Raw genomic sequence first — 131,410 nt, forward strand, 5'->3', positions numbered from 1 at the left:
AATGGACCAAACCATTAGCGGGGAGAAAAGGTTATGTGAATAAGAGAAAAACTATCCTCTCTATCTCTCGCTCTCTCTCTCTCTCACAATGCTGATGTCCATCTGGGAGAAACATTGGTATCAATTATTCAGAGGTGAGCGGACACAGGCTGCAACTTAAGAACAGATCATAAAAAGCGTGCACAACTAAAGTGAATCATCTAACCCAGCACAGAGATGCAGTTCCTTTTGTGGTCACAGACACAAAAAGATGGAAATAAAACACCCATAATGATGTGCTGCTCTGTGGAAAAAGCCAGAAGACGCAGCTCTCTGCAGTGTAAACCTGTTTTCCACTGGTTGAACACACGAATAAGTGACTAACTTAGGTGACTTAACTACATTTTGGTTCAGTGCTACAGTTTCCGTCGCCGTAAAAACAATAAAAAAGGAAACTGCATTATAAATGTCGCACCAGTTCTGGAAACCTGAGAACCAGTTGTTCCGGTTAAGTGCAACTGGAGAGTTCTAACAGCCTCCTCTCATCTCCACCGTCCGCACATCTCCGACCAGAGTACGGCTTCAATCCGAGACACGTCTAAGCTTTTCCACCCTTGAGAGTCTTGGTTTTTTTCACTCACCACAGTGGAACTGCAGGCTCGTTTTGGCCGGTTGCTACTTTTCCATTACAAGTATTTCCTGCATACAGTCAATGTCCCAAAGCAGGGGACCAGCAGAGGGGTCAGAGCCGGCTCTCGTCTCATCTACGGACAGGATGCATGTCACCTACTCTCTGTGCAGCTCGGTAGGTCCGGTTCAGGGCCGAATCCGTCCTGTTGGAGCCGTTTCACCCGTGTGCCAGGAGGTGATGTCCAACCGGTTCATTCATATGAGGCTCTCCGGCGCTCCGTCCCATGGATAACCACCGTGGGACAAACAGGCACCAGTGACGGGCTCCAGAGCCAGACACATTAAATAAGTGATGCCCTCGTCGTCCTACGGTCGTGACACAGAACCAGCGACAGATCAGATGAACCCTCGTGTCTATGGTGTCACTGCTGAAGGATTCCGGTCACAGGCAGATGTACATTCCCTCTTCTCATATTTAAACAGGTTATAGCATTAACCCTTTCATTCAAGAGAAGAGTGGGTGGATTAATAACGTGTTTGCTGGTTGGTTTGTTTGTTTGTGAACAAGAATAAACAAAAACTACAGAAGCGGATTACCACGAAACTTGCTGGTAGAATGTGGAATGGGGCGGGGAAGAAGCTATTCAATTTTGGTGCCGATCCAGATTTTCTTTCACTTTGTTAAACATTGTGAGACGGCACATTTTGTAAGATTTGTGTTGATTTCTCAAATCAGGCATAATTAGGGGAATTAATATTTATATTTATGACTGTGAGCAATTTGGTGCAGATCCAAATAAAACCCCAGATCTGAGTGAATTTAAAAGTGGTTTCATGAGGGGACTGTTGGGCCTTGGTGGAGTTATGAGCTCTCTGAGTTCCATACTAGTTCCGTCTGTGTTTCCTGTGGCTTTGCTTTGGGGTCATTCGATGTGTTTTCTTTGACCCTGTCCCGTCAGGACGGTGGAAAAGGAGGGGGTGGGATGTAGAAGAAGAAACATCAGGGGATGGGAGGATCAGGGAGTAAACCAGGATCATCTTTATGGTCTCAACTGATATTAGCATCGCAGGAAGAAACCAGCACAGAAATACATGAAACGACTCTGATTAAAGGACCATTATCAAAATTGTTCTGGCAGAACAAGGTCTTTGATATGTGATAATAGAATCAGAATCAGGAAATAAATCACAAAGTCAATGATCATTTGTTCACAGCAAAACAAAATCCTGGCTAATTTATATTTGATCAGATCTTCTAAAATAATATCTTTATTGGTACCTGCCTCAAAATGTTAAATGTCTTTTTTTAATATTTTATATTCAGTTAATGGTTTATATGTTGTTGTTGCTGACCAACACATTTGTTTTGTAGTAAGTTAGACAGTTTATATAAAAGCCAACATTGTCTGAGTCATAAAAGAGATGAGTACATGCGAATGTCTGTTGAGGGCGGCATGTTTATAATCAGCTCAGAGGCTTAAGATAAAATGAACAAGTCTATGGACTATGGATAATATTTATATGGGCTAATATAAAAAAGAAAGATCTTTTGTGCATAATGTTATCTTTGTGAAAGTTTCTGTGTTCATTCACAAAGAGATTTAAGTACTTCATGTCAAAAGGACTTCCAGTATTTGCTGTAGTCCTCAAAGGAGATGATTAGATGATACTACAGCTTAAAGATGATGAGATAAGAATGGAGCAATTCTTCTTAAGTCTTGAATAGCAAAGGCTTGTCCTTGATAAAGCAGATTGCCCCGGAAAGACCTTGAAAATGTCTTTTCTTGTCGCCTGTCTGGGGCTGTTGAGCTGTGGACTCGTGATAATATATTTCCATGGTTCCAGAGAGGAAACCACCAGACTCGAGCATATAGACAGGAATGTTATTTGATCAGTCAGACGTCAGAAATATCTGCACAGACTGCTGCGGTCGGTCGGGAAAAGACAACCACCACTTACACTGCGAGCTGCTTTCTGCCAGATGCTCTCCTACCTTATAGTTCGGCTGGTAATGCAGTACTTCCACATCGCATTCCACGCGGCAGTGACATCACTGGAGGCATCTGACATGCCCGAAAAAAGTGCACATGGCACCGAAAGGGAAGTTTCAAAAAAAAAAAAAAAAAAAAGTTTTAAAAACACAAAACTGCAGCGACTCTCCCCCCCCTTTAAACGAACCAGAGAGAAATACAGTCTGTGCTTCACTCCCTGCTCAACCACAAATTACACCCCACATCCTTCACTTTCCATAGACAAAGCCACAGAGAAGTTCATTCTCTCGCTGCTAAAGTTACTCTGTCTGTGCCCGAGTTTATGTTGGGCTCAGAGTTGCTGCTCCAGCAAGCCGCCTGATGACCAAGTAAGGTAAAGGCCCAGTATGTATAGCAGAAGAAAAATCATCCCTCTTCGTAACAAAAGATCTCCACCCACAGTTCTCTCTCTCTTTTTCTGTCTCTCTCTCTCTCTTCTCTCCACAGACACCCCTTCCTTTTTGTTCCTTTTTGTGCCGTCCAATGCGATCTTTCACTCATCTGCTGCTCCCATGATGCACGCTCCCCAGTGCTCATGGGCAGGGCCTAAGTTGTGTGTTTGATGTGTGTGCTTATTCATGTCAAAGTGACTTGAAAAAAAAGAGAAAGACAGTGATAGAGATAGATAGGAAGAGCCTGAGAGAGAGCGTGTGTGTGTGTATGGTAATACTCGGGCCCGCGTCCAACAATCACACTGCTCTCAATGGGAAGGCCACGCAGGAGGGGGGGGTGAACCCCGGTTCAGCAGCTGGGAGAGGCCGTTTTGAGTTACTTCACCGACCTCGTTTTTCAACAAGGCACTTCTCAGTCCTGGGATACAAGAAGAGTATGTTACACTGAGAACCAGAGCAATGTAATGAGTTACACCCAGTGACCAGGATGTTCCAGTGACTCCACGAGACAAGATGAGCTGGTCACAGTAACGCGGAAAAAAACAAAAAAACCTCTGAACTCAAAAATTCGAGAAAAGACGAGCGGCTGGAAAAAGATTTAGTTTATTATTTAAAGCTAAGCGGACAATGTGCCTTTTGAAGTCTTATTAGATTGGAATACTCAAATAAAAATACTCTGATTAAAGAGGATGACGCCATATTCATTGGGCACTGAGGTAGCCCCCGTAGCTTTGGGGATTCCCTGAAGCCTGCGATCAAAGGGGAGTTGCCAGCTTAATAGTTGATGCATTATTAATGGACCGCGGACATACTGTATGCTGCACATTCAGAATGCAAATGCTTATCACGACAAACCGTGTTTAAATATGTGCACACGCACTCGCATATAGAACTGTGACAGAAGGCGGGCGCCTCTGGTTCACACAGGAAAACATCTGCGAATACGACCGGTGAAGACTGGTGGAGGAAAAAACTGAAGCTCTTGTATGTGAAACATAAAAAAAAAATGCTATCTATAAAATGTTGAATAAGAGGAACATAAATCAGAAGCACTAGAGTCATAAGAAGCTGAAATACACGTGAGATTATAGAGCATCAGGCCAAAGGTAAATTACGCGTAAACTGAAGATCATCCAAATAATTTATTGAATCCAATCAATCTCTGCACATTTAATTACATCTTCAACAGATTATGGTTGTGTATGTGTGTGTGTGTGTGTGTGTGTGTGTCAGATATCTGTGTGGTGATAGGCAGTTAAAAAACACGAGTTGGTTTTATGGACTCACCACAGCAGCAGAGGGATGGGGGGTGTAATTTACACACAGTGTGACAGAGGAAGACGGAACCTTCTTAACATACATGGGAGCTGTCACTGCTGACATCTCTGTTATGTTGAATTCAAAGCAAAGGAAACAAAAGCTCTTCCAGCTGTGATATATATAATAAATGTTCTATATAACGTGTTTAGCATCCTCTGATTCCCACTTTGAAGTGTCACAGACATTAAAATCTGATAACGTGACAGACGAGTGAGAATGAGACTAATTCCCCAATCACATTAAAGATTCATAAACTCCATTTTCTAAATTTGCTGTGAGAGCGGCGCCGCTGCTAGATTCAGTAAACAGGCATAGATTATACAGTAGGTGAAAGGTGAAAGGTCCCAGTGGGACGGAGATGAATAAATCGGAGTCGGCTCATCTCGTTTGTTTCAGCCGTGCCGAACGCAAAACAGACAACCGACACAAACGAGATCATTCCAAGTGGCAAGTTGCTTAACCGAGTGTTTCTGCCAAATAACTGCAGCCGAAGCCCAACTCGCTCTAAGTAAATCGATAATGGTTCAACCAGCTCACACACACCCCTGAGTAATGTCTCCTTCAGTCAGCCGGTGTGTCAGCGTGCAGAGCCGAGCGCCACAATTTATCAATCAGCCGGAGTAATTCCAGCGTCTGTTTTAAAACAGGCTGATTGCTTAATGCTATAGGAGCACTTCAACACACAGGGAGCAGCATCAACAAGCAGCCGGCAGTGTGAGAAGTAGGAGAAAAGATCCGAGGCACACGGGGCTGCAAATCAGAGCCGGATTTCAAACGTACCTCTTGTAAAAGTTGTTGTGCGGGTGCAAACACAGCACGTGCCAGTAGTCGAGGCAGAAGGCTTTGAACTTCCACATCCTGAGCTCAAACAATCAACAGGGCAGAACAGCAGTGGGATCAGGCACCATGGCACCAGGAGTACGGCAGCCTGCTCATGTCTTCAGCCAGTCGGATTCCCTCTGCACGGGTGTTCGGATCCGTCCTCCTCCTCCGGAGCCCCAGCCTCAGCCTGAGTGGTTTCAACCCGCCCAGAACAACCACATCACTCCTGGAGCTGCCTCAGTCATCACCAGCCCAGAGAGCCAGGCCTCTGACTGGGACCCTCTGGAGGACCGATCTGGACCCAGTACTGATGCTTCGAGATCCACCTTCCAAAATAAGCTCTACATCGGCAGCTCTGGCTCCGTTTCAGCTCCTATCCAGGTCAGTCAGTCTGTGCTCTGTGCCGGTCGCTCCACACAGTGCGTCAGCCCGGGATCCTCTGAGACATCACAGCTACATCCAAGGCTGTGCGCCGCTCCAGCAGGCACAGGTACTGGAATGTGAAGCAGCAGAGACTCCAGGAGAAATCCTCCACAGCTCTGTCATCTCTGAAGAGGAACCAGGAATGACCTCCTCTTCTATCTCCTCCTCTTTTCCGAGAACAAACTTTCCAATAAGTGGAGACACTGGGTCTTTTCTCTCGCTCTATCCTGGTGCAGCTTCAGCTTCCTTCTCTCCGTCCTCCACCTTCTCTCCTCCTATCCCTGTTCCCTTCTCCCGATGCTCTCCCTCTCCTCTCGCTCTCTCTGATTCCCTCTTACAGCTGCTGCCATCCACACAGGACCTCCCAGAAATGTGCCGACTCCCGTTGCCGGGCAACACTCCCATACTACTGAAGCTTCAGATGGTAGACAAGCAGAGCGCCCTGTGATTGGTCGGGCTGTTCAGAGGGGAGGGGCTGCTGCAATGTTGTATGACCACATGAGTTTATACACCCGCTCTGTTCAAATAAATATGAGCTTGAAGGATTCTCGTGTTTTTGTCAGTGTCCAGTAAAGGAAAAGAAATTCTGCTTTGTTTGACTCATCAAGGTCATGGAGGCATTTCCGAAAATACAAGTGCACTTAAATTACTTCCTTAGTCATGATCATGAGATGCTTAAGCTGAGATGTGAATGATTCATGCAGACATAATAATGTGTTTGAAATCGGATTTGTGTGTGTGTGTCAAATCTGGATAAAAGAAGTGTTTGTGTTCAACATAAACACGTCTGAATGACCTGCAGTGCTGGGTAAAGCTTTAAGACTCGTACACAAGCTGTTCCTGTCTGTTCTTGCAGAAGAGGGGTGGGGTGGGGGGGGGGTGTGTTTGCATTGGAGCACTAGCACAGTGCTGCTCTGTGTCTGCCTGAGATGCAGTGCCACACCGCAGTGCCACCCAGTCCCATCAGCCATGGGAAAGGGGTGTGGAGGGGCCTCTCATCAATATTCAGCCACTGTCAGTGTCCAAACAAACAAAAAAAACACTGAAAATGCAGCATATTTACACAAACAAGTAGACAAACATGCAAACACAATGAAACCAATAAAAAAACAGGCAATAATGTGTGTGCATATTTACACTCAGATCTGTCTCATCTGACGAGGCGTCTCCACACGACTCTTTTCAGACCCGTCCTGGCAGAATATGGGATTTCCTCTGCTTTCCCATGAGCCAAAGATCTAGAGGAGGCCGGAGCAACACAAAGGCCATACTGAGCGCCTGCATGTGTGAAGTAATCTACACACCATTCATCCCTCAGCCTTTAGTCACAACTCAGGCCTCCCGATTTACACACATCTCACAGAAAATGACCACACACTGGCAAGAGTCTTGTTTATGTGTTATCCATCCCAATGAGCCTGGATGAGAGACTGCATTCCGAGAATTAACATTTTATATTCTCCCTCTTTATCTTTCTAACAGTTCCAGAAATCTCTAACTCTCTGCACGTGGCTGTTGATCATTATTGGCTTCACACTCTGCATGTGAGTTGTTTAGAGCCAAAGTAAGTGCAGTGTCAAATTTGGTGCCACCTGGACACGCGGTATGTTCAGTATTAATAAACTTTGAATAAAACAGGAGACCAGCAGCGACTGGGACTGATCAGCATGAGCGATGGTGTCGGTCACGACAACAGCAACATCAGCTGAGTGGAGCTGCAGCACTTTGAATACAATGCTCTGTGTGCAGCAGCAGCTTCAGGGTTCAGACGCCAGCAGTCTGTCTCTACTAGCTGCAGCTCGAGTGCTGCAGCTCCCTTTTACAATTTCAGGAACAAAACTGCAACCAGCATCACCACAGACCAAGTTAACCGCCCCCAGGTTTAGAACAGGCACCGCTCACACAGACCTTTATTTGCTGACACATCAAGTTCAGAATAATCAGATTATATTAATAGACGGAAAACCCTTTTTCACTGTTTCCGAATGCACGTTCTTTCTGCTGTTCCTCGGAACCCTTTCTACTTCCCTCTTTCTGACTCTCCTGCAGCCGCCTGCAGTGGTGAGTGTGTGTGATTGTGTATCTGTGTGCAGAACTGGAGTCTGTCAAAGGGAAGGAGGAGCAATTACTGCAGCACTAACTGGTATTGAACTCAGTTGTCTCCGATTGAGCGCACATGACCGGCCATTATTTGTTTTTATAGGATAAAGAGATGAGAAAGTGTTTGTGCAGACTCGACAGGATATGATTTAATGAGCAGATAGATGGATTGTTTTTACATAGCATGCACTGGCACGTCCACACGTGTGGTGAACTGGTGTGTGAACAGAGAACTGCCTGCATGCTTAATGAACATTCTTTCCACTCGCATGCCTCCACCTACAGATGTAACTTTCTCTACGCCTGAGAGAGAGAACCTGCGACCCAGCCGCCAGCATTTATCAGTGCTTGACAGGTGTTGTGTTTACAGAGACAGATTACTCAACAGCTCTTTTATCATAAAGACATTTTTCACTTTACTATAAAAAATATGTAGGAGCAGGGATGAAATGAAACATGGATGTCGGGACTCGGGGGGAGGGGACATGACGAAGATGCTTGATGGATTCAAATCATTGATTGATTGGTTATATAGTGAGCTCACCCAGTCACCAGTCATTATTTTTGATGCCCATTCACATCTTTGTGTTGTCAGGATAATTTAGAGCCTGACCGACTTATCGATTGGCCGATAGAAATCCCCTGAAATGAGCCTTTCAAGGCTAAACTGTAAAATATCATTAGGGTTTAATAACATCCTAGGAATCATTGCCAATCTTTTATGTGAAATATATATTGGTTGATATCAGAATCAGAATTCTTTTTAATTGCCAAGTATATTTGCACATACAGGAAATTGCCTTGGTGTGGTTGGTGCACATAAATAACAATCAGACATTAAAGAACAATATAATAACATCCTAGGAATTATTGCCAATCTCTTATTTGAAATATATATTGGTTGATATATAAATAATGGAATATGTTCTACTCCCTAATATTGGTACTTTCTGTGTCTGCCCTCAAAATTCAAAATAGGTCAGACTTTAGTATAATTCCTTAAAACCAGTGCATACGTGCAGAGACTAGTCAAGGTCAGTTTTCAAATGCAAGCAAGAACTACAGTAAAGTAAAATATGACACAGTTCTCTTCTCCTTGACAGAAATCCCCATTGCACTGCAGGCGGATCAATATGAACCCCACGATCTCTGTAATCAAAAGGCTATAAAACGCAGACAATCATATCTGCTCAGCCATCAATCTGAATAAATAACCTCATGTGTAACCTGGTGAAAAGCTCCTATTGTCTCCACATCACACTGAGGCTTCACGGATACGGGAACACATCGAGCAGGAGCCCTCTTCTCCTTTCCACTGACCCAGTCAATCACTGATGTGCTGCCCCGAGGATTCTACCATGACCTGCTCCGAGCGGGAGTCAATAAACACTGCAGAGAATCTCGTGGTCAATGATACGACAGTCGCAAACGGAGCTGAAATTCAAAAGGGGGGATGGACGGGGAGTCGGGTCGTAAAATGCACCAGAGAAAATGACGCATGGATGAGAACAGGAAGAAGAGAGAGGATGTGAAATATTTTAAGAACATCCAAGAAGATGACGCTTATAGTTGGATCTTAAATTAAAATCTTAATAACCTTAACCCTGACATTGTGTCCTTCCTGTTGGGTCATCAGGTGCCTGAAAATCGATCCATTCAGAAGAGGGTGAAAGACGATATGAGGAGATAGAGACTCGTGGAGGATAATATAATAACCTTCATATATCACAGAGAAAAGGCCATGATGCACCCTGTGCTAAACCTCCATGATAAATACAACATGAGAACTGGGACACTAAAAAGCTCACGAGCTCAGGATGTGACAGACAGCCTTTCCTGGAAGCATGTGTTAGAAAAGTTCACCCCCTGGTGGCGGACTGGAGAAGCTCCCGTGCTGCCAGCCAGCTGATGTGATCGGGGGGAACGAGCAGTCTGACAGGAGGATTCACTCAGAAGCACAGACACACAATGCATAATGGAAATCTCTTCATTTCTCATTTACACCGCATCGGAGAAGCATTCAATAAGCGGCAGGCCTCAGATCTCTGGGGGCAAACTTGGATACATCTACACAAAAACATGTTTGACAGTGAACCGCAGTTTATGACAGCGTAATGGAAAATGTAGAAGAATGTGAACAGCAGGACGACTTTTTCTATACAGTCAAACGTCGACTCTTTGCATATGTGCCTGTCTGATGTGACAAACAGTCATGCTTCCTTTTTCTCTTTGGGATGAAAAACCTGCAGGGAGATAGCAGCTCTGGCAAAGAGGGAGGATGATCTCACTTCAGCATTTTACTTCACAATACTACAGGGCACATATATCACTTTACAGAGGACGTCTGGGGATATTATCTTACATGAAAGTTAGCACGGTTTGAATGAGCACAAGCTCCTGTATCACAGAGACTGTAAACTACAGCTGTTCAGCCTCAAGCCTGGAGGCAGTCGTGCAGAGGATAGGTAGAGAGGGGGGAGAAAAGATGAAACGAGACGAGAAGGAGAAGGAGGCTGAGGAGAGAGGAAATCAAGAGGAGCGAAGTAAAGAGACAGCGAGGATGAGGAGGGTAGGGAGCCATAACAACAGCACACTCCGTCCTCCAGCTTTGGCTTTGTGCTGAACGGAGAAAAAGCACAAACAGAGACGAACAGTGAGGCGGAGGACAAGGGAACAAAAGAGAGAAGAAGAAGAAGAAAGAAATCCTCTGTGGCTGGTTGGAGGTGGAACCCATAGCCCTCGGTCTCTGTCGGGCCGTTCATAACCTTGAGGGCAGAAGTGATGAAGAGCGCCAGCCACCAGCGCTGCAGCGCACACGTCAAACCGAGCAGGAAGCATTTGTCAGACCTACGAGTCTCCTGTGGATCTTCTTACATCAATAATCAGTCTTGTTGCCTGATGTGAGCAGACTTACTGTATAACTGAGCCACTGAGACTATGAATCACTCTGTAAAACCCCTGATGTCACACAAGTACAGCACAGACAGAAAGTCCAGTCCTGGAAGTAAGAACATGTATCTATGGAATATAAGGAATGTATTGTTAAAGCGTGACTCATTGAATGTCCCTTATAACACGCTCAAGGATATTTGTTATACAACACTGTTGCTGATAAACACACATCCTCATATCTTCTTTTATTTCTGCCACAGGAACAAAATGTTCTGGAGACGCATCCCTGTCTGATGCGCCCGGCTCCCCTCCGTGCTCTCGCTTCTGATGCCGCTATTGGCAAAGGCAGGGACTTATTATGGGCTGTTTCCAGAGCACGGAACGCATTCGGCGCTATAGCGACTCCCCTGGAGAAACTTTCACTGGCCGAGATGTGCCCCCGGGAGCCCAGGCAGCTCCCAGCGGATGGTAATCCTCACCCAGGGCTGACACAGCTCCAGCTGCAGACTCAGCCGTCTCGGTGCCAGGGCGCAGATGAGCAGCTGCTGCCGGTTGGAGAGTGCAAATGAAAACCTTCAATGCTCGACCGCGCTCGGCCTCACACTCGTTTGGGCTATTTTGGCAAAAGGCACAAAAAAAAAACGCTACTGTAGCACTGGTGTGGAAAACAATGGTACAGTTGAGTAGCCTCTGCTTCGCTGTTGGAGCTCTTGTTACACCTGCACATCTCGGTGAGGTGGTCCGCGACCCCTGCGTCATCCATTCTCATCTATTCACCGTCCGTTACTCTGGATTGATTGGTGTGTGTCCAATTTGTCGGTCTGTGAACGTCAGAGATGGAGCGGGAGAAGGAAACCTCAGGGTGTGAATGAGCAGGATCCGTCATTAAGAAAAGATCAAGCAGTCAATAGCAGCACTAAACAGCTCCTGTGATAAGAACTGGAGAATAACTGAGCTGTAATGACTGTAATTATGTCCATTTTACAAGATGGCAGGAGTCATTTGCTGCAGTCGACAGCTTCTCGAGCTTAGACAAGTGAAAAATCAGAGCGTTATTATGATGACAGGCCTGTACATACATACGCCATGTATCCCTGCTAGTGAGTGATTCACTTCCTGCTCTGTAGCGCTGCAGCATTATGCCCCCCCGTCTGCTGATGCTACAGGAACTGACAGCATGTTCTCATGTGCTGGCACTGCCATGTATTGTAAGCACTCGTTTGTTGTGTAACAGCAGCGTGCATCCGACAGTTGCTATGTGAAGTGGAGGCTTGTTTGGGGGTTGTTGCTCAGGGTCGGCTGTCTTTATCCAAACTGCTGTGAAATGCTCGGGCCCAAAGTGGAGGAATGTCCCGTCAGTGCTTTAGAGCTCCGGTGACGCACTCTCTCTTTTCTTCATCAGCACCAGCGTCACTGGAACGGTAGCGTCGCATCGAAAAACCTCTGGGCCAATCAGGGGCAACGGGCATTCCTGCTGTAGCACCTTCACTGTATGAACGCCCTCTGAGACATGATCCCAATGACGGGTAAAAGCTCATTCATGCACCTTGTCCGTGCAGTGCTCAGCTTGGTTCGAACTGAAAAGTGATTACGAGTCCCGCAGAATAATCCATGCACAACTATCAAAACCTCCTGCATGGTAATGTCATGGATAACAGGATTACCAAGCATCTGGTTTAAAAAAATAAGGTCTGTAAATCTCAACTTGAATATACATGTCTCACGGTCAGGGATAACACATTTCTGCGTATTATTATACAGCAGTTTTTCCTTGTTTGTGTGAGCCAAGCCAGGTTTAGTGCTGCTGAAGCAGGTGCACACTGATCCACAACACAAGGAGAAACACACAGACACAGCCTCTCACACAAGTGGATTATGGATTTGAGTTTCTACCAGTTTTATTCCTGTTCTTAATTTTGCACCAAATGTCATTATTTCATTCAATGCAGCGTTAACATACAGTACATCTAAAGCAATTACCCTTACTCTCTGTAAAATGGCTTGACACATGACTGCACCTTCACAGGTCGTGTTTGATTACTTATGGTGAATGCCTTAGTTGTTCCTGGTTTAACTTGCATGGACTTGTAAGACAAGAAATGACATAAAAGTTCTACGTGCAACAAAATCGACCTCACGTATACGGTTGTATTTAACGCATTTGGAACCTCTGCGTCTTTTCAGGCCAGAGCAGTGAAGTGTGGTATCTTAAAAGGCCAAGACAGCCTCCTCCAGATGGACTGGGGAACTGCGAGCGATGATGAAATGACATTTAAAACCAAACACACTAATCCTGCTCCAGATCCTAATCACAGAAGTAGTGACCAGACACTGGAGGCCTCAGCCAGCATGCTGGTATCAACCTGCAGCACGTCTCCTCTGTCCTCTGACAACCACAGCTTCTGTTTTCACAAAGTCATTGATTTCCACCACACTTTCCCCCCCGATGGGCTCCTCAGCCCGATCACGTGGCTTCTCTGTGGTTAAAGTGTTCCTTTGGGCCAAAGCTGTGAGAGAAACAGGGTGGAAATAAATCAGCCACTATCTCAGAACCACAGACAGATGGAAATGTTCTATTGCCTGTTATGCAACAACAAAAAACGAATCCTTCATGTAATAAAACCATAATTACTGGTGGAGTAAAGGAACTTGAGAATCTGTGGGATGTGTTCATGCATTCATGTGTGTCGCACACACAGAAAACGAGGCAGAGATTTAAGCCAGTGAACGGCAGAGGCAGATCGACTGTGAAGGACTCAGTGGAGACCCGTGAAGGTCTCATATTCATTAAGATGACTGATCCCCATGTATGCTATTAGATCATGACATGACAGGGTAATTCAGCTCAATGCTGTGTGAAATACATGTGTGAAATATGCACACGTACACGGTTTCCCTTGCAGGGTTGTAAAAGCATCAGAGGGTCCGGTGAGAGGCTCGGTGAAAACACCACAACAAGAAAAACACACGTCAACGTGCCTCTGCTGGGAAAGGAGGCAGCAGAATGCTTATTCAGCCAAACGCTGACAGTGTTGTGTTCTCTGCAAGGTTAGCTCGTGTGCAGAGAATCCTTGTGCAGCGCTGAACCAAAAAACACAAACCCTGACATGACTCCAGAAAAGGAACACTATATCATTGTGTCCCCTTTTTAACGAAAGTGCAACCGACTCAGGATTTACTGAAGGAGAGATCCAAGCTTTCCACACACACACACACACACAGAGAGAGAGAGAGTAGGTCTCAGCGCCATCCCCAAAATAACAGCTCAGAGCCAGCCGCATTTAACACACACACACACACACACAGTACCAATAACACACAAGAACACACTCACGCACACAAATATATACATATACGGCAGAAGCTGCAAGGAACTCATGTGCCCTGTAGGAGCTTCACAGCATCATCTGCTAATGAGTCATTTGTCCCTGAGGCTCCTGAACCAGCGCTCACAAGACTCTGTTGTGATTCCAGTCCTGATGTAAGGCTTGCAGATAAAAAAAGCAGCACTCAGCTTTCATCCCTTCACGTAAAAGACACACATGGCAATAATTGATCCCGTTGAAATCTGCGTCTCATTCACACAAACAAGCCCGTGGTCCCGGCTCGCCGCCCCTCCCCAGGAGAGAGGCATTGTTTACTAAGGGCACAGGAGGAGAGGTCTGGATGCCTGAGGTGACTCAGCACCGACACTGGAAAGGCAGACACCGTTTTTTGTTTTTTTTCCCACAACCCATCTCACTTGACTCCATGAATGGGAGCTGACGCCAACGCCTGGGGAGCCCGCACACACCCGCCCACCCCCCCAAACAGCGTTCTCTCCCCTAAAAGATGCTACTCACATGTCGTAGAGCCGGTAGCCCATGGCCGAGCCCGGTCTGCTGCCGTGGGGCCCGGGGTCCCGCGCTCGCCGGGGGTCCGTGCTGCTCACCACGGCGCGCCACACGCTTGGCTTGTCCATCCTGTTTGCTGGTCAGCGGCGGGACTCGAAAACGGTGGGACGGCGTGTGCGCACACGGGCTCGCTCGCTCGCTCGCTCACGTTCACTCTCACTCTCCCTCTCCCTCTCCTCTCCCAGTCACACAAACACTGGCTGCCAGGGAGCAGTGCGCGTGATGTAACGAGGAGCGTCCAAGATGCTGACGGCCGGTGGGGGAGGGCGGGTGAGGGAGGAGGAGGAGGAGGAGAACGAGGAGGAGGAGGTGGTTGTGTGCAGGGAGTGTCAGAGGAGGAGATGTGTGATAAACACTGGTGCATGAGAAGCTTTTGTACTGAAGCATGGAGGTGTGAGGTTTCTCCACCGGCGCCAGTGACAGGGTGAGGCTGCCTCTGCAAAATTAATGAATGAGGACACAACGTGCAGGAGAGCGGCCGGGAAAGATTCCTGCTTCTCCTAAAACACAGAGCAGCATCTGAGCATCTCTCTCTCCACCCTCTCATCTGCTCTGGGTAGTACAGTCCTCAGCAGGGCCACGCCATTGGCTCCTTGGTCTCCATAGAAACAAGAGGATGTGTCAGAGGTAGGGCTCATTATCATGCTCTCCTCTCTCCCTCCTTCCCCATTTCTCTTCTTCTCACATACTCACCCCCCCTCCCCCCCAAAAAAAAACACACCCTCTCCATCTTTCCCTCTTCTGGAATCAATGCACTTTTCTCTGAAGTGTCTTTCAAAACACACACACACACACACAGACACACACACACACGTTGGCTTTTCCAGCCAAATGAAGATCAAACAGCTGAAGATGCTGCGTGGACCTGGTTCATTATTGCTGGGGGGGGGGGATATGTTGCATAAATATAATAAAGAATAAAAAAAATCATAAATGCTTCTGCTCTTAGTATCGTCAGACACACAAAGTTAGTGAAATAGAAAGGGGGCTTGCACACACATTTCATCATAATGTGAAATGTTACAGAGAGATAAAGCAACGTTACTGAAGATTTCACCGCACTTCAAGGAGAAAATGGAAATTTCGGATGCAAATGCAAAATAAACCGAAACTGTAGATAGTGGACAGTGTTTTGCAGCTCCTCCAATATACAATGTGTGTGTGTACTGTATACAAACACACAAACACAAAGAGTAATAAACTACTGTTGACACCACCACCGGCATTCAAAGCAGGACGGGAAGCAAGGAGGAGACAAGCTCTCATCAAGACTTAATAAAGACACACACACACACACACACACACACACACACACACACACACACACACACACACACACACACACACACACACACACACACACACACACACACACACACACACAGTCTCGAGGGGAGGATTTGTTTCATCTCAAGCAGACTTGATGGCTTGCAACCCTTCGATAAATCGAGTGTTGAAGCCAAGGTGACTAGTGCTCTCATACCTTTGTCGTTTTGTTAATGAACTTGTGTCGTGGCTAATTGCATACGTGCATCATCTCACCGCAATTACACCAGCTATGTAGCCTCTAATTATGAAGCACGAGTGATGATCTCTCCAGTTCCGACACGGAGCTGTCTGCATAAAAACCATGTGGTACTCTGTCAGCTTCCATCACTACATACACACAAAACAACATTTCTCAACAACAACCTGCTGTGTTTGTAATCCTCAGATGATTTTTGGACATTTGAGAGACAAAACCTTTGGAACTCCATGTGCTGTCTCCGCTGCAGCCCCCTCAAGCCATGATATCCTTACACTCTGGTTTTTTTAGGTGTAAATGCCAGTTTTTCATATTTAATGCGTTATGACCTTTTAGTTTTTTTTGTATATTCAACTCTGGGTGTTCACAATGTACTGTTCTGCAGCATCTGTATCACTTTGGCCCAAGAAAATTGTCCCTATGGGAACAATAAAGTATTTTTGATTTGATTGATCCACTGTACAAATCTCAAAATATGCAGATTCCCAATATTCAAGATACGCCCTCATTTTAATAACCCCAAAAATAAACGCTTTTGACGAGGATCTTAAGTTTCTATTCAACACATTTTTTTGTGGTTGGACACAAAGATCGCAACCACTAACTAGCAGGAGTTCAGACAATCAGACAAGTGAACATCTCACTTGTTCACAGGGGCTATGAAGCACAAAGTCAGTTCATTTGTGGGCTTCCTTCTGTCCATACACTCTGAGTGTTTACTGGCAAACCCCAAGCAGAGTGTTAGCAATCATGGCACGCACACACACACACACACACACACACACACAGACCCACACACACACACACACACACAGAGGAGCAGCGAGTCGATGCAAGATGCTCTTTCCAATTGACAAATAACCTTAGACCCATGGTGTCAGCAATACGATTTTCCATAGGCTTTGACTCCTCTCCACACGTACAGAACAAACACAAACACACAACAGCAACAACAAGGGCTAAGGTTATTATTTAAGATGCAGTTGTATTTTGTGGCCCAGTGTGGCCCTGCACACATCAGGACATGTTGCCGTGCAGCCTTTTAGATGTACAGAATATTGCATGAGTTGGCCTCATCCTGCCACCACCTTCCTGCTCTCCTCTGTCACCATATGGTCCCTTTTCATTCCTGGTGTGTGATGTGGGCAGTCGGACAAAAGCAACCGGATTTGGTTCAGGACTGCAGGCAGGCGGCTCCAGCCTGGCAGCGCATTGAGAAGCACACAAAGCACAGACACACATATACATACAGTGATGTATGAGCACACACACACTGGGGAAGGTGTTCGATGTCACAGGCAATTCATACATATCAGATCCAGCCCTAATTTCCTCAGATCTGTCTTCTCGGAGAATGAGCTGACCACAGAACTTAAACTGCAGATCTCCGTTTTTTTTAGAATGTTTGTGTATGTAAACCAGTTTTCTCCCCAGCAGAGAAGAACCAGGATGTCAGAGGTTTGGTGCTGGAACTGGTTAATAATGACTTTAGATTTTACATTAGAGCTGAAGCAACTCACCGATTAATTGGAGCTCAGGTTTCAGCTTCTGAAAATATTTTCTGTTTTCTTAATATTCAATGACTGTAAATAATCTTTTGGGTAATTGTGACAACTTTTTTGTACTTTCTTTCATGTCCAGACGAGGCAATTTATAAACAGAAATAATTAATAAGTAGCTTTAATTCTTTTATTATAAAAAAGGTGTTCACCATCATTCAGAGGCCTTAGAAACGTGCCTGCTTTATCTATATAAAATCATAAAATGGGCAACTAAATTTACCTGAAAAATAAAGTGTGTAAATATTTCTGAAGCAAAAGACAAGAGAATGTTTGGCTCTCTTATACTTCCAAAAAAATTGGAGAAATAGATTATTCATTATCAAAACATTTGCCAAGTCATTTTCTCCTGATCCACCGAGCAATGAATCAGCTAATTGTTGGAGCTCTGCTGCAAAATATCAATTCATCTCCTCCCTCAGTGACTCTGCCCTTGATCGTCGAGGAGCAAACCCGATCTGCAGCTCGACGTCTCCCTGGATCCGACAGATGGTCCCATATCACACCCACAGCTTTCTTCATTGGCTGCCTGTCACTCACAGAACTCAGCTAAAAACTCTCACTCTTACATATCCATCACTTCCCCATCAGGTCCCTTCACATCTATGGAATGGAAATAAAAAAACAACTGACTGGATTACTTCAACTTGAATGGACAATCACAGACGGCAGAATTTCCTGTTTCACATCAACACTGCTGCCAGCTGAATAACCTGTCAGTCTCAGATGGGTTGCCTGACTCACAGACACAGATCACAGATATACGACTGCTCGAGGTCCCGACAACACATCGAGTTCCGTCCACTCTCCAAACCGGCCCTTTGTTCCCATGAACGTGCAGCTTCTGTTTCCCCTCTTCCTCCTTGGATCTTATCCAGCTTGAACCTGATAAGAAGCTGCGTGTGTTTGTCTGCATATGTTCACAGCGGAGTGTTTGAATGTGTCTGTACAATATGTAGGAACAACAGCGGTGGAGGAAACGTCTGCAGCACAAACAGTGGGAAGCAATATTTCTTCTTCAGCTAAGCTGCTCTGCAGGGGGTCCAGTCTCCTCTCATGAGACTTCAGCCCATTTCAAACACATCAGAGGGAAAGACACACACACACAAACACACGCATACACACACACACACACACACACACACACACACACACACACACACACACACACACACACACACACACACACACACACACACACACACACACACACACACACACACACACACACACACACACACACACACACACACACACACACACACACACACACACACACACACACACACATTTACTGCAGCACTAGAATCTGCCCACCACAAGATGGCAGTAGAGGACCTCCTCTAAATGAGCAAACTGCTCCCTGATGTGATCAATACCATTAGTGATAATGGAAAGGCATTTCCCTCAGGAGGTTCATGTTTGGCCACATTTGACAGACCGCGTGAGGAGAAGCCTTCAGACAGAAGGAAACAGGTTTGTCTCAGGAACGAACCTGAACATGTACGTGTTTATGTTCTTCATCACGACGAACCACAGATGAAAAAACAACCCCCCACCCCCCCCATGACCTACAATTATTTCAGCTTCAGTTTTCAGATTTGAAAAAAAACAGCTATTTCTGATTTTTGTTCCACAATAACATTTTCCTAAGAGCTCCAATTAGTGTCAGCAGCTGGAAAAACTGAGCGGCCCTGTGTCGGTGACCTCCACACTCTCACTCTGGCGATGAGGAGGTGCAGGAGGGAGGGGTGTGGGGTGGGGGGGTTAGTTTCCCTGCTGTTTTTCCATGTAACAACGCAGCACAGCCTCTGTGTGTGTGTGTGTCTCTGGCAGAGGACGCCGCCGCGCTGTGCAGGCGGCTCCTTCTGTCACCGGTTTGGCTGCGAGCCGGAGGACATCAGAGGCAGGAGACAGACGAGCCTCTTCATCGCCGGCCAAACAAAGAGCCGTCTCTCTGCCTCTCACTGGGAAGCACAGACAGAGACGCTCCGTGACCCCTCGGGCCGCCGCTGATGCTCGTCGCTGCTGCTATCACGCAAGTTCAGACTCCTCGATAAGCTGACGTCAGTAAAACTGAAACTGGGTCCTGATAGCACCCCTAAAACACACACACACACACACGCACGTCTCTCTATAGTTGTGAGGAACTCAAACCTAATTCTAACCCTAACCCTACAACCAAGTCTTGACCCTCAAACAGCCCATTGGAATTGTGAGGACCGGCCAAAATTTCCTCGAAATGATGAAATTAGTGAAGACACTCATTGACATAATACATTCCCTAACCCTTACCATAAATGCCTAACCAAAACCTAATTCTAATCCTAAAACAAGCCATTGAAAAAGTGAGAAGTCCAAATTCCCTCACTTTCAAAAACTGACTTTTAATAGTTGTTATACATAGACGGTATCCTCCTGTCAGGTTTGTGCAGAATCCAGGACTAGTATAAGAACAAGGATCTCAGTGTGTCTGATCTCAGGAAGAATAATCCTAAATAATCAATCAGTCCTGTCAATTAACATTCCTTAAGTGTGTGTGTGTGTGTGTGTGTCTGTACTTGTGTCTTTGATTAAAATGGTCCTCACAAAGACACAAGTACAGATATTAGATTTAAGAGTTTCGTGTTGTAACTCGTCAATGTGGAGTTCTGTTTACTCTATAGAGGGTTCAGTAGTGTAGAAGTACTGATTCAGGCAGTATTTTGTGCTCTAAACATAGACTGGGTGTAAAGATGGACGACATGACAACTCCCAGAAAGTGAAGCCAAAGTGTCCTAATCGCCCCCTGGTGGCTGACTGAAGTATAGGCAATAAACCCCCACCACTTCCATGTTAGCAAACAGGACATGGAAGAGGTCAAAACTCATGTCAAATAAAGTTTTCTCTTTTTTTCATGTTAGGTATCCGACTGATGTTTTTTCAAGTGTCAAAGATTCTCATAAAGTTGGGTTCAAATAGTTATAAAAAAGGGATTGAGGAATCATGATTGACGGGACCTTGATGCTGCGGCTCCATCCCCCCAAAATGTCCAAATACCGTCATATATATAGAAACAGTCTGAGGAATCTGGACACACGTTGTCAAGTCTATGGCTTTGGTAAATTATCGCTATATCCTTCATACAGTATAGAGAGGTAGAAAAAAATAAATACTGTATGTATATAGTGATTTCGGCTGTCTCATGTATGTGCTCGTTGTGGCCCATGAATAAAGATCTAATCCCTCATCTGTACGTTCTGCTGCTCAGGCTCAGTAGATCAATAGATTACATCCTCCGTCCACCAGTGGATCATACAGTCAGCAGCAGCGTGTTGTTATTAAATCACATGAACAGGCAAATCCCTCTCGCAGAGTACTGGAGCTGGAAAAGCAGCTGAGAACAAGCGAACATGCTCCTGCAATTTTTATTTCCTGGGGAAACGCTGCTTCCCCCCTCCCCCTCATCCCCCGAGCCCCCCCCCCCCCCCCCCACACTCTGCCCGATGCGAGCGGCGATACAGACACATGGAATTGCAAATGCCTCCCTTCAGACTGGGAGACAGATCCTTTGCCTGGTATTACTGTGGCGTGGAGCTGATGGACGGATAAGCTATATGTGTGAAAGAGTTGCAGAGTGTCGCTAATCCCTCACTACATCTAATAACCAGTGGATGTGGCCACTGGTAATAGAGGGAGAGTGGAGCAGTATCGGAGGAAAAGGAAACTAAAAGGACATGTTTTCACTGAGCTGGAGGTCCTATATCACCTGAAGGCTCAAACATAAACTGTTATCCATGATACTGTGTTGAAAGGTAACACCTGTGCACACCTGAGTGTCTTTTCATTACCGCCGGGGGGGTTCGGCACAGGCTAGACACGCTAGTTTAACCTTGAAAACACAAACTCTTCTTCCCTCTGGAGCACAAACCCAAGTTTTCTTTTAATGAAGCTGCTTCCTCATGCGAGCAGATTCCAGACTGACACAAGTAATCTATTTTAAATCAGCTGTAAAAAAGAAAAGAAAAAAAAGAAATCAATTTGTGCATTGGATACAAACACAACCACATCACGGATATAGTCGAGGCCAGTTACACTTGTATCTGTGATTTGGGTTTAAGGTGGCAGATGCTGGTTGACGTGTGTTTGAGTGCGTTAAAGGATTTTAAAAGAAATCGTGGTTAATACGACTCAATAAACTGAAGAGAGAATTATCTGAAGGAAACAATTAGCTGAGGAACGTCTTCACTATCAGACTGAACGTGGTCACATGATCTGAATAAATCATCTGATCAGGGTTTTTTTACACATTCACTTTTTTTCCACTATCTTCTTTTCACAGCTATTGTTTACTCTGGTTTATTAGTGTCCTTTGGTTATTATATATTGGTAATTATTTATATTGTTAATTAGTTGACATTTTCAAATAATCAACTGGGCTTTTAACTGCAAAATGTCAATTTAAATACACATCAACAGCCTGAAGCTTAATATTCAATGTTTTTAATCAAGAGAAAAGCAGCAAATGTTCAAATTTGACCAGATGGAACCAGAATTTATCTCAAATTAATTTCCTGTCGTTTCAGCTCAATTTGTGTGTTTTATACATGAAGTGTTTTTGGATAAAACTTTTTCAGTCATTACGATTAAACAAGATTAAACGCAGTCAATAGAAACTGAATGCAGGCCGGTCTTTACTGTATTGTTTCATAAGCCTTTAAAACTGTTAATGTGTTCTGTGGCAAAACAAAACACAAACACAGACACCGACACAATCAATACAAAGTGCCTCATATTCTCCTCCATTACTTAAGAGTCACAGCAACTTGTGATAAACTTCCTGGCCTGTAAACGGCCTCCAGAATCAGATCTGCCGGTTTCCAGTGATGCAGCTTCCCGCAGCGAGGAGCCTGTAATTAACTCTCAGAGAATGTGATGACGAAACAGAAGCTGTGAGCTTCAAAGTGGAGCCAGAGCTTTCCCAGGAGTTCAAACACGTTATGGAAGTGGGCCCTCTGTTTCACAGGCCCAGTAAATCACTGTGCACTTCACATTTCCCATCTGTTGGAATCAAACCTCCGCAATACCAACAGCAGTAAATAAAAAGCGCCAATAAAGAAAGAATTCATACAACCGGCTGAGTTTTATAGGAGGCGGAAGGCACTTTCATTGTGGCTTTTTTTTTTTTTCAACAAACAAACTCTTCCACACAACATTCTCCTCTTCATCAACTGTTTTCTGGCACATCAATAAAGTTTGACGGTTTCAAAAAGGATTTTTTCAAATGACCTCAGACACTGTGGAGTAGAGACCGGCCAGTCAAAATCTGCAGATATGTGCATTTCCAAAACACATCCGTTTCTAAGTTGTTTGTCGGTATGAAAACTTTTTTCATTTTCAATTCTTAAAACATTTTTTGCGTCTTCAGGGTTTTCTTTTTTCTGGTTGAATTAAAACTGCAAAATATGGAATTTTTTGTAAATTCAATGGATACAAATCAAATCTGGATCTATTGAATTTAAAAAGGTGGTTAAAATGTAATCAAACTGTAACAAGCCTTACATTTTTTTTTTCATAGGGGTTTGTAAACAAGATCTCAGCAATCATTGACAATTGTTAGATTATCTGCTGATATATTTATCATAATTCAGTATCGGCATCAGCCCACAAAGTATCTGTCAGGTGTGACTCTCAAGGCCGTGCAGAGAGGGAATGCTGCAGAGGAAAACACATAACCACCACATATGGTTACACTTCTCCGTTTCTGCTGCATGTGTCACTTGGCCACCGTCTCCACAGCTGCAGCTCGATCGCACCCCATTGAGCTGCTCTCCCCCCCCACCTCCATCACATAACACGCAGGGTGTTTGTAGCAGGCAGGCCGGGGATCTGTGATCCTGAGGACCCCGGCCATTCCCATGAATCAATAGGCTCTGCGGTGGTATTATTAGAGGGCCTGGAGATGATCACAGGTTCTGCTCTGAAAAAAAAGTCATTCGCAATAATGAAGATCATAAAGCATGTGAATTATTTATGTGTGGAATGGAGCTGCTGCTTTAGATCCGTTCTAATGGTCACATGCCACATCGGAACGCTTTACGACCTCTGGATAATACCTCGGGGGGGCTTATGAGAGGGCTGGGCGTACGTGCACTCTCAGGAGGGTTGACACTTCTCCGTTACCGCCATCTTTACCTTTCCTTCCCTACAGCCCTCGCCTGCATCGGGTAATCAAGTCAGATGTGCAGAAAGAGATAAACAAATAAAAGGTGAATGAATGTCTTGTTTATTTTACCAGGAAAAGTCTCGTTCAGGTTAATATTTCTTTCGGAGGTGTCCCGACATGCAGCGGCTCGATTAACAGAGAATACAGAGCGGCAGATGATTTCATGGTGGGGATGAAAGAAGAGGATTTCTGGTGGATGAATAAAAAGACTGAAAAGAGAGGGGAAAAGAGCGAGAGAGCATGCTGGGCATTTAAAAACACGCATTCAGCCTTGAACTGGGCTTAATGAGAGCAGAGAGGACTTAACTGTGGACACGACTCAACCAGAAGGCAGCTGCAGGCGGTGAATACAGTACTGCACAGGGAAAAACGCCATTCATTTAAAAAACATGCTCTTTGTTCATGTAGTTGCTATTACTGAGGAGCTGCCACTGGTTGTCTGACTCCATAGAATATTAGGTCATTTAAAAGACTTAAAAGAAACAGCCTTTCTTTTCAAGTTGCACTTTCTGATTCCTTTGCTCCTCGGTGAACCTCACAGAGCAATTTCACAAAAATAAGCTGCGATGGTGCATCCCTGCTGGTCCCCTAGTCTGACTCTGCTCCACGCAAAGCAAACAGCCCCCCCGCTCTCACCTCTCGCTGCTGCCGCAATGGTCACGTGAAGGCAGCGAGAGCGGGGGGGGGGGGACAGCTGACACTAAAGAGCCAGAGGACACTGCTCCAGTAATAACACCCGCAAAACCAGGGCTATATTTCACGGAGGGTTTCCTTTCATATTGGGTAGAAGAGACAAAGAACTTTCACTAACTTTTTTAATGTGGATGTGCAGTAGAGGAGGGAATTAGGACCTAGAAGAGCAGAGTTGGGCAGCTTTAAAGCTCCGTATATATATCACAGCTAAACCCAACCGGGACCTCTGCAACCTGGATTTGTGAAATTCTTCCTGGCCCATTTTCTCCATTTTATTATTTATCCATAATGCATCAAATGCACTTAATAGAAAGTATAACTCCTCCAAGTCCCAACGGCCCCTTTAAATCCAAACAAGCCTTGTAGCTAAGGCCAAATGATGTTACTCAGCAACACATTGGTGGTCGTTACAGATTTCTAACTCTCTAGTTACCAAACAGCGTCTGAAAAACACCCTATGAGCCCACATTTACCTCCCACTTCAGAAATATGTACTTTCCATCAAGATTCTCACATAAATCTCTGAGAAATCAACAAAAACAAATGTTAAAGAAAGTGAAAAACTACAACCCTGAGTTCCTTCTTGATCTGTGCTGCAATCTTCCAAGTTTCATGAGGATCTGTCCAGTAGATTTTGCTAAATAACAAACAAACCCAGATGAAAACAGGTGCTAATAAACTGACTCTTCAGATTTCAGTCTCTCCAATCTGCTGGTTTTGTGTTTTATTTCAATGCATGTTAAATATTGTTGTATTCTGGACAACAATGAGTGTTTTTGAACTACTCTTATGTCATTTTACACACAAAACAATGACAGATTATGCAAGAAAAAGTTCTGCAGACCTGGCAGACCTAAAGACATAAAGTAAAGGAGGACGCTGCAGATGTGCATAAACACACTCAGCTGCATCCATACATATAAAACTCATATGGTGTATAATGGTACTTACTGAGTAGTAAAAGATTCTGGCAGGAGTTTCTTCTGGATTTACGACGCTACCTCAGATGACCACTAGCTTTAATCTTCTCAATGTCTTCGTGGTTTAGTTACATGAGAATGTAGAGATTTGAGGTTGGGGGCAAAACTGATCAAGGAAAATGAAGAGGAAGTGCAGCCTTTGTTTTCACCTTCTCGTCAAAGTAACTGCCTGTTTATCCAAACAACAGCACGTGTGATTCTCCAGTTCAGGGTTCTGTGTGCCAGCTTCACTGAACTTGGAATAAACAGGTGAACGGCTCTTTGTGCAGCTTCAGGGTTCTCGCCACAGCTGAATTACTGCAGGTCACTTTAACAGTTTCAGAAAGAAAACTGCAACCAGCATCACCACAGGCAAAGCTATAGGCTTACCCCTGAAAAACATGATATATTGTACCTTGCACAGTTTGCTATCAACATTTGAACCTTCTAACGTTTTTCACCGGACTTGAACTGCTTGACTTTCAATAAAAACTGGGTAAATTGGGGTTTTATCAGAAAGTTTGACCAGAGTGATAAATCATAAGAAACAGTTTATTTCTGATTCTGTTCACTCTACTTTAGTGAGTGGCTGAGGTAGAATTAAGTGAAAGGCAGACTTCTATTTAGACCGTGTGGCAGATAAAAAAGCCATTTAAAATGATTTTACTTTAACCGGCAGTTTTGGTTCCTAATGGAAACTATAACAGCTTTCGATTTATAATTCACCTGTCAAAGTAATTCACCCCCTTTTATTTTATCAATTCATTTCTCACCGTTTGTCTCTTTTATGCTCCACATTAGATTTTTGCTGATTTTCTCCTGCCACCTCTTCTCTGGCTGTGTTAGAGAGCAGTGCAGGCGGGTGAAAAATGAAAAGACTTTCAACACTTTGAGTGACACGCTCGTCGATATGATGCAGGATCTGAGACAGAATTTACTGGAAGCGTTTCACTGTCCAAGGTGCTGAAGCTGGTATTTAGAATTAAACGCAATTAACTGGAATATTTTGTCAACTGGCAGAAAAGTCCTCAGAAGCTTTTCTGATAATTGGTTAAAAATCTGAACCGGTGTTCTACAAAATGCATCATTAGTTATTTATTGATTAAAATATGCACATTCAGCAATGGGGGGGAAGCTAATTGTTTACATCGACTGAAATCTAAGCTGCTACACCTCCAGTGAAGTAGCGTATCTGATGCTACTTCTGCATAAGACTGTTATAAGTATAGGAAACAGCAGGTTCAGAGTAGAACAAGAGAAGAGCAGGGGAGGAAAGAGAGGTTCTGATAAATGTACAACTGAAGCAAATGTTCAGGCCAATCCCTGAGGTCTGTGTCTGCTATTACAGTCTAGCGTCTGCTCTGCTTGCTTGAAATGTGATTGTCGTCCCCTGTTACCCAGTTTACTCCTGATTCCTGCTTTAGCACCGTTTCTAAAGCCTGCAGGTATTACTGGAACTTTGAGACAATGACAGCCTCCAACCTGCATCTGAAAATAGCACAGGCTTAAAATAACTGGGTTGCAACAACTATATGCAAGTCATGTTTGTACTCTCGCCAGCAGACATTTCTCCTGAATGATGCGGTAATGGTTTTATTTCAAATTTCCCAACACGCTCTAAAACGAGCACCGACTGCAGGGCACGGTGAAGCACCACACAAATGGCATCATAATTAATATTTCACTTCCTCGCTTGCTGTTGGTGCCACTCACACACAAATACAGCCGTTGAGATCAATCACCCACAGACAGTCTAACACAGCCACACTGCTTCAGTCGAGACTAATGACAAAGCATTTTCTGTGTTAAATGTTATTTTATAGTGACTCAGGGGTCGGCAGTACACACAACTGCTACATCCTGGGTTCAAATCTGGCCCGCGACCTTTGCTCATCGGGTCAAGTGAACTTCCTGTCCTCAGAGGAAACAAGTCAAACATGAAGGAAAAGCTTTAAACTACATGACAACAGTTTTGCTTTGAGTTATAGAACGCTGCAGAGCATAACCTAAAAAAATTCAATCAGTCCTTTCACTTCACATTCCCAGTGTGTGTGTGTGTGTGTGTGTGTGTGTGTGTGTGTGTGTGTGTGTGTGTGTGTGTGTGTGTGTGTGTGTGTGTGTGTGTGTGTGTGTGTGTGTGTGTGTGTGTGTGTGTGTACACAGTCCCATTATGGGGGCATGTCTTCGTTCGAGGACAAAAAAGAAAGTCCCCATAATGTAAATCATAACATTTTAAGCTGAAGTAATGTGATAAAGTTAGATTAAGATTAAGATTCAGTTAAAGTTAGGTTGAGATTAATGTTAGGTTAAGGGTTAGGGTAAGATAAGTACTAGTTATGGTTAAGGAAGTCTCCAGGAAATCAATGTAAATCAATCTAATGTCCTCTCAGGGCATTGAAATACAACTGTGTGTGTATATGTGTGTGTGTGTGTGTGCGTGTGCATGTGTGTGCGTCCATGCGTTCAGGGTTTTCAGAAACCCACTCACGTACATTTTCATCCCCTTAAAATGACCAGAGAGGTAGAACAAGGACACAGTTGCAGAATAATCTCTGGATATCAAGAGAAATGAACCCTTCTAATTGAATGATTTCACCTCTGGAGCGTAAAGCGAGCGTCTGAAACAAATCTGCAGAGTCACAATGATCAGATATCTGATGAGGGCATGTTCCCTGGCGCTGTCATCATTAGGTAATTAGCCGATAGCAACAGTGAGCCTGTGTGAGCTGGGTAAGACTCAACAGAGACAAACAACGCTGCTGAGCTGGAGAGGAAAACAATCAACCTCCGATCACGCCCATCATCTTGTTTACAGTCATGATCCATTTAACACGTTAGCTCACAACTGTGCTCGAAAATTACACACGGGGCGACAATCACACACAGACGAATAAAGACAGTAAGAATGAGTGAGGTATTAATCAGCGAGAAATAAACAACAAAGCCGATCTCTTAAACCAACCCACAGATGTTCCCACGCATCCCAAACTTCTGAGTGCTGCTCTCTAAAAATAGAACGCCGCCACCACGCACTGGGATTTATTTTTGGGCTGCACATGAGCTAGAAGTGGGCCGTGGATTAGGCTCGCGTGGCTTTTTAGATGATGAAGCACACAGCGCTGGGAGGCGTCTTTTTGAAAAGTCTCTCCAGCCTTTTGAAGCCCCCTAAGTCTGTCCCAGCGTTTGTTGAGGGGGCCGTCCCGAGCTCAGCGACAGCCAACGGGTGAGCGGCAGCGACGGCGCTCACATTCGCAGGGATCATATTTCATTAAGGATAAGCTTAATGATCTGCTCTTGCTGTGCATTTGGCCGCTGGGGTGCGATGTGCACGTGGGGAAAACAACAAGGCGGCACCGAAACTGCTGTGTCACAAAAACCTGGTGAGAGCAGCAGCAGAGACTCAGACCAGTGGGACGCAGCAAAAGTTTGCAAGTGGTTACGAGTGTTACGTCTGCCACACAGAGGCTAATTAGCAGAGAGCTGATCTGAGCTGTGAGGAGATCAAGACAACACTCGCTGCCATAGCGCTGGAGATGCATCATGGGAAAACAGCAAAACCTTAAGGATGTAATCATAAAAATAACATGTTACTGTACCCAAAGGAAGCAGATTTCCACTTGTGGCAGGGCACGGCTCTCCTGCAGCCCGTGGACGCCGACCTCCCGGGATTCTCTGTTACCTGGACAGGTAGGGAGGCGTGTCTCCTGTAGGAGGACAAGAGGACACACAACTCAGACTGGTGATAGAAGGTCAGACACTAAAGGAACCTGTGTGACTGATCTGGACGCAGGCACATCTATTTTTCCCTGAGAGGGGTTTGTGACTAAGGGTTTTTACCACTTTCACAATTTTATATCAACACTGTTTATTATGTACTCAGAGTTGTAACTTTGCTTAGGCGTCTTTACAAGAAGAAATATTTACATTGAATTTAATGGCACACCTAGACACACACTGTCATGTGTAGTGGACATTCCTGGCCTTGATGTGTGAAAACATGACCTCTACCCGGTCTCTGTACCATGAAACCTCCATTTCAGTCAGGAAACAGAACACCACGGCTGCTGTTCATCCAAACAAGCTGCTTCTAACCTGACAAAATAGACCTGACCAGGCCAAAGGGCGTCAACATGCAAAGACTCCCAGAACCTGTGCTCAACTAAAGCACAGCCCCCTCTTCCCCTCAGGGGTTTTACATCCATGGTTAAGCTTGTACATGAATAAAATATACTAATTGACCTATAGAGACCATCTTGCAGTGGGATCAAAATGCCGATATTACAACCCACAGGTGTTACCACATCATTTCAGAAGTACCTAGTAATCATAAGTCGATCATCACATAAGTAGTCAAGACTCAGCTCCGGACCACAACCGTAGCTTCATTAAGATTTCACATGTAAAGTTTTGTGACGGACAGAAAGACAGAAACACGAAAGTCCTCTGGTTCAGCTCTGTGATGGTTCCCAGTGCAGTGTGTGTCTGATACGCCCAGAGTGAAACTAAACAAACAACCCTGTCTGGTAAAGATTTGAATGTCATTGGTTTCGATACTATTCAGTGGAACCTGACGTCCGAACAGCTCCTCTAATCACTGTTTAGAGATTTCCCATCTCCTTCCATTGAAGAGCATTTCTCCTCTGTTGTTTGTTAAGGTTTTCACTGAGCCGTGCCACCTTTGGGTTGCTCGTCCCCCCCGACTAAACACTGACAACCTACAGATCTCTGAGGGCGAGAGGTCTTCATCACAAACCTGCAGCTGCACAGAGGCTCGAGACAGAGCAGCATCACGCTTATATGATCCTTCAGGAAAAGTCTTTATAGTGCTAATATTCCATAAGACTTCATTTCCACTTTTGAATTACAGCAACGTATTTACAACAAAACATTTCATCCTTCATCAACTGCTGCTCAGTGTTCGTATAAAACTAAAATCAAGCCCGATGGCTGATGTGTGTAATATCAGTGTCTCATTGTGTCATGGCTGCTGCTATTTGATGTTGTTTCAACATAATGAATTATTAATTAAAAATAAGAAAAATCCAATGACACACACACAGTTCATTAATAAAAAGGCAGTGAGAGAGACGTTCTACAACGATTTCATCCGTCGTCTTTGCTTCCTTCTCAAAACTCACTTCCCACAAACGCTGCGTTTTGCTTACTTCCTGTGGAGCAGAGGTGTTTTCTGAACAAAGCTGGTTTAAGACCCACATCCAGCTCGCTCATGAGAGGGACTCTAAAAGAAGCCGAGCTGAGATTTGGTCCGACCCTATCGAAGTCAAGCATCGCTCTCCATAGCAACAGGAGACGGAGAAGGACACAGGAAAGGATAACAGGTTTGTGCCTGTTCCCGTGGAAAGCTCGGGCTGAGGCTGAAACACAGCACCTGTCACCTCTCGTTCCTGCAGACAAATATCACTTCACCTTCCCCAGCGGATGCTATCGCTGCACCGGAGGATCGGCCGGCTCTTTTTTAGGGTTTAGATTGATGTTTGAGTTAAGCACAGTCCACACAATGAGTCTTTTCAAAGAGTTGTCCGGCCTGCAGGTAGAAAACTGCAGCTCCGAAGTGATTCCAGCAAACACCCCATCTGTTAGAAAACAACGTTTTAAGTGCAGTCTCTTTGTTTCCGTTCAAAAGCGAGTAGTTGCTTTATAATGCTTTATAAATTATCCCAAATTCATTCTGCAGTAAATACAATGACTAGTTGGCCTGAAATTGATTTTTTGAATTGATTTGAAACACTTTGCTTATTAGCGTTCTTTAAAGACTCACTCTTCAAGAGGTTTTTAACCTCCACAACAGCAAAGCTTTGTTCTCCTCGCCGTCATCTCCACAATAATGGGGCGGCTTTATAATCCCTGCCTCTCTCTGTTTGCCCAGCTCTCTGTGGATTAGTGAGAGGAAATAAAAAGCTGCAGACCCTGTGTGCAGAACCTCTGCAGAATCCAGTCAGTCGCTGCAGCTCTTTGACGAGCTACTCCGGCCTTTGTACGTGTCGGACCAAACGTGTCCAATAAACGAATATGCACGACTCAGACAAACCACCTCAGAGCACCGGAATTTTCAATTAGCCTTTCCAACCTCAGACACTCCAACTTAAAACAACTGCCATCCATCACAAAACAACACAAGCCAACAGGTATGAACACAAAGAGCTCAGACCGCTCCACGCCACGTGATGCTCTGGTTTTTATGCTCCACGAACATCTCATCATCAGACGCTCAGCGAGGACCAATCCAATCACAGCAGGTCACCGAGACCCCCGATCGCACCAAGGTTATAATCACACCTGAATGAAGCCATCCATTTTGATTAGAGAAAAGCAAACCAATTAAAAACCGCCAGGTTGTTAGGCCTCTGTCATTGGCATGTGTATATGAGAATAATCCCCCCCCCCCCCCCCATCACCAGCAGACAGGGCACATCTCTCTCTCCACACACACACACACTCAGAATTTTATCAAACCACTGCAAAGCAATCCTTCGGGAGCAGGGTTTATTTATTTATAGCGCCTGTGCCAAGTTCAGTTGCTTTTTCCATTATTAATGATAATGAAACCTACCAAGCCATGTAACACACAACATTTTTAAACAGCCAGGCTGGGTTGTGTCATGGTGTGACACATTAACAGGGGTGAGAGATGTTAGGGACTGTAAGTCTGCCGCGTGGCGCCGTCAGCAGAATGCTGTGCTGGCAGCTGCAGAGGTTTTTCTACAGCTTTCAGCTCCGGTACCAACGGGAACTCAGCGCCAAGATTAACCACGAGACTGATTTACAAGGAATTCAGAGATAAAATCTACAGTTAAAAGTCAGAGCATCTTCCAACTGGCTGCTCCTTCATTTTAAAGACATGCTACAACAAATAGTACTCACTATATGCTGATATTTAAAATCATAAATATTTTTAATTTGACAGCTGAATTCATCAGGTTTGAATTCCCCTCTCTGGAATTTCAGTGCCCAGGATTTCCTCTCACTAATCTGGCATCAGAACGGCCTCTGGGGTTAAATCATTTAAGACAGTGTTGATAAACCCTCTGACGTTATCGGCCCGGGTGTAGGTACAGAGGAAATTTAGAGAATTGATGTCCCATTTACTCCAGGGACATAAAAGTTATCTTGCACAGTTTGTGATTAAAACATTTGTCTGATGCCTAATCCAGAGGAGAGATCTCTCTGAGCGGGTGTGTGAGGGCAGCAGGGCAATGGGAGGAAAACGGGAGGGAAAACAGGTTTGTGCAGATTCCTTGTTGGGACTTTGCATGGACTGTCATTCGTTTTGTGTACATCCTAACAAAACCCTTATCCCTAATCTTAACCTGGACCAACATGCCTAACCATAACCTGACCATAACTCACATCTAATCTCTAACCTTACACAACAGACTCATTTTTATAGGAGTGTTTTCCTCTTTTGTCTTTTTTATTCACTTTATAATCTTTTATTTGATCTTGTTTTATATTTTCTCCTCTGTAACATTTTCCATGCTCTATTATTGTGCGATCCTCAAATAGCTTTTATCATTTTATCGTATTTGCCGTTAATCTTTCATTTCTAACTTGTAAAGCACCTCGTTACTGTGTTTTGAAAGGTGCTACATAAATATTTGTTATCATTATTATTACTATTATATTTATTATTATTGATGGTCCTGACAAGATATGTGTTTATGCTGGAAAAGGTACTAAAGAGGTAGCAAAAACAAGTATACACACACAAAAGAAACCATACCATTTAGGTATAATTGCATTATTTCCGTTGAATTGCCTGAACTCATCCAATTAGAGCAACTCCTATTTTAATTGACTCGTTTTTTCTTGCATATGAACATTTCTATGACCTATGAAATCTGACCCGAACGTATATAGGACAAAATGGTATGGTCATTTTTTGTGTCATGTTGTTAATGAATGCAGCTTTGTTTTGGAGCCACTTTGCTGATCTGCAATGAGCAGAAGAATAGCTCTCACTGCTGTTGCTGTACCTGCTCTTGTTGTGGTGGGAGCATCCGTTAGAGAGCTGACCAGTGAGAGCTCCTGGTCCATCTCCCACTGACAGCCAGGTTCAGACAAAACAAAGCGGAGCGTATGAATAATAATTCTGCAAACTGAAAAGTTAATGAGGCAAGTTTTTTAATTAAAATGATAACTCCCACACAAGCCTGCTTTATTTTCACCTTTAATTAAATTAGGTGTAAAATCCATCATTGTAAATGTAATTTTAACCGATTTCTGATACTTCTACATCTAATGTGAAGTATTTTGGACTGGGTTTATTTGTTTTTTCATCTATTGACCACTCTATGTATTCCCCATTGCGCTGAGTAACTGTGGCTCAAGAGGTAGAGCGGATCGTCCACAAATATGAAAAGTTATTGGTTTGATCCCCGATTTCTCCAGTCCACATTTTAAAGATAAAGAATAACACAATGATGATTGATAGAATCATATAGAATCATATAGAAGCGCTACATGAGTGTGTGTGTGTGTGTGTGTGTGTGTGTGTGTGTGTGTGTGTGTGTGTGTGTGTGTGTGTGTGTGTGTGTGTGTGTGTGTGTGTGTGTGTGTGTGTGTGTGTGTGTGTGTGTGTGTGTGTGTGTGTATGGATAAATGTGACCTGTAATTAAAGCTCTCTGATTGGTCATTTAGATTGCAATTAAATAGGTAACATTGTATATAATTACTATATAAATCCATTCACAGATCAAGTCCATTTCTATGACTGACTGAGTCACAGAGTTACACTACTGGTTGGCTTGGATCTTTCTGATTGGCTCTTGCTCCCTCAAACAGTAACTGTCGCAGGAACGTGAAGATCGAAAGCTGTGTTGTGCCGAGTTGACGCCACCTGCACACAAGGGCCGTATGATTTCACAACTCAGCTTTGACCAAGATGCTTTCTTTTTATCATCAGCTTTGAAATTTGGTCTGGATTCATTTGTTGATCTGTGAAGTCATTTATTATTAAACTTATTATAATCGCTAACTCCCTTTTTGGGGTCCAGATCCTTTAAAAAAAACTCTACATCAAAGTTTCATGTGCAGCCTTTCTAACTTGAGGTTTGTCAGACATTGTGCAGCTGAGAATTATCACCAGCTGCACCTGGCGCTAGATGATCTGCTCTCGTCTGATGTCCTGAAGCTTTTCACCGGTTTGCAGGATCAGTGCCATCATGTCTGTCAGCAGTTCCCTTCAAAAGTGTCCCAGCTTTTGCATCCAACACATGAAGGAAGCTGCCAACAGGTCACGTGATTCAAAGGATGCTGGTTGAGATGTGAACGTGGAGACTGAACCTCAGCCTCAAACAGTAGCACGGTAACAGTCTTGGCAACCCGCTTCAATCTAGGGAGTGCAGCCAAATTCAGAACCAAGGGCGGCATGCAGGGGGCGGCTGCTGGTTGGAAGGTTTCCGACTATATCAAAACAAGGATCTGGTGAGATGAGTTTGTTGTTGGATTTCAACATCTGCAACAGCAAAAGATAGGGCTGAGAGAGGTGGAAACAATATCCTGAGCATAAGAAGATTAGCAACTCTAGCTTTAATGACGAAATCATTAATGACTTTGGCGAAAAATGTCACAGAAATCATTTCAACCATTAGCCGAATACAGTCAGTCAAACTTCCTCTGTGGAGAAGGTCTGGAAAACACTCCAATAAATACTTTTGCGAGAGTTTAATCATCAACACTGGGAGCTGCACAGTCTGATTGGATGCAGGGAAACTGATTGTGCAAGTCTAATGTGGAATATTCAAAAATGGTATTTCAGAAAATCCCTGTATTGTCCAAAAAGCAATTTCACCCGAGGCAAAGTTTTGTAACTAGAATCGCACTCTGACTTTTAAAGCTTCAAATAACACTCGCTGCAGGATTCGGATGTTTTGAGTGAGATTAATATTTGCCAGCCATATGACTTAAAATACTATAACAGATATTTTTATTCAACTGATCATATAAAGTACACATTCAATTTTGATATAATCTATTTTATGTGCCCGATCTCCTTTTTTGTGGCACACTACTGTTAGTGGGGAGGTTGCTGAGTGGAAGACAAACTCCTAATACACACGCACAAACACACACACAAGGACTGACACACTTCACCAGGATGTGGGGTCATTAACCAAACTCTGTACTTTTAAGGATACCAACCTAATTTCTGTAGAGAGTGTATACATGACTGAGAGTGAAAGAGAGGATACACCTTAGATAAAGAGAGAGAGACCATGTGACTCACCCCTGTAACTTGATCAAGCTAATTTCTGATCCGGGCACAGTCAGGACAACGGAGAGTTGAACGCGATCTCAAGCGTGGTTACACGTTACGGAAATTGCAATATTTGTAAAGCAAGAAGCAAAGCTGGCCAAGGCAACAAACATAGAATATATCTCAGAGCTGATGCAGGTACCGTGCCTGAGAAGCTAAGTCCCCTGCTGCAGATAACGTTAGCAGCTCGCCTGCAGTCATAACCGAAGAAGTTGAACAAGCCAGGGACGAAGAAACTTTACGTGAGGCATTGACAACTTCCTCGACACCTTGAGGTGATTAGTTAGCTTGTTGGATAAGTTGTTGTCGGAGAAAACGGGTTGTGACCCTCTGGATTTGCTTCAAATTTCTATTGGGACATGTAGAGCAGAAGAGAAAGCACAGACGTTGGAGCCTAAGCAACGAACAGACATGGCCTGGAAAACTTTCTCTGAAACTTTGTCTAGACACTTCCACACAGTGCTACAGAGGCGGAGGAAGACGGCGTCTGGATCCCACGCTGAGGCGTCCCTAAAGAGAGGAGTCGCAGATAAGGAGTGTGTTTACCACGGAGACGCGACTGGGTATTCTCTCTATGCCAGCAATATTTCTTTGCTCAGCAATGACGGAGTCGCTTTACAGTTTTAAACCAGCCCGCATTTTTACTCTGTCAGTAGATAACACTCCTGCAAATATCCCACCTCTAAAGTTCAACAAGCTAACAACAGTGTTGTGACCTCGAACTCCACATGACATTGAATCTACTTGTTTCCTCCACAATAACCACAAACACCACAAACAGGCTCCACATCGGGCCTCAATGTTTCAGATGGAGAGAAAAGGTTGCTCTGAATATTACCATGATCCTTTCTTATGCAGCTTTACGCGCTCAAATCACAAGACTTACATAACGTTATGTCTTCACCAAAGCATTTTCTCAAGCAATATGAGTTTCCCTGCCTGCACAAATGATAGCGGATTTAGGAGTGTTTCCAGAGAGAACATTCACACGTGCATGTGTAGAAGATAAAGATAATTATCAGAGCAGCACGTACCTGACCATTCTGGAGTCGCATTCGGACCTGGAGGGACAGAAAAAAAAGTGGATCAGTGACTTTGTTGAGCAGACAGGACACTGCAGTGTGGCAATAAAAGCAGTTTAAGACACAGAGTGACATAAAACACCTGAGTGACCGACCTCCCTTCATCCAACACTACATCACAGCAGCCAAATTTAGCTGTTTGGCACTAAAAGGTGCGACCCTACGATGTGGATCAAACAACTCTCCTAAAAAAAGGGCTGCAATTTAATTTCCCTGCAACAGCTTGAATGTGACATTCAGAAAACCATCCATTGATATTCCACTGAGGGAGTCGAGGATGTCTCCTCTGCCGCTGCAGGGCTGATCAGGACGATACTGCATCTTGTTTCCTTAAAGGTGCAAAATCAGTTCCCTAAACAGATATACATGAATTACTCTCTGAGAAATAAAGGAAAATGTTGAATCTATATCGCAGGGTTAAATAAAACAACAAACAGGGGTGAAAACACAACCTCGTTGGCAAAGATATAAAGATAAGTTACTGTGAGCAATACATAACTACTATACTAACCCCTAACCCGTGGCACAGAAGGAAAACAATAAGTGTAAATAATAAAGTTAATGATGACTGCATTACAGTTAACTGCCTCAATTTCAGAGACCTGGAGCTGCAAGATGAGAGTTGCTACCACAAGCACACTTGATTCTGGAAGTCGACAAGTTCCATTGACTTTCCTCTTGGACCATTTAGATGAGCTGAGACACACAAGGAACTCTCCAGGATCAATCCTCGGTACAACAGATAATGAAAATTCACTGCAAATAGGAGGAGGATGCTCCAGATGTTGTATTTTAAGGAGGTTGCCTATTGTCTGTCTGTCTGTCTGCAGTTTTGTGAGCAGGACTCGTCAAAAACTACCGAACCAATTTCCATGAAAATGTGTGAAAATGAATCCAGTATTCCCCCCCCCCCCTTCTCTCTCAATTCAGTAATAAAATGGCCAATCAGCCGTGGCGGAGGTTTGTACTCTCCAAGCACCCGTCTGGTTTCTTAGCAGCAATGATGGAGCATTTTGAATTTGTCACCACTCAGGTTCACATCTCTGCCTGGATTCTTCTCCATAGCAACGGGTAGCTAGGGCTCATGGGTATATACTGTGTATGTGTGTATATGGGCCATGCCATGACAATATAACAGGCAAACAGAATTACTGAGAAACAAGAGATAAGAACAACAGACATGAAACTGTAGAATCGCTACGTGGGACACTCCTGTGTGTTTATGTTGAGTATCTTAATGTCTGATCTGCTGGCACCTCCCATTATTAGCAGACCTGTGTTTTATATAATATGTGAAAATGTTTGCTGTGGTAAAAAGGCCTGTTACTTTGCACCAGTGCTACAAAGTCTTGATTTAACAGTGCAATGTGTTTTAATCGTGAATATTCCGGGGACATATTTTGCTTTTTAAACAGGAGACCTTATGTAACACAAGGAAGCAACATCAAGTGCGATGCCTCCTTGTCTCTTTGTATGTATTCATGTGTTTGCTGTTAAATGCTGTGCTCTCTGTCGCTCTCATGGAGTTCCACCGGCCCTCTCAGAGGCGATCTGCAGTAAATGGCCTTTTTCCCGACGGCAGGGGAGGAACTCTTTGCGCCGCAGAAATAAAAGGCAGCCGGCTCTGTGAACCACAGCACTGAGGAGCAGCGAAGTGACGGCATAGCTGCATCGGGACAAATTTATGATCGCCCCTTGTCGCCTCTTTTCACTTTTTACATGAAGGTAACAATGAGGTATTCATGGGGGGAAGACAACACATTGACTGACTATACCATGAGGTGCTGTAGCTGCAAAGGTTCCTTTCAGAGTGGGTGTAGTAGTGCTCAGTGTTTCTTTTTTTGTCGAGTTGGCTCGAGGAAATAATGATCCTCTCTGCTGTGTAATGTTTTCGCCGATTCTCTGAGGGCTGCAGGGTGATTTGTCCCTCCTCTCTGTTCACGGTTAGTTATTTGACTTGTTTATTATTATATATTATCTACGATTTACTTGTGTTCAACTCTGTCTTCCTTGCACACTTCCTTTTTCCACACCAGCCTGAGACCACTGCTGGTTTTCATGATTGGCAAACCCCATTCTGACTGTGGAATTTGGCGGAGGTGAAAACCAGAGCTGGGTCAATATAATGCAGTGGTAGGATGAGATTCACTGACACACATGCCGCAGCACAGATCCAATTACTGGGGTTATTGATTGCTGTGTATACAATGCATCACTGAAAAAAAAAAAAAAAGATCAGAGGCAAATTTTTACAAATCTCTTCATCACTGAAATGTTCGTGGTTTGATCGGCTTCCGATCCAAAGAGACCGAATCTCCTCAGAACCGAACGTGGTTCTAGGGCGTGGAGGACGCGGTGGTCAGAACCCTGGACAGCTCCTCTGTTCTGCAGAGAGGAAACTGCATCTATAACTTATTCACCATGTGGGTCGGGCCTGGATTATTATAACGCATTCTTCCATGTGTCACACCTGCACAGACGACAGTAAGACGGTCTGCTACATCAGTGAGAGACGTCATTAGTCACAAACGTCCCCACTTTACCCCCCCGCCATTTCTGAGCCACTCGCCTGTTAAGTTAAAGCTGCAGGCGATAGATCCACACTTTATTTTTACACGTGTTCTTTTCTTCTTTTTATTATTACATTTGTAACCGCAGCAGTTCTGCGATTTGCATGAGACTCAAACAGAGTCCACAGACCCCCAAGGAGACTTATTGGGTTTCAAGTAAACCGTTACACATTCAGTATAACTTTAGAGAGAGTGAAGCAGCTCTGTCAGAAAGTATGACTGTATGACATTATACGTGAGGAACATTATTGAAGTATTAATCAACACTGCTTGCAGTCTAGACAAAGCCTGTTTGTCTGCAGAGGAAATTACATTTTATTGCCTCATCCAAGCAGAATCTATCATCGTTAAGTTGATGGATACGAGTGGTCGGGGGTGAGAATGCAAGACGAACAGCTCATTTCTAGCACTGTGCAGAAACTCGGGCTACTGAGGCTCATTCAGGTGCATTTCCAAAGCCTTGTGAATAATGCATGAAGCGCCAAATCCCATTGGAGATATCATTCCACAGGAAGGCTTCCACAAGTGTTTGTGCCACGGTGGCCGACAGAGAAGACAGAGAAGCCAAATCCCTGAAGAAAAAATAAAAAAATAATCAAACCAGCTGCTTCCTCAAATCAGATCTTATACGTCTGTCTTTACTGTCAAATCAATGGCTTCCATCTGCTCTTTAACTAATTGTATGTGCATACATGTGTGTGTGTGTGCGTGCGTGCGTGCATGCATGCGTGCGTGCGTGCGTGTTTGCTTGTGTGTTTGTGTGCGCGTGTGTGTGTCTGTGTGTCATCCTGTCCACTTGTGTCCTTTTTCCCCCTGTTGCAACAAGGACAGTCTGTTTCCTGTTGTGAGAGAGGAAGCAGATAGAGGGCACACCCAGCGCAAAAAAAAAAAAGCAAAAATGCTGACTCAGCGATATCAATCCGCCTTTCTGCAGGAGTAAGTGCAACTGGACACGACTGCAGAACGGCACGACTCCGCACATTTAATCATAGCTCGCCGTCTTGCTTCAAATGAACCGGAACGTCATAAACTGCGGCCCACAAAGCCGCAGTGATTGACACATCAACATCCTCAAGACCCTTCATCCCTGTTCTGTTGTGCGTGTGTGTGTGTGTCTGTGTGTGTGTGTATTTTTTAGTCTTTACAATTTATGTAATACCAAAAACACTTCCATGTATCATGTATTTCAGTCTCTCTCCCTCCCTCTGGACAGACCCGGTCCAATGTAATTATAAACCCATTATTTGTTTTTCCCTGTTAAATATTGAAGCAACAAGAGAAATGGCTCCGAGCGCTTCACCACATTATCAACCAGTAATATCAGGGCTTCATTGCTCTTTTGGCAATCAGAAAAAAAGGTACTCTGGATATAAAGGAAACACAAGTGTGGCACTTTCCTTTCAGGGGTAATAAAAGTTTGGCCGAGGTGGATCAGAAGATTTTTCAAACCTTTGTGTGTGTACTGGAGATTTAATTGCACATAAAACAAGGCTAAAGTGCAAGTTGGGTTTTCCTTTCTCGAAATATCTTTTTACATCGTTCAAGTTCAAAACTAGAATCCAGATTTTTATTTGGATCTGCACCAAATTGCACACACACATAAATATAAGCCTCAAAAACATCAAGTGCACAAACATTCCTGGATACATCTTCCAAGCAAAAACTGAATGAGTTGTTTCCTGACCCATACCAAATCCATCCAGCAAAATTACTGGTAATCTCTGCCCCATCTCACCTTGTCAAAGTTTCCTCAATAATAATGTAGACTGAGGCGGCTTGCCATAGGTTTTATAGGCTGTTTTATATTCCTATTTGTCCTGCTACAGCTTCATAATAACCCTCCAAAAACCCTGACACTTCTCATATTAACATAAGAGATGTTTTCATCCATAGAGCTGTGGAGCACTATCATCCATAAAGTTGTTACTGTCCACGCAGACAGTCAGATCTAGTCTTTCCCTCTTCTGCCAGCGAACCTGTCACTCTGAATCTGTTGTTCAACCAGCTATTACCATCAATTGAATGAACCACCGTTTTGTGGTTTTCTGTCCAGTATCACTCAGCGTCTGAATGTGGACCCACAACCCTAACTTCCTCTTTGACTATTAAATGCCCCTGTGACCTTTACAGACGGCCCACAGGAACCGCTGTGACCGGAGTTATTTCCCCAAACGGTTATTGGGTTTACTGAATATACTGTATCGTGTGGTAGCAACCGTGACAGCCATGAAACGCTTGGAGCTTTGGCAAACAAAATCCCTTCCAGCAGTGATGAGAAAAAATAAATCACATCTGAAAGTAACGCGGAATTTACATAACTTTGAAGAAAAAGAGAAACACACACAGCGTTTCTTGCAATTTTTGTGGCTGTTTTGCGTCCACGCGCAGCAATGTCACCAAATGATGGATGACTTGAACCGTCCGTCTGCTGGAACAGCTCACTCACGCTGACAGCTTCCTCTGAGGAACACTGAGAAGCTCGACTTCTCGCACAGCATTTCATTTTTATTTTCATTGTTTTGTAACCGAGACGTTTCTGCAGTCAAAATAAAGCTGCTTCTCAACCCGACGTGGATTTTTTCTTCATCTTGCTTCTCCCTGGTCATGCATGTGTGCCCACTCTTATGTCTCTTCCCCCTCGATTCAAGGTTTTCCTTCTCAGTTCAGTGAGTAAATGAAGAACATTCATCATCTGTGAGACTCCTCCTCGGTGCGCCACAGACTCCGGGGTGTCCATATCACTGAGACCTAGCTTATCTGTATTAATCAGCAACTAATTACAGGCAGAAATGTGTCTGGCTAAGCAGATCTAATGAGTCGGTGCAGTCCTCTGTAGTGGTTTGCTTCTTGCGGCGCTTTCAAATTATGTATCTCCAGGAGTTACTGGTGCATGACCCCCACTGGCTGTCTGCCCCTGCATTAAGGGGGGGTGGCACACCTTCACAAATCCACACACACATCTACACACACTCAAACTGCTGCATCCATTTCATCTCTCATAACCTACAAATCTAACTTTGTGCACCAGCTGGGGAAGTGCAGCTTTCGGAATTGATACACAGACTCTGTTCAGCATCAGTATTGTTATTAAGTTTGGAGCTTTGCCTTTATTGACGAGCATTTGGAGGCTGTTCCATCCATCGTCAGGTTTCGCATCCCAGGGAGGAAACCTGACATCTAAAGCTGGAGTTTGGACTGAAATCTGCAAATATAACTTCAAAGCCCCACTGGTCATAAAACCCACTAACGCCAACATCCAGCAGTGGGAATAATTACCATCGGCATTCACCCCAAATGACTCTGCAGTAGACACAGCTTTTTATGGTCTGCGGCTCCGATCGACAGCGATGGAAACAAAAACAAAGGTGGACGTGCTAACTTTGCAATGTGAGCGAGCTCCTGCCTTTTGGAAGATGAACATGACTCCTTCACTGGAAATGGTGAAGGAGTCAATCGTCTCCCTTTTGCAGGTTTAACTGTATTTAAAAACCCTGCGTATACCTGCTTATATCATTTCTGGCCAGATTCCTAAAGGGAAGACATTAACCACCCTCTGCTCCGTCTCAGTGTTTCCTGCACAAAATCAGAAATGTTAAAGTCTCACCGAATAACATCAGAGTTTTAGGTCTCAGATCCTTAAAGCTCTTGTTGATGCTGAAAAGGCCGACGGCCCTTTTCTCCAACCTCGACTGCAGCCAGCACCCGACCTACACACAGAGCTGGATACAAGGAAATCCCACTTTGCATTCCTGAAAATATTGCTCGGACTTAGTTCCACTCTAAGACTCCCCTGTGAAGTCGAGGTTACACAGGAGAACACGAACAGCCGAGCAAACGCACATTATAAGCTCAACGACTGGGAGAAGCAATGAAGCTGAACCAGCAGGTAATTAACAACCCAATGAAGTTGGATATGTCCGCTTTGTTAAAACCACACACACAACAACACACGAGTATCAGCACCAGCTTTGTGGGTGAAAAGCAATTTCAGCCCCAGCGCTGGTGGTCGATGGGCCAGACGACTGAACAGCATATCTGTGTTTGATATCCAACAATGATAACTAAGAGGATGTGTGAGCTGCATCAGAGTTAAACTGTTGACTCAGCCTCCACCTCATCAGTGATACACACAACACACACACACAAACACACCCCCCCACTCCACTTGGCAGAAAACTGGTGGCAGCCTTTCAACAGACTCTCCACAGGTACTGTGCTACAAATTGCCTTCGATTCAGCTGCTGCATCAGCTGCTTTTGACAGCTGCGAGGCGGATAATTGGTTCAACTGTGAAGAAATAAAGAACAAACAGAGGCACTTCGGCCTTGTGGACCCACCGAATGCGCTGTTGTAGGGTTGATCGTAATTTGTAAAGCTACAAGAAGGTGGCAAAAAATAAATTATATTTGGCCAACGTGGGCGGGAAAAAGGGTGTTCGGTAAAAAAGAAAAGTCAACTTCACAGAATACTTTGAAGAGCTATTGCACATTGGATATTTCTCACAAATCAACAGAAATGGTTTTACTTTTTTCGAGGACAAACTTTGTAAACAGACAAGTTTTTGGTACGGATCCCAGGGTCTTTGTGTGGAGTTTGCTCTTCGTGCTCTGGCTTCCTCCCACAGTCCAAAGACATGCAGATTGGACTTAGGTTGAGTGTAGACTCGTAAACCGTTTCCAGACATGTCCTGCTCAGGACCTTCGGAGAAGTGAGTCTGGACTTTCTCCACAGTTTGCCTTTCACACATGCACAACGCTCTCCTGCTGTGATCTCACATCGGCTCCTCCTGACTTTCTTCAGATTTTATACTCTGGCCCAAGCAGAGAAAGAGATGCCGGAAGCTCTCACATATACGTACATACATATACATATACACCAACTCCGGAGTTCAGTGCATGTCTGCTACAGCTTTGGTAGGTTGGGCCTGGGGTCAGCTGGCGACCTGTCCAGGGTGAACCACGTCTCTCACCCAATGACAGCTCCCCCACCACGTTAAAGCTGCTTTCAGACATGCACTGGATTCTACTACTGGGTAAACTCCGTGGCCAATTCTCTGGACTTTACCCCAAGGTCATGTCTGAAAACAGCTTAAGTGTATAAGCGGTACAGAAACTGCAGGGAAGTACTTCTGTATCCTCTGGAAATTATAATGTTTCATAGAAAAACTATAACGTAACAAACTACTTTAGCATAGAGTCCAAGCAAAGCGGCATGGGTTTCTTTAGGTTTGATCTGTCCTCATCAGAAAATGTTATTTTACATTTCAATTCCACAGTATGTACATCCATGTCTCCTTCTCTCTGCCTAACCCAATGTCACTCACACCTTTGTGCACAAGCTTTTGAATGAGCCCATTCATAAAACTCAGTCTCCACAGGTTACCTCTAAATCTCATTTCCATGCAAATCAGACTCAGCTACACCGGCTGTCAGCTGAGTCTGTGACGGCTTCGGAATGATTGCAGATCAGGGCTTTACTTAGAGCTTCCCATGTCTATCATCACACGTCAGTTACACACATATGCAGCTGTTTATCCACCAAGTCCCTGTTTGCAGATCACACCGGCAGAATGGCAACGAGGCTCCGCTCTCACTCGAGCTGAGGATCAGGAGTGGCAATCTGAAGATGAGGGTTTTTGTAAACACTCGTCCGAAATGAAGCCACATTATCCTGCAAATGACTGAAAACCCCGTAATCAAATGTGACAGGAATTGATAGAAAATACTGTTTCTTGCTTTCTTCCTCGCAAAAGATTACGTCAGAGATGGGTGATACCAAGGGATACCATCTGACCCCCCCGCCCCCCGTGGCCTTGGCGTGGCCTTTACCAGTAACACCATGAGATAGAGGTAACAGCGCTCATTAGAGCCATCATTATCCCTTCTCGTTGGACAACCAGCGACATCAAAGCAAAGAAAAACAACCTTAACTCATTCTTAATGGACCTGATTGAGGAAGGCAGAGGTCAGCAGCTCCTGGCTCCCTTCCAGCCACACTGAGATGCACGGAGGGACCGGCCATTAGAAATGAAATCAGCCTGCATGGGTTTGAGTGCAAGTTGCACACCGTCTCTGGCCATTGCTTGAGATTTATAGGTGGCTCTGAATGCAGAACATCCCTGTGTAGACATTTATTTATCAGGCGTATTTCATTAGAGGGGGATTTGCTGGAGAGCGGGGAGTTCATGTGCTCGTAAATTTGGTTTGGCACACTGATTGTTCAGCAGATCGCTGGTAAATGAGTGGACGCCGGCAGCCGGGAGAAGAAGCTTTCTCCGTCATGCTATTTCTCCTTGCAGAGGGGTCCCTAAACACATGCTAAAGCCACTACATTGGCTTGGAGTGAACTATTTATTTACTTGCCAATCTCCACTGTATAGCCAACAGGCTCAGTCCAGGGGATAAAGGCAGTTGAGGTTTTCCTCTGCAGCAAATCACACTGGACAAGCCAAGACACAGTCTCTATAAACAATACAGAGGGCAACATAAAACCACCGGAGAGATAATTCACCAGGAGCCAACATCGACAACCTAAAAGAACCTTTGTCAAGTACCTCAATATGTATTGATCCGATCCTCGGATTATTAAACCCTCTGGCTTCTTTCCAGTCTCATCGGAGATAAATTGTAAAACCAACGTGGTCGATGTGGTGAAAAGATGAATGAAAACGTATGCACGTGATTAGACTTCAAATGTGAAAAAAAATCTATATCCCTCCAACACAAATTATTCAGATTTTTCAAAAGTAAAAATAAAGCCCAAAACATCATCTGAATACAGAGTAAAATACATAATCAACAATGTTAAAACATTTTTTTCTTCTAATATTCATCCTCCATCCAAAACTGCAGCTTTGACCCCTCAAACATATTCAACTGTACATACAAACCTCCCACTGATCATTTTGAAGTCAACATGTAAAGTTTCTTTCACCACTCGTTCTGGTTCAAACTCGAGAATCAGCAACTCAAAAGCTTTCATTACGGCTCCATTACAGCATCAACAGGGAGAACGCTGGAGTTAGCAGTGATTTGTCATTCATCAATATTTGATCATGCAACATTACTCAGACTTCTTTACATACTGGGATTCAAACTGAATTTAAATGACGTTCTGCAAAAACAGTAGAATTACCACCTAGTGGTCGTGTGTGCCTCAGGCAAACTGCAGGTCACATACTAATTTATTATATGTAGTGAAGACTTTGACTTTGTGTCTCGTTTAGACATTATTCAAACCATTATAAACCAGTTATCAGTTTTAATTTAGTCAGGATAGATGAGGTCAAAAACCTGCTTTGTGAGGTCGCAGTGACTTTGAACGTTGACAAGCATGCATTCATCCATCCATTATCTATATCGCTTATCATTTGAGGATCGCAGGGCGGCTGCAGTCGATCCCAGCTGACATTGAGCGAGAGGCGGATCAGGCAGCGTGTCGCAGGACGTATGACCACAGAATTCTTATCAGTTCATCCACGAGTCCAAGTGAAGGTTTAAAGACATGCCAAATTTGAAGAAATTCCTCAATTGGATTTTTAAATAAATCATGTTTTTTTCTTAATCTATGAATGGTGTAGCTCTTTAGCTCCTTCCATTGGTACTGAAATAACTTGAATACAAACCAAACATACACCCTCAGGTCATCAAGTAAAGGTCTCCTCACACTATCTAAAATAAAGTCTTATTTGGTTTTATATTACTTAATTAACTTTATTGTTATTTCTATATATGCATGTAGATTTATTTTTAAATATCCTCTTATTCTATATAATTTCATCTCATATGTTTAGTCATGTCCTGTGTTTGATGTGTCTCTTTGCTTCTAATCTGGAAGCACATTGAGTCGATGCTTGTCGAGGAAATGTGCTGTGTAAATAAACTTGACCTGACTCAAGGCATTCATGGCAGAATGGAGGAAAAACTTAAAAACATTATGCCTTGAGCTTGCATTTTGAATTTGAAAGGGTGTTAAACACACCTCAAAATGACACATCAGCTGTTTGTCACCTGCAGCTGAAGCATCTAGCAGCAACAAGACCAGAAACGAAAGCACTCGCAGACTCGATTCCTCATTAAAACCCCCGAGGAAAGTTTCAGTTTCAGATCCCAGTCTAGAATGCATCATGTGAGAAACTCATTCATCACGACTACATGTTCCCTTATTCAAAGATTCTTTGATTGTGATGTTTTTGTTTCACTCTGCAACAGGTTATACAGTCACTGAGCAGACAAACAAAAGTCGTTTCTTGACTCAAACCTGCTGAAAAGTCCTGTTTCACCACCGTGGGCTGCAGGAAGTCTAACTTGTATTACCTGTCATTTAATTCCAAAGTGAGCACAAGGGATAAACGCAACTGTAGAGCGCTGTAAAAAACAAAGACCATTAGGAGAGAGAAGCGCATATGGTCAGCATAAATACTGCCGGACTAAAGGGCTGACAAGGCAGGCAACGCAGGAGTGGACGAAACCTGAGACCTGTGTATGTGTGAGTGTGTGAGAGAGAGAGAGAGTGCATGTGTGTGTGCTACATCAACCATCGTTTTAACACAGACTTTAAGTTAAACTTAAGAAGCTGTAAAAACAGACCTGGACGTTTTAGCTTGAGATTTACAGAAACAGAGCCAGAGAGGCTGTGACTCCCACTGAGCTGGTACTGCTCAACCAGCTCCTGGGGGCCACAATCCTCTGGGGGACTACGTTTATGGATCCACATCAGGGTCAGAGCTAACCGATATGTTTTCCAGTGAGATCCAGGAACCTGTTCTGCACAATTCACGGAGAAATCTGTTGACTCGGCACTAAAGGGTTCCACCATCAGTGGCTCATCACATTTTCCGATCGCTGCACTTTGTCTATAAAAGGGGCTGAGCGGGAAAAAAAGCAACAACATACCAGCTACTGTACATTCGGGGAAAAGCTTTCTATTTGCAGCCAAACCCAAGATAGCAGCAAATAATCTAATGCATCATTCAGTAGATTTCTTTATCTGCGAACGTGGGTATTGAAACTGTTTTTTCTTTCCCCTCCTTCCATTTTAATGTCACTTCAGTACTAATACCTTGTCAAACAAGTACCAACTATGACCTGACAGCTCAGCTCACAACCCTCCACACAACGTGCACTGTTTTCAAAACGCCTTACACCGGTGAATCACGCCGTCCCTGCATGTGAGCACTTGCTAACAGCGGAAAAACCAGAACGGCAAAGAAAACGGAAGTAGAACAATAAAAGCCTCAAACCGACGCAGATATCTGAGCTAAGTAGGACTATAGATTCAGTACATGCACTGATGAGGGTGCAGTAAGTAAACTGTGCCACAGCAGCAAAAGCCAAAGACATTTAATAGCATTCATGAGGTCACAATACAATAAATATGCCACAAAAAAAACCTGAATATTAAAAAAAAAGCATCCACACATAAGCAATAGCAATAACTGTGCATGAGCTCCACTACAAGAGTCTGAATCCAAATGCACATGAGCTAAAAAACTAAAATCCACACTAGATTTACAGAAAGACTGAGAGGAGACATCCGCTACCATCACCACAATTTGTTTTTAGAAGACACCAGCAGACAAAGCAGCTCTTCTTATTTTGCATGGATTTCGCCATTTAGATTTGATTTGTCGTGCAAATATACAAACCACTGTTCTACTGCACATTTATGGGATGTATGGCGTATAATACAAACGGCTATGAGTCTATAAATGCACCCACTAGCTGAGGCCTCACTGGAATTGAAGCACACTGGGATGCCGTGTTTGTTATAGATCCTGAAGAGCGTCTGTTGAAACAATATTTGCATAAGTCAGGTTTCCCTGGAGAGAAGGCAGCAGCTCCCACCAGGTGAAGCGGCACAGGTGAACATGTGATCGGGTCGTTTCAAAACAAAGCTCCCGACAGGAGAGGAGTTCTCTGCTCAGCAGTACCAGGAGGATCTTGTGCTGAAGCTGCATGAGCACGGCCTCAGATTGTGCCTCTCGTGCATTAATACACATGTGGGACACAAAGGCAACAGCAAGAGATGAATAACTTCACCAGCAGAACTGAAAATAACAAAGTGGCCTTTACAACTCAGCAGACCTGTGGGCTACAGTAATATTAGGTCATTTAAAATGCATTGTTCTGAGAGTTTTCTCTAGATCCTCAAAGGCTCTTCTCAATTATTTTATCCAGCTGCTGAATGATCTATCTTTGTTTTGATTTACAGAAGTGTGACTTCAGATTTTGTGGAGTTAGAGGAGTCTTTGAGGAACCAGAGTTTAGTTTCAGAACAACTGAAAGTGTTTTTAAACAACATTCAGAGTTTCTCAGCATCACTTGTAAATCCTGCTATAGTTAGCCTGCTAGCAAGCTACCATTTGCTAATCAGCGACAAACACAACGTGCCACTGAGTGTAAAAGAAATGTCATAAGTTTCTAAAGTATTAAGTCCTTCACCAAAGTATCCATCCATCCATTATCGACGCGGCTTTATCCTCACGGGTCACAGGAGCAAATCCCAGCTGACATCGGGTGGACGTTGCAAATATCTCCTCAGGAATTTAAATCTGGATCAAGATGGATCAACCGGCCAAGAAGCAGACACGATATGAGCATGGCTAAAAATAACAAATGTCCGACACAAGCCAGCAGAACACAGGGTGAAGCCGGCAAATGATATGTAACCCTCCGGCAGCTGCTCAGACTTTCCTTTGGAAGTCCAGAGAGAAAGAAGACAACACCAGGCCTGCAGATTCATGGAATCCCTCAGAACTCCTGAAGTAAAGCTTCTAAAGAAATGACGTCTGCGTTGCCACTGTTCTCCTGACCTTCGTAAATGGCAAAGAACAGATGGCTGGGCTGGTTAATATCAAAGTGCACGTTACTCAAAATCCCTTCTTTACTATGCTAAAGTGACCTTTTCCAAATGGTAGAATCCGACTCAAGCATTCTTTAAATCTCTAACCGCACTTAAATGACATTTTAAATCCGGGATATCAACCCTAAACCTCACTTTACATTATTAACAGCTGTCATTTTGTTCACTGGGGTAATCTCAGGCTCCACAGTGACCAGTGTCAGTTCCACCACAGCCGGCCTGAAAGAGCGTGTGACTGCATGAAAAGGGGAGACGGCCACCGACTGATTTTCTAGGGAATCAGACAGAATACTCCAAAGAGCCTGGGTGGGCTTTACAAAAGGGAGTGCACTAGAGGTCTTGGTTATAGAACATGTTTTTTTATCTGCCAGCCAAGACACACAGTCCATGAGTCATCAGGATTGATCTGCTGACACTGATCTTCCTGATACTAACACGCCCCCCGGAGACAAAGGTCAAGCGCGATCACACCAACCTGTAGCCGGTCAGGGATCGAGATCAATGTCTGCAAACTGAGGGATTCTGGAGGAAACAGCAGACAGAGAGCACATCAACATGTTCCTGGTGGGGGGGGTAATCCAGACTCTGTGTCTGACTGTCAAGGTTTTAACCAGCACTATACTGATATACTACATCCTCTCTACTACCTGGTCTGCTGGACAGCCCTAAAACATCATAATGCATCTATTCCAAGAAGGCTCCCTTTCCCCCCCCGAAGGCTGTAGTTAGCATCTCATACATCATGGATTAATGTGCCTGTCCGTGCACATGAAACCCTGAAGACCTCTGAGGGCTGAGGAGCAGGAGGAGGCCATGGCATGTGTGTGATTCTGCTCAAGGAACTCAGCCTGGCGAATAACGTGAAGATGACAAAGCAGAAATCATCAGGGGCAATTTAAAAGTCTCCATTTCCCGAAGATGTAGTCCCATCAGAGTCTTGGACAGTTATGATCCCGTGTAAGTTACAGCGTCTCGTCCAATATTTCAAATGAATCTGTTGGAAACTGCTGCTGGTTCAATCACCATGTTGTTGCTGGCTGCTATGTGGTCAAATTCCCAGTTGCATGTTTCCAGATGTGGTCAACAATAGCCAATTTTCTGCAATCGACCCATTTTCCATGAGCAAATTGTTGTAGACAGAAGCCAAAGTGTGGTCTAGTTGCAGCTGCAGATCACAGTGTGGCAGTGTTGCACTGACTGGATGGACTCTGATTTAGCGATGGCACTGGGATCAGGGACAAATCTCAACTTTTCTAGGGCCAATGGAGGACATACAGTGGACCAGAGATTGTGTAGCTGTGTTTGTGTGTCTTACTTCTCCTGTGTGCCGTGCTCCTTGATGGCTGCCAGTGCCTGCAGGCTGCTGCCGGAGCCCTGCAGCAGCCTGCAGGTGGCCAGGTGCCGCTGGTACGTCTCCTTCAGACACACGTTCTCCGTGCACAGGTCGGACACTTGCTGCTCCAGCTCCTCGATGCGTCCCCGCTGCCGCTCCAGGAGCTCCTGCTGCGTCTGGATGATCCGGTTCAGCTCCTGCAGGTACTCCGCCGCCCGGCTCGGGTTCTCCATGGCCGGGCTCTCCATGGAAGCTTCCTCCCTCCCCGGCTGCTCCTCGCTGGGTGTTATTCCTTCTCTCTCTCCCCCCTGTGTGCAATGCTGTGGTTCCCCAGTTTGAATCGCGGAAAGCCCAGCGGGGGGGTGGGTGGGGTGGACAGGGGGTGTGATCCACGCGTAAAGACGAAAAGCTTTACGCGCAGCGACCCGGTTGCGCCATTGTGGCTGAAAAACAAAAACGTAAACAAGACACGAAACTCTCAGAAGCTCCCGGAGCCACGGATCAGGCTGCGAGTGTCACAGGGAGAGAAGAGGAGGAGAAGCACCGGAGAACCGGGAGGGGGGGCTGTCCCGCGCGACCCTTCCTCTCTCTCTCTCTCTCTCTCTCTCTCTCTCTCTCTCTCTCTCTCTCTCTCTCTCTGTCTCTCTCTCTCTCTGTCTCTCTCTCTCTGTCTCTCTCTCGCTCTCTCTCTCTGTCTCTGTCTGTCTCTCTCTCTCCATGCTGGTTCCCGTGACTTTTTGGTAAACAGACGCGCGCACTGTCAGGGGAGAGATGGGAGGAGAGGGAGAGAAGGGGGGGGGGACTGATGAAGTTTTATGACTCCGCAGGTCGCAGTGAAGCTGGAATGGCTCTGCAGTTTCTGGTGGTGGTGGTGGGGGGGTTATCTCTGTCAAATGAACAGAGTTAACATGAAGTAGTCACTGTCATGAAACGCTTGGGTCACACACTCTCTTTAAGCAATGCTCAGTAATTTCAACCCAAAAAAAAAAAAAAAAAATAGAAATAGTAAAAAATAGAATAAAAAAGAATAAAATAGAATAGCAATGAAATAGAATATCAAAAATTTAAAATAGAAAATGAAATATATACATCTAAATATATATCTTTACAGGAATCGATTTCATTTGTGTCTGTTTGTGTTTCCCGTGCATGTGTCGTGCACGCGCCCTCTTCTCCCTCTGCATCTTTTTTTTTTTTTTTAAACTTTATTGCCTCTGTGTCTGAGGCTGTTGCCCAGTCAGCCACAGACTGGTTTACTGGGACTGGTTTACTGGGATGTCTGGCTGTGTGAAGCCATTTTACCATTTGAGCAGCAGCCTGAGGTTACACTTGAATAATCAAAAACAACTTAAAGGGAGAGTTCACCGATAATATTCCCTTGTTATCTACTTGCCACTATGTCGATGAAGGGGTGGGTGAAGTTTCAGGGGTAAACAGCCAAATCCAATCCAATTAAAGTAAATGGTGACCACCTCTTCAGACGTAGAAAAACAATAGAAATAGTGTCATTAAGCCCTGACATTCCAATTCGAATCGAAACAGCTTCACTTACACCACTTTTTTCTCTGTGGTGAAAAGAGGCCGCTGCTTTAGTTCCAGAGGTGGTCGTCTCTTTTCCACCTGCTGTGACTAATAATACCATAATCGTTGTATGCATGTCCCACCCACTAACATGGAGGAGGCGGGTTTATGACCTATACCGCAGCCAGTCACCAGGTGGCGATCAAGATGCTTTTGGCTTCACATTTGGGGAGCAGCCCTGTGGTAAATCTTTATATACAGTCTATGGGTTGTGAATAAGCACAGCTAAATGCTATCATGGGCATACTGAGAAGGTCAACATGAAAATAATGTTTACCCCATTTTTTCCCATCACAGTTTAGCATGTTAGCTTCTATTGGCTAATTAGCAACAAACACAAAGTACAATTGAGGGTGAAAGAAATGTCATCGGTTTTTTGAGTATTCAGTTCTAAACCAAAGTATCGGTATCAAGTTCAAATATCTTTGTTTTAGTCTGAATCAGAAAAGCAAACCAGCAAACAGACGATCAATAGATGACAACAGATCCATCCATCATCCATTATCTGGAAGTCTTATCTTTTGAGGGTCACAGGGGGCGCTAGAGCCACCCTGGACTGGTCGCCAGCGTACCACAGGGCCTAATAACAATAGATGCAAATCAATAGTAATCAGTGATAATAACTGAAAGCTGGATCAGCGACAGACTCTGAGTAATGACAGCTTGTATCCTGTGATCGGCCCAAAGCTTCGTACAATCACACTTTAGAGCAGTTGTCAGAAAAACACCCCCGACAGCTCGACCCCTCCCACATCTCACGAGGCTCCTTTTTCTTTTGATCCATTTTTCCAAAAGTTCAGATGAGTTTCTGTTTTCCTGGATGCAGTTCAGGCTGAACGCTTTATCCATGACAATGAGGGCTCTACCTTCATGATGTGCCACTTGAAGGCTGCACTCGGATGAGCTGAGATTACTGGGAGGCCGTGGGGAGCAGTGTAAGGACAGAGAGTGCAGATGGAGAACATTAGGTTCCTCTCTGTGGCTCCCTAATCCACATGGCAGTGGACCAAGGAGGGATGCAAGAGACTCACAATGCCACCCGGAGGGATGTGCAGTCCACAGGCAAGAGGCACAGGCTGGTGTCCCCAAATTCTAAAACACACAATCCATCTTATCTCTCTGCTTTGGGCCCTTCAACGTCAAAACCGTCACATTCCCAGAGCAGTGCTTGAAGGAACGGAGACCAGAAAGACAGGAAAAGCAGGAAACAGGGAAAAGAAAACCACAAAAATATCACAAAGCACACTCAGATTCCTCTTAACCCTGATATTTTCATATTTTCTCGTGCACAATTACACCAGCAAACCACGCAGCTCCATCATCAGTCAGATACCTTAAATCCGAGTGTTGGAAAGGCCGGGACCGGTGACTTGTGGAAGAGGAATGTCTGCCACCGCTGGAAAACAGATGACTTGTCGTTACTCTCCTGGGCTCTGTCCCTTTCTCTCTCTGGGTGACCAGTCACGCGGGTGCCAGCCGGGGAGATTTATTTTGTGAAATCGCTCATATATTTGCGCTGAGGCCAAACCACTCGGAAGCGCCTGCAAAACATTTGCCAGCTGTGATGGAAGAACGGCTCAAATCATCTGAACCGGCTGAGTGGAAAACTTTTGGAGGATGCCAAATAATCTCTGCTGAGCCAACAAGCACCTTGTGTAAGACGTGCCTGTGTGTGTGATGGATCTGAACTGAAGCACAGAAGGGGAACTCTGTCGGCAATAAAGTCATTTCCTAAATTTTCTGATATTTATGGTCTATGATACATAATTAAAGTCATAAATACAGAAGCCAAAGAGGGAAGGGAGTTTCCTCAGTGTAGCAACAAATCCAAACAGCAACAATACACAGGGAGCGGGATCAGGTTTGTGTTGACTTGTCGTGTTTTTATAGTGAGACTGGAACTTGTTTCCACTCATGGTCACAAGCTTAAGCACTCAACGTTACAAATCCAATAGAAATCCACTGTATGTGAGTTCATTCACTTCTCCCAAGGAGGGAATGTTTTCATTAGTGTTTGTTTCTTTGTAGGATTATGTAAAAACTACTGGGTGGATTAGCAGGAAACTTGGTGGGAGGATCTACCGCCAAGGTTTGTTTGTTTGTTTGATTGATTGATTGTTGGCAGGATTACGCTTAAACTACTCAAACAATATCCATGAGTTATCGTGGAGCTGTTGGACATGACCCAACGAAGAACCGGTCAAATGTTGGTGCACATTTGGATCAGTGTAGGGATCCAGGATTGTTTTTTGTTTTGAAACTTTCTTAAACATTGTGAGATCCTACCGAAGCGTATTGCATTCACTTAAAAAAAAAAAAGCCTTGGGTAAAAAAAAAAAAAAAAAAGTTCGAAAAACAGGATTATTCTTGTTTTTCGAACTTTTTTTCCCCCTGTTTTTCGAACTTTTTTATTTTCTGTTTTTACGAGATAAAAATCCTGTTTTTCAAACTTTTTTATTTTCTGTTTTTAGGAAAAAGGAAAAATAAAAGTTCGAAAAACAGGATTTTTCCTGTTTTTCAAACTTCCCCCCCCCCCCCTGTTTTTCCAAGATAAAAATCCTGTTTTTCGAACTTTTTTTTTTTTTTTACCCAGAGCTTTTTTTATTTTTTCAAGTGAATGCAATACGCTTCCGTAGAGATCTTCGTTTTCTCAGAGAATAATTCACAGATTTTGATGAAAAAATCTGTCACATTCAGATTTTCCCTAAGCTGAGGGACCTGATTACCAGACAGAGCTTCTTCACCCACCGTCCTGGAGAACCAGTGAAGTCTCTCCCTCAGCGCCCACCTCATTGATCCCCCTCCACTGACAGCACGGTAAGCCATCTTGAACAGTGGCGGCTTTCCCTTCAACCCAGGCCTCGGCACGGCGGCTCTCAGCCCGACAGGCTGACAGGTGGGGGGGCTTATGCAACATGTGTTTCTTAATGGAGAGAATAAATTGAGTGTCATTTCAGCTTAACGTGGATGAACGCCTTAATGAGCTTTGTTCTGTACGGTCATGTTTTTTAAAAAAAATAAAAAATGCTCCCACATGCCTATCGTTTGACGAGAGTCATTTAAAAACAGGCATTTCCACTTGTGGGTTTCATCTCATTTTAACTGAGGAGGACAGTAAATCAAAACTACTGCCTCTGCTGCCACTGCTCTGCCCAACAAGCAGCTGCTGGATTAGATAGTGCACACAACACAACAGGTTTTCTTTCCCTTGGCCTGCCAGCATCTTCTGAATACCCCCGAGCCCTTGTTGGGGCCGGGGCCTGAGCTGTACATCTGCTGGTCTTCCTGCTCATAAACACCTCGGGGGCATGTGTGGAGCCTGTGTCTGCATGACAAACCCCCCCCCCCCCCCCTCTGAGGAATAAAGGGCTGCTGGGAAATGATGCAAAGGTTGTCGCTGGTGGTGTGATGCATGTTTGTGGGTTTTACGTGCCTGTAAACACAATTTCTGCAGATTATCCACGAGTAAAAACACAAGAGCTGAAATGATTGGTCAATTAATCAAGTAGTTGATCGACCGGGAAACTAATTTGTCACAATTTGACATTTTTTTCTGCAAACAATGATGAAAGATTGTTTCATTTTTGCATCTTAAATTTAATAATCTTCTTTGCATTACAACATTGAATATCTGCAACACATATTTGATCAGTTATTGGGTATTCTAAATTTGTATTCGCTCCCTCTGGTTTGAACCTGCGTGAAGTGTTTTGTTAAAAGCACCATATAAACATGTTTTATCATAATTATTTTGGTTAAAAAAATAAAAGTAATTTAAACATTTCAACATAGGCATTGACAAACTGGAAGAGTTATACTATTTCTCACATTTTACATACAAGGCATTTAGGTGATCATATCCAAGTCACCATATGTTGAAGCTAAACATTTTTGCATCTCATTTTCTGCATTTAATTTTTGCATCTTAAATTTAATAATCTTCTTTGCACTACAATATTGAATATCCGCAACATATATTTGATCAGTTATTGAGTATTCTATATTTGTATTCGCTCCCTCTGGTTTGAACCTGCGTGAAGTGTTTTGTTAAAAGCACCATATAAACATGTTTTATCATAATTATTTTAGTTAAAAAAATTTAAGTAATTTAAACATTTCAACTTAGGCATTGACAAACTGGAAGATTTATACTATTTCTCACATTTGACATACAAAGCATTTAGGTGATCATATCCAAGTCACCATATGTTGAAGCTAAACATTTTTGCATCTCATTTTTTGCATTTCATTTTTGCATCTTAAATTTAATAATCTTCTTTGCATTACAACATTGAATATCTGCAGCATATATTTGATCAGTTATTGAGTTTTCTATACTTGTATTCGCTCCCTCTGGTTTGAACCTGCGTGAAGTGTTTGGTTTAAAGCACCATATAAACATGTTTTATCATAATTATTTTAGTTAAAAAAATGAAAGTAATTTAAACATTTCAACTTAGGCATTGACAAACTGGAAGATTTATACTATTTCTCACATTTTACATACAAGGCATTTAGGTGATCATATCCAAGTCACCATATGTTGAAGCTAAACATTTTTGCATTTCATTTTTTGCATTTCATTTTTGCATCTTTAATTTAATAATCTTCTTTACATTACAACATTGAATATCTGCAGCATATATTTGATCTGTTATTGAGTATTCTATATTTGTATACAGTTGACATACAAAGCATTTAGGGGATCATATCTAAGTCACCATATGTGGAAGCTAAAAAAAAAACAAATACAGAAATGTTTTATAGTAAAGTATTAATGCAGTGAGAATCCATGTTAGTCAGACAGCCGCAGCCCTGAACCTGTGATGCTCTGCGATTCGTCCACGTTCCACTCGGCTCAGCGGCTCCAGGTTGAGCAGCAGTCGCTGACATGCGGCCAGATGCTGGGGGCATACAAACGAGCTCAGTGACTGGGACCCACCACAGCGCACCCCCGAGCAGTGGCACAGACAGATGGGAGATATTTGATCAGTGGTCAAAGACCTTTAGTCATCCTCGGGGAGCAGGAGAGAACGACACCCCCCCCCCCCACCACCACCACCTCCGTCATACCCCTCTGTTTGTGTGTAATACACAGCCGTGGGATCTGTGTGTGTGTGATGGCTTTTGGATGCATGGGAGTTCAGCCAGTGCCAACACTGACAATCACCAGACTCTATAAATAGGAGCTTTACATTTACACACAAACTCATTTTGTTTCATGTGCTGCAAACAATGCATCTGCTAAAATAATCTTGTTTGAACTATTATACATTGTGAATGGGCAGTTACGTTGGCTTTTGACATGAATTCAATTAAAGTATGTAAATTAATGTGCCACATGTGACTGAAAATGCAGAGCGACATTGATAATACTGAACAGGATAAAAATGAGATGTCTACAAATTGTATTGATGCAAACAATGTGTCAAAGAGAGGAGATAAATGAAATGGCAAATTAATTCAAAGGTACGTTGGGGTAGAAAATTGCAGGACGAGTGAAGAAAGATGATTTCTATTTGTGTGTCTGTTGTGAAGCAGTCTGTTATTTGTCAGTTTACCGTGATTTTGTGAGTTCTAGCTAAATATAAACTTTTCAAAGCAGGAGCATTATACATAAAAGTAAAAACTTTAATTAGCAAAAGGCAAGAGTATATATACACACACAGAAGCAAACACACTTGTGTCTGCATCTTGTGATATGATTGTAAGGCTCTATTATAAACACAAAAACAACACTGAAAACAAATTATAATCACACAAGCACACATTCTTCTCAGTAAAACTGAATTTCAACAGAAAAAAATAAATATTCATTATCAACAAGTCTCTTCAAATACAGAACGGTCTCGTTTAAAACAAAGTCACACTCGTATGTACCAGAAACAACAGCGCTACAGTGAACTCTCTGGAAATGTGGGCAGGTTTAAGTGCAAACAGAAAGAACCAGAAACCAGGCCACATTGTGACTGCTTTTGCAAATGAAGCAACACTGGGATATAAAAAACTGAATAGCTCACATTTTTTAACCGTTTCACATTAATGAATAAGATGGGAGCTGCATGTACAGTGGCTCACAAACTCAGCTATAATAATCGGGAAGTTAGATTCCACGAGAAAATGCCCGAAAAAAACAGATATGAACCAACTGTTTCCAAGTAAGGATTCTGCACATTTGAAGGGTTCATCACAGAAGAGAACGATGAGTTCAGTGGTATTTTCACATAATGTTGAATAACAACAAAATTAAGGAGGGTTTCTGTTCAAAAGAATAACAAAAAAACAACAACACGATCTTCAAGTTGTTTGCTTTCTGTCACATGAGACTGTTGGGCATCCTGAGTTATTTAATTTAACATCAAATGTGTTAAGAAGCACACAAGTTAATTTCAAACACAAACAAAAAAAGCAATTTTTTTCAGCGCAATCTAGTGATTTGTTTTTGAAACATTCCTCAAAAGATATGTAGAACAGAGTGGTCTTGTATAAAACCTTTTTCCATGGCAAGCCACAAAATACAAATGTATAGAGGACACAAAATGTACACACAACGAAAATAGCCCTATTATCATCGTGAAGCTCTTCACGGATTTTCTATTCTCAACAATACTTTTTTTTTTAAAGAATCTGTGCCTAGACGATGGAGTTAAGATTTCGCGGTCATGTCCCACAGCATTCATCCGGAGTGACAGAGGCACATTTAATATGCATTAACAGCCTGTGGTGTTGTACTTGTGAAGAATAGAGAACAGACGGAGAGCTTCATCACGACTTGTAGTCTGGAGAATAGAGCCGCGACCTGGGGCTGCTGTTCGGGTCAGTCCTGTGTAACGTGTGGTTGAAGGAATTTCCTAGTGGAGTGCTGAAACCTGAAAAAGAGAAATATAAATGGAGGTAAATTAAGCATTGACAACAGAATGGGCACATAAGAAATGTTTGTTTAAACATGTCACTGCAAACTTTAATTTCAGCAAATTCACTGTTTTGTGTAAAGGTCATAACAACTCATTTTGTGAAAAGATATTATAATCATAAATGTAAATCAATTAATTGCGCGATAAATTAAAATGAGCGATAATTTTTTGCCGGCTGCAATAAATTCAAATTCAAAGTAACTGGATATCAAAAGTTTTTAATCCGGTGTATCTGCCCTCTCGGCGGATTGGTGTTTTTTTGCCCCAACTGAATTCTTCAAGGCAGCGCGCAGGGTTAGGCATTCAGTTGGTGATGGTTATTATTTCCTGCAGCGCAGCCTTAAAGGCCGAGCTGAGGGCACAATAAGTTAACCCCCTCGTCACGTGTCAGTCACTTGTAGCATTGGTCTCTATGTGGGAGGCGGAGCCCTGGCGTTGCACAGTGCAGAGTGCAGCATGAAAGTCCCGAGAGGAGAAGAGCAAGAGAAAAAACATTTGGAAGAATAAAAAGATGGAGTTGGTGTCTAAGCCGAACTCGACAGCTGCCGTGTGGGAGCAATTCGGCTTCAAACCCAACGGCCGGAGCGAACCAAATAACCTATGCGAGCTGACATGTCTCATTTGTTTGAAAACAATATTGACAAAACGCGGCAATACAACAAACCTGCATCTTCACCTAAAACACAATCACCCGATGCAGTTTTAAGCCACACAAAAAAAACTGCCACTTAAGCCACACAAAGTCAACATGTTGGTATTTCTTGCTCGGAATCTGCAAGACTTAAGAAGCTACAGATTTGCATATGACCTGTTGAGGCATCCGCTTTCAGTCATGTTTTTTGTTGTTAGTTTGCACTTTTTTTGCACAAAGGTCCTAATTGGCAGTTTTGGCTGTATGTCTGAGCCTAATGTTTATTATTTGTTGAAGTGCAATCTGGTTTACATCCTTTTTATTTAGTGTTTAAATTGTATTTATTGTTTTTGGTTGTGTTTGGTTTTTATTCAAGAGCATTTTTGGTTAAAATAATTGTATTTATTGTTTTTGGATGTTTTGTTAATTAATTCTGGATATTTTAAATGTCTTCCAGATGTCCAGTTCCAGTGTTCTTTAAAAATAAAAGTTTATTGATCTTCGAAAGGGTGTACTTGCATTATTATGCCATTATCATTATATAAGTTGAAAATGGTGTCAAAACGGCAATATTATCGCTTATCGCAATAATTTCTGGGGCAATTAATCGCACAGAAAAATGTGTTATCGTGACAGGCCTATCTGTCTGATTGTTTGCTTTAGTGTTTACTGAAGTAGCTGCGGTGGGAGAGGTGTTGTACCTGAGTTGGGTGGTGGCGTCCTCTGGATGAAAGCGGGGTTATAAGTTTGCTCCTTTGGTGAGAACACTGTGTGGAGCACTGCAGAGAATAGAAATGAATTTGAAAACACGTCAACACACTGGAGAGCTCAATGTAAAAAAATAACATCTTGCAAGCCTTGGAATTCCTTAAATTGTGACAAACACAAATAGATCTTGTCATTTAGGACAGTGCTTTATTTTTGAATAAATCTGTTGCCTTCTTTTTGTTACCAGAAACAAACTCAGTCTGCACTGCCTTGAAATACTGTAAGCGCGCATTTTTTTAATTCCTTCATTTTTTAATATAAAGATTGCATTTTTTTAAGGTGACACATTCAAAAACATTCATTATAATGATCGAATATAAAAGCCTGTCTTGTATAGTCCATTCTTAAATAAAGAATGATATAAAATTTTAAATAGCAACAATAAATTCAAACTTTCCCAGTACAATGTTTTTTCATTATAATATAAACTTATTTAGGTGTTTGTTAGTATGACATATCCTCTAACTACCCTGGGCAAACACAGCAATTTTCAAATCAAGTTGAGGTGACGCACCGATGATGATGATGGCAGTACCAGCCATCAGAGCAAACAGGGTGAAGAAGATCATCTGGTAGCAGTTTATGAAGCTGTGCAGGGTGTGGTCCCCCCCCTCCAAGCTAACAACTGGAGCAGCAGCTAATGAGACAGAGCAGTGGAAGAGATAACAGGCTGTCAAAACCTCTTCAAAGTACGGAGAACATACAACACACTAACAAATGTTGGTTACGCCTCACAGGGATAAGGACGCTTGTTACAGTGGTTCTGAAATGGTTTCTGAAAACATGACTTGACTGTCAATGTGCTCATGTCCTACAGAAACAGATTATTGACTGTTTTGATTGGGGATTATGAATTGCCTCACAGGGCCGGATCAAACTTTGTCGACACTACTACGGATATTTCCCCTCCGTTTTTAATCGCTCAAACAAGCATGCCAGGCCAGTAGGTGGCAACAAAGTCTACATCCGGCAAATACCAGAGAAGAACCTGGTTAGCATGCTTAGTGAGCTTAGGTTCAAGTAGCAGACACCTGTGAATGACGGTAATGTTGTGCAGTAATGATAAAATTGGCAGCAGACTTGTAATAAGACCTAGCAGTGCTAACCAAACGCGGAGAAATCAGTATGTAGATGTTGTTGTTTCTTGTACATGGTGGTTTGTAAAAATCTCAGTTTAGAGACTTAAAACACTGATTACGTTTGCACGGGGAGGTCCAAACACTAAGGAAAAAGTTAGTTTTGCTAAATGTCTGCATTTAATCAATGGGAAATGTGAGGATAAATCTAACAATGCTAAATCTGCAATTTATTGTTGGAAAGTCAGTTCAAATTTGTTAAAATTTAATTTTTCTATATAAGGTGACAGGTGACTACTAACATAAACTACACACAAAAGGACTGTGTTCTATTGAAAGGACTTCTGACCTTGCATCACAGCGCTGGGATCCGACACGTGAATCAAAGTGACTGGGATCAGGAGACTCTGGCCTGAGGAAGCGCTGCTTATGGAGATGGAGGCAGACACTGCTGCCTGAGGGTCCACGGCACCGACGGTGAACTTGGAGAAACTGGGAAACTCTTGATGCACCTCCATCTCTTGGACAGCAATGTTGGGAGAAGTAGACACCACCTGAAGACAGAGAAGTAAATCAAACTTTTTTTCTTTAAACGATCATACTATCGGTAAAAATGTAAGAATTAGACATGATATTAAGGGCGCTACGAGACCTCCATGCTGGAAAGGGTTGCAGTGGGGCCGTAGACTGTGAGCTCAGCTGATGGATGAAGGTTTGAGAGCAGCAGCTCAGTCTGGTCTGAGTAGAGGCCCGGCTCCATGGGCAGTTTGGCACTGACTTGTTCCCCAGAGAAAGCACTGCCCTCTAGCCCTGCCTTCACCAGCAGGTTCGTCCTGGACATGCTGAGCACACGGGTCTGCTGGTCAGACATTGGCTGCAAGGTCACGGAACATGCATACAGGCCTGGAGCAATAGAAACGAAAGAGGCAAAGGTGATTGTTCAACATAAAATATTGATGTGTGTATTTAGATAAATGTCTTGTTCAGTTTGTGATTTTAGTGTCTCAGAAAGTTGCAACGAATCTATATTCTAACTCTGTTGTCTTAATTTCTCAATCACAATCTCCCACCAGCACCTCAGTGGGATTCAGCTGAGTGGTTGTAGCCTTGTAATCACACAGTGGATTCCCTCCAGAGATAAGCAAACAACGGGGTTGAAGTCTCAAACCCCAAACACAATTAGACCAGAGCTTTCAAGCAAGAGTGTCCTCAATTCAATATGTCACCCAGACACCTTTTATAGCCCCTACTAAATTCATTCAATGGCCAAAGCAGGTATTGATTATGCTCTTGTAAACAGCATTTACCTGCCCCTCGTGCTGAGCATACATATGAGATCTGTGCCTATGTTCGGTTTTAAAGGGATTTTAAACAGGTGCTTGGTAGGCGAAAATTTAGAGGATGAAACAGAAAAGGAGCGTTCAGTTTATATATTCAACCACTAACTTGTTCAATCAGTATAACGCAGTGGTTGACCATGGTTCATCATGATGAAGGTGATCACCATGAAGGTTTGAATTCAGATGAGTCTTACCAATGTTGGGGTCAAAGCTGATGTGTGTGTCGAAGACATCGTTAGCAGGGAAGTGTATGGCGTCGCTGGTGAAGCTGAGATGGCAGCTGACTAAAGTTTCTGGCTGCAGTTGAGGAATAGCTTCGGTCTGGGCAGGGGAACAGGTTCCTGCAGGGAAGCAGAAACACTTAATATCTGTGCTTCATTACACACATCAGTGCTTTACTGAAGAAAACATTTGATCAACTTTCTTAAAGGATGTATTTTACATTTTCGATAAATGAAAAGATCGGTACCACTCTTAACTCTGTACATTAAATATACAACTAGTCAGATTAAGAACAAAACAATGTTCATATAAGTGAGCTTTAGAGGTATGGCAGGCTAAGCTAATTGGCTTCAGCTTCATATTTACCACACAGATATGAGAACTATTGATCTACTCATCTAATTCTTGGCAGGAAAGCGAAAAGGAGTAGTTTCCAAAATGTAGAACTATTCCTTTAACTACAATTAGTTACAAAAGTATAACTGATAAAGGGTCAGTACCGATGAGGTTGGTTCCACTTTCTCTGGTGTTGAGTAAGACCTTTGTCTCCTTGCCGTTCCTGATGGATGCAGGCTGTGCCGTGGCGGACGTTCTCGTTGCTGCCTCCACTATTATCTACAGAATCACACAGCAACAGGAAATAACCAAACAAGAACATCCATGTGTGTGCTTGTTAAAATCACATTAGAATATACAACCACAACTAATTGTTTACATCAATCACGCCAGACTGTCAGTGAAAGAAACCAATTGAAAGACAGCTGAGTGTTTAATACAACATTACTGCTGCCTTTATCAATGCCGGAGTTTATTTTGTGTTCATGCATATAAGCCCCTTTCTGTTTAAGATTGAATACCACGCAACAGATCTCATCAATTCTCACTCTGCTCAGAGGAAAATATTTGTATCAAATTGGTTTGCATTCAGCTCTCGTGCAGAACGGAGTGGGATACAGTGACACTCCACTGCACGCTCCATCCCGTTTGAGACTAGCAACAGTGGAATAGAAACATGTTGCTGAAACGTGATGGATGCAACAAACACCTGATGTGCTTTAATTCTCGTTATCATGTTGATGATGATTGTTGAGGGGTTGATTCTTTCTCATGCACGGCCAGAGAGAAGAATTTAAATCTCTGGAGAATTTGGAAGTGGAAATAAAGAAAGCCGGGAGGTGTGCCGCATGTAGAATTACTGAACTCTGAACATGCTTCTTTTAGCTCATTCTTCACACCCACAGATAAAAGAAAAAACTGTCAGTCACTATCTACAGAGGACATACCTCTCTGTAGGTTTTCAAAACACCAGGTATTTCATAGTACACGGTGACTGTCCCAGAGTCTCTGGCTACGGCTGCACCACTTCTCGGATCCACCTGAAGAACACCATTAGCTGAGGAGCTCCAAGTACCTTGAGCACCTGCAAAGAAGACAAGATTGTGTCAACTTTAGGACAAGATTTGTACACTCTGCCAAGCTAAAATTGATTGTTAAATGAAAGGTACAAATATAGGGCTCTCTCCTCTGCCAAGAGAAATACTAGAATTACCTTCGACTAAAGATAAAAAGCTGCTTTATCCTTTAATAGAAATTCAATAAAAAGCAGAGCATGACAGATGCTAAGGAAAAACACAGAAGATACACAACTAGATCGTCATCATGAGGGTGCAAGATCGAAAGCCATTTGACGATTAAAGTCAAGATGTTGTTTTCTTTCTTTTCTCAAAATGGCTTTACTTAAAAGTTTGATACACATACACAACACATTTAACACTGATCTCTTTTATAGAAGGGATGGAGAGTTATAGGGTGCTCTGTGTTGAGGGTGATTGGATGGGACAGACAAAATTGTACCCAGTGTATATCGGAGTGTTTTTGTTTTTTGTCCATTTGATGATCTGCATCGATTCATGCTTCTACATTACAATGAAAATGTTTGACACACACATACACAACACATAAGATCTGTTGCGTAAGAATGTAAACCTCTCACCATCTGGGCTGGTTAACTGGGCGACAAAGCAAACTACATCTCCCACCACCAGGCTCTGGGCCTCCTGTGGATAAATAGCATGCTCGACAGCAAGTGGAACGTAGTCTGCGACTCCCATGTTTTCACTGTCCCACACTGCGAGGAGGGTGAAGCCGACGCTGACCGTCCGCACTGTCAGTGTGTGGTTACTGGGCCCAGCCCCAACCTGCACCAGGTCATCTCTGCAGCACAGAACAGAATGACAGCTCTTTAGAATAAGTACCCATTAATATGACCAATTATAATTGATTGTTAAGTGCTACTCCTAAACAGAACCTTTTGAATTATGTCCACATTAACTCATTTGTATGCATTCACTGATGCACGTCACTGCTGCCACATGATTAGCTAACCGAATAATTGCATTGTAGGTGTGTAGGTGTTGCTAATAAGGTCAGTAAGAGTAAACATCAAAACAAATATTATAGAACGCCTGGCAGGTGAATTCCATGAAGGGATAATTAATAATTAAAGTGTTATTTATTCAGGTTATATTTCATTTATACAGTTCATCAATAGAGGTCAAACATGGACGATATTACGTTTTTGTAACCTGATCTAATTTTTCCTCAGATCGTCACTGCTACACTCTGCAGTCAATCCTTGACTGAGTTTGAGTTCAATACGATTAGACAAGCTTAAAATAACCACTCAACATTACATCAAATGCTTAAATGTTTCATATCCTGCTGCAATAGTTCAACATCCATATATATTGTTTTTTATACCTCAAAAAAAAATAACGTCTTTCTCTTCACCTCCATCACCGAAGCATCTGGTGTGAACAAATTAAACCAAAGTGCTTGCCAACATAGACACCAGTAAAATCTCCCCAGCTCCTCTGAGACTCAATAGGATGTAATCACAGGCTGGTTCTCTAAGTCCCAAGACTATCAGCCCTTTACTGCTCGGATTTTGATACTTTCCCCCTAAAATGGTGTGCCAGCACCCGGAGAACAAGGTAATAGAATCAATTTATTGTGCAGACAGACGAGGGAGTCCCTCGTCGGGAGCGTTGCAACGCTCCTCCCCGACATTCCCATTAATTTAGCTCACTCACTCGCTCAGGTGGAAACTACTCAATCTGAAATGAGGAACAGCCCAGTGAATTAATGTTGTGATCTCCATGTAGAGCCTGCCTCTACACCCCGGCATGACCTCAACTAAACCGGCTGTGCGGATATTAGTGCACAAGATCCAAACAAAGAGGAAATATTTAATGTGTCACAGCACCTACAGAGGTAAAGGAAAACATTAGGATTTCCAGAGTTATTGATACGTATATCTAGCATGGATCAATATCATTAAACCAGACAATGTCAAATCATTTTGAAAAATCAACAGTGTCCAGAAACCACATTTTCATTTTTACATTCGGTCTGAAATTCATTTTCTGCTTAGCTGGTGGAGGGTGAATAGCTTGTGGGTTGACATGACTTGTCTGGCAGAATCAGAAATGGAAGTCATTAGGTTACGCAAGGCTGAACGAATGGACCACTCAAAAGAAAGGCCCTGATGCTCTTTCTCTATAAATAGCACACAACAGCAGGATAATGGCTTCTCAACCTTGGGGTACGAAGCAAACCGCAAAACAAATCCTCCTCGCTCCTTACCCCTCTCTAGAAGTCATGTTTCCCTCACAGTTTCACACAGAATGCACAAATCAATGAATGGACAAATTAATGAATGCATAATTATATTGATAAATTACAGCAATTCGGGAAATATAATAGTAAGTGTTGAAGAACCTATAGAATGTGCAACCGACCTGTTTGTGGAAAACGTGAGGTGAGAGCTGGAGCTGTGCAGGGCCTCTCCAGTGCTGGCATGAAAATGGACAATGAAAGTGAGTATTACGCCCAGAGGGAAGGCTTTCAGGCTCTCTCCCGTTTGCGTGTAGAGCACTGGACTGGTACTGAAGCGCACGTAGGACACAGGCACCACCTGAGAAATTAAAAAAGGAACCAGTGTCACATTCGGTAGCTGAAGGGATAATGGTCAGCTGCCATTTCAAGGGTCAATACAACTGTTAAAAATCACAGTGGCCATATAACATAGGACACTAAACATTAGCCCATAGCAGATGCAACACAGCTCGAAGTTTAGTATAAGAGATGGCACAAGGTTACCTTTTGATTTACTGACGACAGTTTCACACAGATACGATATAAAAATCTGACAGAACATATTTTCTTGCTCTCTAGAGGAAATAAAGTGTGCTCTTTTATTTATTTAACCCTCTTTTTTAATAATTCTACTGTGATTCAGAGACAAGCTGCATTTTTAATACAAACCCTAACTTTTCTATTGAACCATTAGATAAAAAGATATAGATCTAGATGAAAACATTCCACTGGTGCATGATGAATCGTTTTTGAATTGCAATCTCAATTCACACTGCTCTTCGATCTCATTTTGACATGACAACAACTCCTCCATTGCTGCAGCAGCAGGGCGATCTGCTGCATCAAACCAAGTGCTTCCTTAAACTGTTACAAGAAATGACAGAACTGTGTTAGACCACGTGATGATTTGTTCAAAGGAAGGCAGGGAAGATTTGAAATAGATCTTATATATCTGTGCTTCATCTTGAGCTCAGCAAAAAAAACTAAAAAAACTTAGTTTTAAATGCCTATCTGCCATGGGGACTATTTTCAATATATTCATTTATTTATTGTGACATTTAGTGGAAATTGCACTTTTAGCTCAACTCAACTGAGCAGCTCTTTGAGTTATATTGTTTTGTTTTTGTGGATGTTTGTCAGTGCATGTCTGTCTTTTCTTTTTGTCTTCTTTTACTTGCCCTAAACCAAATTGCCTTCAAAATTGATAAAGTTGCATTGTTTGGTAAATAAAAAGTGAGTCAGATAGATTATGAAATTCCGCTGCTTTGTGCAACTTAAAATCAGTTGGTCACTCTCACTAGCATATTGGTAGTCGGTAGCGCCACAGACTGATCACGGGGAAGAATAAGTAAATGTTCCTCTGCTCCTTAGCTCTGCAGAACATATACTCATGTATTCTAATTGTTGCATCATAAGTTAGTGTTAAACCCAGTGGCTTATCAGAGATGCATTAAAATGGATTTAATAGTCAGTATCTGTGGGATACTACTTTTAAAACAAAAAATAAATCTAAAAGACTTCTCATACAGTGGCACTGAGAAACTGACCTTCACAGCAAGGATGAGAGTTTGATTGACGCCAAAGGTCTCCTGTGATGTGACCATCAGAGAGGAGATACCAGTCAGAGAGCCAGAGGAGAGAAGGCCCTGATCATCCACTTGAGCTGTAACAAGGTGGTCGGGGGAGTTCAGCATTCGATAAGAGATTGCACCCACACCATCCCTGTCAGAAAGGAAAAACATCACATTCAGGTTTCTCTAAGTGGTGCAAATGTTTCTGACATTTTTAACCATGCAATTACAGCATCTTGCAGCAAAGGGGTAACTCACCTGTTTGTTTGGAGCACAAGGTTAGAGTTCGGAGCCATTAGATACTCCCCAGCCTCGACTTCAGGGTTAAGCATGTGCAGCTTATCATAGACCTTGATCAAAGCGAAATGTCGAAACTCCCAATTATTAGAGGGTTTTATTCAATCTTTCATGTTTTGACACTTATGAATGCATTCAGCTCCAACTTATCTGCCGTCTTATCACTTAACATAGTTAACAACTCCAGATATTGCAAAGCTCAGCAACTTCAACAATCTGCTGCCTTCAATGTTGATGCAATGTTTAATCTGCTTTTTTCAGTTATATGCCCAGTAAGTTGTAGCCACAGTGCTGTACCTGGATCTGGATTTCATATTTGAGCTCCTGAAGCTTCCCAAACAGCTGCCCAGCCGCTTGGTCAGTAACTCTGAGCACCACCTTCAGCCCTGTCCTCCCTCTAGTTCTTCCAGTCACCCTCATGCCAAAGTTGTGTTCTGACTGGAGCTCCACGTTAGCCTGAAGGAGACAGGCACCAATATGAGAATGGCAAAAATAGCAGCAGCAAATCAAATAAAAAAAGACAAGAGTGATGAGGAAGCAGGGACAAGGCAGAAGCTGACAAGGAAGCTGAGACAAGGCAGATGCTGGTTCTTAATCATGCTGTTATGCAGGGACAGCACATCTTAAGTCAATTTGATAAAAGAATCAAGGGAACAACAGGAACCAAAAATAGGAATGGCCGAGTGGCAGGAAGTGTATTTGACGTCAAATACAGGAGTAAAAACCCTGAGTGCCGGGTACCTCAATGTGTCTCGACTCCACATCCAGGATGTCTCTCTTGGTGGTGGACCAGTGGAATGTCAGCCCAGGCAAAGCATTGCCAAAGGAGAAGGGTGTTAGACTATTGGTCAGACCCATCACATATACAGGCATCTGGAAAAAGAAACAAACTTTGAGTACAATATCACTGAGAGAGAATTTGTTTTTCCCGGCAGTATTATTGGAAAAAATCTAAAAATCATACCTGTGCTCCTGTCTTCATTCTTGTGATGGGTGCTCTGATGCGAATGCCTGTCAGATGCACAACCTCAACTTCCACTTGATCCTGGAAGAAGACAATGAACACATCATCTGTAAAAATTCAGCCAAACATTTGTCCACATCACATACACACACACATGCATATATACACACACACCTGAGACACGACAACCAGCTTCCCACTTTCGGCATCAACAGCTTGGACCAGTCCAGTCACGGTGACGTTACCAATGGCAACTCCTCTGACATGGCCCATGCCGTTAACAGAAGCCATCTCTTCATTGGAAATTGAGAAGAGGATATTGGACTGAGGCTGAGGGCCTCCCTCAGATGTGATCTGTAAATGAAAGGAGGAATGAAAAGGAAAGGCATTGATTGAGAAAACAGACAGAGGAGAGAGACAGCGACAGACTAGTCAGAGCATTCATCAATGAACAGTTCAATTACTATTTGCTGTAAGCGATTATACTTTGTGTATTAAACTACTCAAGATAATGAAATTGGAAATTCAACAGAAATAATGTGCAGTGCATGTGTGTTATTAAGTTTAATGTTCAGCAATTAGGATGCTTCTTGGAAAGATGGTGAATGATTTGTAATTAGGGCAAGAGTTGAAGCAAATGAAAGAAAGCTGGATGTTAAAACCAGGAACAATTTGGCTAATGTCATCTTCCAGAAAAGTCCTGGCAGATGCTCTATTGAAAGATAAACAGAGGCCAGCTGTTTCAAAACAGAGCCTCAGTGTCAATGTTGTACAAACCTGCATCATTGCTCCAATTAGCAGAGTGATTTTCCTTGGGAGGAGTTTGAATGGTGGGAATACCTACAAGTTAGAAAACAAAGTTTCAATACCTGCAGCATATGCAAGAGTCCCAATTTGAACTGTTTTAGAAAGTAACACAAGTGCATACCTCAATTTGCTGAGGCGGGGATGATATCTTTTTCCCATTTTTATCCATGACAACAGCCGACAGAGTGGTCTGACCAATAGAAACACCTTTTACCAGGAAGACGGCTGTATCGTTCTCTGCAGACTCTGCTAATGGCCTGCAAAAAAAGAATAAATAAAAAGACATTCAAAAAACTGAATTAAATTGAGTTAAGTTATTTAATCTTTTAGCAGTCCCATTACTCACGCTAAGGAAACTATCGCAGAAGCCGCCTTGAGTTTTAGATTCATGAAACGAAAATAGCTGGCCGGGAAGGGCTTCTTGTTATCGTCCAAGACTCTGACATATGCTCTCACAGATTTACTAATCTCCACCTGTGATGGAAATAAATGACACCCATCATTAGGAAAATAATAATTTTGGTTTACAAGCAGGGCAAACCTTGTGATACCACTTCAAGACAGACCATCTCTCATGAAAATTGAGAAGGGGAATATGAGGAGAGGACACCCATATTCATGTCACTGAGGTATTTCAGAAATGTGTGGTTCTGATAATAGGGATCAACTAGTCAAGCAGTGCCTTGACCTACAAAGATTAAGGATCATGGGGATAAAAACTGACCTTGTCAACCACTCTCACATAAACCTCCAGGATGTCAGAAACGTGTACTGTGGCTTCGGCAGGTGCTGGAAAAGCCAGACATAGGTCGTGAACCATCACCTTCACCACTCCTGGGTGATCGGGAGAGACCTGAGCAGACACAGAAAATCAAAGGAAATCTCAATTCTCTGCATTCAACGGGGTGATTTTGAGCACTGATGTATTTATATATTATCCACCTAAGGAAAACAATCATAAGGTTTCTTTAAAATTACAATTGTTTTAATCCTGATGTGTATTCCCCAGAACTAATCCCTCACAGATCACAGTCCAGATGTTTCTTCTTACCTGAGCTGCTCCTTGGGTTTCTTGGAAGACCACATCCACAATACCATTAACACTGGTATTGACAAAAAAGTGTCCCGAACCCTCTCGCAGGGCTAGACTCGCCTGCAAGACAAAATACATCACTGCATTGTGAAAGTGCTGAACATGAATGGAATGACTCAAATAACTGCATATCCCATAACTGAGGAAAAACTGTTCCAGTTCATGGTCATGTTTGTGTGACATCAAAGAGGCCCTCTGCCCACACTCGCTCTGTAAAATCCTCTTACACAGGTCACTAGCTGTTATTTAACCCCTGCACCTGCCAAACACTGCTCTCATATCACATAGGATTAGCAGAGGGAGGCCCACAGAGCAAAGTTTCCACTGTGACTGGTGCAATGCATATTAGGATTTGAATTATTTTTTATTAATGGAGGTAAAATTTGAAAGGTAAAAAATTCCCAGCAGAGTAGTCTGAATACTAAAACTCAATATGTAAAATACAGCTATACCTTTGGTAAAACAACAGTTTGTGTCAGTGCTCACACTTGTAATATTGCAGGCACATGTATGCAAGACCACAACACTGATGATTTGGTCTCTTACCCGCACATCCGGATGGTTGTATATCGTCACTGCGTCTGGAGAAACTTTCACATCTTCAACTAACAGGAGCTCCAGAGTGGCAGAGACAGGGGTCAAGGGGTCATACTGTGCAGAGAAGGAAGAGGGGTTGAGTCAAGATTAGTGCTATGGCTGCAAGTGCAATTATTATGTCAACTGAATATACAGTGTGCTGGTCCTGCCTCAGTATTAACCAACATCTGAGGAGCATGAATGGAAATGCTAAGCAAGTTGAAACTAGAAAAAAAAAGCATTATAACAAACAGTAGGAGCGTATCTGTATGTGAACCACCTATATATATATATATATATATATATATATATATATATATATATATATATATATATATATATATATATAAAAAATCTAATAAATAAATAACCTTTATTTAATCAGGTTATCTAATTGAGCCCATGGGTTAGGGTTTAAACTGTGATTGTTTTGAATAATGTTTCATTTAGCTGCTTCTGCTTTTAAAGAGGAAGTAAAAAATGTTTTTTTGCTGGTAGAGTCATTGTTTTCACTTACCGGACTGGGAACATTGGCTGCAGCGAGATGTGAAACCTGGTAACCCAGAGCTGTTACTGTAATCGCAGCAATGCCGGTCTGCTGATGGACAAGGACTGTCTGACGTCCTGTCAAAGATGACAAAGAAAATAATAATTACATGAACCAACCTTTTTGCTAGCACCAATCTATAAAAATACACAAGAACCACAATGGAAATTCATTCCCAGTGACAGGTCAATGTATAACTCTCCATCTGCTGCCAATGTCTCAGTATCAAATCCTGTCACAGCTTTTTTTCCTCCAGTTTTTGCTTCATTATTTTCCAAATGTCTACAAAACATATTTAATTCAAGCCAACAACCAACTCAAAAAGGAAAGAAATGCAAGCCAAACAGGTTTGTGCCTCGTGGTGATGCTTTACCATGAAGTTTCATCTGTGTGTTGCCATCCTTGAACAGCTGAAGCTCCATAGGCATTGTGGGTTCAATACTGGCCAGCGACACTTTAGACGATTCCCACAACACGCTCAGAGAGCTGAAGTTGTCGAACTTCCTTCCTTGTTGATCAAAAGCAGCCAAGTCCAAAATAGGGTTACGGTAATTTGACACAGGGACCTACGAAAAAATAATGTTACATGAAAAAGTAAACATTTTACTAAAATTATGAGGCTCAAGACTAAGCTATGGCAACTTTCAATAACTAATTTGTTTTACTACAATACCAAATAAAATGTAGCTATGCATTTCTCTAAGGGTAGCTGTTGATTTCTTCAAATGGCAGGTATCTAATTAAAACAAAACTGGCTCCCCCCTTTCAAAACAAAATTCCAGTGTCAACAGCTATGGATAAACTTAAATAATCACAGTAGAACAAATACCAGTATAAAAAACTAAGCTAAATGTACACAGGTTGGTGACCATTGTTACATCACATCAGATTCATACCACTTGTTTGTTCTGCTGCAGCAGCGGGCAGGTCAGGTCCAGCTGGGGGCTGGTATACACCGGGACCAAGGTGAGGCGAGACGGAGGAGCACATACAAACTTGACCTTTGCCGGCTCCACAGCAGGATAAGGATTGGTTACACTGGCCTTGTTCCCGACCATCACCTCCAGCACCTGAAACATTTAGAATGACAAATCAGTTAAGAGCTGGTGACAAGGACACAGCCATATGCATTAATGATTAGCTATTGTATTTAATCTTAAAGTTAAAGAAATTAAGTTATTGAATCTGACAATGCAATACTTTATTTGATGAATAGAAACAGCATGATGTTAGTGGACCCCACCTGCTCTCCAAGGACCCTGCATGTTGCTCTGACCCAGTGCTGGTTATAGTTGTGAGATGAAGGACTGGTCAGAGTCAGGGTCACTCTGGCCTCATCCTCAGCAGCCAAGTTGCAGAAGAACTTTGAGGGCTCTAAAACCCAAGGGCGTGGCCCGCCCTCGAACAACATGTCTTTAGATGATCCCAGAGTCACCACAGCAACAGATACAGGGTCAATAGCCTGCCAAATAACATTTTTTTTATAAAATGCAATACTTAATGCAGTTACACACAGACACACAGAGACACTTCAGGAAGACATGCTTTTAGAGACAGCTTTTAGTGACCAAAATGTAATAACACAAAAGATATTTCAAATATAAATGAAAGCACATAATGGTTATTCTAACATCAAGAGGAACTTGGCTGAGGGAACGTTAAGGTTATACACAGCTGAGAAACAAAAATGGGTCACCCTTTAGCCGCCAGAAACATCACACTATGATAGCATGTCTATCCTATAAAACACAATCAAGTGATTTAGCTACAAAGCCCAAGAAGGGACATCAAACAGCACCTTACTTTATACTAAATATAATTTGCATGAAAACCAAAGCTACTTTTATCTGTGGTTCAAGAAAGATTAAAAAAAAATTAATGACAGGAGATTTGATCACCTCATCATACTTTGGAATTTAATGCTCCGCCACGACAGTTGAAGTCAAATTAAATCCTCTACAGTATTATCACCCAAGCATAAAAAGCATATCAGTGTGGCAAGTGTATAATGCATAATTAAATGCATGGAGCACAGAGAAAACCCAGTGGGAGAACATTTCTACACTCACTGATCATTGCAATTCAGCTTTGACTGTAAGGGGAGACTGTGTGTATGGATTTTAAGTGTGTGCACGAGTGAGTTTGTTTCCTTATAGAAGACAACGGCTAATTGGTGCTTTAAGACTAGTTGAAGGATTAAAAGCAAATCTCAAAACAAAGACTATTACACTTTACAGCTGCCCCACGGCATTAAAAATCTGAGGTAGACAATTAAATATACAACAAGAAATCCCAAAAGGAAATTAGCAGTTGGACATGAACTGGAGAGGCCTCAAAGTTAATGGTGAGCAAGATCCTGGAAAGACAAGACCTGTGGACTCACTTTGAGAGGAAGATAGGCAGCAATGGTGATCTTGGCACTGAGGTGAACGTTGCCATGGGTGTAGCTGACAGTAAGCATGGTATACCCAGGAGCCAGGGCCTTGGCTCTCACCCCACTGCAGTGGCCCTCGCCTGGGGTCAACCTCCCTGGATCAGGAGAAAGAGGAAGTCAAAAACTTAGCATGAGATATATATACAATTTTCCATTAATTATCTACATTATGGTGGCCCAATATATTCCAAGTGTCATAATGAACCAAAAAAAATGCAGTTCACATAATAACAAAATAGATCTTTAAGTAAGTGTTTTGCTCCTTTTATTCCTTGCACGGCTGTCTGCTATTTGCCTCATGCTCGCTCAGTCTCACCCTCATTTAGCATTTTAATGTCCACGCAGACCTCCTTGTATCAACTGCAGATGTGTGCATGGCCGTGAGTGGAATTCAATGCAGTTCTCACACACGAGAACTTATCTTTCAATTAACTCTCTTGTCTGTGTAAGTGTCACTCAGAGCGAGCTGCACCCGTGCTACCACTACAGATTGAATCAATTTTGTGAGAAACACTGAATAACCAGACATCCTATTTTCACTTCCTGTCCTAAACCTCACAGAAAATACTCATTGGTCCCAGCCAAATCTTCTGATTAATAATAATATATTTCAGAATGAAGGCCACTAACAAAAGAACTTTCAAAGAGATACATTTTGTAAAATGAGTCTGAAAGCCTTAAATAATTGAAACTACTCAGTGTAGAGGATTTTGCCCAAAAGGTTTGTAATCACAGTCGTCTGTGTTACCCTTTGAATTACTAATACAGATTACAGTTTTTGTTATATCTTTAATATTCTTTCTGTGATATGAAACTGCAAGAGGAAATGTAAAGCTTGGGGAAATGACTGTAATAACTTATGTTTTTTATGAGAGTTACAACTGTAACAGCTAACACTGAACAAAAGGCCTGTAACAATGTAAGTAGACTACATATATTATTAATCAATTATCGAACTGACCTCCATATAACCAACCATCAGTCCAGCATGGTTGAATAAACCTCTCCCACAAATTATTTTCCTGCCAATCTATGGTTCAAACAACCATCCCCTGGCCGGGAGTCATGACCCTCACTGACACTAAACACACTGATTAATGAATGAGTCCTTCGAGTTATGACCCTCACTGAACGCTCTTCAACGTGGGCTGAATGAATGAATGAATGAACTCACCCTCCATCAGCTCAAAGACTCCCTGGCTCTCCTCCTCAACCTGCAGGTCAAAGTGGGAGCAGTCGCTCAACATAACCCGCTCTGTCTCGGCCTCCTCCAGCAGCCCGAAAATTCTGAGAGGCAGATCCAAAACCACACCCACTGTGGCCTCGACTCGGCAGGGAGCGAAGTCCATGGCCAAAGGGTCAACAACAAATATCTAAAGGGGAAAAAGAATAGGGGAAAATTACTCCATACCACTAATTAATTAGCTAAAACTCTGCTTCTTGAATGTGGGGGTGGGGTTTTATCAGAATATTATAATTATAATGACATATCAACCCACTGTTATTGGTTCCTCATGTTAAGTCCCATCACTCATAATAGGAAACCACTTGGAAATATTACTTTTGAGAGCTTTAAAAGTGAACAAACAAGGTCAACAACGTCTGTAGATCCAACAATATGCCTCTTAACATACATACTAGGAGAATATTTGTTTTTAGTCTGAACAAAAAAATGAATTAGGCCTCCTTTCATTCCTCTGGTTTATAATAAAGATTTCAAAACAGAAAAAAACAATAAAGAATAATCACTATAGCTTCCGTAATAATATATAACAGGTGTGTTATAATGTGATAGAATCCATGTCAACTTACCTTCATTTGGCCAAAGTGTAGTGGGTTACGTAGATCATGAGCGTAAACTACACTCACACCAATGTCACTGACTGTTGTCATCACTCCTTTCACGGTCACTGTGGCGACAGCTTTATTAGAGGAAGACCAGCTAAAGTTTCCACTCCCTCCGGTCGCCTGTCACAAGCAACAGAGAAAAGGAATTATTAAGTGTACCAGAATGACACCTTCCATTCTTGATCTACCATTCAGACCCAGTGGTAAAATGAAAAAAAGCCTTAATTGAGACGGAATTTGTATTAATTAGTAAAAACAGTCTCATACAGAAGGTGTCCAATGATTTACACTTCTGCCTTTTGTAAGATCATTCAAGAACCAAGTTTCTTTTATGTTCCGAAAAAGAAGTGACTACCTTGACTATGTACTGGTATGCTCCAACCTTGGGCTGCCATGGAAATGTGAGAATACTGGGACTCAGAATTATTGGGTCATAGATCTCCACATCCTGTTCGTTGTGGACCGGGTTGGCGAGAGCGTGGACACTTCCACTCTGAAACAGAACAAAAGCCACAGGAACTGGTCAAGCTCGAGCGGACGAAATGGGAACAAGGTAAATGCAGTAATGATGCTCAAAATGAAACAGAGCCTGCTGGGATAACATCGCAGTTTGACTCACTTCATCCACAACAGATTTTAGGGTTGCATCAATGAGAGTGAGGCCTTCTTTGAGCGCTCGGACATGATGGTATGATCCATTCAGAGACGAATCCAGAAGTTCAAAGTACTCCGAAGGAAAGCCACTGACAATACGGACATTCTGCAAAATCAAAATAAACCACAAAGATGTGTTAACTAACGCTATAAGCTTTGAATCGCTGCAGATAGATGACCGTTTTCAAACTTTTACAAACTGTAATGTTATTTTATAAGCATAAAAATGTGGGTAACAGTAGGCGAGAGGACAGGTCTGGACAGGCTACCAGCATATGAGAAAATCAAGCAAGAAAAAACAATTTTTACTTTTGATTTTATCATCACAATGCTGGTCAGAGTGCGTGACATACTCATTTTCTTATTACACAAACACATACATACAAGTGACATTATTCTAATTTAACTTGGTGATTTTCCTGAAGCACACTTACATCAGAGAGGTAAATTTTGTTGCCAGACTTATCAAACACTTCGATGGAGATATCATATATTCGGCCTGTTTCTAGAACCCAGCTGTCTCCAGGATGAATTTTAAAACCTAAAAGAATTTAAAGAGAAAGAAACTGGATGAGTGTTTTATAAAAATAATAAATAAAGAATTCACTTAAAAATATGTCTCATTATGTTATTAACAGAAGTGCTAAAAACAAACCTAGGTAGCCTGGTTCTACTACAAACAGAGTGCTGTTGGGTAGGCGGGACACTCCTTGCATCCGAAGACCTGAAGAGATTTCACTAAGGAAATTAAGTCGGACACATTCAGTGATAATGACACCTCAAAAGTTTGTGATTTTTAGCAAAAAAAATTTCTATTCTAAAACTGCTCCTAGTATTTTTAATCAGATTATCTACACTTAAAAGTATTAGTGTAAAAACACTTGAAATCAACACATATTTAGTCAACTGAAAATGTCATGGCAAAGTGCATAACATTACAACAAATCTAAACCTTGAGATAAGTGTGATTTGTCAGAAGGATACTCTTATGATCCAGCACCACGTTGATGTGTCCCAGCTGAATGGCTGTGACTGTGGAGGTGCTCCGTTCCAGACTGGACACAGCAACATCTGGGTTTCCATTAGGGCCGACCACACTGTTCTGCAGGTGCAGCTCATACTGATCACAAGGCATAGAGAGCTCTGGACAAACACAACACAAACATCCATCAACTTAAGAGATGGCCTTTCTGCACTAAGGAGAGATTTGAATTTGAAAAGGAAATAGGACATCTGTTCCGCTCAGCTGGTCACACTGATTGACGTCAATGATAAAATTCTTTCCGTCGAACACGGATGTTTTCGGTGCTTTTTGATTGTAAGTAGGATTACTACTACTGGACTGACTTGTTTTAAAGAATGTGGTCAGGGAAGAACACATTCAATTTTGGTGCAGATCCAGGATTTTTTTCATATACATGTTATAATTAGGAGAGTAATTGTGTGTGCAATTTGTTGCAGCTTGATTGAATTTAAGAAACATGTTGGGCCTTAACGTCAGTATGCCCTCTACTGAAAGCCATTACAGTTACATATTAAAGGCTGTCAACTCATGCTAGTGCTGGAAGCTTCTTAAAGCAGCGTAATTCAAAGCATAACAACAGTTAAAGCTCATGTAAAATGATAGACTTTAGAGTCAGACCTGCGATGGAGCCCTGTCTTATCTTCAAGACTTTGTATCGGATGGAAGTTCCCGCCAACAAGTAGACATCATGTGCAGGGCTCAGCAGGATGTTCTCTAAAATCAGCAGTCGCACCTCAGCAGCACCCACATCCTGTGAAACAGAAGCCGTAGTTACAGAGCAACACAGCTTCAGCTTCCTGTCTAAACAAACCACGATGAAAAGGTTTGGAGTGCTCAAAAATAATAGCTGAAATCATACCAACAAATCTAAACTGTTGTTTTTAAAGAGAGATTATATATGATTACTTAAAATAAAATTTCTCACAAGCTTATTTTGTTCGAAGATAAAAGGTTCTCCTGATGAAAAGAAATGTGATCAACAAATTCCTTGACAAGACATAACTACAACTTAACTGTCATTACTGCTGTGTCATCTTACATAAAAGGCACATAAAAGGCAGGAAGGAGCCATGACTATTGTGCAGCAGACTTTTGCTTTTTTAAGTCTGCATCTCAGGAGATGAGCTATCGCCGGTTTATTCAGAACTTATTCTGAATTATTTTTCTTTTACAAATAGACAAAAAAATAAAAATTAAATAAATATAATGGTTTGTAGCACTTAGCGGCTTACCTTGTATAATGGCTCTTGTATTTTGGCTTTCAACTTAGCATGTCCTGTTTTCATTCCTGACACCAAAATAATATCGCCCTGTTTCCCAACGCGCTCCATTTCAGATATGTAACCAGGGGGCTTGTACGTGGACTCAGAGAATTTAAGTACCCTTGAGAAGAAAAAAAGAGACAGATTAGAAAATACACTACAAACCTAGACATTATATCTGACCTTAAGAATTATTATTTCCAGAGGTGGAGGGTATATCAGAGTCGGGAGAAACATTACTTGTCAACTTCTGGTTTGCTATAGAATATTTCATTAAACCTGGCTCGTCAGTAGAGTTTGAAAGATGGATTAAGACAATAAATCTTACCGTAATGAATTGTAAGAGTCAGAAAATCCATTCACATCTACATCTTTCACTAAGGTCCAGTCAAACACTAGACCTGCGAGAGTGCTGAAGGTGTTTCCTGTTGAATGAAAAATAAGTTAAGCATGAAATCTTAAATATTTCCATAGAAAAGTTTCAACGTGTAATATAAGCCTGGGGTCACTACTGCATGTTGGAGAGTATAATGGAAGCTGAGCACAAAGCTCCTGGGAGGCAAATTAGTTTAAACAAAACCAATAGGCATTTCATTAAAGGAAGCAGGCCGTCCATCTGCAATCTAATCCAAGAAATCTAAAATGCACTTTTTAGGCCAAAGCAAACAAAAACAAAACACCAGGCCCCTGAAGCCATCATCAGAAAGAATCAGGCTGGAGCTACAGCTCATTAAATTAAGTGTGTTTGCCCTAAATGGAACCAGTCGAACAGAACAAACAAAGCTACCACCGGTTGCAGCCGGAGGGAAAAGAAAATGCTGCCTAGAGCCAGTTCAGTCATTAGGCTGAGAAGTCTTTAGAGAAGCAAATAAACAATAGGATGTGGACTGCTTACAGAATCATAATGGAGTAATATCACAAGTGTAAAAGAGAAAATTTAACACAAGCAGCCAATAAGCTTGTATAAGACACCTTCAGAGTCCAGTGCTTGTATTTTGAGAGCCAGTGGTGAGTCCTCGAGATGGAGTTCGCGGGTGGTCGATACTATTTGTATCTCACTGATGATGTCGACGATAGCATCACAGCGCAGTAATTGTCCTGTAACTGCAAGTGGAAGAAGGAACAAAACATTAACATACATGTAAACGATAAATGCTTCACTTTCTCTTAAAGGTTCAGTGTGTAGAATTTAGTGACATCTAGAGGTGAAGTTGCATTTTGCAGCTAAATACCCCCATTTTACACACTGAACCTTTAAGAAGAAAAGGCGAAGAAGATATTCAAGATATTCTAAAGGAACAATGTTTATTGAGACACAGAAATCTACTTCCTGATAAAACCACTTTATTATGAGTATACGGAAATGACAACGGAGATTAAAAGCTCCAAAGCTTCCTCTGCTCTTAGTAGACTGTACTCTGCGCTCAATCAAGTCAAATGTGTCTTTCCTGGTTCGCTAAGAGGGCTGTTGCATGAAAGACAGCTTACATGAGATTATGTTTTGATAAACCTATAACAGCTGGAGCGAGTTCGGCCTCATTCAAAGGTCAATGACAGTGGACTGAAAAGATTTTATTATAACATAGAGCATTTTGAGACAGATCTGGAAGGAACAATGTGTCTGATTATCCCGATTACAAAGCAATTGCTCACAACTGCTGGTCGTCCCTGACAGGCCTACTGGGCCACGGGCAGCAGATGACATAAAGCATTCTGTCCCACAAATATGTGTGTATATTTTTGTGTGTCTGTGATTATTTGGCACGATACTATCAAATTGTATTTTTCTTGAAATTTTCAGGTATAATTTCTGCTAATTTCATCTGAAACCATTTGAAAATATTATAGTGAACTTTTCAGATTTTCCATTCTTTGAGATTATTCACCAGCAGATTTTGATCATAGTTGGTATAACAGGCCTGATATGACTATACTCATACTGTAAACTCTATACTTATATAACCTGTTGTTGCTGTAGCTACTATTAGCTTTGAGAACTCCATTGTTGTGTTTATTAGTTGTTCATATTATAGGACAGTTAAACAATGTGGCCTTCAAACAAGTCAGTGATTCTGAAACTGAAAGAAAAAGCTCCTGGAGGTTCTGGCAACTACAAAATTAACACGTGGTGAGAAAAAATAAATCAAAAACTTTTGTGGTAATGACCACAAGCAAATTAAATTCAAATTAAGTGTCCTACTATAACTGATAAGAGCACAGGCTGATATGCAAAACTGGCCTTGGGCAGCATCAAACCTACCGACCAGTTCCCTTATTCAATAATATGATGTGCATGCGACCCAAGGACATCATAACCGATTAAAGTTAATTATATAAACAGTCTCAGAGGTTATTACAACTTTGAGCTTATCTGCTTATGAAAGCAACATTATTGCCTCAGTTGCAGTTGATTCTCAGCAACAAAAAAACAAAATAACATAAATAAATGTTAATTCCAATAACAAAATCATTCCCGGGTACTTTAACTATCTGTATAATACTACTACTAATTAGGGATGGGAATTGGCAAAAATGTGACGATTCAATAGTATTGCGATATTTGGGCCACGATTCAATAGTATTGCGATTCTGCGATATACTGCAAGTATTGCCATTCGATTCTGCGATATATTGCGATTCATGTCCCCCATATTATTCAAAGGCATTACAAAAAGTGAGGAAAATAAGACTGCTCAACTAACTTCAAATGTCACATTTAATTATGTGAACAACATTGTCTTCTACACATTAACTGAAATGCAAAAACTAAGAAAGGGTAGTGCAAAAACTTTGTCTTTGAACATTCAGGACACAGGACCTTTGTAATTATTTTCTGAATAGGAGACCTCTCACATGAACACTGAGCTCCCAGCACATAACTTACAATTATTTAAATACAATACAGTAACATAAAGCAGACATAATAGAGTAACATAGACCTGAGAATAATCATATAAATAAGAGTAACCTAGAGCTTCAATCAAATTGAGAAAAATAAACAAGTACTAAACTCTGAAACTCTCCTCGTCATGCTTTGCCAGCCAGGGGCTGTTACATATATAATTGTAAATAAAGTTTTTTTTTTTTTTTTTTTTTTTTAAATATTGCAATACTTTGTGCTACAGTATCGATATAATCGCGGGCGCAAAATACCGCGATACTGAACAGAATCAAATTTTTCCCCCACCACTTCTACTACTAATAATAATAATAATAATAAGTAGTAGTTCCCAACATTTTGGGGTTTTGATTTCCTAATCATCTTTTCCTGTATGAGCTACTTGAGTTGATTAATTGTTGGATATGTCGTCACTGTACTTACCGACATCTTCAGCCAGAATGATGCTGGTCAGTCTGGAGGGCTGCGTGGACAGAGCCTGGAGAACCGCTCTCCTGGAGCAGCCGCTGCCACTCACCTCATCCACAGCCTGGATACTTGCCACCTCTGGTCTTGTGGACGACCTGGAAGGAAATGACCACAAACAACGATGTAGTTTGAACTGTTCATCCTAAAAACATTGAGTTGAAGCTTTACTGCAGACTTAAAATAAATGTCAGATAAAGATACAATGTAATGAAAAGAGAAACAATTCCAGTCTATGTTGGATTTGTTTAGTTTCACTTACATTTTTATACATTGCATGTTTCCTATTCTTGCTTTCCCTATTTGCTGCTTTAACACGGCAGATTTCCCCATTGTTGGACGAATAAAGGATTATATCATCTTAAAACCAATATCGCCTGATTTGACTATTTGTAACTTCTTGAATAATTTCCGCTCATCCTTAATTAAGTCAGAGGGAAATACACTGATACAAACGTTTACATGATTATTGATTTGCTTAGAAATGTTAGAAAAGTAATATACACCTACACCATCTTCCAAAAATATTACCAATGTACAGTAAACCACAGACCACTTTGGATTTTCCTGTCAAACGTTCTAAACATGTATTTTAATAATTATCATATATTGCAGTAGTCATGATTATCCATATGACCCAATAATCAACAATGTAATCTTGATCTACTTTCCAGCCATAATCGCTCTGCCCTAATTAATTTTAGATTTACACTACCGTTCAAAAGTTTGGGGTCACTTAGAAATGTCCTTAATTTTCAAAGAAAAGCACTGTTTTTTTCAATGAAGATAACATTAAAATTAATCAGAAATACACTCTATACATTTTAAATGTGGTAAATTAATATTCTAGGTGGAAAGGTCTGGTTTTTAATGAAATATCTACATAGGTGTATAGATGTGAAGTTTACATGAGGGTTATTACTTTATTGGAAATGTAATAAACACCCACAACTTCCTCCAGGGAATACAATCCCTGTACAGGAGCCTGCAGATTAATTCACCTGTAAGTCTAACGGTGTAGTTCGGTGGTCTTAAGCCCCACACGACCATGAGGTCACTACACAGTTAACAGTAGAACATGTGACCCTCCTGCACCAGATCCCCCCCCATGCTTCACTCACCATCTGTAGCAGCCTTCAGTGGTTTCCAGGGTGAAGTTGATCCTGGTGCTCCTGGTGAGCGGCAGCAGCACTTTGGGGATGTTTAACTTGGAGCTGCCGTTCACTTCACACACACTTATTATTAATATTAATAATAATAATGATAATAACGTGGAGGAGGAGGACAGCAGCGACACACACGACCGAGTCATTTCCGCTTCTGGAGTCTACGCGGGTTTATTGGCTGAGAGACCGACGTTGGGTGAATGAATGAATGAATGAATGAAAGATGCATGAAAGGAGGATATAAAGAAAGGAATAAGCGAGCTAGCTAAAACTTCCTACGTCACATGAAGTTAGCAGCAGCTTCAAAGTCTCCGGTGACTTCCGGTGAGCGGCCACATGACGGAGACAGGATCCGTGTCCTCACTTGTCCTCTTGTCCGCTTGTGGCCCCCCCCCCTCCTCCCGGGCGGCTTCCACACACTCGGCGGGTTAGGAGCCTGACAGCCGCCGGTTCCTGCGTCACTGCTAGCGGTTAGCACGTTAGCACGTTAGCAGGCTAAAGCTACACACAAGCATGTTTGCTACAAATACCCGCCATTAGTGATAATTGGAGCGGAACACGCATGCCGGGAGACAGGAGACGTCATCGAGCAGGCTGCGAGGATGACGCGGTTTCTTAAAGCAACAACACGCACATGGTGTTTTGACATGGGGTGTCATGAGGTGAGCAAGGGCGGAGCTAGCATTTTAGTGTTCGGGGGGGGACGTTTCACAGAGACATTTCTCAAGAGCAATTCCTGGAAGAGACACCAAAGGGGATAACTGATATATGTATATATATTAGATTAGATTAGATTAGATTCAACTTTATTGTCATTGCACAGTACAAGTACATATGCAACGAAATGCAGTTTAGCGTCTAACCAGAAGTGCAAAAAAAAGGCAGTAAAATTGCAGAGTATCGTGCATATTAAAGTGAAAGTGTAATAAATAAGATCTGTACAGTAGAAATATATATGGAATATTACAGTATTAACAGGAATTGTAAGATATAAGGACGATGAATACACTATGAGCAGAATAAAAATATAAATATATATAAATATGAATACACTATAGGCGGGATAATACAGTATAAAAAACAAAGTAACAGTCAGTGCAATGTACGAATGTTCAAATGTTCAGTGGTTGGAGGAGGGTATAAATAACCCTAATTGTTTTATGAAAGTTAATCTTAAAGACCAAAACCTCGCGCCACCTGAACAATTTTCCTCCCCCGCACATAATTTATATATTATTGGCACTATCCCGAATTTTTTTTTCCAATCACTGCACCTTAGCACCGCACGTGCCCATAACTTATTGTTCTTATATATTGTTGTTTTATGTCCGATTGTTGTTTTATGTCCAATGCACCAACCACACCAAGGAAATTTCCTGTTTATGTAAATATACTTGGCAATTAAAATAATTCTGATTCTGATAGTTCACCCATAGATGGAAATCCCCTCATTATCTACCCACCACTATGATGATGGAGGGGTGGGTGATTTGGAGTTTCAGGGGTAAACAGAGTTGCAGCCAAATCCAATACATTTGGATTATTTTGGGGTCAATTCTTCAAACGTGTAAAAACAACCCCCCAAAACAACATACAATGCCTCCATACTGCTCCTGTGGTGTCATCCAGGTGTCCATGAGCCCCGACATTCAAATTCAACTCAGGTTTTTAGCCTAAATGTGGCTCAAGAGAAGGATCATAATAATAGTAAATTGTATTTTTACAGCACTTTTCATATGTAAAATGCAGCTCAAAGTGCTTTACAGTAACACCAAAGACATGAAATAGGAGATCAATAAGAACACGTAACAAACCTTTGGTGCATGGCAAGAGAAAAGCTGCTTCCCCAAACTTTTTATAGTTCGTTAACTATCAAAGATCGCAGATATGTTTGCAGAAGTGATCACCATTTACTTCAGTTGTGTTGCTTCAGGACCAGTTGGCAGAACAGACTCGTTTCTAAAGCCTTGACGCTGAAGATGCCAACAGTTGAACAGGGATTATATGTTAAAGAAGGTTCGGCTCATATTGCAGCTCCATTTCACTCCACAATAATATTTAAAAACTGTAATTATTCCAATTTTAAATCCTCAAGTGTTTTGATTTAAACATATATTTTAGTCCCTATGCTACTCCCTCATAATCTGTCATGCCAATTCAGTCAAAGGCCTTTATGAAATCTATTAAACATCAAACATTCTTATGTTTGTAAATGAGAGTGGTGAGGGTAAAGTTATGGTAAGATGTGTGGTGGTTTGGCATAAATCCAACCTGACTTTTATGTATCATATTGTGGTTTCTGAGGAATTTGAGTGTACACCAGCTAATGATGCTGCAGAGCTCCTACCCATACAGCTGGTAACACATTTTAAATGTTGGTGTAATGAGACCATTATCCCGACTTTAAAATATATCCCACAATCAATTCCATATTTTGCAGTGTTTAAAGTACTTATGAGTTAGCGCTTGCTGGCTAAATAGAGACAGAGATCCGCTGGTCCCAGGATTAGATTACACACTCTCTTCAAGTAGCCATTATTGATTCTGAGTGCTGATCATCTCTGTGGTTTTCACTGTATTTTTTAAGGCAGGATTATTTTTAAAATAGTTTTCTCAGGTTTTGTGTCAATTTTCTTTAGTTTAAACTGTACGTAATTTCAATGTAGCTTTATTTGCTGTCTTTATTTGAAGACAGTTTACTTTTTGGACAGCCTTGTAGTTTTGTGCAGCTGCAGGGCAGGGTTATTCTCAAAACTCTTATTTTAATAATTCAATCCCTTCACTGTTGCTTGCCTCTTGGCGTTGCTCAGCACTGTCTGGGGACCATATGTTGTGGGTGTGCTCAACAGCGTGATGGTTTTTGATGTGTGTGAAATTCTGTTCTAGGAAAAAGGATGATTCGGTTGTGGTTTAAAGTCCAAATAAAGTTCTGATGAATTGGTCCAATTGAGTCTTTAGATCTTTGTTCTATTTGTGTTTTTTTTAAGGTTCACAAATGCAATTTAATCCAAACTAAAATATCTTGAACTCAACCCTGCTGTTTTTTTGGGTTGTGTATTAAGAATTATTTAAGGGAATTATCCAACTTCTGTAGTGTCATACATTATACATTGTAATTCAACACTGTCACCAAGAAAGGCCTCACAAATCACTGTCAAGTTAAACCAACACTCCTCTGGCACTATGTAACTTCAGAGCTGTCACAGTTGATTGGAATTTAGTTTGCACAGGTAACTTTTTTTGTAAATTCTTGCTCTAGTGGCAGCCTACTAAGTGTTTGAGTAATCCTTGACACCTGTAGCTAATAGATGACTACCTGACCATGGCCTCCAGCCAATTGTGAGAAATGAAAGCAAACATTAGCCTGTCAAGACATTTCTGTTGTGTGAAAAGAGTGACTGACTATAACATGCAGGGCATATTGGGAAGCAGGTTAATGTTGGTAACTGAAGAAAATACGAACCATGTACAGTATGAATTTGCTGTATTAAGCCATGAAATTAACCTGGATAACCAGAAAACAGTATGATAGACTAGAATGGCACTCAGAGAGCACATACCTCCAACAAGGCCCGGCAGTCCATGAATTATTCTCTGATAAATCAATTAAAATGTTAACTAATGGGGGGAAACTCCCTGGATCCGCCCCCTGGTCTGTATCTGCACCAAAACTAAAAGAGCACTTCCTGTTCCATGTTTGTGACTGTATTTTATTTTACTTATATATATATTTATATATATATTTAATTTTGGTTTAATTTGGTTTAAACTAAATTAGTATTTTGATTGTAATTTAGTTTTTGTCCTTGAATTGATGTTTAACCATAACTTAGCCAATTTTGTGATATTTGTATTATGTAATGACATTTTATACTGCCATATGTTCAGGTTGGGGAAGGTTCATGTATGTATGTAAATTGATGTAAACGTATAAAACTGTATAAAACCAATAAATGTATGTTTAAAAAAAAAAAAAAAGTCGTCCCTCCACGAATGTAATGGATATGGTTTGTATAGTTATTACATAACTCAGCTCACAAACAAACAAACAAATAGAGAGAGATAATGAGAACCTCCCATCTGAGGACTGAAAACACTATGTATATTTTAACAGTATGTTTTGTACAGTGGGCAGTGTGCTGTGTTATTTGAGAGCAGTATGTGTGCTGTGTAAGTGAACAGGTGACAACCAGTATATATACAGCATGTTACTGCCTTTTTGACAGCAGATGCTGTTTGTGTACACAAATTTCCTTTGGGAAAATAAAGTCTAATCTCTCTGATAAAGGCGACCTTCACAAATGCCTGGCTGCCATTATTGGATGTTTTGGATGCATCCATAGTTTGGCTATCTGGATCCTCAGCATTTCATTTATAACATGCAATGCACATCTTTTCACCCCTAGGTGTCACTGACAGATACTTTTACATTTTTCTCACCCAGGCATTGAGTGGAGTTATTATTAGTGGTTGGGGTTGTGTTTATTTTATGACTGGGCAAAGAAGGGAAATGTCATCAGTGCCCTTTAAACAATAAACAGTGCAGTGTAAAACAAAAGCACTGTGTTTGGAAAAGGTCGTGGCTGAGACCGAGCTGAAAGGCAACAGGTTTGAAGGAGTAATGCAAAATTAAAGCACAAGCAAAACCCTAAAACCCTCTGAAATCTAATTTCCCCTTTGTCTGTTTATGAGGGAGATTGCTTTCTGGCATTTAAATGAGTTGTGAGATAAAGCATGGATTGTGTACAGAATGTTGATCGTGCCTTCTGAAATCTGTTGGCGGCATTATTTCTGATCCGTCCTCTTGTCCGCTTTGAAGTCATGGCAGCATCGCTCCTCCTGGACTGTGCCTCTAGTTTTGTACACACAGAGAGATCCACAGCTTGATTAGCAGATACAATGTGCTTGTGAAGGCTTTTACATAATGCTGCTATGTTGCCAAATGTGACATATTGTTTGAGTCAGAGAACATTAGGGATACAAGCCCATCACTGACTGCTGCTTGTTCCAATAGGCTGGTTTTAATAACAACCATTGTGACTACAGCATTTCACACATATGAAATCTTTGTCTTTTTCAAGTTATTTTGGGTGAAAATGAGATAACATTTCTTTCTTTGATACAATGACGGCAGTTGAGAATGAAACCTGACAAGAGGGTACAACTTTCATTTATTTTGAACAGGCCAATCTTCAGTCCTTTTATTTATTTACAGTCCATTTATTTTTACCTTCCTACGCAATCCGTGGGCAGTGTGCGTACAATTGATGTTAGGAGTGAATGATGTCACGTCTGAGAGCATGGAAAACAATACCTGATTCCATTGAGGCTCAAGTCGAGGAAACACGAAGTACAGCACCAGAATGAACTCAGTCAAAGAGAAGAGTCGCTTTTTATGGATTTCCTCAGTCAAAAACTGGCTGTGTCATAGGTACTTTTTCACTTTTACTCTGCGACACGTATTAGCTAATATCTGTACTTTATACTCGACTACATTTTCACAATGTAGTTTTTTTCAAAGTAAACAATAATAAGACTCAGCCATTAATTATTATGACATTACAAGTGTTTTCATTGGCATCATCTGCAGCACTCTTTATTAACATGATATATTAGCATTGTATCAATGCAGTTGGCACAGTTGATATAGCTGACTGTTGCATAAGGGAATAGGTTACCCTTGGCAAGTATTTTTTTACTTTTAATACTTTAAAGTTCTTCTAAGTATATTCAAAAGCAAGTACTTAATTACTTTTACTTAAGTAAATGTGGTACTGATACTTTAATTGAATTTTTGTCTACTTAATTGTACTTTTACTTTTTAAGTACTTCCTCCACCACTGAAAGGTTCTAATTGTGGTACATCTATTTTGTCCTGTCAGATTCCAGTGTGTTTTTTATAATGGGTACCCACTCCGATATTAGGCAATAGTGCAGCGTAAAGCCAAATACTGCAAGAAATACTGTGCTACTATATTATGTATTCTGCACACACCTGAAACCATCAGAGCGTTTCTACTTTCCTGTTATGCTGAAAACAACACATGCAGTCCCAGCACCACATGTGTTGCACATAAAATATTTTCCTATATCACAAATGGCTGCAGCTGCTTTGCAATTCCATCCAGTGTCTCCTCATCTGGTATGCATCAGTAGTCACATCCTTCCTGGTGCGAAATGGGGAACTTTTCTTGGCCACCATGCTTGGCTTGGTCCAAACAAGAGGGTGCACAGGGTCGTAGCACTTAACTTATACGCTTACTCGGCGGCAATGTTCTCAGCTGGTATAGGTCAGCTTTCACCAAGAGTCTAATAGGCTTTGGAGGGGTCACTGCTTCAAATAGTTTGTGAGGTACACAGCTTAAAGCCCCCCCCCCTCTAGGTGTCAGGCACACTAAAGCTGCTGTAGGTTGGCATAATAAAAGGTGTTACTATCCAGTGGAATCAGCGTTTGCCTCAGGGAGAAACCTTATGTTTTCCAAGAAATGTAAAGGAGGAGCAGGAGGTTGGACTGGCTGGGATGATCACTGCTGTACAACTCTGTGATGAGACTGCAGGCGTCGAGAGGGTTTTCACTTATTAATTAAAACAAAAGGATATAACAATCCACCTAAAATGTCATCTTTTCCCTTAAGCTGTAATAAACATTTTCCCTTACAGATTAACTTGGTCTGCATGAAGTAAAACAGGGAGAACAGGGGGGAATCAACAGAGCTGCTCTAAGTATTAAATCCCTTTTCACATTCTACGACATGCTTTAAATTCTCTTGCCATTTCCATGGCATAGGCATTAGGTGGGCAGAGCTGGGCGGGTTTGTAAGTGCAGCTCTGTGCATTCAGTATCATGGTCAGTGGGAGAGTATAGTGCTTCTGTTCTCAAAGAGCTTTGCACATAATGTAAAATTAAATTATCAATCACAGTCTTTAGGCTGGTTTGGGACATTAAATGATCTTAACTCCCTCTTGACCATTTTATTAATATCACACCCTATTTAAATGTGTTGAATATTCACTGCACAAGTGATCATTTTGTTGTCCCACAGCTAAACCTGAAACAGTTGCCACACGGAGCTGCAGCCCTCAGCAGACATGCCATTTAACAACAGCCTGGAAAGTCTTTACAAGGCACAGGTGGGGAGTCACTTTTACTACATTGCATTTGGGGGTCTTATTTCCTACAGTGTGGCCCCCCCATGGAGCAGCAGTGCCTTTCGCCTTTGCTGGTTTACTTTAAAGACTTTCTTTAATGGAATTACGGAGGAAATTTGAATCCAAAAGAAAAAAGATTAAGTCCACAACATGGGTTGGGCCTCAGCAACATGTGAGGTTTATTACAACACCATTATCAGTGGATTTCAACAGACTCGTCTGGCCTTTTTCTGGGATTCCTGCAGAAATAGCTCAGTGTAATTGCATGATGTGTCAGGATGATTCCACATTTACTCCTGGAACAAAGAGACACTGCACTGACATATACAATATGTCAGTGTAGATCACCTCACATGCCAACTCTGAGATCTAACAAAGGCAACAACAGACGCTGTGTCCACCTGTTTAAACAGAGACAGAAGAGCAGGACAATGCATCACACAATGGACAGATAACATTAACAGGCGCTGCATTACAAGGCCCAAGAAGACAATGATGTCACGATCGCAATTAATTTGAATGAAAACTCTGAAAGACTGTTAAATCTGTGGCATCATCAAAAGAACTGAGGCAAGAATGACTTCACTCTGCTCGGAGGAACAAATAATAAACACTGCATGTTTAAACTTTAATTCAATATTCCTTGTGTGAAATAGAGAAAGCGCCCATTAGGTAGATTATCACAGGACAGGATTGCAGTCAGTGGACTTGGGCAATTACTAGTGGCATAAGTCACCATTCAAACATGCATGAATGAGAAATTACAACAGTGTGGGGTGCAATTACCTCTCCCAAATCAGAGCGTGTCAGATGACATTATCTCGCAGGCTGAGAGCCATTACTGCACTCAGGCTTTCTCGCCCCAGAGGAGTAAGAGGAGGTCAACTACTGTGGAGGGAACCGGCCATTTGGTCTCTGCCTGCTACATTAGGACATCTCTCTGGACTCACGCAGCCTCAAAGGCTCCAAACCCACGAGGCATGAGGCACTTAAGGATTTATTTCTGAGTTTTATTCCAGCGATGACTTTGTTGTATGACGAGCATGTTGAAAGTACACAATTCACAAACGAAAGCAGCATCCATATGTGATGAAATGGCACAAGGGATGAGATACCTCTGAAGTGGTCGGTTGCCAAATTGTCCAGAGCATTGGGACCGACATGTTACTGCAGGTGGTCAACGGTAATTGTGTGTTACGTAATCTTTGTCCTCTGTACAACATCTGTGGAAGGAGTCTCGTGTCATATTTGAATTCCTCTGATGGTGATTTCAGTTTCTTACCAATCTGAGGGTCAGCAGCTGACGGGTGGATATTAGGTGCTGAATAGCAGGGCAGGGCAGAAGAGTGACAACAGCTTCTGAAAGGATTAGTCAGTTACAGGCCCCACTTAGCTCATGTGTGAATGTTATTATTAATGCTCCAAGGAGGTTATGGTTAAGTCTGCAGTTGTTTGTTTGTTTGTTAGCAGGGTTACACAAAAACTACCCAACATATTTCCATAAATATGGTGCAGATCTGGATGAAGTAGGGGAGGGATCAAGTAATGTTTTTTTTCACTAACATTTTAAAAACATTTTCATTGATTCATGGATCATGGAGACTGTTGTTTCTTCCTATGAGTCGCTCAACTGTATGCTGAATTTGCTTTCAATTAATTTGTGCCATTGAGTTCTGCATACACATTATAGACAATGCTAAGTAGATAGGTGGTCACGCAGAGGAAGTTGTGTGTTGTGATCAAGATTACACAAAGACAAATTCTCCCAAAACATGTGGAAGGATGTAGTATCGGTCAGGGAAGAACTCATAAAATTTTGGCACAGATCTTGGATCATGGATGAAGATTAAAAAAAGTCAAGATATTTTTGAGTGAGTGCAATTTGGTGCGGATTCAAATAAAAGATCAAGGAGTGAATTTGAATTTGGTTTCATAAGAGGCCTTGGTGGAGGAATGTGTGAAGGGCAGTTTGGTTTCTGTATGAATCTCGGCCCCCTGATCCGATATCTAATTTAGATTGGACACACACATATGTAAAATAGGATATTCACATCGTGTGACTTGTGCAGTCGTGCGTGAATTTGATAATAGAGATCAGGCAGAGCTGATAATGGGTTCAATGGCTCATCTCTGTCATTGATTAGTCAAGGGAGACCCCTGAAACAAAGTGGCCACTGGCCCCACTGCCCCTTCTGCCTGTCTGATCAGTGGATGAATAGCTACTGAGGCAGCTGTTGTTTATATCTACCTCACTATGGCGTCTCAATGAAGATAGATTAAATAAGCTTTGGGCTTTTGAATAGTTTAAATTCAGTTTGTTTTGAGGAGGCACTTGGGTAAGTGTAATTAACCCATCCGAAAGCTCAGTAGATCACAGACATGGTGTGATGCTTAATGATGCCTGATATGAGTTTGGTTTATTAGTCTGGCTTGTTGGCCTCTCCTGCAGTAAACACAACAACTGGCAACTGGTGTGAAGCTGTAAATATACTGCAGTTTGAATAATGTGATTTCCATGCTGTTGCAATAGTCTTAAAAGATCTTATGACCAGAGGCTCCTTGGAAGAACTTGAGACCATCACTTTAATTTCCTCAGATAAGCGCCTGACATCATTGGTTTCCACTGACGTCGCTGCGTGTTAAGTCATTTCTCGCATTTGGGCTCATTACGATGCAGAGAGCGGGAACAAAGGTCATTTCGAAAGAGTTGCAAGTAATTCTATGGAAGTTTGTCCCGCCCTCCCCCTCCTCCGAAAAGAAGAGGGGATGAGGGCGCTCCCAGCAGCCTCCCAGGTCCGAGTGAGTCAGGGCACAAACTTTACGCACCAGTTTTCTACCGGAGCGCAGCAGCACTGAACGAGCACAGAACCCGAGGTAGGAAACATAACTTTTTATTAATATAAACTGTACAGGTCATCGCAGGAGTTAACGCACGGAGCATTTCGATATCCACTTGACGAGTCCCAAGGGACAGCTCGGGGACAGATATTTAGATTACACTCTCTGTGATGTGGATTTAAGATTTTTGGATCATATTGATTTAAAACGTGTTTTAAATCTGGTGCGTCAGGTTCTGAAGTGACAACCCAGGGAATGAAATGAGCTGAATTCCTACATGTCTGATGCGAAGTTCACATGCTGAAGTCACATCGTCTTTTTTCCAACACGCTGAAGTGAAGTGAAGCTGAAGTTTATATTTGCGCACTTTGCAAGTTTTTATTTAATTCATTTCTCGCTATTACAAAACTCAGGAATTGAATGTTCAACTTGTTTTACTTTTGGGTTGATACTTGAGTTATTGGTAGTGTTTGCACGTGTGTGCGTGTGTGCGTAAAAAAGGATAAAGGTCACTTTTTTTGTTTTTGACAAGAGGGCACACAGTGGCTGTTGGAAATACTTTGCAGGTCATAACCTGATCTGAACAAACAGCACCACACACTCTTTTTTTTTCATTCACATAAAACAGACCTGTCAAGTTCGGGAAAGTTCACACAGACCAGATGCATGTTCCTGATCACCTACTGGCTCCGTGTCTGTGTTCAGTGTTCCTTTCACTTGCTCTGGATGTTACAGAGAGAGAGAGAGAGAGTTTGGGAAGTTGGTTCTTCTTAACACTGTTAATGCTCCATAGAAACTGGAGCAAGATCTAGCATTATGATTTTGTGCCCACATGCACACAAAGACATCATTGATTCCCTAAATGGAGCTGCGGTGCAATTTGAGTTGTTCTGTGGCTTCGCCTGGATTATGAAAGAAGACAGGGACAGATCTTACATTTATTTTAATGAGCTTTAGACCATATTGGTGACCTCTATAGAGTTTTATTTTGATTTTCAAATAGAAGCAGGAATGGTGTAAATAGATTCCCCCAGACTGATTCACTAGAAATAACACTTTAGTCATAAGTCATGTCTCTGAGTAGCTGTACTGTACCTGCTGAAGCATGGTCGCTACAATTCCTGTTTCGGTTGAAGAAAACGTTATCTGTGAACAGCTGCTCTTCTTTTGGTGGGAGTATTTTTCCAAGGGCATGGAGTTTAGGACATGTTGGGGGAAATGTGATAACAAAAGAGGCTGCGGAAAGAGCACTGCAAATATTTAGACACATTTCAGAAGGAAATGTCTGGTTTGTCATGCAGATTTTGAATTAATCTGTATATTTTTTTGCATGGAATCTCACAGTCACTTGGCAGAAATAGAAGCAGTGGGGAAAAACAGGAAAAGTGAAATAAAAAACATCTGGTTTTCAATATTCTCTCTGTTTTGAAGTCACATCTCTTAAACTCACAGGATGAGGCCTGTCACATCATGACTGTGCATGACAAGAAGAGAATAGATAGAGAAATCCAATTCATCCAATGCATTTATAGCTATGTTTTACTTTATACATTGTTCTGTGTCAGAGTTGATTACATTAACACCTCGGTTAATTCATGCAAAATGTTATTTCTGTGAGAGAACCTGAAACATTTTCTGCCTCACCAGCTTTTCTTCAAATGACTGAACAGTAATTGCACAACATCTCCACCAGATTCCGGGGAAGTAGACAATTCTATGACAATGCACATGCTGCAAATAGATAACCCATATAAGCCTTTCTGTGCAGAACACAATCAACACACTGTTTCTGTAAGGCAAAGGATAATATTGTCGTAAAAGGAAGGGTTTGTTATTTCTTCTCTGTTTTTTCAACAGCTGATGATTTTGTTGGGTTATTATTGTGCAAATTTCCATCAGCCAGTCTGACTTATCACTAAATTTCCATGTGCAATCAAATCACAGCTTTCATTCCCTTTTGTGCCAAACAAGTAGGCGTGGAAATGTGGTCAAATGAAAGCAGAAAGGTTATTAAGTTAAAAAAGGTTTGTTTTTGATATAAGCTCTGAAAAGCTAAAGTTATAAGCTCTGAAAAGCTAAAGTTATTAAACTGCATCATTAACCACTTTTTACCTCCACAGGCTGAAAGACTAACTTATTACTCATCTGGAGTAAAATTTCGCCAGAAGCGAAGATCACTTTGAGGAACTAACTTGGAATACTTCTTCTTTTTTGTGTGTATTTTTTTAAATGCAAAATGAAGATTCAGAAGGCAACGTTGTTTTTATGTTGGGTGACTCTGTGCATGGATTTCTGTCTCAGCCAGAAAGACTGCACAGGAGTGGACTGTCCTGTTCCTCAGAACTGCCTTGAAACGGTTCTGGAGGAAGGTGCCTGCTGTCCCACCTGCACACAGACGGGCTGCACCTGCGAGGGTTACCAGTACTACGACTGCATCCAAGCAGGTTTCCGGAAAGGGAAAGTCCCGGAGGGGGAATCTTACTTTGTGGATTTTGGAAGCACCGAATGCTCCTGTCCCCAGGGAGGGGGGAGAATAAGCTGCCATTTTATCCCGTGCCCAGAAATTCCCCCCAACTGCATTGAAATTTTACAACCTGCAGATGGGTGCATGCAATGTGGGCGAGTTGGCTGCACCCACGGCAGCAAGAAATACGAGGCAGGACAGTCTTTTCAGAGAGATCAGTGCCAGGTTTGCCACTGTCCAAATGGCGGTGGAAGGTTAACGTGTTCACCGATCCCTGGCTGTGACCTTCGTAGGGCTAATAAGCCCATGGGCACAACCATTGAAAACAACAACCCCGTGAGAGACATTAGCGGTCGTCATGGCGGCCAACAATCGAGTGCAGTGGAACCTCTCTCCAAGCTGGAAATGGGAAACTCTCTGCCACTGTATAAGCAGGACCCACCCAGTTTTGGCACAGAGGATTATGACTACACACCGGTCGAGCCAACATCTCCCACAATCCAAGATCTGGCCCCAGCGCTGGAGTCTACTACAGCACCACCAACTCCTCCAGAGTCAAGCTCCACTTCCTTCAGCTCGCACGACGACAGGAGACATGAGACGAGAGGAAAACAGAGAAGCCCGACTCCAGCGAGCAGCGGAGAGGATGAAGTCACACACAAGGTTGATCCAACCGCGACCAAAAGATCAACATTGCTAACAGCCACAACCACACAGAGAGTGACCACAGAGAACCACAGGCTGCCACAGGAGGTTGGAGAGAGGACCATTAGACAAAACAGAGTGGGGCAGGACACTTTAAAAGACACAGCGAACACCGTCCACGCTAACAAGGCGGGCAGGCACTTCGGACATCACAAACGTAGTCAAGACATTCACACCACAAATCATGGCGGACCCGCTTCTGCCGGTAATAAGGGACAAGGACAAGCCCCAGTGGAACACCAGCAGGCGCTCGGCAGAGAGGAGCAGGGCTCATACCCGACAGTCCAGTTCAGTCCCACCAGCAGGGCCCCGGTCCGGATGAGAGAGGATGACGATCAGCCTCAGAGACAGGCGCAGACCCTCCACAACTACCAGACTCAGGATGTTGGAGACTCACAAGGTAAGTTTGACAAAATCCTGACCTTTTAAGATCAGCGGTGACATGAATGAGCTGAAAGCAGGTCGATTTAAAATAAATCCGAGACATCAAACCTTTAGGATTAATTCAGATCAAAATACGTCACAACACGGATGATATATGACCGAGTAATGGCTTGTGTTTGGCTGCTACTTTTTCAGAAGACATCTTCCTTTCCCTCCTCTCACATCCTGTGTTTTGAGCAAGAATTCATAATTACTCCATTCTTGCTGGCAGTGGTCCAGGAAAAACAATTATCTGTGGAAAGTCTGTTTTCCCCAGATAGCATTTATCCACCTTGCTGAAGAGAAAATGACTATACTTAGCATGGATTCATTTTCATGCAGTCAAGTTGAGAGAATGCGATATTTATTTCTCTAGAGGTGTGTAATAGCAAGTTATACTGGTGAGACCGGTCCCACAGTTACATTAGTGTGTTTCTAATATGTCTAATAAATCCTGAAAGAGCAGATGAAATTTCGAACCATTCCCCCACTTTGCTCCAGCGAGGTTATTTGGGGTTTTACCTCCTGCCATGTTTTTCATGTGATTATCTGCATGTTCTCAAACAGGTCCGTCCATAAATACTCATGGCATATATAGGCCAATATACTGCAGGCACTGGGATAGAAAGCAGATGATGAGGTGATTATTAAATCAAGTTACACTGCAAAGGAAACTGTTAGATTTTTTAATTTAGAAAATCTTCCCTATATTAATCTCCGACAATGCCATATCCAAATTTTGGTTGCTTAAGCTGTAATGAAAAGTGAGATTTTATGCATTTATAATAAGTGTTAATGATTTATTACTTCCTGCCAAGGAAAACTCATTATTTTTGCCTTAATTTATAGCCCCAAGACACAAGGTGGTCTCACTTTTTTCCCCAAGTGAACTAAATTATGAATGAGTGAATGTATTAAACCTGTCGTTTCATCCTCGTCACCACTTTAGAGCCTGAATTACTGAAGAAAAAATTAGGGGCATTTTGTTCAGCAAACCAGAACCTGACAGAGTGTATAGTTAACCAACTTTACAACAGTCTGATTGTTGTTGAGACCTGTCAGGACTTTTCTCTCCTTTCAGCAACTGGCCACCACAGGTATGTATAGTACATGCATGCTGAATGCATACGTGAGGTATGTCTGTGGGAGTGAACCTCAGAGGCACCCGTCAAGTTAATTCACCAGCGTGAATATAGGTTAGAAACTGGCAAAGTTAAAAAGGTTTGCCTCGACATCTTTTGTCGAAGAAGACGTCTGTGAGCTGCTCGAGAAATTCAAATTATTTATTCAGGGAGGAAAAAAAACAGATTTGCTTTGACAGACATCCTCAAAGGTTTCCCACACGATCCATAAATGCATTAGGATGAAGTCCAGCTATTCAGATCTTAAGTTATAGCTTCACGGTGGAAGGTTTGAGGAGGATGGATTTTCCTCCAGAAATAATGAGCTTAAACTATTTGGTCTGGCTGCTCAGTTTGAAGGTTGGAATGACATTGGCAGGGTTCACCGGTGAAGGTCATTGGACAAAGTGAAGCTCTCCAAAGCAAATGTCATGTTGTAGCACAGACAGGAAAACTCCAGCTGATAAGGCCCCTGACTAATGCATGTTATCGCCATTAGCTGAGTCCGCCAGAGTTATTTGAAGAGGAAAAGAGAAATATCAAGCACACAACCATTTTCGCCAATATAAATGAGTTGCCTTCGCTGTGGAACAAAGTCAATAACTCCTTCTCATTAGCCCTCGTTCTCTCCAAGCAGACGCAGTGTGTGCGTGCTCAGGAGGGGGATGGGACTGTTTAGGCTTTCTGATGCCGGGCTGGACCTGGTATAGGATTTCTTGGGGGTTGTACCTGTGAGCGGCATAATACCCATGTGATGAATGAGACCACTGTTGTGGCTTGATTGCCAGACGCTACTCACTGCTCCCTCACGAGCCGGTGTGATTACCCGTCTCCCGTGAGGCCGCCGGCTCCCCAATCTTCCTGGTAATAACCTCATCTGAGAAACACCTCTCCAAGCAAAGCTATTCTCAGCAACTTCCCTCCCTACTTAACCAACCATAGTGTTGAACTGTACCAGAAGGATACTGGATGGGAATAAGTCGATAAAACACACGGCTGTAGCATAATTACCATCACAAGCACTTGTTTTTTACCGACAGCACTGTCACGACATGCTGCATATGGGAGTGGGATGAGGAGATGTATAATTTTCCTTAGGATGAAACACAGGGTGAATTCCCAAGCGAGGGCCATGTGACAGTTCACTCCAGTGCACCACTCCTGTGAAGATTAGTTTGAAGAGCATAGATCATTCTGGTTAATCTAGGGTGCTGTCCGGGTCATTTCCAGGAAATTTGTCCCGTCTCCTGCATCTGCAACATGTCCTTAGTGAAAAACCGCCTGATCCACATGTCACCCGCACTTATAAATAAAAAAACATCTGCTCCAGAAGCAGGAAAACACTCATAAAGAAACCAACTGTGTAAGTAGAGATTGGTGATAAACTGTAACACAAAAACAGATTTGCCTCTTGCACTCATCTAATAGCATTAAGGCAAAATCCAGCTGTATTCAGATGTTTTCAGATCTGTGACACAAGCAGTCTTTCATGTTAACTCTAAAAACGAAATAATGGAAACCTTTATGAAATATACTCGTATTAATGCTTCATTGAAATCATTGAAATCTCTATTACGGAAAAACAATTAATTCTAATGGGACTTGTGAAACTTAGGTAACTTCATTCCTCGGGTCCAAAGTCAGTATTTCTCCTGGCAAGAAATTAGCAAATTTCCTGTGTTCTGGTGTGTGAACAAACCCTGGAATAAATAAGGATTAATAAGGCAACGGGAATCAGGTTCAAATTACAGGACTGGGGAGAATAATTGGTCCGAGGCGTGCAGTGGGATACACTCTAACATGTTTACAATGCAAAACAAGTCTGTAATGCAGATGTTGCATGGCAGAAACTTGCCTGGGTGTGTCAAGGACGTGCGGCATCTTTAGGAAACAAAAACTATAACTTGCAATAACTCAATACACCATTAGTGACAAGTCCGGACAGAGTGTGTTTCAGTGTTTCAGGTGATCTAACCACAGGGAGGTGTAATTGAAATGGATGTTACCATTTAAAACCATCAAAAGACCCAGGCAAGCCTTCAGGGGCTTGCATCAACTGTAACCCCAGCTAATACAGCAAAAATGTGGATCACACGATTGTCGGCTTACAGTCTCAGTGAGATCAAGACAAAAGTTGTCAATAATTGAACCCGGGATCGGCCGTTTTGGAAATGAAGTCATGGTGATAGCAGGGGAGGCCTCCCTGTTATGTCACAGCCAGCTGTTCTCGGGCCGTGATTATGTGTTTCAGAAGACACGATATCTCTGCAAGTACTCATGTCGAAGGTGAGAAGAACATGGTTTCACTCCCTTCTCTACACACACACACACACACACACACATTCTTAAGCTTTTAGCATCAATCATCATGTTCAGCCACACGAGTCTGTATGTGGGGGACCTTCGCCATGTGTGCTGTTATCCACATATCCTGTTCTCTCTAGCCCACCTGTATTGTAAATCTGCCACAAAGTCCACAAAAGAAAAGATACATGAGCCTTCATTAGTGGCAGCACACTGCTTCATGACACCTCCAGGCATGTTGAGAGTTGCCCTTCTCTGTTGTTATTCTAGTTCCATGTTTTCAGAGGGTGCAATGTCACCAGTTTGGGATTTGGACTAGAAAGAAAAGCATCTGGCGTCTAATGGACAGATATAATGACAGGTCTGGAACAGAAAGATGCTCCTCAGTCCCATCAAGTGTATATTTTAGATCCCCCATGCACAATAAATCAACTTGGCTAATTGATGCCATAAAGGCGATCTGGTTAGACTCAAGTAAAACTGGGGCCAAGATGGTTCATCATTGTTTTCATCCCCAGAAGATAATTTGGTGAAACATAGTCTCTCTCCAAAGTCATTTCGTCCACTAAATGCTTTATAAATATAGTCATGAAGTGCATGTACTTTACCTCTGTATACATTCCACATTCTGGAGGGACACATGGAGCAAATTTGTGTCCTCATAATGACAAGTGAACTGATACCACCTGGAGAAAATGAAAAGGAAGCAAAGGAAGGAGGATGAATAATCGTGCTCTCTGTCTTTTAATATACAGTCACTCAGGCTGGAAGGGACTTGTTTAAGTGCACGGCTGGCAGAGATGCTGTAGTTTTGTATGAAAGAGTCATTGTGCTTCTTCAAGGTTTAGACTTTCTCATTTCTAAACCTTTAAATTAAGCAGACTGCAGCCGTCATGCGCTTGGCTCTGACTAACGGCTTTGATCTCAGTATGTATAGGTAAGTTGAGGAGAGGTATTTCAACAAAAATAAATGTGGAAGTTTAAATGTGAGCATGATCTTGGGTTCACTCAATCTCTGTGCTGTATGTCATTGATTTAGAAATCCAATAAGATATTTTCTTGATCTTCCCTCTGTGCGGCCTCCACCCTCTTAAGGCTTACGCTGGAAAAGCCCACTGGAGATCAATCAAAGCTTTTAGAAGGTTGTTTGAGTTACACAGTGCATTGCAGTGTCAGTTGGTTCAGACTGACATAACGCAGGATGTCAAAAACTAAACAATGAACTGACATGAAATTGAATACAGTCATTCCTGGTCCTCAATTTGAAGTCCACTGACAAGGAGGATCTTTTTTTTCTGTTGACATTTTTGGTCACAAGCAAATGCTGAATGGAAATGGTTCAGACATTCAACTGCAAAAACACTGTCAGTTGAACTTTTAGTGTACCCAACTAAACTAAGTTTGTAAACAAGGTCAAGATTACTTGATTAGCTTGATGAAGTTGTAATTGTAAGTGTGTTAGCATTAGCATTTAGCAATGTCTGTATTGCCTCAGCCATCCCCTATGAGATAGTGCCACAAGTGCAGAGAGAGAATCTGTCTGTGCAAGTGAAACTTCCTAAAGATCCGTAGTTAAATTGTTAAAGTTGAAAACACTTTGCAATGTCAGGACACACAGCAAAACAGGAGGTTAGACCAAAGACGTGGTCAGAGTCACACCATCTGCAGCACTGGGAGAAATCCTTCCCCTGTCGGTGACTGTTAACGCTTTTGCTGTCTGCCAGGCTCTCACCTCCGACAAGATAGGCTTCCAAAAAATAAACAAAAACTTTGGATAATTTGATTTAAAGTTAAAAAGTTCAACAGACACTTGGTTCTCGATGACAAAAACATTGTGTTTTGTGTACCTGTAGATGTAAGAACATAATGTGCTTTGAGGTGTGACCTTATGAGAAGTCATGAGTTATCATGAGTTGGGTTCTCTACTGTAGCACAGGAGCCACAAATCAAAGCCGGAATGCACTGGCTTGTTATTGAAGGAACACGTGTATTTCCCCTGTTAACTGGATGGTGTGCTTTTGCTTTGTCTGCTCCTTGACCCAGTTTGAAATGAAGTGCTAATGTGTTGCTCCTTCACTCCGCTCCAGCTCTGATTAGCCAGCATGAAACGAAAAGGGACAATTTTACTCTGAAGTTAATCGAGTCTGGGCTTTCATACCTCTGCCTGCCAATGGAAGTGAGAGCAGAGTCATGGAGTCTGAGAAGAAAAACACAGGTTGTACCTGCTATTCTCAACATGCAGTCACCAAAATAAGCTCTAAGTCTATTTCTGTAACACAAGCCTTCCAGGAAACATGAGATTTAGTTGCTCTTCAAATATCCTGTTGCCACATTACACAGCATCTCACTGATGGGATTTTCTGATGGTGTAACTGTCCTGTTCCAGTTCAATTCACATTGTTACTATTATTTCATGTGATTCCTCTGAAACGCTGGCATTTTACTGACTGGGAATGAATCTGGATCTGTGTGTTTTTGTGTTTCATGGCAGTGTCTGCCAAAGAGCTGGTGAAGACCTGCTGTGAGACAGGGGAGAAATGGGCTTCAGCTAATGGTCACTGCAACAACATGGAGCCACCTGCAGGAGACAGACACTCCATCTGCTGGTAAGGCCATTATTAAAAAAGCAGGGTATTGTTTTCGACCCTGTGCGTGTGTGTGTATACTTGTTTTGGTTATCTCTTTAAGCCCCCTTTCCAGCATAAAAACTGACCTTGTCAGGACCAGTAGACCTCATGGGGACCAAAGCCCAGTCCTAATGAGGCAATATTTCTGAGGTCCTTGTTAGTTATGGATATGATGTGAACTGTGGTTAGATTAAGGTTAAGGTTTGGGTTAAGCATAAACTTGTCATGATTAAGTTGAGGGATAAGATTTTGGTTAGGGTTTAAGTCAATGGTAAGAAACAAGGAAAGCTGTGCAACCTTGCTAGGGTTAGGGTGCGTGTGTGTGTGTGCGTGTGTGTCTTGAATTACTTCAATATAAAGAAGATAGTCTTGTCCGACTGGGGTATTACACAGTACTCACCCCTTCTGGTGCTTTTCATTTATCTTAGTTCTCGTAATTTAATCACACTGTAAATCATCTTCAGTCAAAATATAACTTACTGTCGATCTTTTTAACTGGACTTAACAAGCTAAATTTAAAGATATATTACAACGTTAAATGTGCATTAAATGTTCATCTTCACTCACAGTTAAGTTCTCTTTTCTCCGGAAACACTGAATGGTCCCCAGGGGTTCTACTTATAAATTATTAAAATTTCAATCTGATTTCCCCCTCTATAATTAAATTCATAGAAACTTGAAGCAGTTCAGTCAGGTCAGTATCAGCTCTCATGGGAAGATCTGTCAGCCCACTTGTAATTGTAGGGCCACAGCTGTAATCCAAACACTTCTGCTCTTCTCTCTAATGTTTCCCTCCCTCTGCCAGGACTGCTCAACAACAATGCTGCCGCAGCTCCCTGAGAGAGAGCCGGTGTTTGGCTGGAGTGAATGCAGCGCGAGGAGGGAGTACGTGTGAAGAGGAGGCCGGCGATAAATGCACGATCGATTCCTATAAAGCAAGTATCTGTGATGAGATACCACGGCAAAGGGCAAACTGAGTTCACAGCCAAACCTAATGACCATTTCTAACTAAGCCTAATACAGTCGCAATTAGCGGTTGAAATTATATTAGTCACTTAAGCATTGAAAACATGTGTTGGTGGTATTTTTCTGTTGCCGTCTGAGTAACTTTATTCTCCATCTCTCCTCTGAGGATTACTGCTGCAGTGCCAGTTCTCTGTTATTTAATTACCTTATTTAATTTAGACAAAATGATTTAGGTCCAATTACAACTGAAGATTCCCACAGTCCTGATGCTTCAGGATCTTCAAAGCCGCCCTCAGCAGTTTGAACTGTCAGATGTCGGGCTTGTCTGAAACCAGGGAAACATGAACGAATAAGTAATGTGGTAAAACAGTAGCAGTGGGATTATTTTCTTTTACTGCTCAAGTCGTAGTGAGATGTAACTCTATCATGCGTAACTCTACTGTGTTCGTCATGAATCTGAAAACCTCTCATCCTGACCTCTGTGTTGCAGGATACTTATTCACCCACTCCGAGGCCCTTTAGCGGTATGGGGTCATATTGACTTTATGCCGCAGTGCAGCTGTTAAATATTGGCTTTCACCACCTTTCTGTGGGACCCCTGTAGATTAAGTAACATTATGCCATCTATAACCACGCCACATCACAGCGGCTATTACCACAGTTTTATATTTCACCGTGACCCACGTTCTCTCAGAGGTGATCTCGCTGAGAGCTACAGGGAAACAGAGCGAGAGCCTGTGAGCAAGAGGACACTTGTCTTATATCAAAACTTGTAACTAAAGATGGAGCCAACGAGACAGTAATAACATGTGGTTGTAATTAATGTTTAGTTTGGTCTGTTACCAATGCTAACACCTGCCAATCAGCACAGAGAACAAAGTATAGCTCAGCAAATTATTGATGTAGTGATGGCGTTTGATGAAAAGTCACGTGATCACCGACGTTTTTACCGTTCATCCTGAAGGAAACATGAATGGAAAACCCATTTCATAGTTGCTTTGATTTGAGTCAAAACCCCAAAGGTCAACCTCATGTCAGTGCAAGATGATGTCTGCCAAATGGTGGCACTAGAGGAAAAGTCACCAAAAGGATCAGCAAGGTCGTTACGGTTCATCCTCTGGGAACCATGTGTCAATCCGTCTCATAGATGTTGTTTCCCTGCTTGAGTCGAATCTAATTATTATTCCAGCAATCCTCTGATAGAAAAACATCTCAGTGCAACACAATGTCAGCCTCAGGTGGTACTAGAGAGCCACAAGGGAAGGCAGCTATCGCCTTCCTTTGCAGACCAAAACGTTGGCATAACATTTCATATTAGTCCATTAAACTATTGTTAACATATTTCAGGTTGGACAAAAGTATTTTTTTTTTTTTTTTTTTTTTTTTTGAAATTCTCTTTTTATTTAGAAAGGCACATTTCCATCACACAAAACACAAGTATATTCAGATCTAACTAGTTTTACATACCCCATCCATTTGGTCCAGGTCTTATAAAAAATGTCTTTCTCGACCTTGAGGGAAAAAGAGATCTTTTCCATAACATAAATCTCATACACAATTTCAATCCATTCATCAATGGTGGGAGGGTCCACTTTTAACCATTTCCTCGTAACACATTTCTTACTAGCTGCCAACAGTATAGCGAGCAGTTTTTTGTCTTTTATGTTCCATGTTTCAAAACAAAAGTAGTTTTTTAAGCATTGCAGCCACTCCGTAGACGTGCACGATCCAGGAAAACGTGTTAAGACTGTAACTGTGTGGCCGACAGGAGTGCTGTGGCTGCTGTTCACTGGGGCTGCAGTTTCTCAGAGAGGGACATCCCTGTGAAGCCCACCACTACCTGGGTCACCACTGCAGACACGTCTTTCTGAACTGCTGCAAGGGGGAGGAGCACACGGCCGGGAATCAAGATGGCCGGAACACTGTCCGAGAGAGGCCCACCCAAGTTTCCAGTCCGCCACCTAAAAAAGGTACACCCAATAAACTTGAAATGTACGTGTCAACCCGAGGAGGGGTGGGGGGGGATGTAATGCACACCGGTGAACTGCCAGGGGAGAGAACTGATTTATAACAAAGGCAATCAATTTTCTTTATAGTAGCTGTTAAGAGGAAGCAAAGTTCACCCTTCGACTGTAATTCTGGGAAATCTAATTCATGGCTGCCCGCATGGAGTTACATTCACTTCTGTTTCAGGAAACCACTTTATTATGGGAAGTGCTCTTGTAGTGATTCAGTGTGGCTGCTTTTTTCTGCTCTTAATTCACCTTGCAACAGTTTTGTAAGTGATCAGTGGTGGAGTCACGAGTGATCCGGAACCTTGCATCAGGATGTTTTATACTTTTGCGGTAGCTTGGTTTAACCATCACCATCCCTTCCCATGAGGTTTTAAACTGCTCAAAATGACACATCAGAGATTACCAGTAACAGAAATACAAAGGCGAAAATAATCATCACAATACTATTTTGTTATTCCTTGTGCTCCCGTCAAGGGATGTGCATCGCAAACTTATTTAGTGTATGAATGATGTAGTGTGTGTCAATGCTGGATGCTACGTACTTATCTAAGTAAAAAATATGACAAAAGAGAAATCCTACGTATCATTTCTGCCAGTGGGTCTTCCTTCTCACTGCTAAAGCTGTTTTCCTTTAGGGACATTGATAAAGCTTTGTAATGCAGCTTTCCATATCATCAGCCACTCTCTCCATGCTCTGTAGTATCTGACAGCCCGTACCCCAAGGAGGCCTTCTCCATCGGTGAGGAGAGGGATGTGGAGAACGCAGTGGAGGGTCCTGTTGAGGTGGAGGACATGGACGAGTGCCTGATATACCAAGGCAACATCTGCCACCACAGATGTGTCAACACGCCCGGCTCCTTCCGCTGCGAGTGCTTCCCTGGATACGTGATGCAAGAGGACGCTTTCACTTGTGCACAAGGTGAGGTGGAGCCCGCCGGAATTATTTCATGACGCATGTTCTGCCAGAAGGTCTTTCCAGAGATGGCCTTGCACAGGAAAGCAGCTCTCTGTGCCATTTTGCTCTTTGAAACGTGATTTATAGTCAGGAAGAGACCATTTTGTCGTAATTTCTCTACACATTCACAGTGTATTATTTTTCCTGGTCTGTCTGAGATCCTTCCTGTCTGCAAGGCCTGATACTGCCTAATAATAGTTATTCTAATCACACGCGTACATCCCTTTCCAGGAGTGACAGCCCTGCTCCAATAATAACTTCTCTTTTGACGTCAAGGAAAAAATCTCTTTTACTTGCGTTTGAAAGTTGTTCTCCACACAAACTAAAAGCTGAAGGTTTTGCCCAGATGTTTACTTCAGATGTGTTTTTCAGGTGACGCTGTTCACCAGGTTTTAATCGACGGTGGCTTTTACCAACACGAGCTTGTCTCAACAGGATACTAATGTCAGAGCTCTCCGCAAATAACAGTGATGAGATGAGGCTGACGAATAAAACCAAATGTTTGTCTGCAGACAGTGTTTTTTCCTGTCTCACCTCCACTGCTATCACAAACATTATCAATAGGGTTGCAAAGGGGCGGAAAGTTTCCGGTAAATTTCCGGAAACTTTCCGGAAACATTCCATGGGAAGTTAAGCTCGGGAATTTTGGGGAATTTTGATAAAAACATCATTCAAAACACTATTTTAAAGATGTATGGAATGCAGCACACGCTGCACGTTGAATTTCAACCCTCCACTGTGCATTCTTCCATCACATGCACAGATAACTCCCAGCATCCTTCACTCTACAGCAGGGCTATTGAGGCCTGCTGTAGTGTGCAGGACTAGTCAGGTAAGTTTCGATGATATTACTGGGGAAAATATATTAGCATGCTGATAGAGGATTGTTCTTCTGTTTATCTAGCCTATTTCTATTCATTTATCCATCAATTGTGAAATATTTTTACAGATGATTCCAATTGTTTGGCTAACTATTTATATCTCTGGCATTGCATTAGCGTTTTTTTACAAACTTTTTTCTCATCTTATTCTACAGAACAATGTCACGTGCACTATCTCATGTGTGGAGACATTTCACCCCATCCAATGTAGAAGGAAAGGCTGTGTACATTTGCAAATACTGTGCAAAGACCTATGTTAAGAATGACACAACGATACAGAAGCATATAGTCAAGTGCCCAAAGTTTCCTCAGGGCTCAAATCAGCCTATGACAAAACAACATTTTTATATTTATGTATGTATATGACAAGGTAAATACAGTTAGTATAAATTACCCACAATATTTCCAGTTTATTCCCGTTAATTCCCGTTAATTCCCGTATATTCCCATTAATTCCCGTTAATTCCCGTTAATTCCCGTTAATTCCTATGGAAAGTTTCCAACTTTGAATATTCCCGGAATTTTGCAACCCTAATTATCAATGAGCCTTACACCACTGGAGGAAGATGCAGCAGAGGCACAGCTTGAATCCTGCATCTACGCTGTGAATTCTTCACTCCCCTGATGAAATCGTTCATGTTTCTGCAGAATCGGTGGACGAGGAGAACCGACTGAAGGAGGATGACAGAGCAGCAGAGGAGCCCACCTCGCCACTTCCCTCGCCTCCCTCCCACGCCACCGTCCCAGTTGACCCCTGCGAAGGTTAGACACACGCCGCTGGGCCGCCAGCTCCCGATGAGCACTTTCATTCATCCGCACAGCTTAATCAAAACGATGTTTAGAGGAGAAGCAGGCGCGGGCTGATACAGATTGACATGTTATTATTTCAAACTAAGCATTTCCATAAAACGTAATTGTGCTGCAAATGTCAAACAGAAGCGGGGAGATGGTATCAAAGGCTGGTTTGATTTCAGCATTGTCCACTTCAAGTCTGCAATAATCAGCGCACGGTCACATTTAGTTTCTTTTGTTTGGTTTCCATGACACCGGGGTGGAGGTCCGGCTCACTGTGGGGCAAAAGTAGGAAATACAATGTGAGCAGGGTCAGGGGATTCGACCTGGAAAATGGGAAATGAGAACATGGCAATGCAGTAACAAGTGTTTTCCGTGTCCCACACAGAACAACAAAGCTCTCTCTGTTTCACCATGTATAGAATTTATGTATTTTCCTCGAACTCACCATACAGTATTATTTCCAGGAAACAGCCCCTGTGAGCAACAGTGCACCCCAGTGGGCGGAAGGCCACAGTGCTCCTGCTCACCAGGATTCTCCCTCAGGTCCGATGGACGCTCCTGTGAAGGTAAGAAACCCTGTTATAATACAACCGGGCCGGGTAGCACTTGGACATTCTGTGCATGTGAAAGAGGGCTTGGCAATCCCAGCCCTCATCTCCGTATTCATTTTCAGCCAAAAGGAGTTTGGTTCCAGTTGAGGAGAGTTTCTTGGCGAGACTGTCTGCTCCTGATCCGTCTCATTCTCTGATCAGTGCCTCTAGATTTGCAGAGGAGATTCAGCCCTAATCCCTTTCACTCTCAGCAACACGCCGAGTTGCACACCAGAAAGAAAACACAAATGGAATACGCTGTTTTCTATCAGAGGGATTAACCCAACTATCCATGCATTGTCACCGTCTGCGTAGCACATGTGCCCCTTTAGTTCAACGCCACTCAGAATGGCTGTGTGGTTATCATGAGGCTGATCAACTACTCTGCTCTGTTTGTCTCTGCCGGGGATTTATCTTTAAGTTGAACCATAACCGCTGGTCTGTCTCCTGCTTGTCAGTAGCCAACTGTGACTCAAGGAGCGGCTGAGTGGGTTGACACATTTTTTCGTTGTGTGGAAGTTAGACCCAGTGGCTCTGCCCTTAAACTCTCCCCCAGAGGAAGGTGTGACCTGTTCCCCTTTAATCTGCACCTTACGGCTGACTGTTACACTCACATGTCCTTGTCTGCTCTTCATTCATCCAGCATCCTCTCCTCCTTTTAATTCTCTGTCTTCTCACTCACACATTTGTCTTTTCTTCTTCTTTTTTTTAAAACATCCAGATATAAACGAGTGTTTGTCCGTGCACGCCTGCCACCTGGATGAGCTCTGCGTGAACACTGCAGGGAGTTACATCTGTCAGAGACCGATCACCTGTCCCCCGGGATACCACGTCAACAATGACATATGTGAAGGTACACCTCACCTCCTCAGCACCGAGCAACATCCCAGTGTTCCCTTTCAGCAACAGCGTAAATACCAGCAGAAGAGTGTTTGTGTTATTTTGCGCTCACAATGCAAGGAAACCAGGTTGTGCAGGCAAACAATCGCTTTTACTTCTAAGTATTTTTTTTTCTTCCACATCCAGTGATTATGTAATATCACATGCGAGCAAACTGACAAAAGGGAATAATGAGAATCCTGACTCCAGAGAGCGACATCCATGGTGTTTTCTCGCCATTAACTCTCAGTCTGCAGAGCTGCCTGGCTCGTCCTTATGGGTGGTGCCCAACTTTCAGATGCAATAGTAAACCTCCCCGATACATCTCATTATTTCCATGCACCATAAATTGTTCCTTTTTAGAAGTCTCATTCACGAAGCAGCAGCGGCAGCGTTTTCTTTGGGCCCAGCCGAGGAGATTCGGCTCATTTGCGGCTCCTTGTGAACGTAAAGAATGTTCAATCAGGCAAAATGAGAACTTAACAAGGACGTATGTTTAGCGGGAAGCCTCCGAGCAGCTGCCACTTCAGGAGATCAGCACAGTGAGACAAAAATACGTCTTTGTGCTGTCCCCTGTTCTCCCTGTTCTTCTAAGAGACTGTAATGAAACTCTACCATTGCCTCCTCTCACAAATGAAATTAAATCACCACGCCGGGAGAAACTGAATCGGCTTCCTCTCCCTTGTCATAATAAAATGCCTCAGTTAAGACCAGGAGTTTATTGTGCAATCTTAACTCGATATTCAGTGTCCTCCTTTACACGATGGTGCATTTACTGGCAAAATCAGTGCAAGCTAGTCCAGTCGATTGTCTTTCAATTCACAATTACAGTAAATACAAATAACTGGTAGTAGAGCTGCTGTGGCCCAGGAGGTAAAGCAGGTTGTCCACTAAGCAGAAGGTCGGTAGTTCAGTCGCAGAAGTGTCCCCGGGGGAAGATACTGAACCCCAAATTACCCCTGACTGATGTACCAACAGTGTATCAATGCTGTTTGTTAGAAAAACTGTTGTATATAGCAGCGCTGTATATGTGACTTGTACTGTAAAGCACTTTGAGCGATGGATAAGACTCAATGTTATAAATACAGTCCCTTCATCAGAGTAAAGGCAATGTATATACAAAATATTCGGTAAAAAAGTAAATTCAATAACTGATGGCAGCATTACACTTCCTGTTCCTCATCCAAAACACATTAAAGACTAATAATATTTAACTTTAGAGAGTGTATATCTCTACCCAGACCCAACATTCCCCTTATGAAACCACATTTAAATTCACTCGAGCCAGATTGTAAAATTCATAGGAGTCAATTTGCAGGACAAGTGAAATCCCTGTAAATCTTTCATCTACTCTATATAAATATTTATGTATAATAAACGTATGGATAAGGAGCTAAAGTGAAAAGCCTGTTTATATAGGCAGTGGGATCATGGAAATAAAAGACAGGCCTGGGGTCACAGGGTTAAATCCTCCCTGTGTGTTAACTCTTTGACCTTTCCTGGTTCCTTGAGCTCCTTCCCCCTCACTGGAAGCCCTCTGCCAGTCTCCCACACATTTCTCCTGCTTCCTGGCTTTTCTCTCTCGGTCTTCCTCACTCAGGTGTCAGGCTTACTCAGCTCCTGCCGACTCTGCCAGGCTTGTGTGAGGAGCAAGATGCTTAATCACTGTGTGCTGTTTAGAGACTACTGTTTCCGTGGGGCTCTCTGCCAGAGCTGGTTATGGCCTCTACGCAGCAATTATGCTGGTGCCAACCTGCAAACCTGCTTGAAAACATAAGATACTCATGCATTATGCACAGACACACACACACACACACACACACACACACACACACACACACACACACACACACACACACACAAATATGCACATTATTTTGTGTTCTTTCAAGACTGCACTGTCCCTCCAGCTTTGGTTCATACTGATGGAAAGGATGTAAATCCCTGGACAGACAGGTGTAAAGGCGTCTGGGGGAGTGGACTGGAGAGTTTGCTCAGGAAGCGATTCCCGCTGGTTTCACTCATTAATGTAAATCAGATCGGAATCATAATTCTAAGGTCTCAACCTTTTATGTTATGATTTCTAGGGCTGGGCAAGTTAACTCGTTTCAATCGAGTTAACTCAAGTGATGAGTTAACTCGATTAATTATTTTATCTCGCATTAACTCAGGTTTGATTATTTATTGTTTTATTGTGAAAGTCAGGCTTTTATTTTGTGAAAGTCTGTTGCTGACTGCTGCAGAACAGGAAAAAAGAAAATAATTGGCGGATAAACAATCGAGTTAACTCATCACTTGAGTTAACTCGATTAAAACGAGTTAACTTGCCCAGCCCTAGATTTAACCCTTAAAACTGAACTGATTCGTATACCTTTTATTTTAGTTCATACTTTTTCTGCCAAGGATTTTGAGAAGTACTTTGTTACCTTGTATAGATAAGTACTATTCAAATAAAGTTATTATTATTATTGTTATTATTATACAAGGTGGGTCAATTGTGTTTTGTTACAGTTGCTCCAACCACAAGTAGAAATATATAGAGACCAAGACAATACGAATAATAGAAATACAAAATATAGACTTCTATATTACAATATGTAAATTAAGCTGAATAAGAAAAGAAAAAACAGTAGGCCCCATTTTGGCTGAAGGTAATTTATGTCCCTGCAGGTTGAGATAAATCCAGCTCTTAATCTTGAAATTAGCAGACCTTTAATTTATACCAAGATTGATTACCACAGATAAGTTCTTATACAATTATTTCAGTCTTGATAAACCTCTGGAGTATTGACCGAGGACAGCATCAAGATAAAAAGCAGAGAAAGTGAATCACTGCACAATCTGCCATTTAACCACAGTGCCATCCAGTGGTGAACTGTGATATCACATGTATGCTTTTAGTTAACCTGCAGTGGATTATTAAACTGTTTTAATAAAAACTTGAACTGCCTGTTTTGCAGTTTAAACTCTTCCTCTTTCCTCATCAGATCCTTTATTTGTCTTCTACCACAGATATCAACGAGTGTGAGCAGAGGAGCCACAGCTGTGGGTTTGGGTTTGAGTGTGTGAACACCGAGGGCTCGTTCAGGTGCAACCCCAAACCTCAGTGTCCGGTGGGCTTTACCCATGATGCACAGGGCAGCTGTACAGGTAAGAGGAATTACTCTCTAAATTACATGTTTATATTATTAATAATTTCCCTTTAGAACTGTTTGTAAAGTTTCTCAGTCTTTGGCCAGAGCCGGAGAACGGAATGCATCAATTTGTTCCATGGAGATGACATCATTTCTTCTCCCTGATACAAGAAATAAACTCATAAGATGTTTGTTTGGTATAAAAAATAACTGGCTATAAAGAAAACTCTTCATTCTACCACCTATATCAACACGTACACACACAACAGATAGAAAAAGGTGCTGCTAATCAAAAACTTAGACACTATTAAAACCTATAAATTGAATAAACCTCTAAAAGTGTTATTGCTAGTAAATATATAAATACATAAACAACTGGAATGGCCCTCAGTAGAGTGCTAACCTCCAGCAGGACTCGACTCTCCCATCAAATTCAATCAAGCTGAACCAAATTTTACACATGCATAGTTATCAGATCTGTTAATGTTCATGAATTGTTTCCAGGGGAATTTGTGAAAACTTTGAAAAACTCTCTTGTTAGAGAAAGTGAAGGGAAGTTCCAGGATCTGCTCCTTGATATGGATCCACTCCAAAACTGACCAGGTTCTTCTCTGATCCACGTCACATCCTTCCAAGTTTTGTGGAAATCTGTTTAGTTGTTTTTTACGAACAAACAAACACACAAACACTATTTAAACACAGAGGTAATACGGGGATACAAAAGCATAAAAGCAGCTGTTTTTGCATTACAGTCAGTGTTGTGTTGGGTTGTGTAGATTCCCTCTCTGCTCTGCAGCGTGCAGGTGAATCAGTGACACAGGGGTTAAATGCCACACAGACAGGAGATCAGAGCGGCTGCTGTTAGGGGCTGCAGAGGGGGGTGGATAAAAGCCAATCCTCTGTCCTCCTCCAGTACAAACTGATGCTGTGGAATTAGCCCCCAGGGGCAGGAACTGGGGCAAGTCGAGGCAGCCGACACCACTGGTAGAGGAGTGGAGGAGAAATGCTCTGAGAAATGAGAAAATGGAGAAAAATGTCACAGACGCACACAGACAACAAAGTTATATCCAGAGGAGTGCAACTGTGTGATGTGTGTTCGCTTTGAAAAGTCTCTCATACTCTGTGCCGTTGGGTCTTTCCTCCTCTTCCATCTTTCTTCACCTTTATCTCACTGCCTCTCTCTCTCTCTCTCTCTCTCTCTCTCACTCTCTCTCTCTCTCTCTCTCTCTCTCTCTCTCTCTCTCTCTCTCTCTCTCTCTCTCTCTCTCTCTCTCTCTCTCTCTCTCTCTCTCTCAGACCTTGATGAGTGTGCTGCTGTGGCCCAGCCGTGCAGCCCAGCGTTCAACTGCATCAACACAGCAGGATCCTTCACGTGCCAGAGGAAGATCATATGTAGCCGTGGTTATCACGCCAGTCCCGATGGATCGCGATGTGTTGGTGAGGTCATACACGAACATACTTTTTGGACTCAGCCAGCCAGTTTATTTTTCTCATGCCCCGATACATAAAAAACAACAAATATTATCAATAATAGTGTTGTTTCCACCTTTCTCTTCACATTCACGTGTGTCTGGTAGACGTGGATGAGTGTCAGAGCAGCCTGCATCGATGTGGAGAGGGCCAGCTGTGCCTCAATCTGCCTGGTTCCTATCGCTGTGAATGTCAAACTGGCTACCAGTATGACTCATTCAGGAGGATGTGTGTAGGTATGTTGGCCGACGCACACGTCATCCCGCGTGGCTCGGCAGCAAAGTTTCAAAAGAACAAAACTGGAGATATTTCTCTGTTATTTTTCTTGGTCCCACTCTCCTGCTTATTCTGTTCTCTCCTTCCTCTTCGTCCTTTTTCTCACACTTACTGTACAGCTACCTCTCTTTTGTCTGCCCACTCTGCTGCTCCTGTTTATTATTCTGCGGTGGCAGTGCTGCTGCTGTTTCTCAGCCTCGGCTGCTGGCCTCTGCAGGAGCTACCAATCACGTCTCCTGCCGCAGAGAGCTCTGTTCTGCTGCTGCTGCTTCTCCCTCTGTTTGTGATTCACTGTGTTGTGACTCTCATAATAATGGATTCTGCTCAAGTGTTTAGACTATCAGCAGGCAGCTGGTGTGCTCACATCGCACTCTCACCGACTCGCACACAAACATGCACAGGCTTGCACACGTATACAAAAACCCGCACATGCTCGGCTACACACATGCACATGGGTGCAGACAAACACAAATTGCAATAGACACTATACAGATGTTTAATGATGCTGTTCCTTCCCCTCAGATGTAAACGAGTGTTGGCGCTACCCGAGCCGTCTGTGTGCTCAGACCTGTGAGAACACCCCAGGCTCCTATGAATGCTCATGTACCTCTGGCTTCCGCTTATCCGGCGATGGCAAGAGCTGTGAAGGTGTGTGTGTCTGTGTGTGTCTGTGTGTGTTAATGTCTGTGTCTGTGGGTGTGTGTACATCCATGTGAGCATGTTGATGCATGTCATTGTATTTTTTTGTGAATTTGGACGTGAAATTATGCCTGTGGGTGTGTGTGTCTGTGTGAGGTTCTTACACTGGGCTCATAAAGCTGACCACTGTACAGTTTATTGCTGTAGAGGCCTGGTTGTTGGAGGTGTAACTGTATTATATTGTTTATCATGATGCCGTGCCCTCAAGCACAAACCAGTAAAAAAATGTAATTGGTTTAATAACGACATCTTGTTTATATGTTGTGTTAAAACCATTGAACACCCGTCGATCAAATGGGTTCAGTGATGAGCTGTAACCTCTCATCTCATCTCCAGATGTCAACGAGTGTTTGTCCAGCCCGTGCAGCCAGGAGTGTACCAACGTGTACGGCTCCTACCAGTGCTACTGCAGACAGGGCTACCACCTCAGGGAGGACGGACACAGCTGCGAAGGTGCTGTTCACTAACATCAGATCTGTACCACGCTGGCGTCTTGGTCCAGTTCATGAATCAGTCTCACGGTGATTTATTTCCCTCTCGCCTCTCAGACATCGACGAGTGCTCCCAGAGCTTCGGCCACCTCTGCACCTACAAGTGCGTGAACGTCCCCGGCAGTTACCAGTGTGCCTGTCCAGAATACGGCTACACCATGTCTCCGAATGGACGCTCCTGCCGAGGTGAACCCCCCCTCCCCCTTGCACACTCTGCACTCTCATTGCTGTATAGAGAATATTCCTCAGCGAGTTCTGCTGTGAAATAGATTTTAAAGAATGGCTCTGCAGCAGTTTAACTGTACGCAGTGTGTATGGTAATTGTTTTGCGCTCAGATAAATATAATTGGTTCTTTTACAGTGGCTCAGTAATAACACAGTCTATAAAACTTTATTGGCCAAAAAATCTTGTCTCACTAATTTTAAACGTTTTACTTGGGCAGTTTTCTGTCGTACATGTTTCCACAGCGGGGCTTTTTCTCAAAGTTCAATTGTTTCCCGCGAGTGTCACACACATTCCCTCGTCTCCGGGCGGTAAAGCAGCGCTTGAGAATTAACTGTGTGTTTTAGATATCGATGAGTGCACCACGGGGGCTAATAACTGCTCGCTGGCTGAGACCTGCTACAACATCCAGGGAGGATACCGCTGCCTGGCCCTCAGCTGTCCACCCAACTACCGCAAAGTGTCCGACACGTAAGTCCAGGCTCCGGATCAAAACCTGCACCGATGGCACAATATGATAACTCGTTGATTTTTGTGTTGTATCTTTGTGATTAATATGCGATGGCTCATTTTTATGAAGAATGTGTTTTTGGAGATTTAGCTTTTTAAATGTGGTTTCATAAGGGGACTGTTGGGCCATGCTGAAGGTATGCATGCTTCCAATTTAGTTATCACTGTTTTTGGAGATATTTGATTCATAAATGTTTTAAATATCACGTAGAAGTAGCTTTCTCTATAGCTGAAGGGATAAGTATCAGTGTATGGTTATATTCAGGGTTATTATAGTCTCTTCTCTTCATGTCTGTAACACGTAGGCGCTGTGAGCGGATCAGCTGTCCCAACTACCTGGACTGTCAGAACTCGCCTCTGAGAATCACCTACTACTACCTCAGCTTCCAGTCCAACATCATCATCCCGGCGCAGATCTTCCGCATCGGCCCCTCGCCGGCCTACTCCGGAGACAACGTGATCGTCTCCATCACGCAGGGGAACGAGGAGAACTACTTCAGCACCAGGAAGCTGAACGCCTACACAGGGGCGGTGTACCTGCACCGGCAGGTCGAGGGTCCCAGGGACTTCCTGCTGAACGTGGAGATGAAGCTGTGGAGACAGGGGACCTTCACCACTTTCCAGGCCAAGATCTACGTTTTCATCACGGCCAACCCGCTCTAACAGCTGGAGCGGAACATGGACCTTACAGCTCACGAGGACTTTTCATATCACTGTTTGACAATGTGCTGAGATAGGCCCCTGTCTGTCCAGATTAGTTTAATCCTTCTTATGTCCAGTTGAAACTTTGTTGTAGAGTTATGTGAATGTTAGTTTCCATTTTCGCTGCATAAATACCTTGTGTTTCATACTTGAACTAGAAAAAACATTCAACTAATTTACTTTCCTAAGAAAAGACATTCCTTTTATCAGCTTTATCAAAACTGTAATTCAAAATAACACGTATAGAGATACAAGGATATTTATGACACTGCAAGAATGACATTTGTTGCCATTGTACTGATGATCTCACCCAAATGTGAGTAAAACATAAAACAGTATTTTTCTGCTTCCGTCGTCCTGTTATCAGATGATGAGAAGTTTAAAAACTATTGTGAAACCATGAGAAATAGTTTTGTTTTAATAACGGTGCCTGAATGACGTCTGATTTTATCCTGCGCTGCTGTTTTGTCTTACTAATTTAACGTCACTCTACATGTTGTATTTTTTTATATATATATCCTGTAATCACACACGTAATAGATGGATGTATCATATTTGTAATGCTTTATTTGTAAGGTGAAAAGTATTTTAGTAAAATATATATTTAAAAAAACACCACTACGTTTTTGGGAGTATTGACTAATGTGTGTGTGTGTGTGGGTGTGTGCGTGTTTTACAATCATTTACCTGCAAGTTTCCCCTGTCAAACTTGTTGTGCACCAGTTCTCGTTAATACACAGTAGATGGAGAAGTGAACATCAATAAGCGAAGTTATTAAAGTATATAATCCAATAATCCACTCTTGTCGGGACATGTTAGACAGTAAATATCCAGAACTTTACATACCTCTTTGCACCTTTCTCATGAAATTAGCGTCCTCCGCTGGCACGCCTCAGTTTGACGCATGCACATTTTATTACAGATAATAAAAGCGATTATGATGCAGAGATATCTGCAATAAAATTATTAAACTCTTCTAATGGTTGTGTGTAAACTGCAAAGTTGAACTCCCTTTTGCTGCAGTTTGTAACATAGGAAGAGTTACACTCCCACCTAGAGGATAAATGCAGCCCTGCACCTTAAAATGTTGGCAACAGCAGTTCCATAAACAACACAACAGCCTCCAAACACTTAAAGTGAGCTACAGGGAATTCTCATTGTTTGTGAAGAATTTTTAAAGTATAAACACTTGATTATCAAATGAGTTTATTAGATTTTTGTTTAACCAGTTTGACTTGGAGCTCTAAATTGACCTGCTCAGGGTTCAAAGATCCTCCCCCACAGAGCAAAGTTGTTTTGATTTCGGAATGATGTCACTGGGGTGGTCTGCTCCTGTTTGCCCGAAGCCAGAGCAATAACTGAATATCAACCAAAGGGGCCAGAGGTGGTCCGAATTAGTTTTGTGCTATTTGGGCCAAATTCACCATTTACCACATAGTTCACATCCAAATAACACTTTGTCTAAACCTGCATGTTTGCCAAAAAAAAGACCCACAATTGTTTTGGGATATTCGGGCTACATTTGCTATCTTACAAGAGGGCAACTTTAGGCTGACCTCCCTTTTGTATGGGCCACGAGAAGGCCAGAAGTGGCTCATCGTTGCCTGAAGCGACCCACATGTGTGTATATGTTATCTGGGCGGCCTGGACCTGCTCTAATCATCGGAAAGGGCGTGAGTGTGTCTGTGACAGCTGTATTAATGCACATTGCGCGTCCTGCTCGCCTGATTCCTGCTCCCTTGGGTTATTCTGTCAAAGGTTGTTTCAACGGACGACACTGATTTCAACAGCTTCTGATTTGGTGAAAATCATACCAGCTTGTTAGACCCAGAAACGATCAATACGGATTTATTTTTTCCTCTGAGACGTTCATTCTGACACAATAATAGCTACGTGTGTATGAGTGACTCAGTCTCTGGAACACACCCAGTGACTGAGATGCCACTCTCGGTATGTACGATGCACAACGAGGCCCAGGGGCCGTGATGGATGTCTCTTCCCCCTAATTAGCTTTATCTGCTCTTCTAGATTGGGTGGTGCTGTGTTTCAGGGGCAGTGAATCATGCATCCAGGACAGGGGAAGATACACACATCTATTATGGGTTATGGGGACATTGACAGGAAGTTTCGACATGTCCTGGACGGAGGAAGAGGGACAGAGAGAGAATCATCGGACTGGACGGTAAGAGAAGGGACAGATAAAGTGCTGACAAATGACATATTCATCCACTGAAATAGGGTAAATTACATATAGCTCATTAAGAATAAATCACTTTTACTTGTACGTTACCTGTACGTGTTCCTTTTTTAAATTCTAATCTGTTTGAGAGACTCTGTTTGTATAACATCGTATATATTTTGTAATTCAGTTTTACTCTCTGTTCTTAAATGGCCGGCGTTTATTTAATTACAGTGCTTGATCTTTCCACGTAAATCACTTTGTAAACAAGCTGATTATTGTCATTATTGCTGATGCTGTTAAAAATCATTCATCCTCGGCCTGGAGGGCAAGTGAGAGACGTTCTGGGAAAATCTGGGCGAGGAAAATGAAGGGGGGAATGGTCTCCCTTCATTTTGTAGTAAATGATGACATGGCCTTGAGCAAGGCACGCTGGAGATCCTTTGTACCTGGAAACACGAGACTGAGCAGAACAAACATCACAAGGTCAATAAAGTCACAAAGCAAAAATGCATTACAGGATTAATTTACACCCACAAGCAATGTAAGGAAATATATAACCTAAGTCTACAGGTTGTTTTCACCCATTGTCATTTTTAATATTACCTAGATATATATTTCACCCAACGTTTGCAAACAAGCTCTTTTATATACTTTTTCTTTTATTTGTGATTGTTCTATTGATCGGTTTATCCGCTTGGGCCAAACTGCATCAATTTAGAATAAGTTTTAAACCTTTTAATAACACATTGAATAACCCCAAATAATAATAATAAAAAAAAAAGTCTAGTAAGTTTTATGTACATATCCCAATGTCATAAATCACAAATTTACCTCAAGGGGATTTACAAGCTGTAAAAATACGAAACACTTTGTCCTAAGACCTTTGATTTAGATGAGAAAAAGCTTCTTGAAGGGGGAGGGTATATTTCCGATGAACATTTTTCACATTTAAATCTTTTCATTACCCTGAAACAATATTTCTGGATGATCTCTGGCTGCTGAATTTGAAGATGTATTGTTGAATAAGAGGGTGGGAAGGATTCCAGACAGTCAAGATTATGGCCCAGAGAAAGTACTTTCCTCTGTAATATATTACAGTATTAAGTCGTTTTGTGTAAGTGTAAATCTATATGGGATTAAACACAGAAAAAAAGTCTATATTATGATGATGATGATGATGATGATGATGATCATGATGATGATGATGATGATGATGATGATGATGATGATGACGATGATGATGATGATGATGATGATGATGATGATGAAGATGCTCTTATATCTCATCGAATCACTCTTTAAAATGCCTCTGATGGAGTCCAACATTGACTGTACAGCCTGTGGAGGTCGGAGGGAGCGAATGCAGGTTAGGGATGGAGTGTGATGAGAGGGGGGGGGGACGTGGAGGGAGCAGGAGGAGGAGGAGGAGGAGGAGGAGGGTGGTGTTGCAGACACACTTGTCTTTGATAGCTCAGGTGGTCATCACCTGAGGGGGAACAGGAGCGTTAATGGGCATTCTCAGCAGCAGACAAGCACAGGCTAGCGCTCCCTCTCTCCCCGGCTGCCATAAACAGGGGGAAGTATGCATCATTAGATAAAGGCTGGAGCTCGCCCTCTTCATACAGTAGCTGCAGGAGCAAAGTGCACTAAGTCAACCTCCGAACTCCCGCTGACCATTGGCTCGGCCGGACGGGGGCCTCGGAGCACTCCGCTGTGGTTGGTCAGTTGTGGAGGGATCAGGAAGTGTTTTAATTGAAGCTGTGTCAACATATCTATTGTGTTGTATCTATAGTTGTACTGACATTAGGAGACAAGGCCCATTTTACTGTGTTTTAGCAGAATACTTCTTAAACTACTCTTCATCTCCTCCATATACTGCAAACTATTATAAAGTATTCCTAACAAATTCTGCAGATGTATACTTGGTTGCTCTTTCTTTTAAAACATAATTGATTGTCGACAAAATCAGGTGAATCAGTCGGCTCCTTTAAGAAATATGACGTCAATTTCATTATTTTTAAATACATTAACTGTTACTTTCAACATTATTCAGAAAACATTTCTTTGTTTCTTAACAACCAAATGAAGAAGCTCTGATCAGACCCTCTTCATTGTTTTAATGTCCTACGATACTTAATGGAACAGTGGACGTTGGACTGGTTCTAATAGACAAATTCTCATACTGTATCCAGACAAAAAAGGTTCTGGGTTGGTGTGTGGAATTGGTTTATCTGTTGTTTTATGTGTTTTTACATTGCAGAGATATAAAAAGTAATAAAACTTGAGTCATAGTAATGATGTTCTAGTGTTGTAGTTTTGTATTTCTCGTTTACTTTGTTCCCTTTCTAAGTGTTCTGAAGCCTGTTGAAACATCTCAAGGGGTTTATCCTGTGACAGTGAATTTCTTAGTACATATTGGAGACAATAGAGCTTCCTATGAGAGCGCAGTTTCCTATGAGAGCTCAGTCCGTAGAAAACCAACAGGAGCGTTCGATAAAAGGTAAAAACACCCTGCAGCTAAAGTGATCTCGACGGGCGTGTCACGCTAATTTGGAACGAGTAGGATAAGACACAGGGGTGAGCACAGGCAACACATCAGCAAGGTTCCAGCTCGACACTATTGAAATAAAACCAAAACACTGGAATAGAGAAGAAGAACAGAATATTTATCTTTGTCTTCACACACATGGAAAAGGAAAAAACAGAGGTGAGCTGAGAAACTGAGAAAGAACGACAGATGAGAGAGAAAGAAAGAAAGAAAAAGAGAGAGAGAGGGAGAGAGAGGAATTTGCCTGAGAGGTGAATGAAGGAAGGTATGTGAGGTTGCCTGTCACTTTGAGGAGCGTGATAGCTCAACCTCGGTGTCATCTTATCGCACATTGCACCATATCCCTGATATTCCACCTTTTATTTAAAAGCACTTGATCAAAGTGTGCATAAAAAAAAAACACAAACCAAGCCAGGAGGAGAAAAACAATCACGCCATGTATCCTCCGGTGTGACCTGTGAGAAGAGGCCAGGGTATAGAGATCCAGGTTAGGGTATGAGATTTCACCCTGGGGCCACACGGAGAGGAAAGCGAGGATCATCCCTGCAGGAGAGGATTGACCCGAGGCGCAGCTCCTCTCCCAGCCTCCCTGGGTGGGAAGATTTACTGGAGTCTTAATCACAGGTCGACACCTTGGCAACAGGTTCTCAGGCCAATGGGAGAGGAACGTCAGGTGATGCGTTGCCTTGTTAACTGCCAGTTTTGACAGAATGCAATGCCAGACATCTTTGGCATGCATGACTTTTGACACCACTAACCATGTTTTCTGCTTTCGGGATCTACTGTATTGACTCCTTCAAAATTAGGATCGCACTTGTCGGACTGTGTGAACTGGATCGTTAAAGGGTCAGTTCATCCTAATTACAGAGATATATGTTCTTGCTTGCGGCTTGGAGCCACGCAGATGTTTTTTGTTTTGTTAGTCCAGGTTTTTCGAGATATTTTCTGAGACGTTGAGATGTTTACAATGATGAAATGAACATGAACTCACTCAGTCCGTGACCTCCATTGTGCACTGGGGAGGTTTGCAGACTGGGAAATGGGCTGGACTGACGGAAAGTAAAGCAGGTGTTGCATTGGACCGTTGTTGTGATGAAGAACCTGAGCCACTGCAAAACTTTGAATTTACCAGTTTAGTTCAAACCCCAGGGTAAAACTAGAACTCGGCTAGGGTAAAGGAGGTCTGGAATACCCTACTTGGTCGGTTACCTCTGTGACCGAAGAGTAAGACAATGGATGGATGGATGGATAAAAGGCTTAACAACTATTGGATGGATTTTAGCCATATAGACATTCATCATTATCAACATTTTCGTTTCTTAAATGCAATTTATACTTTGTATTTCGTACTTACATGGTAAACCTTACCCTCTAGATGTCAGCATCTCTCACCATGATCACAACTTGGCTGTCAACTCTTTAACAACCAGATATGAGACCAGGCTTGAGTTTCTTTGACTGATCACAATCCTAAAAAATTTAAAAATGAAAACAAACACTGTAAAGCTTATGCAATGTTTGCTTTTCTATTCAAACTGATATTTATCATTGTTGCCATTTTACGGCTCAGACAACATTTACCTAAAAGTTATAATTAAATACCTCTCTGCAGATGATGACGCTGATAACCGGGGTGAGGATGCGTCAGTAGACCAGCGTATCTCCGTAGATCATCTCCAATCCAAATCACTTCTGTTTATCTAACCGTATCATCCGAACCCTTGAGTTGTGCTGAAAAAAAGGGCCTCCCCAATTTAAGTGGGAGAAATTTCACAATATACAGCAAATGAATTTGCAAGATGCAACAGGTACTGCGCTGCTTTCATGGCTGTCTGCATACCAATGTGACCGCAGTCTAACTATTACTCTCTTTATCTCTGCCCCCTCCGGCACCAGGGTAGAAAAAACCCTCTGTTCCCCTTCCAAAAAAGCCCTTCTTTAAATCTTCCGTGGGATATGTACATTTGTTTATGTTTACCCCTGCAGCAAAGTCTTCTTTATATCAGGTCTTTCATTTCTAGAAAGCAAAGATAATACAGGATTCAATCTTGACTGATCCTGATTAGATGGGACGCTGTGAACGATATCTGTAAAGACAACATTCTGCCTCGGTTGTCCATCGCCTGAACACGGGCTGCGAAAGATTGATGCCTGTGTTGTTTCCTGCTCTACGTGGCTCAGAGCATCTTCACCCTGACTGGCGGCTGCTCAATATTCTTATTCACACAAACACAAGCAGCAATCAGCATAAATCAGTCATTCACTGCACTTTATTCGCTCGGAGAAATACTTTTTTTTTAACGACGGCTTGATTTGTTGTTATTTCTGTCTAATTGTCTCACTTGTCACCGATGCACACGCTTATGACTCGCAGGTAACACGCCCACATAATGGTCTCGTTGCAGTGGGAAAGTTCCCCAAACTCTTCACAAATATCTTCTCACAAACAACTGAGAAGTGGAGAAGAAAAAAAAGACTTCACCTGACATAAAGTCGTTTCTCTGGCTGACAGAAAGAGAAGAAAAAAAAAGATAGAGCACCAGTGGAAATTCTCATCATGTTGAAACAATGTCACGGCGAAAGGTATGAAAGAGGAAAAGTTCGGAGTCCTGTCAGATCAGTTTCCCTCTCTGACGCAGAGTGGACAGTCAGCATCAAATGTTCTGTGATTGTTTGCGGTGAATGGAAGTCAGTACAAAGTCATTCCATTTTTCTTTATTATTCTTTATTAAACAAGGACAATGCACAAAAACATTCATCTCACAATGACAGGAGATGATTTATGCCAGATTCACCTATCAGCTTATCTGCTGATGTCATTTACTTTTATTATTCTCTTAAGGCAGCAGAGATCTTACTGACTGATTTCTCAATAATCTCAAAGATATTTATACAGGTGAGAAAATACATTCCCTGGTTCAACCGCACAATTTAAGATGATCCAACACAACAGGCAATTTTTTTTATAGCATTGTTATATCACCTGGCTACATTTTTCCGTGTGCTTTTCCCCCTCAGCTGGACTCTGTATAATATATAAACAACACATTAAAAATAAGATGAATAAAAACTATAATTGAATGGGCATGTGGAAAGATAGAATTAACTCTCCACCCTCTCACCATCTGTGTGTAAGACCAATGAGTCACCATCTTGAACCTGCTCTCTAATCACACAGGTGTCTCTCCTCACCACCGCGGCACAGTGCACCTGACACATCTGGCCCTGATGTCACATACAAGTGGCCAGTCTGGTGCACATCTGTGTCAGACACAAGGACAACACATTTTGTGGTAAATTCAGCTAAATAGATCCCTGTAACCTGGGTATGAACCATAGAGTGTATATAGGTATGAACCAGAATCACATGTTTAAGCATGCAGCCCTCATCTTAAGATTCTCAGTAATTCCTCATTGTATTTTTAGTTAGTTCTCTCCTCTAGGGAATGATCTCTGACCTGTTAATGGATAATCATAGAACATGGGTCTTTGTGTTTCTGCATGAGGCATGTTGTTATGGATACACCATTTCATTTACATTATATGCTTAGACACATGCAGTTATGTCCTGCTAAACCACGAGATTTGGGATGTTGTTTTGCCTTGGGTCGCAACCTCTCTATATAATGTGTGCTTGACTCCTGCAAAGGCAGGCTTCCCCTATTGGCGTGTGGATGTCTCCGGATCTCTAGAGTCCGTCCTGACCTGTAAGACTTTTGTGTAATAAACTTTAAACTATACAAGCAAGTTTTGGGTCCGCGGAGAATTCTTCCTTCAACATCAACTTCACCATCATCGACACCTCTCGGCTTCTCAAAATAGACGATAATTTCTAAATGAGGACTTTCTTGGTCTTATTGGTACTGATTTCATTTTATTTTTTAAGGGAAATGATGTGACCATGCTCGAGCTCCTAATGTGTAAGTGGGGAGGAGATGGCTGCGACCCGGAGAGACTGAGGGAGGTGAAGAGGAGTTGAGAGAGTTTCAGTCAAATATGGACTGTGCTTTATCTGAGAGACCTGGTGGAGCCGGGAGATGAGTGGATGCACCCGACTTGTGTCATAATGACTCACTCTATGACAATTACATATTCACCTGAGCTTACATGAGAGCTCTTGTTACAGGGTGACGGCCGCTGAGAGCCTGGCACAGGAGCTGCAGATGGAGAGTGATGGTGAACACGGAATCCGACCACGGAACATAATCCATTTTTAAAATCTAACTGCCGCACGCTACATGTCTCCATCTTCACTGGAGCGTCGATTTATGGTTTACGCACACAGGAAGTTTCCATATCGCACTTGCGTGAGTTGCACGCTTGACCACGATAGGCCTCCAAACCTGTGATGTCATCGAATCAGCTCGTATGGACACGTCTTAAGACTTGAGGTGACGACAGAGTAAACATGTATTACCTCAGTTAAGGAGTTATGTTTTCACGCCTGTCAGATTGTTTGCCTTTTTGTTTGTTTATTTGATTTAAAGATTACGCAAAAAACACAAAATAGACCAAGAATCTTGGTGGAAGGATGTGGAATGGATCAGATTTTGTAACGGATCTTGGTGAATTTCTCAAGAATTAATACAGAGGATACGAATATGTATGATCAGGTAAAATTCAGTGCAGATCTGGATAATGTAATTTTTATTTTGCAAATCAAAAAATGTATTTTTGGGGGGTGACCTTGAATATACTGTACGGTAACAAATATTCATAAACAAATCTGTACGTACGGGAGGTAAAACATTTGAGGGAAGTGACAATAAGCAAAACAGACAGAGAAATCAACCAAACCATTTATATCTCTACAGCACATGTAGACGTAAGGATCGGGCAGCACAGGTAACCCGCCTGCACCTTATGGTGAGAATGAGGTCAAGTTTTCCAACGAAGCCTTTCTAACAAAGCTCTCCTCTGGATAAAGGTGGACACGTTACGTTATGAAGAAGGAGAAAGAAAAAAACGCAGAAAAATTCCTGAGATAAAAGTAGAAGAAAATGACATCTCATGAATGTGATCATTGTTTCCTTTCCTTTGGTGTTTCACATCATAAACCTCCCGGAATGCAGCTGCATCAGCGTTTGAGCTTTGACTAAATCCATTCAGACTCTTTGTTGTGCAGTCATTCAGATCGTACACACACACACATACACACATACACACAAAAACACACTTACACAAGAGCACACCTCACTTATCAGTCATCTACTATGCCTCTGATAACCGTCATCAACACAGCAAGACACAGGGCGATTCAATCTACATGCAAGCCACAGCCGTGCAAGCACCTCCTTTCACTGTCAGTGTCTGTGGTCACGTTACTACCCACAATGCATAGAGGAGACTATCGATCTAAAGGCGACCAGATGTCCTCACGGTAAAATGTCACACCTTCACCGGAAGATACAGCAGAAAAACGCAATTTCATATCTTTTGTCCTCGACAGAAACATGGAGGCCAGTGCTGAGGGAAGTCGCTCAAAGCACTAATTCAGCCGTGTTGGTGGAAAGAGCCCCGAGTGCACAGGAGACGCGGCGTCGCCTTTGAATCCGGCGAGGTGTTTAGATCAGACCTGCAGCCACGGTGCGGCTGTAGCAGCGCTGCGAGTCTGATCAAACAGCTGCCAATATGAAAAGGACTGCCATATCCTCTCAGCGCCCCCGGGCTGTGTGAAATGAATACAGCCTCTCTGGTTTCCCTCGCTCGCAGACACCTCTCGAGGTTGGAAGCATTTTTTCATAATTGCATTTAATTCTACGTTAGGTGTCCCCGCGGTGCCACTATCCAGGTTAGGGCTAATCTGCAGAAGCTTCTCAACCTTTGTCATCTGGGCTTTCTGCCCGTTTATAGGCAGCAGCATCGATCTGGCGCTAAGAACACAAGAAAAGACGTGCTGTGTAAAAGTTGTATCCCTGTTATTTTCGATATTACCGCCACTCACATGAATAGTCTTTTTAATTGAGCGATAATGTGGAATGCCCCTTGATGAATCAGGCTGCTTGGAAAATGGATCTTGTGCGAGAGTCTTTAATGAGAGAGGGAACTCTCAATTTGAAATCCTGAGTCTTTATTTCATTATAGTCTTTCATTAGGTCTGTTTTCTTCTCTCTGCAAAGCTTAAGGAGTGAAGGCTCATTAAAAGGGGTGACAGTGCCTCCTCTATCTCACTTGCAGCTCTCGCAGGAGGGTCTGTCGGGCTGAGGAGGTTTTTGATTCGCGATGAATTCACCAGAAAAGGCAGCGTTAGGTGTCACTTGCGGGCATCGTCTTGGTCGGTCAGGATCCGGGCGCGGAACAACACAGCCGGAGCACAAGCAGCGAGCCGACATGTCAGAAAACACAGAGTCACTCTCGTGCCTCCACTTGAATTGCATGTGTTCCCACACACAACACTCTGGAGAGGGAGCTCTTCTTTTGACTTTAAAATTAAAGGACAGATTCATTATAGGATCATAAAGTCAGCTCAGGAAGAAAAGAATCAGCGTTGGGTGAGATTAGAATTGAATCTTCGCAGAGAATAACTAATGACGGGGTAATGCATGACAATAACATTACAGCAATTACACAGTCAATTAAAATTACCCCTATTATTATCACGTTTCCAGCGAGGCTATTGGCAAGTTGTTGATCATTTGTTGGTGATATCATGAAAATCTGAAAGAACTTGGAGTTGGGCCATGGTGATACAGTTGCGTGCGTGTGAGAGCCCCTAGTAGGTGCTATTCGTCTCCTTCCCTGATCTCCAAAAACATGTTTGGTGCAAGTTAAGGCCCCAAGGCGAGCTGAGGGTACATGTGCATTCCTTTCTGCCTGATTTAAAAGAGAGGTCGCGTCTTTTTTATGCACTTAGTTGAATCGGCGATGAGCACGAGGCATTCCTCCATCAGAGTCCTGACTATAAAAAAAACCTCTCTGGAAATTTACCTTCAACGCTGAGTTCACACAGTTTCTGCTGCTCAAGGGAAAATGCAGAAATGTTGAGAACTATGATGTTTCTATTGATTCTCTGCTTGAGATTCTCAATTTCAGCAATTGTTTTAATGCAGGCAAGGTGCAAGCAAAACACGCACAAACACAAAGAAGCACACACACACAGACACACACACGTGCAGAGACTC

General features: G+C 42.4%; 2 protein-coding genes across 2 annotated transcripts; one reads left to right on the forward strand and one right to left on the reverse strand.

Moving 5' to 3' along the window:
* Positions 1 to 58,744: 58,744 nt before the first annotated feature.
* On the reverse strand, positions 58,745 to 85,852 carry nup210 (nucleoporin 210). Its single transcript, XM_061075503.1, has 40 exons — positions 85,298 to 85,852; positions 84,135 to 84,274; positions 81,785 to 81,916; positions 81,141 to 81,237; positions 80,783 to 80,933; positions 80,169 to 80,301; positions 79,511 to 79,669; positions 79,182 to 79,250; positions 78,961 to 79,067; positions 78,492 to 78,632; positions 78,228 to 78,365; positions 77,837 to 77,992; positions 77,199 to 77,397; positions 75,974 to 76,119; positions 74,834 to 75,052; positions 74,487 to 74,660; positions 73,964 to 74,156; positions 73,561 to 73,667; positions 73,014 to 73,118; positions 72,426 to 72,527; positions 72,099 to 72,227; positions 71,721 to 71,848; positions 71,496 to 71,631; positions 71,345 to 71,407; positions 70,742 to 70,921; positions 70,568 to 70,648; positions 70,345 to 70,476; positions 69,901 to 70,059; positions 69,565 to 69,656; positions 69,283 to 69,457; positions 67,879 to 68,054; positions 66,072 to 66,292; positions 65,362 to 65,498; positions 64,579 to 64,693; positions 64,051 to 64,197; positions 63,169 to 63,419; positions 62,866 to 63,070; positions 61,955 to 62,077; positions 61,374 to 61,451; positions 58,745 to 59,996 (listed from the first exon to the last, which is right to left on the reverse strand). The coding sequence occupies exons 1-40, from the start codon at positions 85,486 to 85,488 to the stop codon at positions 59,893 to 59,895; spliced, it is 5,691 nt and encodes a 1,896-aa protein (XP_060931486.1). The 5' UTR covers positions 85,489 to 85,852; the 3' UTR covers positions 58,745 to 59,892.
* Positions 85,853 to 95,244: 9,392 nt separating this feature from the next.
* On the forward strand, positions 95,245 to 120,137 carry LOC133004876 (fibulin-2-like). Its single transcript, XM_061074417.1, has 17 exons — positions 95,245 to 95,365; positions 97,450 to 98,898; positions 104,838 to 104,952; positions 105,779 to 105,908; positions 107,708 to 107,909; positions 108,655 to 108,873; positions 110,439 to 110,552; positions 111,050 to 111,151; positions 111,897 to 112,028; positions 115,067 to 115,204; positions 116,485 to 116,625; positions 116,766 to 116,894; positions 117,457 to 117,582; positions 117,970 to 118,086; positions 118,182 to 118,310; positions 118,695 to 118,818; positions 119,163 to 120,137. The coding sequence occupies exons 2-17, from the start codon at positions 97,566 to 97,568 to the stop codon at positions 119,518 to 119,520; spliced, it is 3,609 nt and encodes a 1,202-aa protein (XP_060930400.1). The 5' UTR covers positions 95,245 to 95,365; positions 97,450 to 97,565; the 3' UTR covers positions 119,521 to 120,137.
* The last annotated feature ends 11,273 nt before the right edge of the window (positions 120,138 to 131,410 follow it).

This window comes from Limanda limanda, chromosome 7 (genome assembly GCF_963576545.1).
Source record: "Limanda limanda chromosome 7, fLimLim1.1, whole genome shotgun sequence".
Classification (NCBI taxonomy): Eukaryota; Metazoa; Chordata; class Actinopteri; order Pleuronectiformes; family Pleuronectidae; genus Limanda; species Limanda limanda.

What these genes read in the sequence shown, in the direction of transcription:
- nup210 (XM_061075503.1), bottom strand. Translation starts at nt 85,488, where the DNA reads ATGACTCGGTCGTGTGTGTCGCTGCTGTCCTCCTCCTCCACGTTATTA. An exon ending in TAAAATCTGTTGTGGATGAA is followed by an intron (nt 78,366 to 78,491) that starts GTGAGTCAAACT and finishes GTTCTGTTTCAG; the next exon opens with AGTGGAAGTGTCCACGCTCT. An exon ending in AATATGAAATCCAGATCCAG is followed by an intron (nt 69,657 to 69,900) that starts GTACAGCACTGT and finishes GCTTTGATCAAG; the next exon opens with GTCTATGATAAGCTGCACAT.
- LOC133004876 (XM_061074417.1), top strand. Translation starts at nt 97,566, where the DNA reads ATGAAGATTCAGAAGGCAACGTTGTTTTTATGTTGGGTGACTCTGTGC. An exon ending in CGATGGCAAGAGCTGTGAAG is followed by an intron (nt 117,583 to 117,969) that starts GTGTGTGTGTCT and finishes TCTCATCTCCAG; the next exon opens with ATGTCAACGAGTGTTTGTCC. An exon ending in GAATGGACGCTCCTGCCGAG is followed by an intron (nt 118,311 to 118,694) that starts GTGAACCCCCCC and finishes TGTGTGTTTTAG; the next exon opens with ATATCGATGAGTGCACCACG.